Raw genomic sequence first — 105,410 nt, 5'->3', positions numbered from 1 at the left:
AAAGCAGTGGTTTGCCCGAGGCCACAAATCTAATCAGTGGTGGAGCCAGGAATGAGTGAGTTCTTCCAGTCTCCTGTGATACTCCATGCACCCCACTGCCTACCTGGAACAAATTTAATGGCTTCCCTAAAAGTTCAGATTTTTGTAAACATGATGTAAATGAAGACAGAGCATCCAAAAGGAGCCTTGCAAGGGAGAGAGCTCCCACAAATCTGCAGCACCCAGTGCCAAAGGCATCATGTCCTGTCTGAGCCACAAACCATCCTCCCCTTAAATTCCACACCTCTTCTTGTCATACATTTAGTAGGAGATTCAAGCATAAATTCAAAAGAAGCTTTTATTGTACCCAATGCATCCACATAATTAACACCCGACTCCATTCTTTTGCTTTCTTAGGCTGGAGCAAACCCTGTGCCCTTGGAGAAAATTGTTTCCCCTTTTCCTCCAGGGAATCCAGAGCCTGGGCAGCAGCTGTGAAGAGTGGAGAGAAAGGAAGAAGTGGGAGATGCTGGAAGTGCTTTGGGCGACGTGAGAAGGAGGATTTGCCCGAAGGAGCTGTTCAAGGGCCCAGCAGCAAACCAGAGACACAAAACCTGCTTATATATAGAAGAATGTAACCCTGTGTATGCAGACGTGGACGCGTGCATGCCTTGTCGAGAGCGTAAGCGACATTCCCTGTAGATCGCTGCTGTGAGCAGCCCTGCTCCTGCAGGCTGAGCCTGGCCCTGCTGGCACCACCCCCTGCCCTGCTGCCCCACCCACGCAGCAGGATGAGGAGGAATCTACACCCACATTAGCAACCTGGGAATCCCAAAGGTGCTGCAGCGCGGGCGCGGCGGGAGCGGGTGCGGAGCAGCTCGGACAGCAGTTTGTGTGTGTAAATATTCATGCTCTGGCACCAGGGGAGAGCAGCTTTCCTATGACTTTAGTTTCTCTGGTGCTACATTTAATATTTGTCTGGGGCTAAACTGCCTCTCTGTGGTGCTACAGTTTCCCCAAGAGGATGTTCTGAAACGTGGGACAAGGAAAGATCTATTTTGGTTATTGATATTTATACACAAGATGGCAAAAAATAAGACTTGTTGAGAAGGTGCTATTTTTTTTTCTTTCTTTCAATCTCTGCAGAAACTAAGACAAAACAAATAATCTACCCCAGAACTTTATAAAACTCCTTTTCTTTGGAGCAGTTCTGTTTCTTTTTGACAGTGTGGAGCTTGGGAAGCAGCAGGCACTGAGGTGGAAAGGACACAAGGCCCTTTCCACTGCAGTGTGCACATCAAAGTCTGCTAGAGCAGCACTTCCTACAGCTCCAGAGCTGGGAATTCTCCTGCATGGTGATTTATTCAACCCCAAATCCCATGAACCAGGGAAGAGAACTCTTATCCAGACTGATCACTAGAGCAGGGGATAACAGGAGAACTTGGCCTTAGAAGTCAAAGGGCTTTTTTTCAGTCTAGTACTGAGCACTTTTTTCCTTGCAGCCAAAACTACCTGTCAGATTTTGGGTACCTTCCACATCCAGCAACCTGTGCACAGATTTTTAGAAACATTTTTCCTACCTTCAGATACTTGCACCAGAAAATTGACCCTGTCGTGGCAGGGAGGGCATTTTCAAAGGCATAAAGGAATGTTAGAACCCGATTTCTAAGGGAAATTTGGCTCCTTGTGTTTTAGAAATACTTCCCACCCCTCACCCAGCCCAGGAAGAAGCCAAGTGGCCGCTTCTGCATTTTCCACTGCTGCAGGAGAAATGTTTCTAAGCAATGTGAAAGCTAAATTCTCCCTTTATCAAATATTCACTGCAGTGTTTTGAGCCCCTGCACACATTTTCCTGGCTGTTATTGATCCAAGTCCATCCCCAAACAGCAGCAAGGGCTCTGCTGGAAGAGCAGATTGTTCCTAGTGAAGAACCTTGCCCTGCCTTAGGTGATGTGCAGTGTTGGGAGGGGGGGTGTAGCTCTGTGTAGTTTGTCTGTCCATACCCTTTGGATGGTCTCAGAGCCACAGGGACCAGTGAAACATTTCCCTGCCATTTTTGGCCTGATGCTCAGTAATCCTCAGCATCCTGAACCCCTTGGTGGCTCAGTCTCCTACAGAAACATGGACAAATTCTTCTAACAAAAGGAGGAGCCTCAGCTGATTCCAGCAGTGCTGCCAGTGCTGGGCAGAGCCTTAAAAATACCAATTTCTGCAAATCCCTGGAATGTGGGAGTGAAATTGTGCACGTGGAATCACACAAGCCCCACCTGAACAGGAACCATGGATGTGACACTGGCTGTAGGGGACAGCCCTGCAGCTCTGCCCTGGGACAGGCCCAGAGCTGGGTCACATCCCTCAGAGGCTCTCCCACAGATTCCTCACCTTTATCAGCTCTGAATGTAATGAACTTCTCACCTGGAACAGGCATTATTCCATTTTCCCTGTGCACACAGCTTGGCTCTCCTGCTGCCCTGGCTGTTGGGGCTGCAGCCTTCAGGCTGCTCCCAGGGTTTCAATTCCCTTGGAACAGCACAGCCAAGCAAAAGGAAAGGAAGTTCTGTCCTCCTCACCTCAGGAGAGCCCCCAAATCTGACCAGCCCCAGTGTAGGGATTGGCTGATCTCCCTCAGTCCCAACTCTCTGTGGACAGGCTTGTCTGTAGAAATTCCCAAACCTCAGAGCTCCCAGAGGATTGCTCTCCTCAGGGGCTCCAAACAGTCAGCAAAAAATGGTAAAGGACTTGTCCTGCCCAGCATGGAACAACCACATCTATGGTGGAAACCAGAGCAGGTCTGCCACCCCAAATCCTGCCTTGTTCCTGGGTTGCTTCACTTCTGCAGTTTCAAAGTGGATGTTTCACATGAACCAAGGGTGAAGTTTTGGAGTTTTGTAGCCAGAATTCCCTGTACAGAACTGGAATTCCTTATTTGAGGGTACAGATTTGTCAAAGCCTTACATTTTGTGGTGTACTTGCTATCCTTGAACGCCTCCATTTTTTAACAAGGAGTGTTTTTATCCTTTCTACGAGATCTGCTTTGCCCCTGCTTGGTGTTTGCACGGAAAGGGAAGGGTGCTGTGAACTCCCTGGAAATTCCCTGTCCCCTCCTGCGGGCAGGAAACCGGCACAGTTCCCCTCTGGCCCTTTTGTTTTCTCCCAGCAGCCGAGCAATCCCTGGGCTGGGTCAGCTGGGAGGGCGGGGAGGGCTCTCCCGATGGAGAAACTGAGCCCTCTCAGGTTTCACCAGCGACTCATGAGCTCATAGTCTGCGCAGAGCACGGCTGGGAGGGAACTCTTCATGAATTTTTAAAGCACTTCTCTGCCAAGACAGCTCCCAGCTCAGCCTGGGATTCTGTATTCCAAGGTAAAAGAGCAGCCTGGTGTGGGCTGCTGCTCCTCTGCCACCAGCTCAGCTCCTTTGGAGTGAACTCTGGGCTGCACCAGGGCAGGGCTTGGCCCATGACTTCCACATTCCCTCCTCTTCTCCCACAGAATTATTTTCAGCAGGTGAAAAAGCATGGGATGGGACCAGGCCTCCTGTCATCCAGCTTGGTGTTCCCAGGAGGGGCAGCAGCCCAGGAAACTTCCAGCAAATCACCCAAAGCAGGGAGCTGTCAGTGGGGATGGGGAGAATCCCATCCTGCTCCTGCTTCAGAGCAGGGAGGCAGGAACTCCTCTTTGAGCAATTCCCTTAAATCCCAAACACTTCTTGAGCCAATTCATCTGATTTGTGAGTCTGTTTTGTTTCTATATCACAGTAAAAGTTATAAAGGTCTCTTAAACCCTCAGCATGAGCAGGAGCAGTTCCTGCTGTTGAAATCCAGGGCAAACTGAACTGGTTAAAGTGGTGCAGTGTCTGTCCACAGACAGGCTGGAATGAGGCATTCCCAGCTGGAAAACTGCACTGCCCTGTGAATAACAGCCCAGTGAGGACAGAACAGCACATCATGCTCAATTTCCTACACAACATCTGTCCCTGATGTCCACAGGAGCCTGCTATGCATAGAACAGACTGGCTGAGGCTCCACACTGAATCCTGGACACACACTGTCCATGTCCAACCCCCCTGGCTGTATCCCAGCTCCCCAGCAGGTGCACAACTTTCCTTGGAGCCAGTTTGCTCCCAGCAAACTTGATTTTCAATCCAGGCTTCAAACTCAGCCTCATTCTTGTGTAACTTTGCTGTGTGTGAGCTGAACTTTCCATCTCATGACACCAGGTGAGGAGACTGTGGCCATGCCAATCCCAGATCCAAGGGCTGAGGGAATTATAGATACCCTGGGGAGGGATCCTCACTGCTGCTCCTGCCTTGGGTTTCCACACCACAAAATACAAACAGGTGAATATTTTTCCCTGACAATCTTTATTTGAGTACAGGAGTGAATTTTGATGTGACTTCAGGCAATTACTGAAGTGCTTGAATTTCCCAAGGTTTTTAATATTTACAGGAAGTGCTTTGTAGCTTGATAAATATTCACTGAAAGCATCTGAAGATTAAATGGCCATTATTAGTTACAACATTATTAATTACACCTCCATTAGTTACTCCATCAGTAGTTACAGGTGGCACCAAGCAGAGCAGACCCAGCTGCAGTGGGATTTAATTCCCTGGCTTTTGACAGCATCCCTTTTCCAGTCATTCACCAGAGTTTATCACAAAACCCTCCCATCCTCATTAGTCCTGAGGCCACTGCAAACTCCCCAGTCTCTCCCAGGGGCATTGCCAAGGGAATGGCAGGCAGGGAATGCCCAATTCCTGGCATTTTGCTGATCCAGTACCACTGGGATGTAACTGTGCAGGTTTCCCCTCACCAAAGCAAGGGCAGGGCCTGTGCTCGGAGTCCTGGAGCTCCAGGAGGCTCCTGGTCCTGGCTGGATGGGGCTTCTCTCTTTTGTAAAAGGAATTTCATATGCTGAGACTCTTTGTACATATTTATAAGGAATTTATTAAAAAAAAAAAAAGAAAAAAAAGAAAAATAACTGTTCAATGGCTAAAAAAAGGCTCCGGGTTTTATTTCCTCTCTCAGAGGAATTTCATTCCACAGCCTTCCCTGTTTTCCCATGGAAATAACAGGTTCCCAGCAGCTGTCATTGCAACTGAAGTTTCCCCTGGATGTTTTCTGGTCCAAGTGTCATGTTCTAGGAGAAGGTAGGACCATCCTCCCAAAAAAACCCCAAAACTTTAAGAATACAAACCTACACTTTCCATTGACTTCCTGCCTTGCCACCAAATAAAACCAAAATTTGAAGCAGTGTATCCCACACTTTCTGTGGAGCTGGGCTCCTACTGAGCTTTTCTCACATTTCTCCAAACACATTTTCCAGGAGCATTTAGGGAAAAAAGATCAGAATGAGAAGGAGCTTTTCAAACGGTTTGAAAGCAGAAGCAGCAAGCCTTGTGTTCACTGGCACTGCAGTGACACTGAGGCCTTTCAGGAACTCCCTGCCCATGGAATCACTGCTTTCCCCTTTTCCTGCTAAATATTCCAGGCTATCACATGTAATATTTTTATGCCCAATGAAAACCTTGCTCCCTGCCATTCTGAACTCTTCCATCCCAAAGACAGGGAAGTTACTCCCATTTTAGAGAGCAATGAGATTCCATGGCTCAGTTCTGCACTGTCACAGGATCCATTAGACAATTTGACATCACTTTGTTTTGGAAAGCAAAGCTTTTCCTCCTCTGCTTCCCTGGCCCTCCTGAGCCAGGCTTGGCCTCTCCCCAGCTCTGCTCTGCTCCCACCATTCCTCCCCAGCCACACTGAGCTGTTATTTTAATCCTGTTCATCAGCTCCCGTTGGCTTTAATTCCTCCCCTGTGGAGTTTCCATCAGCACAGACTCAGCTCCTTCCCTGAGGAGCCTCCTCCTGCTGCTGGCTGGGGTGGGGCTGCCACCCTGGGCATTTCCATGGCAATGAGCTGGGAAGATGCTCCTGCTCCTGACAGGGTGGGAGCTGAGGTGGTTTGGGGACAGGGAAAGCTCCAGAACAAACAGCAGCTCCCTCTGAGAACCTCAGCAGGGACCTCAGGCACAGGGATGGGGCTAATTCCTGTGAATTCCTGCCAGGGATCTCCTTCCCCAGCAGCTCCTGCTGGAGCTCAGGGCTCTGGTTTGCCCTGCTCAGACCCAGCCAGGTCCTGGCAGACACACAGAGTTTGTGAGGTGCTCTTGGGCAGGTGCTGGATTCCCACCCAGACAAACCCAACTCAACCTTAACCTCCCTCTGCTCTCCACAGAAACTGGGAAACCAGAAAGTCCCATCATGAAAGTTAAAGAGGAAAAACACTTCCAGGGAAAGGAAGTTTCATTTCCAGCTTCACTGGCAGGGTCCTTCCCAAGCTCCCTGGGATTTTCTTAAGGTGACAGCACGTGCCATTTGTGGAATCAACTGGAAAAACAGCAGCTGGGAAATGACATTTCTCCAACTGCAGCTTTGGACACAAAGCTCTGCAGCACTGCTTGGGAAGAGTTCTCAGAGAGGTGCTGTAAAATTCTCTAGAGTTCTCAGAGAGAGGTGCTGTGTGATTCTAGAGAGTTCTCAGAGAGGTGCTGTGTGATTCTAGAGAGTTCTCAGAGAGAGGTGCTGTAAAATTCTATAGAGTTCTCAGAAAGGTGCTGTGTGATTCTAGAGAGTTCTCAGAGAGGTGCTGTGTGATTCTAGAGAGTTCTCAGAGAGGTGCTGTGTGATTCTACAGAGTTCTCAGAGAGGTGCTGTGAATTTCTATAGAGTTCTCAGAGAGGTGCTGTGTGATTCTACAGAGTTCTCAGAGAGGTGCTGTGAATTTCTATAGAGTTCTCAGAGAGGTGTTGTGTAATTCTGTAGAGTTCTCAGAGAGAGGTGCTGTGTAATTCTGTAGAGTTCTCAGAGAGGTGCTGTGAATTTCTATAGAGTTCTCAGAGAGAGGTGCTGTATAATTCTATAGAGTTCTCAGAGAGAGGTGCTGTATAATTCTATAGAGTTCTCAGAGAGGTGCTGTGTAATTCTATAGAGTTCTCAGAGAGAGGTGCTGAGTGATTCTATAGAGTTCTCAGGTGCTGTGTGATTCTATAAAGTCATGGATGAATGTGGGGCCAGGTCACGTGCAGCTCCTCAGCCTGAGCACAGCTTTGTTCAGCACATGCACTCACAGCCCCCCTGCCCTTTCCATACTGAAAGGACAGGAAAATAGGAAACATCCCAGACACTCCATAACCCTGTAAGCTCCAGGAACACCCTGGGGTTTGCCATAACACATCCCACTCCTCCCCTCCTTCCAGGGCAAAGCTCTGACCGGCCGCAGCTGTTCTGCTGGCTCGGAGCTGGGAGAAGGACTGAGAGCAGCCCTGAGCAGGGATCCTGGGCTGCTGCAGCTGCTGCTGAGCTGTGGGTGCTGTCAGTACACCTGGAAGTGGGCAGAGGTGGTGCCATCCTTCCAGCAGCGCAGCGTGTCCACGGTGAGCGAGCGGCACAGCGGACACGTCTTCTCGCGGTCGAACCACAGGCACAGGCACTCCTCACAGAACACGTGCTGGGGACACAGGCACTGTCACCAGCAGCAGCTGGCACCCACAGAGTGTGGGAAACAAGCCCCACTTTGCCAGAGTTCAGTTTATCACTCTGGGTTTTAATAACTGAGGGGGTTCCCCTGCATCTCCATCCTCAGTTCCCTGAGTTTTCTGAGTCCTTACTCAGCTCCAATAACTTCTTTTCCCCCCTGCTCCTTGCATTTGCTTTGTTCTGCAGTTTCCCCTTTCCAATAAATGTCAAAATCCTTTTATCTCCTCCTCTTGTTTCAGCACTGACCCCTCCCCAGGTTCTCTCCCAGCCCCAGACCTGGGGAGCAGGAAAAGGGCAAGGGGGGAGCACGAGGAGCTGGGAGAAGCTGAGAACTCCTGCAGACATGAGGAGTCAGCAGAAATCTCCCTCCTCAAATCCCAGCTCTGCCAAGCACATCCAAAAGCAGCTTCTCAGGGGCTTCCAGCTTGGAAACATCTGCCCAGATGTTCACAACAAGGCTAAGAGGCACCTTTGATGCACAGGATGGCTTCAATTTGATAACCCTGGTATCAAAAAGGAGTATCAAAGCTACCCAGCCCCCTCAAGGGGCAGGTAAAACTCTGCTCACTCTAGACCCAGCTCTGCACTGCCCACTGCAGTCCCTGCCCCACAAGCTGTTCCATCCCAGCCATGCTCACCCCATCAGCTGCCACAATCCCGTGGTCACCCAGGGCAATAAACACCCACCAGCAGCTGGATCAAGACCCAGCAAAGGATTTGAGAAGTTGCCAGGCTGGCTGTGCCTCTCCCCAGTGCAGGAGCTCACTGAAGAATGGCAGCAGGGGAGTTTGGGGTCTTACCTGGCACAGGAGGATCAGAGGCTCCCTGAACTCAGCCTGGCAAATGGCACAGATGTCTCCTGCCTCACTGCACTGCTGGCTCGTGGCACGGACCCCATAGGTCTGGCAGGGACAGGTGGGGACAAAACCAGCCCATGTCAAAGGATTGGAAGGTAAATGTGCACAGAGATTGCTTTTCAGCCCAGGCTCCCCACAGGAATCACAGGGTGTCACTGTCTGGGGACAGAGGGAGGCTGGAGCTCTGTGCTCCCTGTTTGCCTTTCCCTCGAGCTCACCCCATCTTTTAGGACCTCCACTTGTGCAGCAAAGATAATGGAGTTTAATGAGCTCAACAGGGAGCTGAGAGGATTAATTCAGCATCATTTGCAGGGGTGTTTAGATGGAGGGAGGTATTACTATTATTGTTAGCAAGCAGAAGACAATAGAAGAAAGAGTACCAGCAGCAGCTGCCCACTTTAGATACATGGAAAGTAAATGCTGCTTCTCCCACTGTAACAGATTTAGGGGAAACAGAAACCTCTGAGGGAAAATAACCAGCCCAATCCAGGTAAATTCTAGCAAGGTAAATTCTAACAAACTTTGATGAGGTTCTTTTCCTCCACAGTCTTTGATTTGACCTTTTAAAAGATCCAAGTGTCAGCCCAGTGAGTGCCTGGGGTAATTCTGGGCACTGCAGGGTCTCTGTCAATGCCACTATCAGGCACCTCAAAGCCCTTCCCACACTCTGCACTCAGAGTTCTGTCAGCTCCTTGCAGATGGATTAATCCACCTTAGAGCTTCCAGTCAGACAGAACAGGAACAATCTCTGCCCACAGCTGGGGCAGAAAAGGTTCCTGACATCCCCAGCTTGTCCAGCATGGGATAACATTGCTTCATTCTGTGGAATGCACAGAGCAAGTTTCAATTTTATCATTCAGCAGGAACAAGGCTCCAGCTCTGAGGCTGCTCCTCTACATTTAACTCCTTACCTGGGGGGTGCAAAGGACCTTCAGTGCCTTCCTGACACTTCCCACACGGCCACAGATGTCAAAAGACTGCAAAAAAACACATCCCATTTCAGATAATTTCACCAAACTCTGTGTGTGTGTGTGTGTCCAGAAACTCAGCAAACATTCTCCAAATGGATACTCAGAGGGGAAAAAGGAACAATGGTGCCAAAAGGGATTTAATGGTGATCATTAAATATGTAATAAATGGGAATTGACTGTGGGGAAGGGATGGCCAGAAAAGCTCTGGGAGCAGCTGACAGCAAACTGAGGAATTCACAGGACACAGAGAGGGGCTGAGCTGGGGACAATTGTCCAAAAATAGGGAAGGGCTAAAATGAACCCATTCCCACAGGGAAAGGGAAAGGAATGGGAAAGGAGAGGAGAGAGGAGAGAGGAGAGAGGAGAGGGCTAAAATAAATCTGTGCCCATAGGGAAGGCAAGGGAAAGGAAAAAGAGGAAAGGCAAAACAAAAAGAAAATATCTTGAAGAGCTAATCCAGTCCACCACCTTTACCTTCCCTATCTGTGGCAGAGCACAGGGAGCACCCTGAACTGAAGGTGTGAAGCAGCAGCAGAGCAAGGAGCAGCCCTGGGAGCTGTGGGGCTGCAGTGCAGCCCTGCCAGGCTCAGAGAGGAGCTCAGAGCTGCTTTCTGCTGTTGTGTGTTTGCTGAGTGTGACTGAGCCCATCCTGCAGTGGCTGGGGAGCAGATGAAGGTACAATAATGCTCCAGCCAGCACAGCCACCACTGCCTCAGAGCTTCCATCCCCAACCAGGATGGGCTCCAGTCCTTTTCCACAGTGCATTCCCAGTTTTTCCTGGCTGCTTTGCTCCATCTCCTCTCTCCCAGCCCATATCCCCCCTCATTTCTTGCCCTCTGGAGCTCCCACACCCCCAAAATCTGTGTGTTTCAGAGGGGAACATCCATTCCCCACCCATTTTTTTGTTGTACCAGCCATCATTAAAAAAACCCCACAACCTGGATGCTGTGCTTGTGAACACCTGGGATTTCTCCAAGAGGTCCATGACCACACAGTCCAGCCAGAGGCCCCAGCAGAGCTCCCAGCAGCTCCTGCCCCTTGTGCAGGGGAGGGGGCACAGCCCCAGCCCAGCCCTGGAGTTCTGCCAGCAGCACAGGAGCTCTCAGTGCCAAACTGGCTTCTGTGGTTGTTCTAATGTGGTTTGTGGCTTTGCTAATGTGGATTCCTCTGGGGATATTTTCAGTGTCTCAGGCAAGCAGCTCTGGTGCCTGGGATGGGATGGGCACAGCCAGGGCTCCCTGCCCTGCCCTGGGGCAGGAGCTCCCCCTTTCCTCCCACTCCCCTTGGTGTGCACAGGGCTCACCCTGCCCTGGACACAGACTTCCCAAGATGAAGCTGCTTTTACACCCTAGATCACCCCAACACTCCCTAAAAAGGCTCCACAGGGCAGGACCATCAAGTTAACCCCTAAGGAGCTGCTGCCACCTGTGCCAGCCTGAGGAGCTCCTGCAGCTCAGCTGGGCTGACTCCTCTCCCTCCTGTGCCCTGCAGCTGCTGGGCCTTTCCCTGCCAGCTGTGGCTTTGAGCTTGGCTGCCCCTGCTCCAAGCAGCAGAATCCTCCCACTCTGAGCTTCTCCAGCTGTAACAAGTGGAGCTGCATCCCTTGCCCAGGTGTTGAGTTACTTTTGCAAGCAGGGAAGAAGAAAGATCACTTGAAATCTGTTCTTGTGCACCTGAGCTGCCAGGGAAGGGTGCAGGCCATGGCACCTCTGGGAGGGCCAACAAGCCTCCCCCAGCACAGAGAGGGAGCAGGAAGGAGCTGGGGCTGTGAGAGGAGCTGCACTGGCCTCCTGTGCTCCTGCCCTGCCCCTGCTCCTGGCTGCTCTCAGACCTGCTGTGACCTCCTCTCTCCACTGGCCACCACCTCCTCTGCCTGATCTGCTCACAAGAACTGCAAAGCCCCTGGCAGGAGGGGCTGCATGACCCTGCTCCTACACAATACAGAGCTAGACTATAATTCAGCATTGCTCTGCTCCTCTGAGCTGGTTCCAGCTTGGATCTATTCTCTAGTTTTTGTTTTTCAGTCTCCTGCAGAGCCACAGGCACAGACAGGGGGCTGGGATGGAAAAGCCTGGCCCTTCTCAGAGGGGGGAACATCTGGTTTATCACAGTTTGCTTCAGCTACTGCTCTGCCCCTGGGCAGTTTTTAACACACACCATGAGAAACACAATTATTTCTAGCCCTGGGACTCTTCTGACTAAATCACACCTACTCATTTACAATTATACCAACCTTGTGCTCTTATTTTTGAGGAAACACGAATTTCTCCTGCCCATCACTTGTCTCAGCCAGACCAGGACTTGGAATGGCACCTGCTTTACCCAGGCAGGGCTGGGGTGCTGCTTTCTCTCCCTGCAGCACTCAGAGCAGAACCCAGCCTGCCTGGCTGACACTGCAGGAACAGCCCCTCTGCCAGCACTGCCAGCTCCCTTCCCCTGCAGCTTCTGCAGAGAGGCTCTGACAGAGCAGCAGTGACCTCATGAGTCTGATGCAACCCTGGGAGCAGCCTCAGATCCTCCCCCAGCCCAGCAATGCCACGGGCTGGGGAGCAGAGTGTGCTGGGCTGTGCTGGGCTGCTGCAGCTTCCAGGTGTCCTGGAGCTGCTCCCTGCTCCTGCCACGGCCCCAGGGGGTGCTGCTCACCTTGCAGAGGCTGTACATGATGATGAGGATGCCCCCCAGGAAGTAGCTGCTGGAGGGATCATCTCCCATGATGTATTTGTACCACACCTGGATGGGCACCAGCGAGCGGAACAGCTGGCTCAGCTCCTCAATCACCAGGTAGAACTTGCCCTGCAAGGAACCAGGCAGGTGAGACACAGCCCTCACCAGGAGGGCAAAAGAATGTTTAATATGTTAAATGGGGCACAGACCACTGAACTCTGGGCCCAGAAAGGATCAATAAATATCCCTTCACTCCTCCACAGGGCTCTGTCACTGACCCAGCTGTGCTGCATTTTGGAATTTCTAACTTTAGAGCAGGTTGTGAATTGTGTATGTGGATGATGCTGCAGAAAAGCAAAGGTTAATATGATGTAAATTGCAGATGTCATTATTAGTGAGAAAAGAAAAGCAAGTCAGATCTCTTTGACCTTATACTCCACCTGAAGGTACAGGGGTTAAATGTAAAGTGACCTCAGTCTTCCTGACAACTTTATAGTAATCCCAAAGAATCAAATAATTATGTTTGACAGCATCCTCCCCCCAGGTGTGTGCTGGCTCTTGGTGCACAGACAAAAGGACTGTGCTGGAAATCCAACCCTCAGGGCATTCAAAACTCAAAGGGACAAAACCTTCCCGAAGAGCTCAAGGGGGGAAAGGTGGGGAGGGGGAGGAGTGCTGCTTGCAATGCTTCTCTCTCAAAAGAGACACAAAGAATGGGCAGCATCCTTTGTCAACCCCCACCAAAGCCTGAGTGAGTGTGTCCTTCAGGGCCAGCCCCAGTTTGCTCTGCCCCACGCTGTTTGCAGGGACAGCTGGTGGCAAACCCAGCCAGAACAATGCCTAATCTGCAGTGGCTTTATCTGCACTGAAAGATTTGGGTTTGTCCTGTCAAAATCCTTTTATCTGCTAAGCTGCTGGAGAAGGGGAAATTCCCCTGGAATTTTGTGCGCTGTCCCAGTTAGCTCTGTCATCAGTGATGTCATCGCAGGCCAATCACTAATTGCTGAGGTGGGGACGGGACCGAGCAGCGCCTTCCCCGGGGGCTGCGATGAGATCACTGCCGGGCCATCCTGCAGCTCCCCGCAAACCCAGCCCTGCCCGCAGCTCCGGCAGCTCATGAGCTCATGTCCCCCGGGACGCGAGTGAGGTCACAGCAGCGGCTGCTGCCGGAGCGGCTGCGTCCCTGCCCTGCCCATCCTCATCATCCTCATCCTCATCCTGATCCCATCCTCATCCTTATCCCACCTTCATCCCATCCCCATCCTCATCCCCATCCCCATCCTTATCCTCATCCCCATCCTCATCCTCATCCCTATCCCATCCTCATCCTCATCCTCATCCCATCCTCATCCTCATCCTCATCCCATCCTCATCCTCATCCCTATCCCATCCTCATCCCATCCCATCCTTATCCTCATCCTCATCCTCATCCCCATCCTCATCCCCATCCCCATCCTCATCCCATCCCCATCCTCATCCTTATCCCACCTTCATCCTCATCCTCATCCCCATCCTCATCATCCTCATCCCATCCCATCCTCATCCTTATCCCACCTTCATCCTCATCCCATCCCATCCCATCCCCATCCCCATCCGCATCCTCATCCCATCCCCATCCTCATCCCATCCTCATCCTTATCCTCATCCCATCCTCATCCTTATCCCACCTTCATCCTCATCCTCATCCTCATCCCCATCCTCATCCCCATCCCCATCCTCATCCCATCCCCATCCTCATCCTTATCCCACCTTCATCCTCATCCTCATCCCCATCCTCATCCCATCCTCATCCTCATCCTCATCCCATCCTCATCCCCATCCTCATCCCATCCCCATCCCCATCCGCATCCTCATCCCATCCCCATCCTCATCCTGATCCTGATCCTCATCCTCATCCCATCCTCATCCTTATCCCACCTTCATCCTCATCCTCATCCTCATCCTCATCCCATCCCCATCCTCATCCTCATCCTCATCCCCATCCTCATCCTCATCCTCATCCCCATCCTCATCCCATCCTCATCCTTATCCCACCTTCATCCTCATCCTCATCCCATCCCCATCCTCATCCTCATCCCCATCCTCATCCCATCCCCATCCTCATCCTCATCCTCATCCTCATCCCACCTTCATCCTCATCCCCATCTCATCCCTATCCCTATCCCATTCCCAGTCCCATTCCCATTCCCACCCCCACCCCCATCCCCCTCCCCTCCCCAATCCCTCTGGCACTGCACACACAGACAGCACAGCAGTAATTAATTAAATTAATTCCATTAGCCCCAGCTCCCTCCCCAGCTGGTGCTGCAATGCACTCATTGTTTATTTTGGGTGTTCCTGTGGCAGAAATCAGCTGCTGTCACCGTGTCCCTCCACAGGGCTCTGATGAAAGCTCCCAGCAAGACAAAACCAGCAAACTCTGCTTTCCCCCTGGTTCCTCCCCCCTCCATCCAGCCCTGCTGCCCATTGCATCAGCCAGGGCTGCAGCATCCTGCATCCCACAGCTCACACAGCCTGACCACACTGCACACCCCAGCCACAGCCAGCTGGGACCAGCAAGTGACAAACTTCAGTACCCAAGCACAGCTTCCCAGAGTTTCAGAATTCCCTTCTGTCAGGCAGCTTTTCAGGAAGAACTGCAGGGTACCAGGATTTTTCAGCAGCTAGGGACGTGCTCAGAGCCTCCCAAGAGTGAGGTTAAGTTTTAAGGGATGCATCCCATCCATCCATCCTTAACAGCACCCACCATGAAATGCTGGGGAGTTTGGAGTGACTCCAGGAGGCAGGGAGCATCACTTGAAGAGAACTAGGAAGTTCTCAGTGCACCACACCAGCCTGTTTTTTAAACTAGGAAAAGTGCCAGAAAAATCAGATATAATTCTACAAAGGGCTGCTGCAGGAGTGAACCCTCCCTCTAAACCAGAAGCTCAGGAAATGAGGATTGTTCCCTACAATTTCAGCAGTGAAATGTAGATTTCTGATAGCTCCCATCACTGGGAACCTGCCTGCCACTTCTCAGCTCTGTTATCTCCTGGCTATCTAGGTTACATTTTTCAAAGTCAAATCTTTGTCTCAAGCTGTATTTTGTCTGAAAAATCCAGCTAAAATATATCACCTGTTTTTTTTTTCCTTCAAGATTAGAACTGTGTGTTATATGAAGCACAAATATAATTATTTCTCCTGTACATCTGACTTGGCACCACAGCTTGAAATAAGGCAAGGCTCTGCCAGGTGTCACAAAAATCTGTGTAAATCTGGGGATTTTCTCTGCAATGCACTGTAAAGGGACTGAACAGCTCTCTAAGATCAGCAGAATCCTTCTGGTGAGCCTGTGAGCCAGCCCCAGGGCAGGACTGGACTGTGCAGGAGCCAGCTGAACAGAGATTAAATAAGAAATTACCTGGAATTGTGGCTCCTGGTGAGGGTGGGGGTAGAGAGAAAGGCTCAGCTCTCATCAAGGGTGAGAAGGGCAGAGCTGGCCCTGCTGCTGCTGCTCTCAGACACTTCATTAGTGGGGCAGAGATCTCAGCAGCTCTGCTGATGAGCCTCAGATACCACAGGGTGAAATTCTGAATCCTTTTTTCAACACTCAGTTAAAAACCAAGTCATGACTTGTGTATAATCCCCCCCATTTTCTCCTTCACCACATGGAAAGATCATTTTTATACTTCAAACCAAGCACTCATTTGGAAGAGGGAATTCAGCATTTTCATACAATTGCACTTTCCCTTCTGCAGCCTTTCAGTCTGCACTGTTTTGCACACTGAGTGTGGAATTTCTTGGTTTTTTGTCACATCCTCACTCCTGGATGGCAGACCTGCATCTGATCCTCTCCTGCCATTTGAGCTCTGCTCAGAGGAGCACATCCCCAGAGTTTCTTCAGTCCCTTTACAACATCAGCACTACAGAAAACTCTTTTAAACCCCTTTATTTTCATGCTGCTGGCTGGCTGACCTCAGGGACAGCTTTCCCCTGCATTTTCCAAGTGAGAACCTGAACCACAGAAAGACAAAGGTCAAGGTAAGGTTGTTTTGGTGTCCAAATTGAGGTGTTGGGATTAGACTTTTTATAAAGCACTTCATTTTATAGATCACATTACCATTAAAAGCTGAACCACTGACTTCAGCTTGCAGCTCTACCTGACTTCTCTAGACTCACACAGGAATTATTTGGCAAAGGACAGGATTTAATTCTCCAGTGCAGCACTCAACTTGAACTTGCAGAATGTTCTTCCAGCAGCCTCTTTGTTTCCTGTGAACTTTCCAGTTGCTGCAACAGCTTCCTTCATCCTTGGGGTGTGGTGATGGAGGGGACAAGTCTCACAGAAAAATAACATGGAGCAGCATAATTAAAATTAAACAGCACAGAGGCAATGCTGACTCCCCCAGAGCCTCCCCACAGCAAGGACTGACACAGCACAAGCAGAGTGGGGCAAGACAAGGGACAGAAATTGCAATGGGGCAGCTGCAAGGTGTGAGCAGCACTCCAGGGAAGCTCCAAGTCCCCCTGGTTCAGCTGCCAGCAGCTCTAGGGCTTATTCTGAAACTGGGAGATGCTCAGAAAAAGCTTTGGAGACCTGCTGGCAGTTTGGATCAGAGGAGAGCAGGCTGTGCTGGGGTTCCAGGTCTGGGGTAGGAGCAGTAAAGCAGAGAGAGCTCCCAGAGTGACACAGCAAACAGCCTGGTGGCATGGGGCACCACGGTGAGAATCCATCAGGAGGCATGGAGCAAGGTCAAGGGGGGACTAGAGGGGAAAATGAGAATTTTAGCTAGTGCACAAGACTTCAGAAAATCACATCTTTTGTATCCTAAACTGGAAAGTTAAACTGGGACAGCACTGAAGAGAAATGATTTTTAAGAAGTTCAGCAGCAGTGATTGCAAAGCAGGTTTAGGGAGGGGGACAGAGGAGTCCCCACTGCTCAGCACCTGCTCTCAGGCTTCAGCTAGCTTTTAATTTTGTAAATAATAAATCCCACACTTCTGACTGTGGGACAGCACAAAGGAAAAGCCTTTGCAGAACACGCTGGAGCTCCTGTGGCTCAGGAGGATCCAAGCTCAGACTGCTGCTCATGGAGGGTGAATCTGCCTCTGAGTGAGCTCCCCAGGGCCAGGAGCAGAGGGGAATGAGGGAGGGGCTCTCACCTGCCTGGGATCACCTCTCCAGCAGCACTGGGAGGGAAGAGCAGCAATAAATCCCTCATTGCACAGGAAAGGACCAGCAACACCTTTGCCTGGGTGTTTTTCATTAATCATCTATGAGCCAGCTCTCAGTGAGCTTTTATTGCTTCTGTATTTTTAGAGGACTCACATGCTCCAAGAGCCTTTTTGTTTTCCCCTTAGGACAAGAAAAAGGTGCAGTTTCAGGAGGAATATGGAAATTAATGTGCTGTACCCATCTCTGGCAGGAAACATGATGTGCACCTGAAGAAGGTTTTTGCACCAAGATCCAAGAACAGAATTTGGAATTGCTGCCACATCCAGGCCAAGTTGTCTCTGACCAGACTTGAAGAGATGGAACTTCAAAAAATAAAAAGCACTAATGAAACAATCAAATGGAAAAAAAAATCACCAAGTATTTTCAAGTCTGCAGTGAGGGGATAATGTCAGTCCTCTTCTGCATCTTCACTCTCCCCTGTAACTTGGCTCTGCATTGAGAAAATTCTTATTTAGAATTTCTTATGTATCAGAATGTCCCTGGTATCTTTGTGCCCCACAGGGACAGGGATACACAGATGCAAGAATTTGGGATAACAGCTTCTCACAGCCCCACTTGCTCTGATTTTCCCTCTCCCTCCCCCCATGCCTCACTCACTTCTCCAGCTCAGATTGCTGACAACAACATGAGGAGGGGATGGGAGCCTTGCAGGCATCTGGGATTTCCTAAGTGAAATCTTTGGCAACTGGGTCTTTTTATTATTTATTTCCTGATTTGGAATTCCACCCCCCTCAAGCTGTCACTCCTCAGCAGTGAAAATGAAAAGCTGCCCTTGATGTGTGCACAACAATGGAAGCCTCTGCAGCCCACATGGCTCCTGCAGTTTAATTTACTTTAATTCATTTTATATTGAACCAAATGATCTTATTTGCCTTTTTTAATGGAGAGCTTTCAGCCAAGCCCCCCCTTCCAAAGGAATGATGAGCTCAGCTCAATCTGCCAGTCCTTCCTTACTCTTTGGAGGAGTTTTTTGCAGAATCTTGAATTTCTGAGTTACTCAGGCTGGCTGTACCCTCATAATAAAGCAGCTCTCATGCTTCACACTTCAAGCACCAATGATCATGGATTTTGCCCATTTTCTCAATTTTAGTTTGTTTTTTCTCAGGTAAAGCATATAACTTTATAACTGATGTTATAAATCTCAGAAATCTACACCAAAATTTGCCTTTCCTGTGATGGGCCATGCTAGGAAAACGTGACCCAGGTACTTGGGATGGGGGAACTGAGTGTTCTAACCCAGATTTTTTATGTGTTTATTTTCAAAATGAAAAGATGCAGCTGATGTAAGCATTTAGTGCTGTTCACCACCTCCACTGATGATCTTGATGGAACAGAGTAATGTACAGCTGACACTGTAAACACAATTGGAAAGGAGGATTTTATTCCAAATTCATCTTGGCAGACTGGAGAAACGGTCTGGAAAACAGGGAGGGAATGAAGACAGTCCAGAAGAGAATAAGAAGATTTGGAATTAAGAATCTCTGAGAAAAGACTCAAAAAATTGTTGGTGTTGAGTCTGCAGACAAGAGTGAGGGGAGATATAAAGACTGATGAATAAAAGCAAAACCCACACAGTGTTCAGAGGATCCCAAGGAGCAGCAGCAAAAGCCAGACTAGCTTTGCAGAAATTCTGCTTGGAGGACTTTGGGAGGAAGGGAATAACTTTGTACCTGGCAAGTATTCAGACAAAAAAACTTGATAACAAATTTTTTGGTCAAAGTTAAGGTGCCTAAATTGCAGTGGGAGTGTTAAATGAGCAAAAGGTTCCACTGGAACCCCTCAGCTGTGCAAGGCTGGCTCAGCAGCTCAGGGAAGGACTCTGTGATCACCAATTACCATTCCCATGTGTCCTGTGTTCTCCTGGAGCCCTCCCAGCCCAGAATCCCAGTTTGCTCTTGCTAAATTTGATCTCCTCCCTGGCTGGATTAATGGCTGAAGTGGGCAGAGAACCAAGCCCAGGTTTGGTGGGGGGTGGCAGCAAGACCATCCACAACATCCCAAACAAAAAGGAGCTTAAAAAAAAAAAAAAAAAAAAAAAAAGTGAGACACATTGCTCTCCAGAAAAAGGTATTAAAAATGAAGCATCTGTGCTCTGAGTCATTACAAGCCCCTGACAGATGTGATCCTACCAGCCTCTCACTGGAGCTGCAAATAAAGACCCCTGCTCTTTCTTCTCTGCAGACAAGGATTAATGAGTGCTTGGGATGCCTCTCAGACAAGCAGGCAAAGGCTGTGAACCTTTTCCAACACTGCCATTTATCTTGGGAGCACTATTCACATCACTTCTCCCTCCCTCCCCAGCCTGGATTATGACCCAGCACATTAATCTCCCAAAATATAATAATAATAATAATAATAATAAAAGAGGGAAAAAAAAAACTGGACAAATGCCAGAAATAAATTAATAACCATCTCAGATAGTCCTGCTGTGCAGGAACAAGCTGCTCAACTCCCCTGCCACCCATGTCATTTCTAAGCAAAACTATTCCCAGTTTGGACACCCCCTGAAGGGCCCTGCCTGGGACTTTCAGCAATTAATGCTGGAACCTTGCAGCACCCACAGAGTGCTTTTCATCCCAGCAGTGCCTGGAAGTTTCTTTACTGAATGCAAATAAAACACACTGCACAACCTGCCCCTGAAATGTGGGAACTTCTGACTGGAGGAAGAGGCAGCATGAGAGAACTGCAAGAGTAAAAACTTATCACAAGGTGTTTTAAGAGAGGGAATGAAGTGAGAAACTTTTAAAAGTTAGGCTTAGTCTTCATATGGTTTCATGAGCATTTAATTAAAATATTTCTTCTCCCATGGTTAGAACTGCTTCAGTTTACCCCAGTTACTTCCTTGACCCAAGTGGAGGCCAAAGAGTCAAACACTTGCAATTTCTCCCCAGGAAATGAAGAGGTTTCTGCTTCAGAAATATCAATTTACAGAGATTACTCAAAAAACAAGACTTAATGAGAAAAGCAGTTTTGTGGCTGCTAGCACTGATTCCTCCTCAAGCAATGCTCACCTCACCTCTCTGGACTTTAACCACCACCAAAGCCTTGCTCAGGTCTGTGATGGCTCAAAGACCAACCCTTGATCCCAGGTGACTTTCTGCCAAAGATTTTAATGTTTTTATCCTTCCATCCATATTTGTCCAGCTGTGGCTGCCCCTGGATCCCTGGAAATGTCCCTGGATGGGGCTTGGAGCAGCTGGGACAGTGGGAGGTGTCCCTGCCATGGCAGGGGTGGCACTGGGTGGGTTTAAGGTCCCTTCCCACCCAAACTATTCCATGATTCTCTGATTCCATCAAATTATCAAAGAGAAAGAGTCTCCTACCTTTGACTTGACAGCAAGGATGACCCTGGGCAGGGCCAGCACCAGGCACTTCAGGGCAATGGTGAGGAACTTCAGCACAAAATCTGCAATGCCCACAATCCACATGAGGTTGAAGAAGTCCAGCCTGTCCAGGTTGGGTTTCAGGAATATTAGGCTGAAAGAGACAGTTACTACTCAAAAAACAGGATCCACCTTCAGGATATTTACCTGCCAAAGCCTCATGGTAGGAAGCAAAAACATAACAGAAAAAAAAAAAAACAAAAAAACCAAAAAACCAAAATCAAAAGTAAAGTAACCAACCCAAAATGAAAAGCCTGAGCATGAATTTAAAATACTCACAACACTGGCACAGCACAACAGGTAAAATTACACCCTAAAAACAGAAACAGAAACTTTACTACTATTCATGCACCAGAAACAAGAACAAAAAATAAATCAGGAAATGAAAAAAAATAAGCCAGAAAGAAACAAAAGTGAGGGAGACATTTCTAACTTGACAAGCCTGGCCTGTGAACAGCCCCAGGTCCCCACACAGCAAGCAGGAGACACACCAGGCTGGGCATGAGCCCTGCCCATCCCCAGGAACACGGCATTTCTTGGAGCTGTGGCCCAGCCTGCCCACTGCTAATAATCCACACTCTGAACTGTCTGTAGGGTGGCCCAGATTCCTAAAATCCCTTTATTTTAGATGGCTTAGCCTTTATTTTAACCTAGTCCCATTCATGCTGCAAACTGATTTCACTTCCACACCTTCCTGCCATCCCTCCCTCTCCACCCCCTCCCAAAACTCCATCCAGGCAATCCCACAGCTTGGCCTCTCCCATCCAAACCTTCTCAGCTCTGCCCCTTTCTCTGCTGTCATTATTCCTGCCATTATTCCTGGCTGCTTTACAAGAAGTGCTGAACCAAACCCTTTCTGTGTTTGAGGATTCATTCAGTCAAGATTTGAAAGGCAAAACTCTCTTAGTTACCTCAGATCCAAGTGCCTGCAAGCCCTGAGAACACTGTTATTTCACCTCCTGTCTTACACTCCAATCTTGACAGACTGAAAACATTGTGAGAGGAAAATCAGTGCCTCTGCCAGATCAGATTTAGGATTGCTGTCCAGCTGCAGTGGTCACAATGGGAATCCAGAGGTCACTTTTGCTCTGACACCATCACACCCTGGCCCATCCCACACTGCTTATTCCTTTACTGACAGGTGACAATCCACTGTGACACACACATTCTTTTTTCTTTGGAAAACATTCCAAAGATGTAACAAAGACAGCAGATCCTTTAGGCACACAAATTTCCTCCCACAGTGGAGGAAATTTGTCACCTGCTCCCACCCTGTGCAATGCAGGTTTTGCTCACCTGTTGTAAAGCTGCTGAGAGCTGAATGTGTAAAGCAAGTAGAGGGTGTTTCCAGTGAGAAAGGCCAGGATCCAAAAGACAACCAGCACTGATCTCTTCTCCTGAGCAAGGAAAAGAAGCAGAGTTATTTCAGCTCAAAATCCTGAGACTTGGGCTGAGCCTTCATCTGCTCCCAGGGGATGCAAATATCTAACAAAGTGTTCAGTAATTAGTTTATTTAGAAATGTCTCTCACTCAGGTAACTTTTCCAATGGAAATTATTGAAATAAGCTGGTGAAAACCACAGCCTTACTTGCAGAATGCATCTTCAAAGATGGGATCTTTCTTGGGACACCTAAAACCTCCTGATATTTAAAATGTAGTATGACAAGCAGATTTTAAAAAATCCAGTTCACATATATTGTCCTAAATTCTCAGCTGTCACCTGGCTGGAGTGACAATTCATCAAAGGGGTGTTTTATAAATAGACCCAAAGTCACACAGTGCTCAGGTAAATCAAATATTCCCCACCACTCCATGCAGCACATTTGGGTGTTAGCCTAAAGCATGGAGGTTCTGGAAGATTAATTTTTGCCTGAAGAAATAATTAAAGGCCAAAAGAAGTGGAAATCTTGCATTTCAACATACATGGAATGTTACAGACAAGCTGGATGGCAGAAGATGCTGTCCTGGGTCTTGGCCCCTGGTAACTTTGGGGAGTAAATTTTATTCCTGAGAGGAAAACACCCACCATTTCTCTTGTGAGCTGATTTATGAAGAAAGGAGGTCTCTGTAGCTGCTCAACAGCCAGGACTGCTGGGCTGAGATTTAAAGCAGGCAGATTAAAGGGCAAACTGCTGGAACACCAGAGGTGCAGGGTGCAAGGCAACAGCAATCTGTTCCTGGGTTGTGCCATTTATCTGTGCTCTCAGTGCTGGGTTTCACTGGTTCCACTGCTGCCACACATGTCATTTTAACAAAAAAGCAATTCTGGCCTTGTGCTTTCAGTGCTGGTGAGCTGCTCTCCTGACACAGAAGATCAGAAACCTGAAAAGATCTGCTGGTCTCTGTTCTAAGCACATTATGCACAGAGCACTGGAAAGCTGCTAGCAAGCAATACATCTAGGAAATATTTCAGATGAACATCTCAAAACATTATCTAAATGCTAATAAGCTAAATCTCATCATTAACAAGTCAAATATGCTCCAGCATCTCTGCTGTACATGCTGGGAAACCAAGGTGCAGAGAAGAGCTGGAATAGCTGGAATAGTCAGGCAGAGGGAGGTGTAGATTACAACACCCCTGACCTGCCCTCTATTTGTTTTGTTGCCTGGAAAGGCTGAGCTGGAACAGCTCTAGACAGAGAAAAAGGGATAAAATAAATATTTATTGAAAGAATACACTTAGGGCAGTGCAAGAGCCTAGCAGGGGTACACCAAATCAAATCCAAGATGGATCATGAGTTTTACACTTTTATAAGTTTTGGTTCCTCCACACATTGGGATTAATTATCCCATGGAGTCTCAGCCCCCTGGTTTGTCCCTTTTCCCTTGTTTCTGCTTTTTGGGTACCAGTTGTCCTTGATTCTCCAGCTGGGAAGGAATTGTTTTGTCACTCCCCTGTGAAGAGAACTTACTAACACCTAACATGAAGTTTCAGAGTTACACACTAAGCAGCAGAGATTCTGAAAAGTATACAAGCTAATTCAGTTTTACTATGCCACACCTTCACAAAAAAAGCAGGGTAGAGACTCTGGGAGAGCATCAGTGGGGAGAGGCAGGAAGAAGACAGATCTGCACACATATAAATGCACTCAGCCCTACACTGCAACTGAGGGTTCAACACAGATGCTGCTCTGTGCATGGGAAATGATGTTTGCAGGGAGCAGAAGGAGGTAAAATGTTGAACTCACCTTCAGAGCCACCTGCTCTCGGAGTGTGGAGTTGGCATAGGCAAAGGTGCTGGCCATGCCAATGCACACAGCAATTCCTGCAGGGAAACACAATCACTCTGTCAGAGGAACTGCTGGTGCTGTTTGACTTGATTCCTCAACCACCACCCCACCAGCAAGACAAGAGTCTCATCCCTCTGAACCCTTCTGTGCTACACAGAAATAAATCTTTTAATGAAATAAATCACCAATGTAAGCTCTCCCTCTCTCCTAGAGAGAGCTCTGAGGGAGAACCTTGGTAACATCCTCAGCCTCACTGGAATGTCAAGGAGAAGTCAGCAAACAGGAACTGGTCAGCACAGGTATCAGATGGATCTGACCCAGATGAAAGCAGGGTGCATGCACCACATGCATTATCCCATGCATTTGAGTATGTTCCTTCATGCTGGACTCCACCTGCACACTGTCACATGGATAAATATATCAGACATCACAGCCTGATAAAGTTTACCAACCACTCTCAGTTCAAAAAGTTACAAAAATAAATTTAAACCACAGCCAGGAAACACACATGGTCTAAAAAGGCAGACTCAGGGAGTGGCCATGTAAAACAGCTCCTGGAACATGGAAAAGAGTTTATAGAACTATCAGACATCAGAGCCTTATAGTTTCCCAAACTACTCTCTGATCACAGTCCAAAAAGGATGGATGCATCAGACATCAGTCTGATAAAGCCTCCCAAGCACTGTCTAAAAGCTTTGATGAACACTCACTGTTATAAATGAGAAACAAAAGTCTTGATATCCAGCAAAATTTAGATTGCTTTATTTTATACAGACAGATCAAGCAGTGCTGGGGAGGCAGAGGGGCCATGCCCACTCCATGCTCCACCAAACTTGGGTTTGCAGCTCCCTTTTATAGCATGGGTTCCTTGTAGTCATCAATAATTGTTATTTTGCTGCCATAATTCTGCCAGGTGAGCACTGGTGGTGTGTGGGATTGCTGGACAATGTGAGTCTCTAGACAATTTGTCAAGTCCCACAGATAACCTCTGCTCTTGGTAGATAAGGAATGGCAGAAGTCAGGCAGTCTGATCTCAGGGATAGGCTGCAATTGATCACACAAAGGCAGGAAATCTGATTTTGCAGGATCTGTTGGGCTGTGTGAAAGCCTTGTTGTGCAAGCTGCAATAGATACAACTTATTTACAAACATAATATTCATAACAGGGGGATTTAAAACAGAATTATTTAATCACATATTTTCCTTTCTTTAGTGTCATGCTTCATTTCAGACCTAGCTAGGGTGGGCTAGGGTGGTTCTAGCTTTGGGCTGCTATAGGACTTGGATAGCTCCAGGGACCCCTGAGGCAGAATTCAGCTTCTCAGCTAGCCAGGAATGAAACTTTGGGAATTGCCACAGAGGTTCTGAAAGTAGCTTTATTTCTTCAAAGGGTTCTACCAGCAAAATCCAGTTACACAGCATAGCAAGGGGTTTTTATAGATTTTAGGGGGATTGAAATTCTAACCAGTAAAATTGTAAGTTGAGAATTATCTAATTACTTTGAGATTCTAGGTGAGAAAAGACCAATCATCTAGTAAAGTTAAAGACAAATAGAAATCCTAAATGATAACAGAGGTTTTGGTAGGGAGGGGGAGCATCTCTCATGAAAGGTTTCATTATCTTTGTTGGGCTGATGTGACAGAAATGTGGATTCTGTCCCCATCTGTTAACCCAGCTGGGGCAGTGCCCCTGATCTCCTGGCACACATTCTCTGCTCATGGGCCATCTTTAAACCAGCTGGGCAATCATCTTTATCTTCCCACAGCCCATCCTCCCTCCAGGAGATATCTCCTGTTAATGGCCACTGAGTCCCAGGGCATGACTGATAAAATTCCATCATCCCACTGGGAGATGCTCCAGCCAGAGGAGGAGCCAAGCCTTTCCTACCCAGATAAAAACTGACATTTGGGACACCAAGGCACCTTCTTTCCACTGGATTCAGAGGAAAACCAGACCCTTCCACATCATCCCTGGAGCTTCAGAGGAAACTGCACCTTCTCCAGGAGCACTGCTCCAGCTGAACCACATCTGCCCCTGCAGGAGGATGCAGCCACCATTGAATGGGACTGTGCCAACACCCTGACTGACTGACGGGTGTCAGCTTGGATTCTGACTCTGGCAGGGCTGGGATTGTTCTGTGTAATACTGCATTTCTATTTTAATTTTCCTAGTAAAGAACTGTTATTCCAATTCCCATCTTTGCCTGAGAGCCCCTTAATTTCAGAATTCTAGTAATTTGGAGGGAGGGGGTTTACATTCTGTATTTCAAAGAGAAGCTCCTGCCTTTGTTTAGCAGATACCTGTCCTCCAAACCAGTTCATTGTCTCAGGGTATAAAATCCCTTTTTCAGGGACAGCCGTACCACCCACCCTTAAGCATTCTAACCATCCACCCGCACACTCACCGAGCTTGTGCTGGAAGCAAACCTTGGCCAGGAGGATGAGGATGAAGGGCAGCCCCTTCTGCAGCCAGCCCAGCAGCGCTCGCAGCTCGCACAGCGCGGGTGCCGGCGCGCCCGCGGGCTCGTCCGCGCCCTCCTCGCCGTGCCCGTGGCGCTCCCCGGCCATGTGCAGCAGCGCGGGGCCGCGGTGCTGCCCGTGGAACGCGTGGGCCGGGCCGCGCCCGTGCCCGTGGAACGCGCCGCCCTCGGGCCGCCCGCCGCCCTCCGCCACCGGCAGGAAGAGCTCGGCGCCGCCGGCCGCGGAGCCCAGCACCAGCCCCGCGGGGATGGAGCCCGCGGGCAGCCCCGGGAACAGCGGCGCGGCCGCCGCGCCCTCCGCCTTGAGGCTCTCGAACACGCCGCCCTCGGCCACGCTGCCCTCCGAGCTCACCGGGACGCGGCTCCTGCGGGGACGGGGGGTGCTCTTTACAAATAACGTAAGGACCTATTTATACATATATAGAATAATTCTGTAATTACAATACTATATAGTTTCTATTCTATTCTATTCTATTCTATTCTATTCTATTCTATTCTATTCTATTCTATTCTATTCTATTCTATTCTATTCTATTCTATTCTATTCTATTCTATTCTATTCTATTCTATTCTATTCTATTCTATTCCATTCCATTCCATTCCATTCCATTCCATTCCATTCCATTCTATGACATCCCATCCCATCCCATCCCATCCCATCCCATCCCATCCCATCCCATCCCATCCCATCCCATCCCATCCCATCCCATCCCATCCCATCCCATTCCATTCCATTCCATTCCATTCCATCCCATTTGTCTTGGGTTGCAATGCAGGTTGTGACCAAGAGTCTGTATTCTATCCCCATCTGTTACCCCAGCTGGGGCAGTGCCCCTGATCTCCTGGCACACATTATCTGCTCATGGGCCATCTTTAAACCAGCTGGGCAATCATCTTTATCTTCCCACAGCCCATCCTCCCTCCAGGAGATATCTCCTGTTCATGGCCACTGAGTCCCAGGGCATGACTGATAAAATTCCATCATCCCACTGGGAGATGCTCCAGCCAGGGGAGGAGCCAAGCCTTTCCTACCCAGATAAAAACTGAGATTTGGGACACCAAGGAACCTTCTTCCCACTGGATTCCAGAGGAAAGCCAGACCTTTCCACATCATCCCTGGAGCTTCAGAGGAAACTGCACCTTCTCCAGGAGCACTGCTCCAGCTGAACCACATCTGCCCCTGCAGGAGGATGCAGCCACCATTGAATGGGACTGTGCCAACACCCTGACTGACTGATGGGTGTCAGCTTGGATTCTGCTCTAAAAAGGCAGACTCAGGGAGTGGCCATGTAAAACATTTCCTAGAATATGGAAACGTTTATAGAAAAATTTGAAAATGTATGATGGGTCTATGAATATACAATGGGCTAATGAATTTAAGTGGTGTCTCCAAAACAGCAGCAGTGCTCTTGGCTAAATGCCAAGATAACCTTTATATATAAAGGTTAAATATATAATGCCATTATAACCTTTTGCTTTATTGTTTGTCTGTTATTGCCTTTTACTAAACTTTTTAAAATCTACCAGGAAAGTGAACCTTGTTTTTCACAATCAGAACACCCAGGTCTCCAAATGCTTTTCCCTCTGTTTTCTGTCAGCAAGTCACAGCTGCAGAACTGGAGACCAGTAACCAGACACCTCAGATAAAATCAGAGAACCTCTCTAGACCTGAACAAAACACATCAGTTCCTTCACCAAGGAATGAAGCTCCCAAACACCCTGTTTGCTTTTGGAAAAATCAAAGAAATAATACATAAAATACCAAATCCAGTATCTTCTATAATGATCTGAGCATTTAAAGAAAAACATACAAAACCTCATGGAACCTGACACAGCACCACCAAGTTGAGACATATTATAAATAAACAAATTAACTAACTCAAAGCAATGACCTACCCCTAAAATCCTCTGTCTTTATTTTGATATTACCCAAATTACTGGGCACTAGACTGAACTGGGCACAGGACAGAATTGGTTCTGGCACTGATTCTTTCCTAAGCACTTTGGAATACAGCCAGATTCCAAAAAGAAAGTCTAAATACCTTTATCCTAACAGGAAAAGACAATAAGGGTTTTTTTTTTCTCCACTAGCAGTCAATACAAGGAAAGTTTAGGTGAGAGGGAACAAGCAGAATGATCACCAGGCAGTAAATGGATAGACAGTGAACACTTTTCTAACCTGCAAAAGGAGAATACACAATAAATAAACCTCAGCAAGAGGCAAAGCCCAGAAATAAGGCAGGGTGCAGAGCTTTGGTCTCTCCTGATCTGAATCCTGGGAGATCTCTACCTGCAGGAACAGTGCTTACAAGCTGAGACAGCACACCCAGGGCCCTCAGCCCTCTCCCCCATGGCTCCAAAGCCTCCCCAGGCACACACAGGGCACAGAGCTCTGCCTTTCACCTCCCTCTGGGGACACCTTCAAACCTCTCTGGCCAAACTAAGCAAACTCCTAATAAAGCTTTTTATAGCTGCACCCATTCCCACTGTATCTGCACAGGAATCAAGTCAACAAGACACTGCACACCTCCTTGTGTTCCTGACTATGCATTTACCCTGTTAAAAATCAGCAGCATCATGCAGAAAAAAACCCTGAAGATGGCTTTCTTTCCCCCTGAAATTAAGAATGGTACCATGCTAGCATTGGCCATAACATAAGGCCTCAACTCTAATTGCAAAACCACTATAGAAAATAAAACATTCACTAATGATCTTCCACTTATAATCTCAGCTCAAACAGTGCAATTAAATTTGTTAGTTCCATCTTTGTCTGGGAGTAATTAGATTAGTTTCTTCTTTAGGAATAAGAATTTTTAAAAGTCATACTCTAACTCTGGGAAAGCACCAGGGAATATTTAGTACCAGAACAACAACAGTGGCAAGGCTCCCTTGCTGATGTTATAATTACAGAAACAAATTAGAGGTATTCTGTTTCTAAATACTCACATACATGAAGATAGATACAGACTCTGGGAAGATGTAAAGGGTCACTCAAACTGTTCATAAACACTAGGTCAGAGTAGATGGGAGATTCATACCTTTTTAAACAGCCTTTTAAAGCTTTCAAAAGCTTTTAAAAGCTTCAGACTTTTTAAACAGCTCAATAAGAGAATAGTAAGAATAAGAGAATAATATGAGAATAATAAGAGAATAATAAGAGAATATTAAGAGCATAATAAGAGAATATTAAGAGCATAATAAGAGAATAATAAGAGAATAATAAGAGAATAATAAGAGAAGTGTTCCCACAGGTCAATCCTGGCAGGCTGACAGTGCTCAGGGTCCCCACAGGACTGGGCCATGAATCCAATCCCTTCTCCAGAGCTCCAGACACCCTGCCCATGCTCAGCCAGCTGCCTGCCAGCTGTGCCATGCTGGACCATCCTGGAACACTGAGGTTGGCAGCAACCACTGACTGACAGGAAGGAGAAAATTAAACTTGTCTCTAGAACCCCCAGACTCAGCAGAAAGCCTGGCCACACCAGACACACAGGAATTTGACATGTTTCTCAGTTTTGGGCTTTCATCTACTCTTAAATCAGAACACTGCCTTGGGAGAGGAGCACAGAGGGAAGAAGAGAGGAAGGATTTACCTTTCAGCAGGCACGGTGTCGGTGTTGCTGCTGTGCCGCCTCTGCATTTTCCTCAAAACCCTAAAACACAACACACTCAACATGAACCCTGTGGCTCAGCAAACCCCAGTGTGGCTACTGGCACAGCCCTGGGGCACAGGGCTGTGGGACCTGCTCAGCTGGGGACATGGCTGGCAGGAATCGTTGTGCCAGAGCACCTCCAGCTCCCACTGGTTTCTCAGTACACCTGAAGACACAACTGTGAATGGGAAATGGGGCACACAGGTGTGCAGGCTGGGCAGGAATCAGCCAGGTCCCCTTCTGCAGGAAGTGGAAGTCACCAGGATGTCACCAAAGATGAGGGCAAGGAGCAGGGGGACATCCAACAGGGGCTCTCCATGTGATGTGTGACTCAACAGCCTCTTGGGAAATGAGATCCCGTCTTCCTTTTCTGCAGGAACTTGCTTTGCAAAGCAAAACTGAGAGGGAGGGAGAAAAAGAAAATGTGTAAACATCTTGAATGAAAAAAATACAATTAGCTCATGACAATATGCTTTTAAACAAGCAACTCATTCATTTTAATCTACAGAAATGTCATGTGCAAAGTCTGGACAACAGCCCCAGAGTACAATAGCTACTTAATAAAATGTAAAGACTAAGATCTAAATACTCCTGAATATAAAAAGTTATAACATTATTCATAACACATGATAATATACACATAAATGTGTAGCCCATTAAGGGCACAATGGCTCTGGGAAGGTTTGCCAGCTGTCTCAAAGCACAGTACCTGAGCTTTATCCTGAGGTGAAAGGTGGGAGGGATGGAAGTTCAGGAGGGTGCAGCCATTCACAGATGGAGAGCACCAGACAGTGAAGATTTCAAACTGACAGAGCTTCAGACAGTGCAGATTTCAAACTCCTCACGGGTCCCTCAAGGCAGTGACAGCCACATCAGTGCTCACACAGACCCCCTGGAGGAAGCACACACACAGAGCAATGCTCAGCACAGCACAGAGTTTGAACCTCTCCATGTCCCTGGAAAGGCAGAGAGGTGCAGGAACCCTCTGTGCCCACGTGCATGACCCAGACATAAATGTATTTACATATATATATATATATATATATGTACATGTATCATGGAATGTCTCACACACATTTAGCATAACACATATTTTATATATACATCTATACATACACATATGTACATATGCATGTGTACACACACATATACATATACTTACATATACAATGATGTATGGATAGAGGTATAGATCTGTTAATGTATTCCTACATACCCATCTATTAACATAGTCCTATACAAATAAACATATATATATATGTACAGATATACATACATGTATATACATATATATACAGACATATTTACTAATATGGTTCTATACATATACACAAATATATACATATGTATATATACAGTATACAAATATAGATATACATATATATACATACACATATAGGTGTACATACATGTACATACATATATATATACAGACATATCTATCAATATGGTTCTATAGATATAAATACATATATACATCTATATATATGCATACACATACATAGCATACATATATAGATATACATACATGTATTTACATATATATACAGACATAGCTATTAATACAGTTCTACACAAATTTATACATCTGTATATATACATACACATATATACAGAGTACATATATAGATATACATACATATATATAGGTGTACATACACGTATATACATATATATGCTGACATGTCTATTAATATGGTTCTATAGACATAAATACATATATAGATCTATATTATATATAGATACACACATAGACATGGTGTATATATATAGATATATATGTATACTTACATATACATACATATCTTAAAATGGTTCCATATGTATATATACATATATACATTTATACATAGTATACATATATAGATATACATGTATATACATACATGTACATATATATGTATAGGTATAAATACACGTATATACATATATATATACAGACATATCTATTAATATAGTTCTATTGACATAAATACATATATACATCTATATATATACACATATATATAGTATACATATAGATAAACATACATATACATATATATATACATGTACATATATATATATATATATATATATATATATACACGCATATATTTTTATATATAAAATAATACAATTCTATATGTATACATGTACACACACACAGACATAAGCCAGGCCTTTTCTTCCCATTAGATGGGGAAAGGAGATTCCCGCTGTGATCCGTGGCGCAGTGCCCCGGCCCGGGCCCGCGATCCCCGCGTACCCAGCGGCTCGGCCCGGTCCCGGTTCCCGGTGTTAGTGCCGGTTCCGGTGTCGGGTCCCGGTGCCGGTGCCGGTTCCCGGTATCAGTCCCGGTGCCGGTGCCGCCCCGCCCCGCGCACGCCCGCCCGCGGCTTCCGCCTGCCCCGCGCCGCGGCCGGAAGCGCTCGGGCCGCGCGGGGCCGGGCTCCGCTCGGAGCTCGGAGCTCGGAGCTCGGAGCTCGGGGCCGGGCTCCGCTCGGAGCTCGGAGCTGCTCGCTCGGGGCCGGGCTCCGCTCTCTCGGTGCCTCTCGCTCGGGGCCGGGCTCCGCTCGGAGCTCGGAGCTGCTCGCTCGGGGCCGGGCTCCGCTCGGAGCTCGGAGCTGCTCGCTCGGGGCCGGGCTCCGCTCTCTCGGTGCCTCTCGCTCGGGGCCGGGCTCCGCTCGGAGCTCGGAGCTGCTCGCTCGGGGCCGGGCTCCGCTCGGAGCTCGGAGCTGCTCGCTCGGGGCCGGGCTCCGCTCTCTCGGTGCCTCTCGCTCGGGGCCGGGCTCCCTCTCCGGCCCGCCGGCGATGCCGGCCCCGGGCTGAGCCCCCGCCCGGCCATGCTGCCCTGCGGGGCCGTGCCCTGGCGCAGGCTGCTCAGGAAGCGATGGGTCCTCGGCATCGTCCTCGGGCTCTCGCTCGTGTATTTCATCACCAGCACCTTCAAGCAGGTCAGTGCCGCCGCGGGTGGGTTAAAACATCCCTTATCCCCCGGTACTTCTGTGCTCCAGGTGCTGCTCCTGGGTAATGCTGCCCCAAGAGGGACGTTATAAATGTTTAATAGACGCAAGAGTTTAAAATAAGAATGCCTGATTGCGTGTTTGACAGCAATAGTGGTTTGAACCAAAACCGGGAGAAGAAAGTTTCCAATGGGTTTGGTATTTGTTGTTGCTGTGTGCCTTGGGAGTGATGATTCCACTGGCAAAGGGCTCATGAAAGAGAAATACTGTGTCTGTCTGTCTGTCTGTCTATCTATCTCTGCAGTTATTTAATATAATATATACTGCTTTTGTGGTGTATATATATATATATATATATAGAGTGAGTTCAGCTGTGTTAGCTGATCCACGGTGAACTTGAATATCCTCACTCTACTGGACTGTGTATCTTCCTGAAGTAAGATCCTACAAGTAGTAAATTGTTTGCAGCATTGATGCTGGAGTTTCCTGTGCTGTGGAGTTTACAAGTACTGGGCATCTTTAATCCTGGGAAAGAATTGAAGTGGCAGAAGGAATTTGTGTGTTTGGTTGCATTTTTGTTTTTCCTGGCAGGAGGAGAGGATGGTGAGAGATCGGAATCTGCTCCAAGTGCAGGAGCACGAGCAGCCCATCCTCTGGAAGGTGAAGTTCAGCTCGGGGAACAGCAGCCAGCTGAGCAACCAGTGCAGGAACTCTGTGCAGGGGAAGCTGCTCATTACAGATGAACTGGGTATAGTTGATATTTGGTTTATTCTGTGTATGGCAGTGCTGAACACTGCTTTGCTGAATTAGAAATTAGAGCTTCTGTTAAGGATTTCACTCAGCAGTGAATATCACACTACCCTGCATGGCTAAATCTGAGTCTCTTCATAATGAATTGTAAGAGAATTATCCAGACACAGACCCATTGAAAAAATGTGTGTCATGTTTTTTTTTCCAATATAATCAATGCCAATCCCATTCCCCCTTTCAAAGTAAGGAACTATGCCCAAAAAACCTCAGAACTGAAATAATCTGCATTTAAATACTCAGAGTGTGTATGCAGCACAAATTAGAGTAGGATGTAATAGTTGTGCAGATAACACCAGGCTGTTTGAAATGCTGCTCTCCATTTCAAAGAATGGCTACACAGGACTGAGGGGAATCATAACCTACCAAATTGTAAAGTGCTGGGTGTTTTTGCACTATTTAATTAGTGGTTTGATTTAGGTTTTTTCTGCTTTTACTTAGAGTTAAGATTATAAAATACACAAAGGAAATGAGTTTGTTTGTGTTTGGAGCTGGTTGCTTATTAAATCTTATTAAAAAGTATGGAATGTTCAGCAACACTTCTAGCTACCAGCTGGAAGCAAGTAAAATGCAGAGAGATTTAGTTATAAGGTTTTTTAAAGTTAAACAGTTTAATAGAGAATTAACCCTACATTATTTACAGTTTTAACTTAATAACTAAATTATTATGATGCTTAGTGTGACACTAAGAAACTCCTATTTGAAACCATGAAGAAGGAAGATGAGACACTACTCAAAATCCTTTATTTTGTCCCATAATTATTACTATATTATAAACCCTTACATTTAAAACCTTGACTATGTGAAAGCACAACACTTCTATTTAACTAGAATAGCTAAACATCAACAAATAAATGATCCAACATCAAATGATTAACAAACCTGGTCTTAAGGCATGTGGTTCTTACTGCAGGTTTTTGTAGCTCGTACAGAAGGGTGTGCCTTGCCAGTTGTGACTCCTGCTGCTGTTTTGCAGGCTACATCTGTGAGAGGAAGGACCTGCAGGTGAATGGCTGCTGCAATGGGAATGTGGCCAGCACAAAGCTGTACAGCTGTGACAGCTGCCTGCCCAATGGCTGCTGCAGCATCTATGAGTACTGTGTGTCCTGCTGCCTGCAGCCCAGCAAGGTGAGGGCTCTCCTCCTGCTTCCCAGCTCTTCTCAGCTTCCTCTGGGCCTCAAAAAGTGAGGAGCTTTTCCCTTAGAGGGACAGTTCCTCTTTTTCAAAGGATGAGGAAAGCCTCCAATGAGCACAAGCTATAAATAAAGCTGTAACAAAATTCATCCTTCCCACCTTTGGGAGGAAATACTGGGAGCCTTGCAGTGTTTCAGCTTCAGGGGAATTGCATTTGCTGAAGGGAGATGATTGCAGAAGAGTATTCTGTGAGTTTCTCTTAGATTCTTGTCCTGCTGTTGGAGTTCTGAGGCATTAGCCTTTCAGTGCTTGCTAGAAATCCTAAGAGGAGTTGCTTACTATTCCTCTGAGCTTTGTGGGTTAGGCTGGGCTTTGCCCACTCCTTGCTGAAGCAGAGTGTTTCTGTTTTTGCCTTCCCTTTGCTGACTTCAGCAACACCTCCTGGAGCGGTTCCTGAACCGGGCAGCCATCGCTTTCCAAAACCTCTTCATGGCAGTGGAAGATCACTTTGAGCTGTGTCTGGCCAAGTGTAGGACTTCATCACAGGTGAGGCACAGGCACATGGCCAGGGCCCAAAAAAGTGCCCTTGGAAAATGGGGCTCATCCTGTGAATGGCTGGTGTGTTGTGTTTGTATTTTCATAAAAGTTGAAGCTGTGGCTTGAAGGCAAAGCATATATTTAGAGCAGAACAAGTTTAGAAAAGAGGAGCTTAACTAAAAAGAGACTGAGTTCAATGACCAGTGAAGATCTTAGATGAGTTCTGGGGAAGATCTCACTAGGAGGAAGGCAGTGAGAGCTGTTTCAGAAGCCTCAGAATGTTCATTGTTTTATGGTACAACTGACCATGTGCTGACAATCACCTGCATAGTAACTCTGAAACTGTGTTGTAATTTCTTTGATTATTAAGGACAAAGGTGAACTTCTCTTACCCATGTGATTTTATTAGAAGTTTTGGTCTAAGCAAGCAGTGGCCCTTTTAGAAAGTGCTGTTGGCCATGTCCTGCAGCTTCAGTGTTTCATGTAGCCACAGGGATGGACTGCAAACAGAGGATAGAGTTCCAAGTGTCTCCAAAATTACTGGGATTTTTTACCCATAAAATCTGAACTCTGCCTTTTAGCAAGAAAATTGCACACATCATAAGTAGCAGCTTTATTGTGCTCTGCTTGCTTAGAACATTTGATGATATTGCTTAAACATATCTATTTTTTTTTTTTTTTAATTAAATCTGTTCCCACCTACTTAGGTAGTCTCTTGAGATGGAGGTTCTGGTTCAACATTGTAGTGCTGTAATACAGCAACTGGCTCTTGTATATGACAATGAAGAATTCTTTGACTCCAAAGACACACTGATGTGTAGAAGAATTTGGGATTTTTTTTGGCTGTGGGTTCTGTGCCTCAATGAAGGGGTGCCTTGTTTCACTGTGTGTATATTGTTAAAGCTTCTCCTCCTTTCCTGGCAGAGTGTGCAGCACGAGAACACCTACAGAGACCCAATTGCCAAATACTGCTATGGAGAATATCCCCCAGAGCTCCTGCCTGTTTGAGAGCTGCAGATCTGAGCAGCAGAAGGAAGGAACTGGAGACTCAGATCCACAAGAACAAGACAGCAGCTGTTGCTTTGCCAAGGCCTCAGTGTCAAAAGCTTGTCTTGTATGTGGGAGCAAACCCAGAGGTGAAGAGAGAAAGTAAGGAACTTAAGTTCTTCAGGACTGAATCTTGCTTTCTTCAATTTCTTATGCACCTGCTGGCACTGTGCTGATGTGCCAGTGCATTCTTTAAATATTCCTCTAAATTTCAGGAATCATGGAGTCAGTCTAGGCTATAGAATATCAAGGGAAAAATATCTAACATGGCTTTGCAGCTGTAAATGGAGGTTCAGTTGTGTCTCTGCAGTCTAGAGACTTTCCAGAGTTACTATTCCTTTCAGAGAGCAAAGCATCCCTGCTGTGCTGCTCTCTCTGAAACTCTTCTTGGCATGCATGGTGTACACTACATATGTAATTATGAATTATTCATCCATTTTATGTGGGTCTCTGGCTGAAAGTATGGATGCTTTGCATAGCTAGTTGTGGATGCCTCTCAGTCCCTGCTTTGCTGTGTCAGCTAGAAGGGATATTTTAGATCTTGACTAAATTGGTAGGGTTTATTTTTCCTCCTTAGTCTAAAGGAATTGTATTGGGATTTGTCACTATAGTACTTATGTTCCTCTTAGTGAGTTTAAACCATTCAGAACTCCAATGGAGTTGTGCTGCCAAAGTCCCATAGCACAAGAGAAGAGCAGGGATCTGCCTAGGATGGGATGTTTATTGTCTGTGAACACTTTCCTTGTTCCTCTGCAGCAGTTTCCTCAAAGAGGAATCCAGATTTGTGAGCAGCTCTCTGCTGTCCACTCGCTGACAGGGAGCAGGGAAGATTTGTTTGCTTGAACTTGTTCAGGCCTTGCTGTTTCAGATGTACTTCACTCCTGGTTGTGCAGGAGGCAGAAGGGTGAGTTGGTGTCTCCACAGCACCCAGAGCTGCCCGTGCCTTCCCACGAGGAGGCAGGAGGGGGCTGACCCTGTTCCAACTCCTGGGCATTTCTGGCAGATCCTGAAATGTTTTCCATCTGCGTCTCAGGAAGCAAACAGCACAGCTTCCTTCCAGCCCGTGGAGCCCCCTTACACCAAATTCAACCTTTTACAAGCAGGACTCAGTTACATGAAGACAAGAATTCATTGTCCCACGCTTGCTTTACTCAATGCAGTGGCCAGCTCCTGCCGCTGTACCTCAGGCAGTGGGGGAAGGAAGAGGGTGACATGCGGCCGGGAGTTCAGAATAAAAGAAGGCTGCGTCCGCCGAAATCTCGAGAGAGACCCACGGGGGTATGGCGTAAAGCTCTCTGTCACGTTATTCGAATAAAGTTGCAGGAGTCCTCTGTCTCCTTTGTGGACATTGGCTTTTCACACACGAGCGGGGCAGGACATCAGCCCGCTCGCCGCCGTGCCCTGACGCGCACTGAGGGAACCCGGAAGTGACGCACGGGTTTTGCCTCCCCCCGAGCCAATGGTAGCGCGGGGTGCCCCTCACGTGACATCAACCCTCGCCGTTGGCTCCTAACGGCTGCTGCGCGCGCCGAGCTGCGCATGCGCAGTGCGGCCACAGCGGCGGTTCTGAGGGGGTTCTGTGGGACGAGCCTCCCTCGCTCCGTCTGCCCGGTACGGCTGGCCCTGAGCCCGCGGGAGCGGTGCGGGGCCACCGGGGCTGCCCCAGGGTCACAGCCCCCCCGCCCAGGTACACACGACACGAGCCGCGGGGTGAAGGTTTATTTATTACCGGGTGAGCCAAGCTGTGCAGGAGCCCCAGCCAGGTCTAGGCCGCCCCGTGCCAGGTGCCGGCCGAGCCCTCTCTAGTGCCCCATGGAGGGGACAAATGCCTGGGGACAGAGGGTGCTGCACTTCCCAGCACAAGGCAGCGCTGCCCAAGCACGCAGAGATGGATTTTCTCCACCCGCCCAGGGCTGCTGCTCGCCCTGCTGCCAAAGAAAGCGCCCAAAGCTCCAGTCCCCCGTCTCAGAGCCAGGTGAAGGCAGGTGCCAGGGAGCAGTAGTAGGTGCCGTTGTCGTCCTGGCAGGCAGAGGCGATGGTGAGGATGCAGGCGTTGCTGGCCAGGTCTTTGGTGGCCGAGAAGCGGTCGGGAGTCCTGGCAGCCTTGTGCTTGTCTCGCTCGGAGTTGTAATAGAGCAGGTAGCTGAGGGAGCGGCCCGGGCGCTGCCGGTACCAGGAGATGCCGAAGTGGCTGATGTTGTACGGGGGGCTCAGGGTGCACGGCAGCCGAGCGCTCTGCCCGGGCAGCACGGACACGGACTGGGGCTGGGTCAGCACGGGCTGAGCCCTGGAAGCTGCACGCACCAAGAGGGCAGTCAGTGATGGAGCCACGTCCCCCATCCCCTTAGCCCCAAAATGTCCCTCAGCTCCCTTGAGGCAACACCATTACCCAACCGCCATCCTGCTCATCGCATCACACAGCCCAGAGCAGAACACCCAACTCAAACCAACCCCCTTGGACAGCCCAGGCCTGCCCACCACCCTGCAGTGCCCCAGGCAGAGCTTACCTGTGCCCAGCATCCCCACCAGGAGCAGGAGTGTGAAGCCCAGGGCCATGGCAGGAGGCAGAGGGAAGGAGGCTGTTTCAGAGGCTCTGGGGTGCTGCACAAACCCTGGGTGCTGTGCCTCAGCACTGGTGGAGTGTATGTAAATGACACAGGGGGCTCAGGGACTCAGCTCCCCAGGGCTGCTCACTCTGCTGCAGCTGGGCTTCAGGGACAGGCTGGGAGCCACCCACCTTCACCCCAGCCCATTTCCTTCAGCTGCACCAACACAGCCACAGCCCATCCCACCAACCCATACCCTGGGCACTGGGGTGGCATCACTGATCATCTCTCTTTGCTGATGGGAGGAGCAGAGAGGTTTCCCAGGCATGCAGGAGGCCAGGAGCCTGAGCCACACCATGCCAACACTGGGGGCCACCAAGAAGAACAGAAGATGGCAGGCAGCTGTCCTGTCACAGAAGCAACATCAGGAAAGGTGGTGCTCCCTTTGTGCAGCTCCATCACTGGGACAGGAATGCCTTGGCAGGGTCTCAGCACAGCTTGCAGCAGCCATGGAGCAGCGTCCAGGGGCAGCCGTGGTGGTGGCTGCTGAGGTGTGTCCCCCGGGCAGGGCAGAGGTGGCTGCTGAGGTGTGTCCCCCGGGCAGGGCAGAGGTGGCTGCTGAGGTGTGTCCCCAGGGCAGGGCAGGGGTGGCTGCTGAGGTGTGTCCCCAGGGCAGGGCAGGGGTGGCTGCTGAGGTGTGTCCCCCGGGCAGGGCAGAGGTGGCTGCTGAGGTGTGTCCCCAGGGCAGGGCAGAGGTGGCTGCAGCACAGCTGCTGCGGAAGGACAGAAGCCGTTACAGCCACCAGCTCAGTGGGCATGAAGCCACTCCTGCCTGTGACACCTGGGACACTGTGTCACACGGCCACAGGCTGTCCTCAGCACTGAGGGCAGCAGGCTCCTCTCATGTGCCTCCTGCTCAGCCCTGCCAGTGCCACCTCATCACCATGGAGGGACAGCCACTCCCTCCCCTCTGCAGCACCCACAGAGGCCCCAAGCCAAAGATGTTTGCAAGTTTGGCCCTGCAGGTATCAGTAGCTTGTGTTTCATGCAGCCAGGCCCCTGAGCTCTTGGAGGTATGAGCACACTGCAGGTGCAGCTCCAGCTGTTGTCCACCAGCACTCCCAAAATTCTGCAAAGTGGTGGCAAGATGAACATGAGCCTGCCTTGTCCCAGGCTCTGAGCAGGGGGAGAAGATGTGGCACCACCACAGCCCAGATGAGCTGCAGGAGAAATGAGGGGGGGAATGGAGCAGGAAATACCACGAGACTACAAAAAGTCTGAAATTCAGAGCACCTGAGACCACACGGAGCAGGCTGTTGTTTAGCTCAGCCCTTGCTCTCCCTCCCTTCTCTCCCCCTGCAGGAGGCTCGAGAATCTGCAGGGGCCATTCACTGTTGCTGGGCGATCTGGCTATTGAAACCACAGCGTCAGTGGGAAATCAGCCTGCGTGTCCTGGGCTCTCCAGCAGCTCCCAACACTGCCTGCAGGAAGGGACCCAGCCCCACAGCCCTGCCCAGGACACAGCAGCACCATGTTTGCCACAGTGAGATTCGGAGGTAGGTGGGGAAAACCTCAGCTCTTGGCCAGCCTGGGCCACCCCCACAAGGGGCAGGGAGGGACACAGCACCTGGTGAACAGCAATGCCCAGTGCTTAGGGAACAGGAGAGCTCTGCTGTGCCCTCACCTGCTTTCAAAAAGGGAGATCTATTACCCTCACACTGCCAATCATGGAGGAAAACCACTCCAGCAGAGCTGAGTTAATCACATGGAGGTGAGGATGAGTTCCCAGCCTGGCAGTTCTGGGAAATCACTGGAGGGGGCCCTGCTTATCTAGACACAGCCAGAAGAGTCATGGCACAAGTGCCAGCTGCTAGCAGAGCTCCTCTGTTCTGGGCTGTGTGGGAAGGGTTCCCTGGCTCAAATCCTGGCTCTGTTTCAGAGAGCAGGTATTTGTGAGAAGGACTGAGCAGCCCCTATCCTGACCTCACCCAGCTGGCTGAAAGCCTTGGCCTGACCCCAGACACACACAGTTCCTAAGCCTTTGCTCCCTCTGCTATTTGAATTGGATCCCTAACTCTGACTACTGACGTGTGTCAGCCCTGGGGGATTTCTCAATTGTCACAAACTCGGTCAGAGTTCATGGCCAAAATATCCCCGGGTGACTCAGCCACAATCTCCTGCTCTTTCCCCTTGTGACTGGGACCAGCAAGGACCAGGGCTCACTGCTTTTTCCTATTCATGCTTGTTGAAACAAAGTTGAAGGACAGAGACGCTTCATCAATCAGAACCATTTTCTCCAAATCACAGCACTCATCTTCTCCCCTTGGCCTGGGGCACTCTCAGCACCCACTACCAGCAGCCATGGCTGTAATGCAGCTGCTCAAAGCCCTGCTGATGCCCCGTGGGGATCCTGCCTTTGCTGGCCACAGTGGGCACCTCTCAGCCACCTGCTGTGCCTCCTGCCATGCCCATGTGGTCCCTTGGTTTGGGGTGACCCCACTCCTATCTCAGGTCTCATTCCCTGTCTGCAGCCGACTGCCAAATCATGGTGAACCTGCTCTGCTGTGTCCAGACCCTCACGGGCCACCTGAAGTGGAAGTGTCAGTGCAAGCCTGAAGGTATGAGTGCTCTGGGCTCTGGTCACCAAGGGACTGCCACTCACCCACAGGGGGTAACAAATGGGACACCTGGGAGTCACAGAGGAGCCCAAAACACAGGGAAAGGGACAGCAAACCTCCCACTCCTCAGATCTCAACAGATTCTGGTCAAACTCTAACCTGACAAGGAAAATCCCTCTAAACCCCACAGGCTCATGTTGGCCACACAGGGGCACCCTGGGCTTCCTTTATCACATCTCTCCCTCTAGACTGCATCGATCTTGTGGATGAAAAGGGCACCCTGATGAACCTGAGCAAAGTGGAAAATCCTGCGTCTGAATATGCCAGTAAATACCTGCAGGGAAGGCAGCGCTACATCCTCATCAGAGTTGTCCGTGAGTTCCTTGTCCAGACAGCACAGCTCAGCCTCTGGGCCAGGACAGGTCTGCTCTGGGGAGGGAGGGCTGGAGAGGTTGGAGCTCTGAAGAGCTGGAGCTGAGCCTTTGTTTGTCCAAGGGCTGCTCCAGGGTAGAAGGAACTCTTCCTGGGCAGAACCACCTGCCCCAGTTACAAGCCTTCAGTTCACAACCAGGAGAGAGACTAATCAATTTCTCCCATTATGCTGGCAGGAGAAAACTCTGAAAACAGCTCCTATGAATCTTTGCTAGAGGACCTGGGGAAACACTACCCTGACCTACCAGGTAAGAGCTAGGCACCCACCTCACCTCCACAGAGGAGTCAGGGGTGTGGGCATGACTCCTGTTCCCACCTCAGGCCTCTCCTCTGATCCCCCTGTGCTCCTTCAGGGCTCTCAGGGCTGTGGGCAGCAAGTGAGTTTGGGTACCAAGGGAGGGGCAAGCAGGACTGCTGTGCAGGACCCCTCCCAGTTAAGAGGGACACCCCAAACCAGGCAGAGGCCTACCCAGCTTGTCCCCTTGGCAAAGAGGGTCAAACAGGGAGGGAAGGACGTCAGGAGAAATTGGGAAACCCTCAAGTGTCTCTCCCAGGCTGTAGTCTCCCAGGTTGGCAGTGCCTTGCTCAGCACGTAATGGGCAAGTGACCAACACAGCAGAAAACACAACTCTGGAAGGGCTTGGTCACTCCACAGATCAGCTGGAGCAGCTTTCAGGAAGGATCCAACAGACAAACCAGAGGAGGAAGAGCTCCTTGTCGACTGCTCAGCCCCAAGCCAACAACCAAGCCAAGAGCAGGGCCACCTTACACAGCAAGAGGGGCTTGGAATCCAAGAACACCCCGAAATAAGGAACACACCCATTACCAGTCACACAGCAGCACAGCCTCCACCAGGACCCAAACACCTGCCCAGGTATTTATTCCCAGCACAGCAAGAGTCCCCTGCTACTGAGCCCGCTTCCTGGGATCCCCTGCCCCTCCCAGAGCTGCACCCTGACAAACCCAGCATCCTCCTGCTTCAAGGGCTCTCAGTTCCCATGGCATGGCCTGCACTCCCCAGGGATAAGAACCTGCACCTCCTTCCCACCCCCCTGCACTGTCACTGGACAGGTCTGCTTCCCACAGTTCCCTGCAGGGACTGCCCACTGCAGCCACCAGGAAAAGCTGCTCTAGAGACAGTCAGCCCCCACAGCTGCAGAAACAGCATTTTGCCAAGATGGCTCAAAGGCAGATCACACCTGCTGCAGGTGCTGCTGCTGGTTCTGCTTAACAGCTTGTCCACCCAGAGCAACTCACCAACAGTCTAATACCCTTATTTCTTAAAGAGAGTTAAATAACTTTGGAGTGGTTCCTCCCTGCTCACGCAGCAAAGATCAGCACATGGAGCACTTGGGCTTTCAATCCCTGGCATTTACTTTTTCCCTTGGCTGTCTCTCAAGAGAACATAAGATACCCCTGATAAGGCCAGGCACAGCTCAGGACATCTCTACCAAGAATTTGAAACTGTGACATTTAGAAGGGGCAGAACTTTGAACACCAGCCTCCACTATCTGCTACCAGCATCTGCTGCCAGGATTTACCATCCAGACTTTGATTTCCTCATAGATCCTAGCAAGAGGGTGAAAACTTGTCCTTCATTCAACAGACAAGACATCAAAAGGTGAAAGGACTCATTCTGCCACGAAAAATGCATCAGTTAAACACTTTAAAAACGTCCTGGTTTCAACTGCTGTGCCACAAAAACTCCAGCTGAATCCCCAGAATTCCCTTTTACACCCATGTGACGAACAAGGTGTCCTTGTCCTTTTGGAGGCCAGTCCATGGGCAGCAATCACGAGGCTGTGCTGCCAAGGTGACTGCAAGAGGAAAGCAGCTCCAAACTTCAGCTGATGCCAGTGACCTTGAGAGCATTGCATAACCTGCTAATCCTTTAAGTGAGATCAGTCAACTGTCTCCAAGTCCCACAGCCAGACAGGTCACACTCTCTTAGCTCTGAGGTCAGGACAGGTATTCAGGAAGAAGATATCTATAGAAGACTAATCTGTCACTGAAAATGCTGTGGGACACGTTTGGCTTACCTCTCTGCAGCTTCTCCTCTGCCTGGAGGGCAGCCAGTGTCTGGATCTCCTTCTGCCAAGTCATGCAGGCACAATCCTTGCTAGCTGCACCCCCTGCTTCCAGGAAATAAACACTTGTGCCTTGTTCTTTGTCTTATGCTAACATTTTGGTAGCTTAATTTTAGCTTGAGAATTAAATAAAGAACATGCACAAGTGATAGGTCCAAATAAATTCTTTTATTTCTCTGTAATAAATACAGCACTATCTGAATACTGAAGACCCTTAGGTCCAATCATTCCTTTCCTTCCCTACTAGTTCAGAAGTGAATTACCACTAGAATACTCCTGTCTGGTCAGTCTGCTCCCTCCAGCTCACTCCCTGTCTGTCCTTCCACTCCCTGTGGCTAGCAGGGCTCTACACCATGATCCTCTTCCCTACGAGGGGGCAAATTCTTCACAGGAGAGAAGAAACACCTACAGGGAAGAAGCAGAAGTTCAGCATTAGGTATATATTCCAGCAGCTACAGTTAAAAGCTCTTTCTCCCCCAAGACAACCAGATAATGACCTAATTATTGACAACAGCTTGCACCAAAGGCAGCAGGAATTAGAGAACCAAGCAGGGAGAGCAGCAGGCTTGCTAGGGCAGCAAGAGTGGGCCCTCTAAGGTACCTACAGCCTCCCAACCTTCACAGAGACACGGTCAGAATAATTTCCCCTTCCCTTTCCAGCTGCCTTCTCTTCAGGACACCGGAAAGACACAACTGCTTCCCACTCAAAGCTCTAAAGGGCACTATATCCCAAAATATCGCTCCTGCAACCTTCAAAGCCTGCGCAGCCCGCAGGGTCAGGGCTCGCTCACCATTGCTGTACTTGCACTGCTTCAGAGCCTCGTTGAAGCCCTCGCACAGGGTCAGGTCTCTCTGGTTGGTAGCGCATTCCAGGAACTGCTTCATCTCATAGTGGCAGGGTCCGTACGGGGACTGCTGCAGCACGGGCCGGGGCTCCTGCGGCCACGGGCGCGGTCAGGGCGGCCCGGGGGCAGCGGCGCCACCCCGTCCGTCCGTCCCTTCCTCCCTCCCTCGGCCCCGCTCCCCCGCCCAAGGGCGGCCCAAGGGCACAGCCCGGCCCCGCTCGCACCTGCGCGGGCGCCGCCGCCTTGGCCGGCTCGGAGGAGCCGCCGCTGAAGGCGCCGGTGATGGCGCTGCCCACGACGTGTCCCACGGCGGAACCCACGGCCACGCCGGCCGCCGTGCTCGCCATCTGCGCCATCAGCCCGGGCTGCGCCGGCTGCGCCATGGGCGCCGGGGCCGCGGGGGCCGGGCTGCGGAGAGAAGGGAGTCATGAGGGGGCGGCACAGGCAGGGCGGCGTGCCCCGCTGTGCCCGCCGAGCCCAGCCCGGCCCCGGTACCTGGCGGGCGCCGGTGCCGCGGCGGGCCGGGACACGCTCCTGCCGCCGCGCGCCATCGCTGTCTGCGCGCCCCGCCCCGCGCCCCGCCTTAAACCGGCCCGCGCCGCCACGTGACGCAGCGCGCACGCGCACACGGGCGGCCGGAGCCGGGCCCCGCCCCGCTGGGGGAGGAGCGGCTCCCGCGGGGCGCATGCGCAGAAAGCGCTGGGGGTGTCCGCGCACCGCCCGCCCGCGCCCGGCAGAGGGTGCGCGAGGCCCGTGAGGGACCGGGAGCGGGAAGCGATCACCGAGGCACCGAAACACCCAAACAATCACCGAAACACCGAAACAATCACCGAGCCCAGGCCGCCAGGGCCCCGTGTCCCCCGCTGCCGTCCCCACACAGTTTCTGGGCAACCCCAGCCGGTGACTGCAGCGCTGCCCTGGGCTGCACAACCTTTCAGTGAGGAAAGTGTCCCTAATGTCCAATCTAAACGTTCCCTGGCACAGCTTGGGGCTGTCTCCTTTAGTGCTGACCCTTGATATCTGCGAGAACAGAAGGATCCCCCCGGCCCCGCGCTCCGCTCCGGGCGCTGCCGGGACAGGCAATGGGCATGGGGACAGAGCTGGGAGAGATGGCATGGGGACAGAGCTGGGAGATGGTGACATGGGGACAGAGCTGGGAGAGATGGCATGGGGACAGAGCAGGGAGAGATGGCATGGGGACAGAGCTGGGAGATGGTGACATGGGGACAGAGCTGGGAGAGATGGCATGGGGACAGAGCTGGGAGAGATGGCATGGGGACAGAGCTGGGAGATGGTGACATGGGGACAGAGCTGGGAGATGGTGACATGGCATGGGGACAGAGCAGGGAGATGGTGACATGGGGACAGAGCTGGGAGAGATGGCATGGGGACAGAGCTGGGAGATGGTGACATGGGGACAGAGCTGGGAGAGATGGTGACATGGGGACAGAGCAGGGAGAGATGGCATGGGGACAGAGCAGGGAGATGGTGACATGGGGACAGAGCTGGGAGAGATGGCATGGGGACAGAGCTGGGAGATGGTGACATGGGGACAGAGCTGGGAGAGATGGCATGGGGACAGAGCTGGGAGATGGTGACATGGGGACAGAGCAGGGAGACATGGCATGGGGACAGAGCTGGGAGAGATGGCATGGGGACAGAGCAGGGAGAGATGGCATGGGGACAGAGCAGGGAGAGATGGCATGGGGACAGAGCTGGGAGATGGTGACATGGGGACAGAGCTGGGAGAGATGGCATGGGGACAGAGCTGGGAGATGGTGACATGGGGACAGAGCAGGGAGACATGGCATGGGGACAGAGCTGGGAGAGATGGCATGGGGACAGAGCAGGGAGAGATGGCATGGGGACAGAGCAGGGAGATGATGGCATGGGGACAGAGCTGGGAGATGGTGACATGGGGACAGAGCAGGGAGATGATGGCATGGGGACAGAGCTGGGAGATGGTGACATGGGGACAGAGCTGGGAGAGATGACATGGGGACAGAGCTGGGAGATGGTGACATGGGGACAGAGCTGGGAGAGATGGCATGGGGACAGAGCTGGGAGATGGTGACATGGGGACAGAGCTGGGAGAGATGGCATGGGGACAGAGCTGGGAGATGGTGACATGGGGACAGAGCTGGGAGAGATGGCATGGGGACAGAGCTGGGAGAGATGGCATGGGGACAGAGCAGGGAGATGGTGACATGGGGACAGAGCTGGGAGATGATGGCATGGGGACAGAGCTGGGAGATGGTGACATGGGGACAGAGCAGGGAGGGGTGGCATGGGGACAGAGCTGGGAGATGGCATGGGGACAGAGCTGGGGACAGAGCTGGGAGATGGTGACATGGGGACAGAGCAGGGAGGGGTGGCATGGGGACAGAGCTGGGAGATGGTGACATGGGGACAGAGCAGGGAGGGGATGGCATGGGGACAGAGCCCAGAACGGTGCAGCCTCTCTGCAATGCTCTGAACGTGCTGCTGCCAGGTGTGGGGCAGGCCAGGAGAGCAGGAAGGGGCTTGTTGGAATGGGCAATGAACCCAGCCTCTGTTGGAGGGCTGGATAATGAGGGGCTGGCAGAGGGAAGATGAGCACGCCGCAATTGGGGCAGGGAAGGGAGGCTGCCAGGGAGGAGGGAAGGGAGGAATGATGTGGTCTAAGCCACTGACCAGCACAACAATTTTTGCAGCAACCCTCTGGATACAAACCAGGAGATCAAGGAACACTTTGCAAGGCGTGGACATTGTTGGGCAGTAGGAATCTGTGAAAAGAAGATGATGAGCCCTCAAATCATGAAGAGACAGGCTGGACGACGCCAGTTTTACCTCCAAACCAATTTCCTGACAATCATCTCTTCCCTGGCACCTCCAGCAGTCTCCAGGGCCTCTGTGGGTCCGTGTCTCCTCACTGTCTCCTTGGAATGGACCTTGTTGCCAACTCCATCTTTGGATGTTCCTTATGCCAGATGTAGAGAAAGAAATTTCCAAAACTGAGAAGGATCCAGTAAATGTCTAGGAAAAAAATATATCCCAGCTATGTCATGTCTGTAGGGCTGCATTCACACATTCAGCAAGTTATGAAAAGCAGCTCTTTGGGCTGGTTCATTGACTGGCAGGAATTAGAGAGCTAAGTCACTGCAGGGCTGGCAATTAGCTGCTGTGGAAGTGTTTTTGTAGGGTCAAATTTCCAGCACGAGGGGAAGAGAAAAGCTTGTGTAAAGCAAGCTGCCCCTCCTTGCAGGAGCCGGGCGGGCAGGGGGAGCTCAGCTCCCGCCCTCCTGAGGAAAGAAAAGCATTGTTCCTCAAAAAAACACCGCTGTGAGGGGCAACAGCCCCAGATCCTTCCTCCACAGTGCCGGGGGGCTCTCCTGCCCCGGGAGCTGTGCAGTGCTGCTTCCAGCTGGAGCAGCAGCGTTTTACATCCAGCGTTTCCCTGCCTGTCTTTTCGCAGTGGCAGAGAGGAGCAGCTGGAGGAGCAGAGGAATGTGACTGGAAAGCCCCTGCTCAGCAGCACCTGCTCTTTTTCCTTTTCCCAGGTGTGCCTCCTGGAGAAGCGTGGCTCCCTTCCTTGAAGGGAAGAAGTGTAGCCTCCCGAGGAGGTTTTAGGAGAGAGGAAGGGCAGGAGGGGACGAGGGTGACCTCAGGGAGCTCTGCCAGCTCAGCTCGGCTCTGCTCTCACATGGGGCTGGGGCTGCCTTTCCCTGCTTGGTCATTCCATTCAGGAAGGGGCTCGGTGCTGGAGGGAGGAGAGGCCGGGCTGGCAGGGGGCACAGGGAATGCCAGAGCTCCAGCAGCAAGAAATCAGCATTCATTAGTTCCACTACGTGCAGAACAACTTGCTGAAGGAGCCTGGGCTTCAAGCTGAGCGCGTCCCTCTGGGCTGCGTCTGGGGGACCCTTTGATTTGGTTAATTAGACACAAAGTTTTTCTGTGCAGTGGGAGGCCGGGTATGTGCTGAGCAGCGCGGCTACCCCGCGTTTGCTAATGAGATAATTAATTGTGGCTGTCTGCGAGGCTGAGTGTACACAGCTCCACCCGCACGCCGCCCACCCCGAGCCCTCTGCTCGCATCTGGAGCGGCCTCGCACCGCAGGTGGAATGAGGGAATGAGGGAATGACGGTGTCAGCTCTCCCTGCAGAGCCCTGCCCAGGCAGCAGGGCCTCATTTACATCTAAATATCCTCGCAACAATTTCCCCTGTTTGCCTGGCTAAACTTCCTAATTCCGCTATTTTTCACCCTATATTTGAGCTTTGTTTCAATGAAGTAGCTTCATTTTGCTTCTCTCTTTTCTCCTGCTCCAGATGTCTCCTTACACAGTTCAAGTGTTAGGGCTTGCCTACACTGGAAGGTTCACTCTGGATTTAGGGATGTGTAAATCTGAAAGATGGGGAACTAATTCTGGAAGTATTTACCCAAAATCAGTAATTTTTTAATAACTTGGTGCCTGGCTGGCCAGTTCATCCTCCTGTTAGCAGCCAGGAGCAGGTAAGGCAAGTCTGTGTTTTTTCAACTGTTTTCTCTCCACTCCTCTAAAAGGAACTTACAACCTCCCCCTCCAGAGTCTGCCTCACTTAAATCCTCACGCTGTCACAGCTGAAATGTGGCTACAAAGAGATGCAGGAATTCCCCCAGCGTTCGTCTCTCCGGGCTTGTTTCACAGGTAAGGAATGCAGCGCCGGCCTCCTGCGTCTCCCGCCTGTCTGCCCCTGCAGCGGGCACGGCGGGGCTGCCTCTGCCGGGCTGCACTCCCGGGGGTGCTCAGGGCACAGCGACCCCCCGAATGTCCCGGTGTGTCCCGTTCCTGCCGCTCCAGCTGCCCGTCCCTGCGGAGCGAGGAGCATCCCCAGCCGCAGCCGCGGCTCTGTGCTCGGAGAGCCCTAATTAGAGCGTGCAGGGGCAGATCCGGGCAGTGCTCTGGGTGTACCCCGACTGAAGTTGTTTAGCTCGGCAGCAAATTGCACTGAGTGATTGCTCGGGGATCTGGGCAGACTATTCAAAGCAGGAGAAAGCGTCTGATGAATTCGCCAATATTTTTGTTTGTGGACAGTCCCCCAAAAAGACAGAAGCAAACCCTTCAGTTCTTACCCATGTGTTTGCTACTCAAAATTACTCCATGAATCATTTGTGACTGAGTGTGTGCAGTCAGTGGGTTTCTCACCTCCTCCTTTTATTTTGTTCTTTGAGCTCTAGCTACTCCTAATTTGCCTGTGCCAAGTTGCTGATTCCAGTCCCCAAGTTCACACAGAACACTCGGGTCAGAAGTAAATATGCAAGAATTACCTTTTTATCCTGTACAGTTTTTAGTAAGCAGAGTTGCAGAAAGAAAAGGGAAAAGAAATGCTACCACTAAACAGAATTCACAGATTTTTCACGAGCAAATGACACATTTCCCACAGGCTGCCTCACCACTGCTCCCCCAGGGATGACAGAGTAGCAGTGTCACAGGCAGGTGATGTGCCATGGTGTCACCCAGCCCTGTCTCACTCCCCACAGACACCTTCCTGCCTGCACCCTTGCTCAGTTAGCCAAAATTCAGTGCCTGAAACAAAGTGGCTGTGCTGCAGGAGTGGGAGATGACAAAGGGAGGAAGAAAAACCTGCAGTGTCTGAGTGGAGGAGCTGCAGATGCCAGAGTGACTGTGAGGGAAGGGAGGCAGCACTCAGAGCTCTGCTCCAGCTTTCAAATCCCGTGCTCCAGGATCTACATGCCATTTCTTGGATGTGGTTTGCCCCCAGGGCAATCTCAACAGCTGTGAAGTTTCAACAGATGAACAATGTAGTTTTCAATACATTTCACCAGGCAAAGGAAAGGATTTTAACTCGTTCATGCTGGCCCACTTTTGGTCTGAAGGCTCTTCTGGACCTGAATCCATTAATGTCAGGAATGTTTCCTGTTTGAGCTCCACTGAGAGGTTTTCCTTCTCAGAAGAGGCCCATGGGTTCTGAGAGGTGCAGGAACATCCCTGCCTTTACCTGTGCCACTTGAACTAAAGTGAGGTACCAAATGTGGACACCCTCAGCTCCTGGTGAGGAAAGCAGAAGAGGTAGAAAGACAATTTTCCAAATCTCCCTGTGGCAAGTGCATCTTGGAAGTTCCATTTCCTTTGTACTCACACATCCAGAAGTGGGGCTTGTGCTCTTGGAGTTGTGTTCTCATCCCAGCTGAAGGCTGATGCCATTAATTGTGACTGAAAAAGGGGCTTTGGTGTTCCCAAATTCTTCAGTCAGAGAAGTCAAGGAATTACCTCTTCAAAACACATGAGATGTATCCTCAGATCACTAGGACAATTACTGTGAATTCACCTGCTGTACACAGGGCAAGACAGCAAACCTGGGTCCAGAGGTGAAAAGCCAGCTAAAAAGCCATGGGGTTTTTTTGTGCCTGTCTGGGGATCTGAGCAATGAGGCTGTGACCTTTGCTGCCTGTCCTCTGGCTGGGATCTCTCAGGAGGTTTCAGGGAGTCTGAAGTGACCTCACACCCCTTGCAGGGGATAACAGTGCTGAGAGAGCCCTGGAGGGATCTCACACCTGCACAGGCTCCCTGCTTCACCTGCCCATGCTTTATTTTCAGTGTCCAGGCCAGCAGGCTCAGGACTGAGCACTTCCTCCTCACCCAAACATCTGCCCTGAGGCCATTCCCTCCCTCCTGCACAGCTGCTCCCTGGCCAGTCGGGTTCCCCCTCTCTCTGCAGACAGACAGACTGACTGACAGACAGCAAACATCTGCAGGAGCTGCCCTGGTGATTCCCCACACAGCTCCAGGGGGACACTGATGGAGTTTCATGGTAGTGAAACAAGACCAGCTACAGACTGGAGGATGTCTCTGTGTGTGAGGCAGGGGAGCCCATGGGCACCAACCCATCAGCAGCTACTGCTTTGAACTGGAACGTGCCAGTGACTGCCTTCCCAAGTGAAGACAGCTCCTATGGCACCCAGAGAGATCCTGGGAGCTGCTGCAGCCTCTACTCACCAGTGCACAGACACCTGTGATTTGGGGTCCTTTGTCCCAGCTCTCCAAAATGTTTCATGAGTTTTAGTCACCACATTGCTCTCCCTGTCCTACTGAGGCTCCCCAGCCATCATCTCCCACCAGAAATTTCTCAGAAACCAAATATCAGATCCCATCTTTTCCTTCCTGTAAAAGAAGACAGTGGTATCTCCTTTTCACGTGGAAAGTCAATAACTCTTGCAAATGCACAGGGCAGCCTGGTTGTGCACTCTGATTTCTCACAATTTCTGCTGAAATGCTTTTCTTTCAGTTGGCATCTCCACCAGGGTGCTGAGCTCAATGCAGAGTCTATCCACAGGAAAGCTGCAAACATCCTCCTCAGGATCATCATCATCCTCCTAGGAAAAGCCTGGCCTTTTGAAAAGTCAGTGGTCTGAGCAAACCCCTCATCTCTCTGGAAAGGCTGGACACTGGATGCTGTGCTGGATTCATTCCCAGCCTTGTGCAAGCTCTCATGGTGCTGTTTGTAGATGGCTCCTCAGTGTCTTCAGTGTGGTCTCTGGGTGCCTCCCTGGATCTGAGGCTTCCACAGGGAGTTTGTGACAATGCAGCCTCAGAGTTCAGCAACTGCAGCCTGAGAGAAAGTGGGAAAACACTTTGGGAACTGATGTGTGACACTGCCCCACCAGTTTATTCCGGTGCCATTTGCTAGTGGCAGTGCAGTGTGTGTCACAGAGCACCCAGGGAAGCATGAGCTTGGAATGGCAGGACATGGCATCACTGCTGTGCCAGGTTACTGCTGGGAGAGGCCCTTGGCATCCCAGAGGGAGCCAGGAGTGTGCTCACACCAATAAAATCCACATTTCCGTGATCTCTCTTCACAGATATCTCCTCTGGCCCAAATTTCCTTGCTCTCCTGTCTCTTTTCCCCTGGCTCACATCCTTGCTACCTTCACATGCTTTATTCAGTCAGAGCCCCTTGTCTGGCCGGTCCCGCTCACCCAGCACTGCTGAGATGTGGGGAGCCTTCTCTCCCTCCTGCTGCTGGCCCTGGCTTGCACATCCCAGGGACAGACACCCAGTTGCCCAGGTGAGCAGAGCCGAGGGGCGATGGCAGAGCGATGAGGAGGGGCAGGAGGCGCCGGCAGCAGCGGGGCTGTGCCCGAGGAGCCGGGGAGCGGGACCTGCTCCAGGGAAGGGAGTTCAGCCGCGTTTGCTGAGGGGCTTGGCTGCTCTGAGCAGAAACGTGCTGAAGAAAAGCCTCGACCCACACCCTGAATTCCACAGCTCGACTCCAGGGACAGGGAGAGGGAGGGAGGACAGGACGGGACATTTCCAGCAGCCCTGCGACTTGTTCATAAAAGCCTCATCTCAGCAGCCCTGCTGCCTCCTCCCCCATCGCCTCCACAGCTCACGCTGCCTTTTATTAACGCAGTTGCCCTGGGGCTAGAGGGAATCACATCCCAGGAGACATTCCAGTCTCAGATCAGCTTCAGAGGGGATCAGAGCCAGCCAAGGGTGGGGGGCGTTTCACCGGGACGTTCCATTGGCGGGGAGCTGGCAGGTTGGGAGCGCTGCAAGACGGCACTGGTGCGTCCTTATCGCACTGAGAGCCGAGCCCTGCCCTGTGCTCCGTGTCCCAACAACTCCTGGGGTGCCCAGGCTGCAGCCGAGCCCCTGCTCCGTGTCCCAACAACTCCTGGGGTGCCCAGGCTGCAGCCGAGCCTCTCCCAATAACTCCTGCCGTTCCCAGGCTGCAGCCGAGCCCCTGCTCTCTGTCCCAGCCTCTCCTGCCGTGCCCAGGCTGCCGGCTGGGAGCTCTTCCCCTGGTCTCCGGGCACAGGGCTCTCTCTGCGCCTGTGGCTCAGCTGAGCACAGCTTTGGTGGCCCCAGCAGTGCCAGGGCTCAGCCGCCGGCTCCTCGCCACCATCCGCCCGCCCCAGCCCGGACCAGCAGCCCTGGGCAGGAATGGGAGCCGGCTCCCCGGCGTCTGGCTCCCCAGGTGAATTGTGGTGCGCCCTGAGCCTACGCCAGGAAAATGCCAGCAGATGAAACTGCAGCTCAGGCCAAGAGACACGCAGATGGATGTGTTTTCCTCGGCGGGCTCGTCTCGCAGGCAGCGCTTCCCAGCGGAGCCCGGCTCTGTTTGTGTGTGCCCGGCTCCTGGCACGGGGGCAGGAGATGATTTGACAACAAACAGAGCGGCGGAGTTCCCGAGCTGCAGCCTGGCCCGCCCGGCCCTGCCCGGACCGCGGCACCGAGGGATGATCGGGGATGGGAGCGGGGATGGGAACCGGGGATGGGAACCGGGGATGGGAACCGGGGATGGGAACTGGGGATGGGAACCGGGGATGGGAGCGGGGATGGGAACCGGGGATGGGAACCGGGGATGGGAGCGGGGATGGGAACCGGGGATGGGAACCGGGGATGGGAACGGGGATGGGAACGGGAGCGGGGATGGGAGCGGGGATGGGAACCGGGGATGGGAGCGGGGATGGGAACGGGGATGGGAACCGGGGATGGGAACGGGGATGGGAACCGGGGATAAGAGCGGGGCTGGGAGCGGGGCTGTGTTTACAGGGATGAGAGCAGGGCGGAGAGCAGGACTGGGACCACTCCACAACCTCTTCTTGCCCACTCCCCATGCCCATGTCTTGGGCTGCCAGCAGAGGAGGAGAACTGGGTAATTAAAAAAGAATTGAATCAATTTTGTTTACCTGGGCAGTTCACTGCACATGACCTCCAGCCTTGTTTCCACCCACCATCAGCTGTACAAACACCAACTTTGGCTGCCCAGGAGAAAAACAAGGTGCCAGGGCCACAGAAAAGGGGAATCCCAAAAGCAGAGGTGAGAACAGAGATTTGCTTGATGGGGATGTGTCCTCGTTTGTCACTCACTGAGCAGTGATGCTGGAGACATCAATTCATAAGGTTATCTCCTACAGAGAGAGGAGGAAAAACATCAGAGAAATCAAAGGAGTTTCTCTGTCCTGGGGATTTGGCTCCTGGACCCTGCTCCAGCTGCTCAGGGAAATGCCCAGGAGGTGTAAAGCTCTGTGCTGACTTTGCAGGGAACCTCAAGGCAGGTCCCCAGGCACACAGAGTACAGCTGTGAAAGTCACACCAGGGAGGTGGCAGGAAACAAAGGACTTTGGACAGACAGGCTTAATCCATTTAAATTCAGTTTCTCTCTCACTTCCCTCCCCTTTCCCTTGGCTCTCATCAGAGAGCTCTTCCCCACCTCCCCTCAGTCCCAAGTGCCTTACAGCAGTTTCACACCCAAGTGGCCCATGGGCTGAGAGACTTATTCCACCTCTTTGCTGCTCACAAAGAATCAAACCTGCTGTTCTCTTCCTCTTGCACAGCCTCTTTCCCCCAGCACCTGCTGGGCTGCAGGGAGAGGTTATCCCCAGCTGGTGCTTCCTGTGAGATTCACATTACCATGCTGCTTTGCCTGCCCAGGTGTTCACAAGGCCCTCCTTGTTGGGAAGCCTTAGGGGAGTGGGAGAAGAGCTAATGCTTGGGGTCAGAAGGACTGGAAAAATCAAGACAACTCTGCCACTTGCTAGGACTGGAAGGCCCTGAACAGATGCTGAACAAGAAGAGCTCCCTGTGGAGATGCTAAATCATCAACATCAGTGACCATTGGCACCTCTCAGCCATGAAAACTTCCACTGAGCTCCTGCAGCATCCTGAGAAGCCCAGGTTTGGCTGCAGCCTGGCAGGAGCTGCAGGAAAGCAAGCAGCCAGTGAGGTGTCACCCTGAGAGATGTCACCCTGAGAGATGTCAGACTGCTGGTGCTCTGGGGTGGGAGCCCTGTGCTGGTCTGGCAGCAGCCTCTGTGCATCCATGGGGCTGCACAGCAGGACAGGCAGTGCCTGAGAGAGCTCCCAGCTCAGAAACACAACAAAAAGGAATTCTGCAGGCTTCACACAGGGCCCTCTGCAGAAGGTGAGCCCCAGAACACCCAATGGGAATTTTTCCTACTGCTAAACATCTTCTTGCTTGGCTGGGAGATGTCTGTGATCCCAAACACACCATGCACTTTCTTTTGTATAAAGTGTCTTGCCAGGAGCCAGCAGTTCTTACACACAGTTCCATCTCTGCAAGGACCAAATTTCCCAGAACAGCCCCTTTAAAAGTCTCTCTCTCTTCACTAAGAAGAGCCAAAGCTGTCAGTTGCTTCCTGACAGGCTGCTCCCATGCCTCTCCCCACTTCCCCAGGGCTCCACTGCCATGGGCTGAAAAGCACTGAGCTCCCAGAGACACCAGCACTAAAAGAAAAGACACTAAAGAAAAGAGAGACAAAGGCAGGAAGGCTTTTTTCACTGGGACCCAGCTGTCTGGCTCAGAGAAAGGCAAGAAATGAGGGTCTGCTCTGCATTCCTGGGGCACAGCCAGAATAACAGCACCAGGGTAAATTCCACAGTGCAAAGTGGTTTTCCCTATTCCCTCTTGCAAATAAGGCCTGGTGCTCCAGTGCAGGGACATCTTGCTAACAGCCTGCAAGTTAAACACTGCAGCACCTTCCAAAGGAGCCAAGATCAGGCTCTTTCTTCTCACATCTGCTCACCGTACCCAGTATTTACATCATCAGTATGGTTCCCATAAAACTAAACATGAACAACTGATCACAGACAAATAAAGCAGTAATAGAGTCTGGGATGTCAGGAAGCCTTACCCACTCCCTGCACACCGGCCCAGGCAGCTGGAGATCAAAGTTTTCTTATTTGCAATACATTTCTTGAAACAATTTTCAGCTAAACTCGGCCTGCTGAGAGGATGCTGACACAATCCAGGGCTTCTCCCTTAGAAACAGGAACCAAGAAACCAGATCTGTGCATTGCTGCCTCCATCTCCAGGTGGCTGAGCAGATGGAGAAGGTTTTGGCATCTCCAAAATGGAGAGTTGCTCCCTTTTTTCCCCTCCCTCAGCATCCCTGCTAGGGAAAGTCCTCTTGCAAAGGGTGAGCGAAGGGTTTGAGCGAAAAAGTGAGCAAGGCAGGGGTGCAAACACCTTTAAACCCGGCTGTGAGCTACTCCCCGTGGGGCTGCAGTGTTTAGTCCTTGGTACCCTCGGGCAGGAGAGGTGAAAGACACGTTTAAAGGGACCCGTTCAGAGGCACCCCAAGGCAGAGCCGGGGCCGGGCAGGCGTGGGAGGGGGTCCCGCCCCGTTCCGCCCCCGGGAGCGGCCGGGCCGGGCGGGACCGGGACCCCGCTCCCCTCCCCTCCCCTCCCCTCCCCTCCCCTCCCCTCCCCTCCCCTCCCCTCCCCTCCCCTCCCCTCCCCTCCCCTCCCCTCCCCTCCCCTCCCCTCCCCTCCCCTCCCCTCCCCTCCCCTCCCCTCCCGCGATGCCGCCGGGCCGAGTCCCCCCGGCCCGAGAGCGGCGGCTCGGCGAGAACAAAAGGCAGGAGCGGGAGGAGGCGCGAGGAGGAGGGCAGGCGGCCACGGTGGGGGGATAAAAGGCTCAGCGAGGACCCCCCCCCACCTCCTCCTCCTCCTGTGCCCCATGTCCGAGCCCGCTCCGCCGCCCGGCATGGCCCGCCCGCCGCTGCCCGCCGCCGCTGCCTTGCTGGCGGCCGCTCTGCTGCACTGCGCGCCCGCCGCGCCCGCCCGCCGCCACAAACCGGTGAGTGGGACTGTCCCGGGACCCTCCGCCACAAACCCGTGAGTGGGACTGTCCCGGGACCCTCCGCCACAAACCGGTGAGTGGGACTGTCCCGGGACCCTCCGCCACAAACCCGTGAGTGGGACTGTCCCGGGCCCCCTCCGTGCTCTCCCCCACAAACCGGTGAGTGGGGAAGTGGGGATTGTCCCGGGCTCCCTCCGCCACAAACCGGTGAGTGGGGACTGTCCCGGGCTCCCTCCGCCACAAACCGGTGAGTGGGACCGTCCCGGGACCCTCCGCGCCCCCGGTGCAGTCCCGAGGGCTGTACCTCCCCGCGACGAGACGCCTTCCCCCCGCACTCCATCCATCCATCCATCCATCCATCCATCCATCCATCCATCCATCTCCCAGCCGCTCTCGGGATTCCAGGACTCACCGGCCCCGGTGCTGCTGCTCCTGCCCCGGCGGTGCCTCTCGCTCCCCGGGCTCCCTCTGGCTTGTTGGGGAGTTGTCACAGCTGTGCTCCCGAGGGAAAACGCGGAGCGGGACGAGGGGAGTTTAGGAGAGGACAGGGCATCCCCGTGCCCTGCAGGCAGCAGAGCGCTCGCTGCTGCTCCGGCACCCGCTGCACACCGTGCCGGCAGCTCCGGGAAGTGTTACGGGAAAACGAGACGGAAGGGATGGACCAAAGCAGAGGAGCAGCAGGGCTCTGTCCTCCGGCACACCCTGCCCGATCCCAGCACCTGGGGCTGCCCGAGGAGACCAGCGGCGTGCGAGGGATTTGGGGGTCGGGGGAAGACAGAGAGCTCCTTGTGCTGGGAATGTGTGCGTGGTTGGGTTATTATAGACATGCGCTTCGCTGGTGTGCCATGAAATAATAACAGCAAATGCCCAGTAGCAGCCCAAGGGGATTAGTTCAGGTTCTGTCGATGGTTTTGTTATCTGCTCTGTCATCTGAGTACTTTCTAACTTGGCTGCTAAATCTGCTGTGGGCTGGGACTTGGCACAGAGCAGCCTTGGCCCCCGGCGTGCTCGCGTTCCTCCCAGCGAAATGTCACCGTGCTCGGCTCTGGGGAAGGTGAGGCCAGGCTCGGTGGTGGCACTCTGCACTCGGGGAATGGCTCTGCCCTGCGGGATTCGGTCCCGTGGGGGAGCAGCAGTGCTGGGCTGGGACGGCAGAGCTCCCCCCGCATGAAGCTGGGGCTGCTGGTTCCTGCGGGGCACGGGCTGGGCTGGCAGCTGCCTCCTGCTCTGCCCCTGCTCCTGGAGGAGCCTGCACAGCCCCTGCTCCTGGTCCTGCTGCCAGCAAGGACCTGTGTGGGATCCTGGGGCAGGGAGAGCCAGCCTGGGTTGCACACTGAGCCCAGCCCAGCCCTGCTGCCGTGGTTCATCTCCTTTTGCCCAAGCTCACAGCTGCTCAGTGGCTGCTGAGGTTGCTGGGGGTCAGCTGGCTTGGCCAGTACCCCTAAAAGTGGGAAGTTCCAAATTGCTGAAGAGCACAGAGTTAGTGCAGGGGTCCAGGGCTGCTCTGACTCCTGGTCCATCAAACCCACCACCACACTCCAGAAGGTGCCCAGCTGGCAGTCTTCCCACAGAGAGGTGATTTCCTCCTCATGCCAGGCTAATGCTCTGCCCTGGGAGTGCCAATCCTTCTCTGCTGGCTGGAGTAACTGCAGGTGATACTCCTGGAGGTGTGCTTTGTTCAGGAAATCCTTGTCTTTCTGTGTTTGACCAGCCAGTGGGGCTCAGGGATTGATGTGTTTGACTCAGTCTTTGCAGAGATGGTGGCTGCATTGGTTGGGCTGGAAACGGACAGATGATTTCCCAACCTTTCAAATCGCAGTTCTGTCATCCCAAATAGCTGCTGTTTTGGGTTCCTCACCTGGTGTCAGGGCTTCTGAAGCCTATTCTGCTGCCTCTGAGGTGAAGGCAGTTTTGCATGATGTAAGTTGGCAGCAGTGCACCCCTCTCCTCTCCTGGCCAGGTAACAAGTGAGTGCAGGACAGCTGGGCTGGCAGAGCCCCTGCCCTCGAACACTCTGCCCTCTCTCACAGACATTCCCTGCTCTGGCTGACTGCTCTGAGCCTGCTGCACAAAGGGATGTTTCCCTAATATCTGACAGCAGCCAATTTCCTGTCTGGCCACCTTTTGCTGTCAGGTGATGAATGAGAAAGAGCCAAGGGGCTGAGCTGGGAAAAGAGATTCACACTCCTTGGAGACAAAGCACAGGAGTTCCCTGAGCTGTGCTGGCCCTGGGACAGCCCAGGAGTGCTGCACCCCAGCTGCTTGTGCTCCAATAACGAGTCACAGCAGCAGCAGCTGACAGGAGGGAATCAAGGGCTGAGATTCATTTTAAAGCTGGGCTATAGTTGCAGAAAGACTTGTGTTCTTTGAGGCAAGCCCTGTAAAGCTCCTTCACTTTTATATTAATGCCTAAAGACAGAAAGAGAAAGCTGAGAGCAGAATAAAGGCTGTGTCTGGTGTCCAGTGTAAAACTGGAGAACAAAAGATCTGCAGTGCTCGGGGCCGTGCAGCGCAGGCTCCGAATTCCTGCCTTGCTTTCGGCTCCCCTGGGAAATCCAAGCCTGTGCATTTGCTGGGGAGCTCTCTCTCCGTGGAGAAGTGGTGAGCACCCTGCCAGCAGAACCCATCAGGGTCCTGCAGCTCTCCCCTGGGCACAGCAGGCTCCCCCTGGAAGCAGGACACTGCCTCCCCCACTGCCCTGCCGGGCTCAGGCAGCTCCTGCTGCAAGGGTTTCATTTGCACTCCTTGCTTTGGCTATTTAAATCCTGCAGGCAGTGCTGGGGTAATTTTAGGCATGTTTATCTTCTGCTCTGGGAGAGGCTCAAGACACATGTGAGTAGTTATTCTGCAGCACACACGCACAGCCTGCAGTGTGGCAGGGCTTGGGGGGCAGCTGGGTCGGGGAGGGACAGCAGAGAAGCAGTTTTGGGGAGCATCCCCCTCTCCAGGTCATGCTGCTTCCCCCACACTTATCCTGCCCTGGCTCTGCAGGAGAAGGGATGTGCTGTGTAGGAGTTGTTTGAAAAGGGTTTTTGGTTGAAAGCTGTCCTGCAGGGATGCTGATCCTACTTCTTCCTACTAAATATCTCTTTTCCAACTAATCCCAAATATACAGACAGGTAAATCGAGGGTTTGTGGGTGTTCTTGCACTGGGGATGGCTCAGCCTGAAGTGAATGGAAGCACAGCTGAGTCTGCACACAGCTGCCAGCAAAATGAGAAGCAGAGCACTTCAGGGGTTCACACATGTTTTTAGATGTTCTCTGAGATCCTGGTGCAGATGGAGGAGTCCCAGCAAGGACAGGCAGGTGACCAGACTTCCTCCTCTTGGTGGATTAGGGCAGGAGAGAGGCACTGGTAGCTCGTGGCTTCCCTTAACTTGGATGTAACTGCACAATGAACAAAACATCTCAACCCCCTTCCTCCCCTGCCACTAGTGTGCCACATCCTAGAAGAGTTTCTTCATTTCAAGGGGATTTCTAGGTCATCAGATCAAGGGCTCTTGAAACCTTCTGCTATGTCAGCATCCTGGGGCTTGTTTGCTCTGCAAGTACTCCTGCTTCTGGCAAACTGTTGCTTGGGTGACACCAGCAGCTTGGTTGTGGTGTTGTTGATGGAATAGTCTCACAAACTGTCACATAATTAAAGTGTCTGATAATAAAAATAGTCCCACAGTGTTTATTCATTTGCTTTCTCTTGTTACAGCAAAGCCTGGTTCTTCTCATTCTCTATGTGGGCACAAACATTTGCAGTCTGTAATGTTTCATGTTCCACGTTGCTTAGGAAAAATAAACACTTTCCTTTTTTCTTTGCCAACAACAACTAGCACCAAGCAATCCGGAAATGAACTGTCAGGCCCTGGGAGGTATTGCTGGATGCTGCCATGGGCTGTGGGAAGGGATGGAGAGGGGATTCCAAGTGTGTGCAGGGCACTGCAGCAGCTCCTGTTTGGCCTCAGCCTCTGTGCTCTCCCTGGCTGTGTCTGCAGGGGGACCAGCTGCAGCCCCCATGGAGGAGCCAGTGCTCCAGGAGTGTTTTGTGTGAGCAAAGAATTCCTAGGGGGGCTGGGAGGCTCTGCCTCTGTCCTGAGGGAGGCAGGAGCAGTAAATCTGGTGGCTTTGACCAGGAGCACATTTAGCTCAGGTTAGACCAGACCACAGTTGTGTTTCTGCCATGAAATTTCACCTGCAGCATCAGCACCTTCTGAGCCCAGTCTGCTCCTGGAACACAACCTGACTAGAATGAAGCTGGTTCCAGTTTTAGCATTAACCACCAGCTGTAGCTGCAATTCCAAATCCAACCCCTGCAAATCCATGCTGGGCTGAGAGGCAGGCTGGACAAAAAGCTGTCTGTGCATCAGGAGAACAATGCTGGTCTCAGCAGGACCACTGCTGTTCAGGGGGTGCAGAGCCCATGGGGGGCATGGCCACCCCAAAGTGGATAAAAATGGGGTGAGGGTACTGTCCTGCTTGAGAACTGCAGGAGGAAGCATCTCTGCTGTCCTTCCCCACTGAAATAAGGGCAGGAGAGCTCTGAGCTGCAGGCTGGTGGGTAGGAGGAGGATAATGCTGCAAAACCGAAAGGAAAAAGCAGAAATAGAAGCAATGGAAAAGCAGGAGCAGAAGGGACAGAGAAATGGGGACAAAGTCCATGAGCTCATTCCCCAACTTAAGAGGAAACAGCCCCAGTGACAGGGGAAGCATCCAAGACTGATGGGGCTCAGGCTGTAACTTGCCCAGTGGCTCGTGCCTGACAGGGAGAGGGCTCTCCTTTCATGTCCATGCCACAGAGGCAGCCCAGGTAATTATGTACACAATGGAGGAACAAGTTTAAGTTCAGGGCAGGCAGAGGAGGATGGAGCAGGCACAGAGAGCTGTGGGTTTGTCAGCAGCAGGCACCAGCCCCACTCCTGCTCATTCAGGCACAGTGCTGCTGATATTCCACTGCAGCTGGGCTGCTCCAGCTCTGCTCCTCCCCAGAGCTCTGCAGGGTGAGTGCTGCCCACCACAGTGAGGTTAAAGATGCTCCTGGCTCCTTGGGATGGCTGGAACACTTCCTGGGAAGATTGGCTGGTGTTCATCTGGCTGCAGCAGACCCAGAGGTGCTGGCTGTTGGATCCCAGCACTTGGAGGCTGATAAGGCTGTGAGGAACTGAGTGGGCAGCCTGTTCCTCCTCTGCTGTCCCGTGGGATCTGGCCATTCCCTCCTGCCCCCCTCAGCCTCTCAGTCACAAGGCTGCAGGAAGAGGCATTTTCTTTGTGAGGAGCTGTGACCAGCCTGCTGCACAGCCCTCTTTGCATACAGCTTTGCTCCTCTGCTGTCTCACTGCCCTCAGCCCTTGGTTTCAGGCCTGGAATCCTCTCTGTGCTTGTGCTGTATTCACATTTACTGATCAACCTCCACTGCAGAGCCCTGGCCTCTTCCTTGACCACAAGGCAGCTGCTCCCATGCCCAGCTGTGGGTCATGCAGGGAGGGGCAGTGCAGGTGGCTGCACACACTCAGCCAGAGGCTCAAATCTCTTCTGAACTCTGCTGGGACAAACCCTGTCCTGGGTTGCAGGGATTTTCCTTTGCTTCTGTGCTCAGGAATCCCTTCCCCATTGCTGGTGGGATGGGACAAGTGGGGATGTCCTGACAGGCACCCAGCAGGCAATGCCCTCCCCTCACAGCTTCAGCAGCAGCAGGGCTTAGGTGAACCCTGAGCAATAGAGTCAGGGTGTGGGAGCAAAGCAGGATCTCCCCACGAGAGGCTGGGCTCAGCACTGGGTGGGAAGGATGCAACCTTAAACAAGTGCACACGATATCTAATCCCTGGGAAGTGCCTCAGCAAGGTGTGTCCAGCCAAGGAGACCAAGCTCTCCGGCCTGGGTGTCCCCTGAGCATTGTTTGGCAAGTGGTTTGTGCCTGTCACATTTCCCCTGGCCAGCTGAGCCTGCAGTGGCATTTCCCAGCCCTTTCCTGCCATGGTCCTGGTGTCGGTGCAGTGACGACAGGGAGGGAGTCACTGTTTGTGCAGGGGCACAGGCAGGGCAGGGCTGGCCTGCCCCACCCAGAGCCACTCACAGACCCTTCCAGGACCCAGGCTGCAAAGGGCAGGGGGAGCAGGGAGGGTCCTGGTATTGCAAACAAGGGTTTAGAAAGCTGGGATTTGTATCATGGCCTTGAGCTGACCAAAGAGGGGAGAGAAAAGCTGCCTCTGGTCTGCCTCTGAGCACGGGATTCCTCGAGGCAAGAAGGAAACAGGCAGCTTCTCCTCCCTCTGCTCCTGGTCAGAGGAGAGTGATGGTCTCCAGTCTATGCCAGTGCCCCCAGCCTGTGAGGCAGCTGGCCTTGCCAGGAGGGAAATGTGCAGAGCATCATCCAGACAAAAAAACCAGGGGTGAGGCATCTGGGTCAGCCTCAGCCCACTCACCTACCCCAGCAACTCCTGGGGGTTTCCCAGTGCTCCTGAACTTCACAGTGATCTGCACTTCCTGGCCTTGGAGAAGCTGATGCAGCCATCACCCCAAGTCCTGAGCTGTCAGGACCTGCAGTGGGTGCTCCTGAGTGCAGCCAGGAGCAGGGGGCTGAGCTCTGGGGACAGAGCTGCCACTGTGTGCTGCAGTGTCATCAGGGCTCAGAGCAAGGTGCTGGCCAGAACATGAGCTTTGTCAGCTTCCCCTGCCAGCTGCCCACTGCAGGCAGGAGCTGCCAGCCCAGGCAGGGTGCCAGGTGGCTCAGAGCTCCTCTTTGAGAGACAGGTACCTGCAGGCTGGCAGGGCTCCAGGGCCCAGCCCTGCAGACTCCTCTGGGACTCCCCCTGAAGCCCTGAATGGATGCTCAGTGCTGCTGGTGCCTTGGGCAGGTTCTGCTGCCCAGGATGTGAAAAGGCTTTCTCTCTCTGCATGTGCTGTGGTGTGTGAAAGTGCACTGGGACACCAGGATTGTATCAATGGCTCTGAGGCAAAGGCTGGCAGGTGCCAAGCCACCAAGTCTGTCTGTCTGTCTGTCTGTCTGTCTGTCTGAGGAGCACCAGCCAGCAGGCTGGAGTGGTGACAGGCACACAAAAAGCCTGAATGGTGTGTGGACACCCAGAGTGCAGCCTGTGTGCCCTGCCTGGCTCCCTGTCCCTCCCAGGGCGCTGCAGGGCCAAGGCTCAGGGGTGGAATTAATGCCAAGGCCTTGACACTCCATCCCAGCCTGCATGACTGGGCTCATTGTGGGGCAGAGTGCTGGCAGCACGTGGATTACACAGCATCATGGCAGCTCTGGCACCCAGCCATCCTCACCTCCCTGTCCCTGCCAGGGCAGCCAGCAAAGCTGGCCTGGAAGGAGGCAGCTCTTTGCAGAGGAAGGAATAACCTGCCTAAAGCCCAGGTGCTGCCTGTGGGACAGAGCCTGCCTGGCCAGGTGCAGAGGCACCACTGCTGTATCTCAGCTCCTCCTGCTGCTCAAACACCTTTGTGCATTTCCTGCACAAAATCAGGCAAAAAAAAAAAAAATAAAAATCTGTGTTTGCCCCTCTGCAGCACAGTGAGGTGGACCAAGCACCTGTCACCCCACACACCTCACAGCAAGTCGGAGGTGACACCTGGGTCATGGTGGCAATGTAGTCCTGCTGTCACATGGGAAGATGGTGGAAATCAGCTAATTAGCATTAATTAATGTTGTCAAGAGAAACCTTGCTTTTCCAACTAAGTGTGGGAGAGCCCAGGAGATGATATGCCAGGCAGCAGCAGTGGGGCAGGGGGATGTGGTGCAGTCCTTCCCCCAGGCAGTGATGGGGCTGCAGGGGCAGCCACTGCTGCTCTCTGGGCTGTCACCCCCATGTCCCTGTGTCCTGCTCTGCCCTGCTGAGACCTGCCCCGTGCCAGGGCAGCAAGGGGACACCACGGAAGTGACAGCAGGGAGCACAACTGCATGCTGGGCTAAAGAACTTCCTCCCATTAATGTCACCTCTACCCAGGGCCAGGAGGGAATAAAGGATGTAGGGCAAAGGGGGAGAATTTATTCCCCAGCGATTTGTTTTATACTTGAAGGGTCTGGTTCTCATCTACAGCCTGCAAAAGCATTTCCTGCCGGCCAGCTGCCAAGGAAATGTGGGCCAAAAATAGCTGAGTGCTTGGTGGGTGCCATGGCATGACACAGTGCCTGCCAGGTGTGAGCCAGCAGGGCCCAGGGAACTCAGCATGAGCAGGGCTCAGGGAGCTCAGCATGAGCAGGGCCCAGGGAACAGCATGAGCAGGGCCCAGGGAACAGCAGGAGCAGGGCCCAGGGAACAGCATGAGTAGGGCTCAGGGAGCTCAGCATGAACAGGGCTCAGGGAACACCATGAGCAGGGCCCAGGGAACAGCATGAGCAGGGCCCAGGGAGCTCAGCATGAGCAGGGCCCAGGGAACAGCATGAGCAGGGCCCAGGGAACAGCATGAGCAGGGCTCAGGGAACAGCATGAGCAGGGCCCAGGGAACAGCATGAGCAGGGCCCAGGGAACAGCATGAGCAGGGCTCAGGGAACAGCATGAGCAGGGCTCAGGGAACAGCATGAGCAGGGCCCAGGGAACAGCATGAGCAGGGCCCAGGGAGCTCAGCATGAGCAGGGCCCAGGGAACAGCATGAGCAGGGCCCAGGGAACAGCATGAGCAGGGCTCAGGGAACAGCATGAGCAGGGCCCAGGGAACAGCATGAGCAGGGCTCAGGGAACACCATGAGCAGGGCCCAGGGAGCTCAGCATGAGCAGGGCCCAGGGAACAGCATGAGCAGGGCTCAGGGAACAGCATGAGCAGGGCTCAGGGAGATCAGCATGAGCAGGGCCCAGGGAGCTCAGCATGAGCAGGGCTCAGGGAACTCAGCATGAGCAGGGCACAGGGAACTCAGCATGAGCAGGGCCCAGGGAACAGCATGAGCAGGGCTCAGGGAACACCATGAGCAGGGCCCGGGGAGCTCAGCATGAGCAGGGCTCAGGGAGCTCAGCATGAGCAGGGCCCAGGGAGCTCAGCATGAGCAGGGCTCAGGGAACAGCATGAGCAGGGCTCAGGGAGCTCAGCATGAGCAGGGCTCAGGGAGCAGCATGAGCAGGGCTCAGGGAACAGCATGAGCAGGGCCCAGGGAACTCAGCATGAACAGGGCTCAGGGAACAGCATGAGCAGGGCTCAGGGAACAGCATGAGCAGGGCTCAGGGAGCTCAGCATGAGCAGGGCCCAGGGAACACCATGAGTAGGGCACAGGATACACAACATGAACAGGGCCCAGGGAGCTCAGCCTGTTTGTGGGGAGCAGCTTTGGGGAAGCAGCCCTGGGCAGAGTGCAGCTCTCCATGGACACTGACGCCGAGTTTTGCTTTTCCCTTCCAGGACGTGTCTCGCAAGCATCCCCCCTGGAAGGAGCAGGCTCCCTGGCTCTCTGCCCTGGTGAATGCTGTGGCTGTGCCAGCCAAGGGGCTGCCTGGGGGGGCAGGGGCTGCCTGGAACCCCCCTCGCTGCGGGGTGCCCGACCTGCCCCCGCTGCCGGGCCGGAACCGCCAGAAACGCTTCGTGCTCTCGGGGGGCCGCTGGGACAAGACCAACCTCACCTACAGGTAAGGCAGGCCTGCCATGGCACCTGGCTGGGCTGCTGCCTCCACACAGGCTGGGGCTCGGGCTGCCTGCGGCTGTGGTGGGGCCCTGAGAGCGCAGGGGCCGGGGAGCCACGTGCTGAACGGGGCAGGATTGTCCCCAGCACCTCCACAGCCCCTCCTGAGCTCCCCACTAACACAGCTGCCCTCCCACCCTGCCCAGCACATTGCCCTGCCCAGCCCCACAGCTGCACCCCTGGGCACTCATGGCCACTGCCCTCACACTGGAACAGTGACACGGGGTCATGGGGACACAGGGACAGTGACACATGTGCTGAGCTGAGCCTCCCTCCCCAGCACTCTCCTGCTGTGCCTCTGCCCCCACAGCCACCCTGCCAGGCCTCACCTCACAGTTTATTTTTAAAAGATCTTTTTGTTCAGCTGTTATTGATGGTCCGATAAACAGCACTTCAGTTTAAGTTTTGCCCAAATCACCCCACACGTTCTCAGTTGTGAATCTACCCTACAGACTGGTGGGAGGCTGTGCTGCCTCCCCAGCTGCCCTCAGGGGTATGAGTGGGGCAGTGAGCGCAGTCATATGGACCTTGACAGCATGTAAATCATCTTTTGCTTAATCCAATACAGGAGACAGTTCCTCACACCATCAGGAGGCTGCAGATAACAGAAAGGCTTCTTTTTTTTTTCTTTTTTTCTTTTTTTTTTTGGTCAATAGCAGAGATTTGCATACAGCAACACTGTTGGTGGAAGGGAAAGAAACTTCCCTCTGTGGCAGACCTTTCAGTCTGCTCTTGTTACTGGAGGAAGTGGGAGCAACTGCTGAGTGAACCCAAGTTTCCAGGGGCAAAAGCAGAGATTGAGGAGAAGAAATCACATCACACCACTCTCAGGAATCTTTGTGGTGGTGGCCTTACAGGAGATAGACTTGGGGAGTGCTTTGGCACTTCAGAACAACACAAAATCTGCAAAACTCTCCAGGGAGCTCACCTGTGGCACACCAGCCAGAGGGTTCCAACGCTGATGGGATGTATCTGCTGCATGTTGCTTGGTAGAGGTGCTGGAGCAGTGCATGTGTGGATGGGAGATGCTCTGGTGCTGGGAATGGTGACCCTCGTGGTGCTGATTGTGGAACTGGTGTCTCTGACAGCCCTGTCCATGGGAGAGCAGCTGATGCTCTCCTCATCCAGTGTCTGTTGCCTTCCAGAATTATCAGGTTCCCATGGCAACTTGTAAAAGCTGAAGTGAGGAGGACCATTGAGGAGGCTTTGAAAGTGTGGAGCGATGTGACCCCGCTGACCTTCACGGAGGTGCAGGAGGGCCGGGCTGACATTGTCATCGACTTCACCAGGTGAGCAGGGCAGGCAGCACTCCCCCCTGGCACAGGAGCAGGGCTGGAGCCAGAGCAGAGCTGCAGCACACAGCTCAGACCCTGGTTTAGTTCTGTGGGTTGTGGTGTGAGTGCAGCTGTTCCACACCGCCTGTGCACAGCACCCTTACTGATCATTCATTAATTTCCTGGTACATTTACGTTTCTCTGCCCACAGGCTGTTTTCTCAAGCGTTTGTTTTGACTTTCCATCTTCAGGTCCTCCATTCTGTCCCTTGACTGAACAATGTAACTGTCTGCCCAAAGACAAATATAGTTTCTTGGTTAAGTGAATCTTGGCTCCTGGCCTGAAATTCTCTTTTGGCAAAATACTCACTGGGGCAAAGACTTCCCTGAGCTGCGTGTTTGCACAGAGCTAATGAGGGCAGTGGAGACTGTCCAACAGTGATGTGATTTGCATGCTGTGTGTTTGTCTCCCTCAGCTCTCTCAAGTGGCCACGTCTCTCATGGGTTTCCTTTGTTACTCATCAGTGGCTTGGCTTAAGTGAGGACCTGAGAGTTTGGCTGGGTTTGCTGCCAGCTGCCCCTCTGCAGCCCCCCACCACTCAGTAATATCAACTCAATCTTGCCTTAGGCAGTCACCTCCTTAATTCTTTAGGCTCCAGAGTCAGCTTTGGGCTGGAAGCTGAAGAGGGGAAGGGAAGAAACATTCCTGAGAAAACATACAAAGTCCCCAGGGCTTGGTGTGACAGAGATCTGCTTCCTCAGGGCTCTGATGCAGAATTTGGCTTGTGGCAATTGGAATAGCTCTGAGCAGTGGGATGAGAGCTGCTGTCCCTCTCAGTGGCCCCACCTTTGGCTGTGTGATGCTGGAGTTTTGTCTGAGGTGCAGTGTGTCTCCCCTGCAGGTACTGGCATGGGGACAACTTGCCTTTCGACGGGCCCGGGGGGATCCTGGCGCACGCGTTCTTCCCCAGGACACACCGGGAAGGAGACGTGCACTTCGACTACGACGAGACCTGGACCATTGGCAACAGCCTGGGTATGGCACAGCTTGTTGCAGCAGGAGCTGTGCTGCTCCAGGTGCCTGGCAGTGAACTTGGAAATCCCTGTGGTGTGAGCAGGGACCCTGTAAAATGTAAAACCTTGTAAAACAACTGTTTTTGTGGTGAGCGTTGCCATCTCCCACCACACAGAAGCCTGCTGCTAGCATTCAGTCTTTTTGTCTTTCAGCCACAGCAGAGCTGGTGTCCAGCAGCTTCCCCATGGACTCCTCCTGTGTGGGGGGAGCAAGAGATGGCTCTTCAGTCTGGCTGTGTGCCCTGCCACTTGGGAATTGTACCCAGCCTTGGCAGGAGTCATTAGACATGAAACAAGGAAAGGATGAAGGAAAACTGAGGCTCAAGCTGTGTGTGACACAGTCGCCTTCCAAAGAACAGGCTCAGTCCCAGTGCCTGCACTCATTTCACCATCTCAAACAAGCCCATAAAGGGAAACCACCCAGGCTCCAGCTCTGTTTCCATGGCCTGGGAATGCTCTGGCCATAAACAATGCCACATCCAGTAAAGACTCTTTCTAAAATTTTTGCTAATAATAGATCCAAGCTGGTAGCTCTTTGCTTGGGCACTCAGGGTCTGGTGTCACAGTATCTCATGAGATACTGCAGTACTGCCTGGGACCATCTGGAGCAGTGCCCAGAGCAGAAGTTTCTGGAAAACTCACCAAAATTAACCCAGGTCAGCTCCTCCTCCTCCTTCCCAGTTTATCTACAAGGACAAAGAAATAATCACAAAGCCCAAGTTAACCCCAGGCCTCTCTGGGGATTCCCAAAAATGTTGGCCATGTCAGTGGGCTCCCCCCAAGCCTGTGTCAGTGCCAGCTGTAGACCAGCCTGACTGTGTGAGGCATAGCACTGCTGCTGTCCAACTCTGCTCATGTTGACCCAAAAAAGTCACAGAGCACAGGATCTCTTTGCAGAAGTGTTTCTGCTCCTGGGAGAGGGGTGGGCTCTCTCACTTTTCACCCTCTGTTGGAGTTGCCTGTGTTGTTGAACAATTTCCTGCATTCTGCCATAAAACAGTGGTGGGGGCAAACCAGGAACAGAAAGTGGACACCATCAGAATCCAGCTCTATTCCATGGCATTCCCCCCTTCCCCCCATCATCCATAAATAACTGCTGTAAAAGCTCTTTGGAGCTAATTGCCATTTAATATGCTGAAAAGAGCTTTACAATATAAACATGGACAAATCTTTGACTCAGCCCTCAGTGAGACAGGGGAATCCTTATCCTCATTTTACTGATGGGAGAGCACAGGTGTGCCCTGGGGTCACTGCAGAGCCCCACGTGGAGGAGCATCCGTGAGGGACACGGGGATGCTGCTCTGCACATCCCCTGCAGAATCTGACAGCACAGCTGATCTGCCAGCACTGGAAAGCAGCAAGTGAGGAGCCTGCCAAACTAAACACAAGTGTCTGGAAGTTTGTAATAAATCACTGGCAATCCCACTCTCTCAGCTGACCTAGATGTGTTGATTTAATCAGGTCAGCGCTGTGCAAATTAATCAGGTAATTAATTTCCAGGTAAAGCTGGCCAGTGGAGGAAGGACAGAGCTCACCTTCCTCTCCACCCTTCCTAAGTGTTCCTCCCCATTGTATTCTCCCTGGTCCTGCTGCTGAGAAGTGACCTGCTTCCCTGGAGCCTGACCTACTCCTCTGGAGCCAGCAGGGAAATCCTGCTTGGAGCACCAAGGCTGGCTGACACATCCCTGCTGTTCTCATCACTTGAGCTGCAGCTTGGAGGATTTCTGGCTGAAGGGAAGTGAATGAATATGCTGGGACTTGTCAACAAACAGCCTCCACTCGTAGTGAAATTTATCAGCTTTAGAAAGGACCCATGGAAGCTAAACAAAACCTGCCAAACAATACAAGGTTGTGTACTGAAATCCCCTTTTCCCCCTCTCCTTCTGTAGATGCTCCAAGGTCATGTATTCCTAAAACATGGTCTCCCATAAATCTGTTTAAGTCTGGTGAAGAAGTCTCAGGCCTTGACATTAGATAATATTTTATGGGTTTATTTCTAAATGACACCTTCTTGACACAGTCCCCAGACAAGCAATAAATGAGCTCCCTCTGCTGTCTGTGTGGCAGCAGCCTTTGGCAAATGTTGATCCCAGAGCTCTCTCACCGACACCAGTATCTTCCACAGTGATGGGATCTAACTGGGACTTGCTAAACTTCAGCTCTAGCCAACAACTGGTGGACAAACACCAGCCTTATCACCTCACCTCCTACACCTCTGGTCTAGATTTCCTTCTCTGTGCAAATTTCTCCTTTCCAAAAGTGCATGGAAAATCCTTCTCTGCCTGGTAGCCCATGAGGTGGCAAGAGCCTCTGACAACAGAATTGCAAATTACCAACATGTCCAGGTTAATATCCAAGTGTATGAATTGACTCATGGTGCTTCTGAACCAGTGAACCCCTTTATTATGCCCTCTGATTCCTTAAAAAACACCCTACAAACATATTTTAGAGCTGCACAGGAGATATCTGGGAACCAAATAGTTGGAGGCAGATTTCTCTTTTTTCTTTTTGGGCTCTACAACACATATCAGTGTCTGGTAACTGGTAGGAACAGCCCAGTAGGCCAAAGCAAGTGAGTAGAGAAAAGTATCTTCCATCTTTTCCCTCTGTAGGCACTGACCTTCTGCAAGTGGCTGCTCATGAGTTTGGCCACGTGCTGGGCCTGCAGCACACAGCTGTCTCCAAGTCCCTGATGTCTCCTTTCTACATCTTCCGCTACCCCCTCAGCCTGAGCGAGGACGACAAGCAAGGGATCCAGCACCTATATGGGAAACCCTCACCAGAGCCTGACCCAACCCCAACCCCAACCCAGCCAGCAGAGCTGCCCCAGCCAGGCCTCGAAACCAATGAGATCACCAACGTGGAGGTGAGTGAATGGCTGCTCTGTGCCCTCCCCTGACCCAGGAGCTGGCAGCAGCCTGGCTTCGTGTCCCCCTTCCACCCACGGCCGGCACCGGGATGTGCAGGGAGGGATCAGAGATCCCAAGCCAAGCTGTGCAGCTGCCTGGCCACAGGCTGGGCTGGGGGCTGCTGGCTCTGACCCTGTGTGCTTTGGCAGGCTGGGCAGCCCGACGCCTGCCACACAGCCTTCGATGCTGCAGCCACCATCCGGGGGGAGCTGTTCTTCTTCAGGCGCCGCTACGTGTGGCGGCTGCGGGCGGGGCGGCTGCAGGACGGGTACCCAGCCCTGGCCTCCCGACACTGGCAGGGCATCCCCAGCTCTGTCGATGCCACCTTCGAGGACCCGCTGGGCAACATCTGGTTTTTCCAAGGTGAGAGCTGGGCTGTGATCAGATGGCTCAGAAATGTATCTCAATTACTTAGGGGTAGTCAGGACTCGGCAGGTTCCTGGGGGTATAAATCTGGAAATCCTCAGCAATCCAGTAATCCCTGTTATTTGTTTCCTTATCTATTAAAATTTTTTATCAGGTATTGAGGACAGAAGAGAGAACAAGGGTTCACTTTTGCTTTAAACACAGCCACAATATCCCATTCTCCTTCCCTGGAACACAAACACTTGTAATGAGCCTCTGCCCTGGCAGAGGAGAAAGAAGGAAACGTTTGCTGCACGTCTCCAGCTGTCATGGGAAGCACTGTGCCAAAAGTGGACCCCAGCAGCTTCCCTGGTTGTGCCTGTGTCCCCAGGGCCCTGCTCAGGGGGTGGACAGCATTTTCTCTGCTCCTTAGAGACCTGGATGTGGAACTTCCCTAGTACCCTGTGACTTTATGATTCTACAGGGAGCCTGGGTGCAGAGCCAGGCAATTTCCAGCAGCCAGAAAGATTAAAAACAAAACCACCTCCTGGCCATCTCTGGGGTTCCAGGCCAGCAATAAACCCTATTTCAGCTCCACTGTTTTCTTTAAGGCTCTTCCCAAGTGTAGGTTCAATAGCAGGGATGCAGAATGACATGGGAACTCATTGTGGGTGTGCACACCCTGTCTGCACTCCATGAGACTGAGTATCAAAATCACACCATGGCTCTGCAGGCAGAGCTCCTGCACAAACACATTTCTGAGCACCTGAGCTGCACACAAGGACTTACAGTGCTAAAATTGGCAGGCTCCTACTGTGAGTTAAAATGAGATAAGGGGAAGGTATTACATGCCGTTGGCTAATTACAGAGATTCCCATTTTAATCTAATCTGCAACTATGCTTCCAGTCTCTATATCAGCTTGGCAAATCCTTCCTGATTTCTGCAGCTTGCTCCTTTCCAGCCACATGCCCCTTTGTGCCTGTGCATGCCCACATGATTCCCACGTGCTGAGGCTGCAAGGCAGAGGCTGCTCCCTCCAGACAAGTCCTTTACAACTTCCACAAATAGAGAAAAATGCTGCTGAAATGTCCCCTGCCAACACCCACCAGGCTGAACTGAGGTGGGATGTCAATGCACTGACAGCGTTTTGGACACACAACAGTGGCAGTGTCCATTACACTTGGTGGAGTTTTTGCCTCTCAGGCAGAGCTTCCCGTGGGAGCTCTGCCAAGGCACCAGCTCCAGTTGCACAGTTCACTGCCAAATTATCAGAGTTTTTGACCCCCTTTTCTGTCCCCTCAATAGATTCTCAATACTGGATTTATGATGGTGAGAGACGGGTATCTGGTCCCACGCCGATCACGGAGCTGGGGCTCCCTGCATCCCCTGTGCAGGCAGCTCTGGTGTGGGGGGCTGAGAAGAACAAGATCTACATCTTCAGTGGAGGCAACTACTGGCGCTTCAGCCCCCACAGGCGCCGGGTGGACAACATCTACCCCCGGGCCATGGCTGACTGGCGCGGCGTCCCGCCCGAGATCGACGCTGCCTTCCAGGATGAGTTTGGTCAGTGCAGCTCCAGCATGGCCTGGAGCAGCTGGGCAGATTTAGACATGTGGTAGTAGTGGGTATTTCCCAACCATAACACGTGATACAGTGTAGAGGGGCAGTTCCCTCCAGTGGGTAGAGAATGGAGAAGTTTCATTCCCATTAATTGCAGCAACTGATAAGTATGATAGAGAGAAGTCGAATATCTGACCAAAGAATGGTCACAGAATCCTGCCCACCTCTTATTGCTCATGCCAAAGGAAGTGATGAAAAGACAACAGAAACATTGCCCACACGTCAACCTGGGGAGCTGAACAAAGAACAGGCTGCTTTTGGTATTGACCAGTCCTCCCCAGAGTGCCCCATGCTGAAAACATGTGCCACAGAAATACTGAGGACAGCCAGAGTGCTTGGGGTGACAGGTGTGATGAGTGCCTCTCTCCTCTCTAAGGATGAAGTGAAACAATTCCCCACTGCTCCTCACTGCTTCCAGAACCTAAATTCCAGGGCAGCTTGCCCACAGGAACAGATACTCTGAGCAAGTCTTCACAAGTTGCCTGTCCCTGTCCCTGACATTCTCTGCCCTCACAGGGCAGGGTGACTACAAGCATACAGAATACTTAAAGCCACCAGGAAAATTAAATAAAATAAAATCCATCCTGTTTCCTGTCCAAAAAGTAAAACTAGATTTCTTATTGAAACCAAAACAGTGTGAAAGAAAAGTGAATGCCACAGGCCTGGGTTCAAGGACAACCTCCTGCCTCTTCCAGCTCTCTTTCAGTATTGCATGTGTTGCAGAGTGATAGCTGAACAAAATGCTGGGAAAGAGCTCTGAGCCACATGAATGCTGTCTCTTCTAAACCGTCCTCTTTCCCCCACAGGTTTTGCCTATTTCCTGAGAGGCCGAGATTATTGGAAGTTTGATCCAGTGCAGGTGAAAGTGCTGGAGGGCTACCCACGCCAGATCAGCCAGGACTTCTTCAGCTGCACGCCCTCCTCCAACTCCTTCAGATGAGGGGGTGCCTGTGTCCTGCACGCTCCCCTATTATCTCCCTTCACCTCCAGCAGCCACGCAGAGGGCTCTCTCTGCCATTCCTGGCTTCCTTCCAGGCTCAGCATCTGACTCACCAGGTGTCTGTCACAAGTGACAAAGTTTGCTCCTCTCCAGTTCCAGCAGCCCCAGCTTCAGTTGCTATCAATGTAAAAGCAGCTGCCGTGTTCTGTACGGGCAAGGGCAGCCACTCCCGTCTAGCAATAGCATCCCAAAAGCCATCAGGCCATGGAATGGGATCGTGCTCTCGTAACTAATCTGAACCGTTCCCTGTAGAACTGATCCAACGGCATTTCCTATGTTTACATAACTCATCGCGGCAGCCCTTTGCTGCTGCAGACTCTGGCCGAGGAGGAACGATCCCGCAGCCCGGGCTCTGAAGGACACCGACCCTACCTGCAGGGGAGGAGGACTGCGACGAGCGGCTGCGGCCGCTGCCCATCCCGGCCTGCTGTTGTATCCCCAGTACGCGTTAGGATTTTGTACCGATCTGTACATAGACAAGGGGCCCCCCTCTCCCTCCCTGGTGCCGGGTGCCAGTGCTGGACACTGCCCCGCGCTCATCCCGCCGAGTTCCCAGCCCGGGATGCTCCGATGCACTGATGGCTCTCGTCCCGCCGCTCCCGGCCGGGCTGGCAGCGCACACCGCCTCACGCCAACAGCCCCGGGCTGCCAGCAATCCCGGCCGGAGCCGCGGGGCACGGCGTGCCCGCTCTGTGTGTGTTTGTGTATTTATGTACCGCCCCGCCACAATAAAATCCGCCTCTTTTCTACCTCCCCGCCGCCGGCCGTGCCTCCCTCGCCCCGCCCGCCGCATGCGCTCCGCGGGCCCGCACTAGGCCGCGCTGCCGCCCTTGCCGCCGGGCCGCGCTCCGCTCCCGCCGCGATGATGATGATGGCGCTGAGCAAGACCTTCGGGCAGAAGCCCGTCAAGTTCCAGCTGGAGGAGGATGGCGAGTTTTACATGATCGGTTCCGAGGTGCGGCCCGGGCGGGAGCCGGGACCGGGCCGGGGGCTGCGGAGCCGGGGCCGGGCCGGGGGATGTGTGAGGCCGGGCCCGGGGATATGTGGGGCCGGCCCGGGGGATGTGTGGAGCCGGGCTGGGCCGGGGGATATGCGGGCCGGCCTGGGGAATGTGTGGAGCCGGGCTGGGCCGGGGGATATGCGGGTCCGGGCCGGGCCGGGGGCTATGTGGAGCCGGGCCGGGCCGGGCCGGGGGATATGCGGGCCGGCCCGGGGAATGTGTGGAGCCGGGCCGGGGGATATGCGGGGCCGGGCCGGGGGCTGCGGGATGCAGCGCTCAGGGCGGGCGGGGGCCGGAGGAGAAGCCTGGTGTGGGGGGCGCGGCCTTTCCGGCCCGCGGGTCCCTCTGCCCCCGGTGGGCGCTGCCCGAGCCGTGCTGGGCACGGGGGGATCCAGCGCTGCCTGAGCGCGGCCCCTGGGAGCCGGATCCCCGCCCGGCCGCAGCCCGGGGCCCCGCGCCCGGTCACCGGGAATTTCTGTACGCAGCCTTTGAGGGGTTCGGGTTGTTTCACGTGCTGTGAGGCTGCGAATCCCACACCCGGGTCTTTGGGTTCAGGAGCAGCACTGAAATCATCCAGGGCAGCTCCTTGTGCCTTGAGCAGAGTGTGGCCAGCAAACACCGCGGGCAGGGTTTTAGCACCCCAGTGTCTGTGCTGACACTGTTCCATGCTGAGGGTGTTGAGCCTCCCTGGTAAAGAGCCTAATTCAAGCAGGAAACACTGGCCCTTTAACACCAGGGAAACAGCTGAAAACAGGAAAAAACGTTACAGCCCCCAGCTTGGTGCAGAAAAGAGACCATTGGCTAAGTTTAACTGCCAGCTGTATAGGTTGAGCAGGGACTAAACACCTGTCGCTCTCTCATATAAAATGTAGAGTTTGAAAGCAAACTGTGACTTGCAGTCAGCTGGGCTGAGACTGCCATACCAGGTACATGGAGAAGGAAAAGGCTTGTCTTTTTTATCTACCAATAATTTTGGTCTATTGATGAGCACTGTAGAGTGAAAGATACAGCTAAAAACTGAGATCAAAAAAGAGTCTTCTCAAACAAGGAATATGAACCTTGCCAGTGTCCTGTCAATCTAAAAATTTGATTTCAGAGTCTAGAAATGGTTGTGTTCAGTAAGGCCTGCTGTAGCATTCAATACAGGTGAGGATGTCAGGAAGAACGGAACTGCTTTACAGATGGTAAGAAAATCTTAAAGAGGAATATTGGCAGCAATCGCATTTTTGATGTTTAAAGGGTTTAAAACAAAATGCAAGTCTCTGGGCATTTGCTGTAGTCAAACAATGTCTAGATGATGGGGAGGTTCAAAGCAAAAATCATGTGTCACAAAGCTGGTTATCTGGTTTAGTTTAATTCCAACTGAGCATCGCACATTGATGAGGAAACTGAAGTAAAGAAGGTGTAGAGTGTTCAAAAATATATGCAAATGGAGTGTTTTCCTATTCAATTTCCTATTATCAGTGGATGGGAGGTTTTTTTTGATCTAGTGAAGTAAGATAGCACCAGTGAAATAAGTACTGCTAAAAAATTTGTTTTCTCTATTGCCAGAAAAATCGCGGTGCTATTTGATGCCAAAGACAGCACAAAAACTACAGAAACACCCCCTTAAGAGGTCCTTCTTATCATTAAAAAGAGCTGAATTTCTTCCAGCTTCTGCTAAAACTGTCCTGGATGGAATAGCAGGCCACATCTCCAGCTCTGTTGTTGCAGGTGGGGAACTACCTGCGGATGTTTCGGGGCTCCCTGTACAAGAGGTACCCCTCGCTCTGGAGGCGCCTGGCCACCGTGGAAGAAAGGAAGAAGATTGTGGCCTCTTCACATGGTGAGAAGATGAGTAAACATTCCCAGTAATGTTTGTGGAACATTTAGCCTTGAAAAACTGTTCCTGGAGATTCAGAAGCTTCTGCACCTTGAGGGCTGTATGAATCACCTTGGATTGCCCCAGTGATACTGGTGGCTCCTGGCTCAGCCTGGCAACAAATATCACCTGATCAAAAACATTCTGAAATGGAAACATCCATCCTGGAATTCCTGGGGTTGGCTACATTCATCACAAAGCAAAAGCCACACCTCCAAATCAATACAGTATTTCTGAAGAGATTTTTTTTTTTAGACTAAGAGGGGCATTTTTGTCTCTTTCATCAAATAGGCAGGAGTGTTGCAAGGATGCCCCATGGAAGATGTGCATCTTTGCTTAACTTTGCTTCTTGCAGGGACTGGATGTTTGTGTGTGCCAGAATTTGTGGTGTGTTGCTACTGATGTGACTGCTACAGGGAGAATATTGGTATTGTCTTTGTTGAGGATCTAATAGCAAGCAGTTAAATTTCTTAGCAATATGATTTCTTGTACATTCTGTAGACTAAAGCATAATAAAAATAATTGTTTACTCTGGGCTTATGTCTCTTTCCTCCAAGTATCCTGCTGACCTCTTGCTTTCTTTTTCCCCCAACAGAAAATCAGCGGTCTCACAGTCCCCGAAGATGTAAGTCTCATCTCTGTATTATTCTTAGCTGTGCTAGAGGAAGAATGTCCACTGTGACCTTTGGTGCTATTACAATAATATTAATGTCTAATCCTCTTCCTCTGATCTCTCCCTGTGGTCGCCCTAATTGTGCCTCCCTATCCCATGCCTAACTGTTCTTTCTCAGAACCTTAGCAGGACTCTCCAATGCAGATGGTCTCTGTCATTCAGCAAGAACTGTCCTGAGGTCTCTCCCCTTTTCCCAAGTCTTAACAGCTTTTCTATCGATCCTTGCATCTCTATTTCCGACCCTTAAGTCCACTGGGGTGGGTTGTTCGCTGGGCCTTGTAGATATCTACAAGAAGATGAAGCCCAAAGGACACTTGTATCTCTGTGTTAGTCCCTCCTGCAGGGACAGAGAGGCTTTGTCACTATGTAGCCTGTTAATGCTACAGTGCTTTGTAACTCTTTGCTGTGTTAATTATTGGCATCTTTCCTGGTCATAGATCACGGCTATACAACATTAGCCACTAGTGTGACGCTCCTAAAGGCCTCTGAAGTGGAAGAGATCTTGGATGGAAATGATGAGAAGTACAAGGCAGTGTCTATCAGCACAGAACCTCCCACCTACCTCAGGTAACCAGCGCTGGCCAGGGCCCAGCTCAGAAGGGAGCTGCTGGGAGGGTGTTTTACAGCACATTCTCTGCACATACTGCCTTCTGGAGACCTTGCATTTCTCAGCAGTCCTTTTATAAAGTATAGACAGAAAATCCAAATATGAAAGTAGTATTTATAAAGGTGCACCTGGATTCATATCTGATGGATATTTGGGAGCTGGGGAATGGCCTTCCAGGAGGCTGGTGTGGAACATGAGTTCCTGGTGGAACAGTAATGTTGATGGTCCCAGAATAAAATAGCAGGAACTCGTAGTAGCCCTTGAAGTTTAAAATTGCACCATTTCTTAAGTAGCAGGAGTGGTGCTGAGGGCCTGCAGGTTAACATCCAGTTTCTTTCAGAGAACAGAAAGCAAAGAGGAACAACCAGTGGGTGCCCACCCTGCCCAACAGCTCCCATCACCTGGATGCAGTGCCCTGCTCAACCACCATCAACAGGAACCGCATGGGCAGGGATAAGAAGAGAACATTCCCTCTGTGGTAAGACAGCTTCCTGCATCTGGAAAGTGGGAATAGCTACCAAAATAACTTGCTGCCAGGGTAGTACTGATGAGTTCATTTAATGTTGTGATTCATCCCCAGCTGACAAAAGACCTACAGGTCATTAAATTGTGTGTCTGGAGGCTCTGTGTTCAGTAACAATCCATGGCTCAGAGTGGAAGCTTTCCTTTTGTCAGGGAAATGGTTCACTTTTTCCTCATGAGTTCCTTCTACTTCCTGCTAATTTGCTGAGCAGTTGTCATTTGAGAAGCCTGCAGACCCTCTTTGTGAAGGACAGGTTGCTTCTCACTGACGTGTAACTTTGATTAGTTTATTTAGTGGAAAATGCTGCTGAAGGTCACGACTAACCTTTTTTTCTGTTAAAAAAGTTAAGACAACCAAGAGAAATCTAATCCTAGAAAACTTCCTTGTTTTATTTGCAGGAATGTGTTATGATAGATGTAATAAAAGGTGATAAACTGGTATTAGTCACCACAGCTCTTTAAGCTTGCACTGAGGAGTCTGTCTATAGACAGATCAGGGAGTTGGAGTTGGGGATTGCTCCCAACAAATGTTGCCTTCCCTCTATGGATGCCAGATGTGACATGTGCTTGTTGCATATACTGTGTTGTTGCTTTCCATTTCAGCTTTGATGACCATGACCCAGCAGTGATCCATGAGAATGCATCCCAGCCAGAGGTTCTGGTTCCAATCAGGCTTGATATGGAAATTGATGGGCAGAAACTCCGAGATGCATTTACGTGGAACATGAATGGTATGTATGTAGAAAGGAGAGTTTCCTGAGGCTGGAGAGATAAAGTTGTGTCCATCACCAAATGTCCTTGCCCCATACAGACAAAGCTTTAAAGCTCTCCCACTCTGGACTGTATTCAGTGCCTGCATGTCTTAGCAAATGCTCTGCCACTCCCGTGGGTTGCAGTCATTCCTGGACACATGCAGTCTGAAGAGTTTAACTGGCAGATTTTCCTGAGCCAGTTCATCAGCTCAGTGGTCTGAGAGCACTCTGTTAGCTGAGGTTAATGGCTGTGGCTTCTGTGGCCACACTGTCTGGATACCATGGAACAGGTAAAGAAGGTTATAAGTGCCTGTATCAGTGTGTTTATCTGGTACAAAACAAACACCATTTTAAAAGCAGAATGCATTTGGGATTCCCTCTGTTGCCTTGCCCATGGGATTTTGTGTGTTCTGTAAGTGGCAGACATTAATTTCTAAGGAAGTTTACAATGTTCACTCTTGTTCTGTAACAGAAAAGCTGATGACCCCAGAAATGTTCTCTGAGATTCTTTGTGATGACCTGGATTTGAATCCTCTGACCTTTGTCCCTGCTATTGCATCTGCCATCCGACAGCAGATCGAGTCCTACCCCACTGACAGCATCCTGGAGGATCAGTCAGACCAACGGGTTATCATTAAGGTAACACAGGAAGGCAGCAGAATGAGAGCTGAACCATTTGGGTTTCTCTGGTTATGTTATGAGGGACTAAGAGTATAAAAACTTCTCTCAGAGCAAAGGAACTCTTAATTCCAGTCCTCCAACCAGATTCCCCTTTGTCCTTTGTATTGAGACCAGAACCAAGGTGACAGATGATTAAACATCCATGTGCCCAGCCTCTGAGAAGATGAAATAGTTCAGTTAAAGCCTTGCCTTCCTTTGGAAGAGCTGAGCCTTGGTGAGCAATGCTGAGTTGTCTCCATGCTACTGAAATTAAGAATTCAGTGAAGGAACTTTGCAGATGAACCAGGAGTTACTGCTGTGTTCTCTTCAGCCACTGCCTCGACAGTTCAACTACCTTGGACAAACCTTTGTGTAAGTAGAATCAAATAACCTATTTCTGCTCTTACCTCCAGCTGAACATCCATGTAGGAAACATCTCCCTCGTAGACCAGTTTGAGTGGGACATGTCAGAGAAGGAGAACTCACCAGAGAAGTTTGCCTTGAAGCTGTGCTCAGAGCTTGGCCTGGGCGGGGAGTTTGTCACCACTATTGCGTACAGCATCCGGGGACAGCTGAGCTGGCACCAGAAGACCTATGCCTTCAGGTACTGAGCTGCCTCCTCCTAGTCTGGCTCTGGGTGTGTTTGTACTTCATGGGCATTTGCATCAATGGATCTTTAAACAGCTGACCTGGTGCAGAAGGTTTTGTTTGAAATTAGTCCATATGGCTGGCACCCATGCAGGTTTTTGTGCTTGTGGCTAAATTCTTTTCCTGTTGGGTCTGATACATTTCAGGACCAAATACTGATGAAATGTCAGCTTCTGCTGATAGAATTAATTAATAGGGATAGTCCCTCTTCTAATGTAAGGTCCTGATGAGCCCCAGGCACGTTTTTTGTTTTGTTGGCTTTGACTAACTTGGGCCATCCACTGTTTCAAGCTTTGTTCTTTTGAATTTGGACTGATGAAAACTGTACATCTCTACCCAGGCTGATGTTAGAGGTGGGTTGATCATAAGCCCTTCTCACAGCTGGAATGCAGCATTGTCAGGTTTGATTAGTCAGCTTTGTAATTTGTCTCCTAAATGGCTTCCAGTTGTGCTGTGTGAGTTCCTGCACTGATGTTATCCACAGCACAGTGCTGAGTCTGCAGCTGTAGCAGTCCTTTAATGTACACTCTGATGTTCTGTGGTGGCAATCAGGGAAGTTTAAGAGTTCAGCAAATGCTGTGTTTGCAGAGGAGGGAATGATGCTGTTGACCCCAGTTTTGTAGGGGTCAGTTCAAGGAAGCAGCACAGGGAAATGTGCCCAGCCCTGTCCTACCTCAGGCAGGGCAGGCAGTAGTTGGAGTGGGAGTGAGCAAAGAGGAGCTGGAGGCTGTGGGGAAGCTGGCTGCTGCCATCAGCTCTGCTCCTTCTTCCTGCTCCATCCAAAGGTTTCCTTTCTGGTCAGCCTTCTGTGAGAAATGAACACTGACCTGCTCTGGCCTAGTTGCTCTTGCAGTGCCCTCATTCTGCTTCCTCTGGGTATAGTTTTTATCCTGCCAGTCTTTACAACAACTGCCTGGTTCTAAAGTGATCCCCAGAATTGCCATATTAGAAAATGGAAAGAGACCCATTAGCACATGCAAATTAAATTGTTAGATTGTGTGTTCATCCTGCTGATGTCCCTTGGAAGGTGGGAGGTGGCTTCTACTTTTCCCTCCACAGCCTTGGACTGATGCATGCAGTTTTGGCTTGGGCTACATCCAGCAGCAACAACAACAACAAAGCAGTGGGTGGGCATTCCTGAGGAGTGATGGGAACTTGCAGGGTGGTAGATGAGAACTTGACACATGTTGTGCTGCAGCACTGTCTGCATTGTGGCCTGCAGTGAAGTGTCTGTCCCTCCTTCCTGTGCTTCTCCATGTATTGCAGATACCCAAAAAGATATCCATGTGTGTGTTGACTCTTGGGAGTGGGGTTCATTTCTCCCTTTGCTTCTGCTCAGTCACTGGAACTTGCAGCAAGTAGAGTTTGTCAGTACTGCCCATGCTCATGTTAGTGCCAGCTTCACACTGTTCTCTCTAAAAACATGTTGGGCAATGGTACCAGAGGGTGCTGCTTTTTAGGGGTAGTTCAAACAGGCAGATTTCAGGCCTTCTTTAGACTGTGGTAGTATTGGAAGGGGGAGAACAAAGACTAAAAAAGAAACCCCAACAGAACAAAGACCATATACATGAGCAGTTCAGAGAGAAAACACCTAATTGAAACCTCGTTTTTTTTGTCATAGTACAAACATATCCTCCTCTTCCCTTTTTTCTTCTAGCAAAGGAGTATTTTTGAAACTTTACAGTGATTAATGGTATTTGGGTTCTGTGGTTGGTTAGTTCCTGAATTTCCAAACCACAGGAGTGGTGGTTGCTCCAAAATCATTCCATTGATGTAAGGAAAGGGTCTGCTTTAGATGTATCAAAAGAACCTTAATATCTCAGGGGACTGGGGGTTTGAGAAGTCATGTGCCTCTTAATCATCTGAGGGAGAGGTGAAACTGTCTTGTAGTTGATGAAAGCCAGGGCTGCTCTGTGCAAAACAAGGAAAGCCTGAAGTCCAGTGGCAGGGCAGGACTGGAGGCAGACAGGGAACTGCTGCCTTTGGGATTTTCAGGGGCAGTGTGTGCTGTGATGTTCCCTCCTGCATGCTGAGTGTTTCTGGTGGCAGCACCAGTTCTGCCTTTGAGACCTGAGTGATGCTCAGGTTCTCCCATGCACCAAACCCACGTGCCTGAGGAGTCACCTTTCCAAAAGATGACATCTCCTTGCTTTGTTGTTGTGCCCCTGACGCTCCTGCCACAGGCCAGGAGCCTGAGCAGAGGCACAGCCTTGCTCTGCTGGGATGCCTGCAGCTGACAGTGCCTTTTGGCCATTCTGGCAGCAACACTTTCCTCCTCATCAGGAAAAAACAGTTGGGGGGGAAGCTGTAGAGGTTGGGAGATGAGGAAGGATTTTTCAGTTTCTCTCTGATTCTTTGCTAAAGAAATGTGGTATCTGAGTTGCCTTGTCCAGCTTTCCATCCCCCATTTAATTCAGTGAATGCTCAGTGTTAAGCATAGTGAAGTAGAGATCATGCTATCACTAATAAAACCCCAGTTAATATCTAATTTTGCCTGGAATGTGTGGCATTCTAGGACTAAGATGAAATTCCTGGCTTTGAGTGTTGTTTAGTAGATGTCAGCAGTGCTGGAAGTAGATTTGATTAAAGCTTCCTCCCCTGCTCAGATACCAAAGGCTCTGGATTAATTCTTCATGGTAGCATGAACAAGTCTGAAGACTTGTTATTATTATTAGCTTTGATGCAGATGTTGTGTGTTCCCATGATGATGAGCATTTGAGTTCTTTCCTGAGGGAATGGGAGTGCTGAAATCCTGTAGGGGTGCATGTCCCTCGGGAGGGGCCGGATGTGTGTGCACACCTGTCCTGGGCTCCTCTCACACACACGCTTCTGCAGCTCAGCCTGAGCCACTTTGGAGAATTCAAAGCAAACATTTACATTCCGAGGCTCCTCTATATTTATGCTGGGCTTCCGCTCCACTGTCAATATTTGGGAAGCTACTCTTGGTCAATTCCTGTTGACTTTTACTGAAAAGCAGCTAGTGAAGCAGTAAATATTTTGTGCATGTGATAATACAGCTGGTCAGAGCAGAGAAATCTCTGAGGAACAGATCTTGTGATTTGGGGCACAGCCTGGTGTTTTGTTGCTTGTTTGCCACAGCTTCTGGTTGCAACAGCAGGTCCTGAAAGACTGCTCCTTCCAGAGTCAGGATCCCAGGAAAGGCAGACTTTTGCCAAGGAAGAGCTGTCAGGGGTGTGCTAGGCAAACTACAGCTAGGAAGTCAGAGCTGCAGAACAGCAAGGCTGGACAGGAGCCCTGGGAACAGTCCCAGCTCCAGGCTGTGCTGGGAGAAGCATCCCAGTGGACTGGGATGAGCTGTGCCTTTTGGGCTGAACCCTGCCAGCCAGGGATGAAACAGTCTGTGTAGGAAAGAACTGCAGGTCCAGCAGAGATCCCTCTCCAGTGTGGCTGGAGGTGGGTGTAGCTGCTTTCCCAGAAACTTCAGGTTCCACAAGGGTGTACCCAGGAGCCTGTGGGGAACTTCAGGGAACCAGGGTGTACAAAGCAGAGAGAAGAGGGAATGCTGAAGCCTGAAACTGTAAATGATGCTGTATTGTCCCTGTGCTGGTGACCCTGGGGAGTGCTGGGGCCGCTGATGGTGTTGCTTTGTTGCCCTGCCCTGCCCTGCAGCGAGAACCCTCTGCCGACCGTGGAGATCGCCATTCGCAACACGGGGGACGCTGACCAGTGGTGCCCCCTCCTGGAAACCCTCACAGACGCCGAGATGGAGAAGAAGATCAGAGACCAGGACAGAAACACAAGGTACTGCCACTACTTTGGACAGTTCTCTTGGCCTGTCCCTTGACAGAAGTTCCAAACTTTGATGTTTGCCTTTCCCTACTGAGAATCAGCTGGCAGGATGTCAGCCTTGCTCACAACAGAAACTTCAGCTTCAGGGTACTCAACTGTTATCACCTTCCTCTACAGAAATCAAAATGTCTACTTTACCATCTCCTGCTTGCTGCTAAGTTCCTTTTTTTTTTTTTTACCCCATTTTTTTCCTTTCCTTGGGCTCTTTGCTTGTCCAGGGGATTGTTTGTATGAGAAGGCATGAATCAAACATATTAGAGTTTTGTGCACTGTCATGCTCCCTAGAATCCTGCCACAAAGCTTCCTTGTGTGTAGTGTAAAGTTCAGTTTGATGTAGCTGGGCAAGCTCCCAGCTCCAGCCTGACTGATGCCAGCCTGTTTGCCAGCATGGGGAGCACTGTGTGGTTCCAGGAGCTCTGCCCACCAGAGCTGCTAAGTGATGTTTGACAAGCAGCTGAGAGCTTGCACCTACTTGATGAAATTCTTCCTGGCAGATATAAATGAATGGCTAGTATCTCTCCAAAAGTTACACGGTAACAATGGAAACAGTAAATATACTGGCTCAGCTCTTTCCCAGGATGTTTTTTTAACTGCTGATTAACAGTAGCACAGTCATTCTGTATATCAGCTATGGCAGAGTGAAAAGTTTACAGTAGCAGTTGGTTCAATCCAAGTCATAGAGCAAAAGTGCCCTAACAGCTGTTAGTGAAAACAGTGTCTTTGCCTTATCAACTCAGGTGGCTGAGTTCTGTCTAGGAATAAACCTGTCTCCAAAGCTGACAAGGCTGTGGCAGCCTCCCCAGAAGCCCTGGTTTTGGTAGGACCTGCCCTGCTGTACCATGCACTAACTGTGCCTCTCTCTCTCCCTCAGGCGCATGAGACGTTTGGCCAACACCGCTCCAGCCTGGTAACCTTCCTCTCGTGACACTGGTGCTCTTCCTACAGACTTTATCCCTATTCCTCTCCCCAGATGGATCTAGAATTGGCAGGGGTCTTTCTGTCTCTGAAGGAGACATACATTCCACTTGCCACAAGTTCCCAGTACTGCTGATGTCTGCCCCCACCCCCTCCAGCCCAATGCCACGTGCCAAGAGCGCTGTGGGAGCAGCTGAGACCTGTGGCAGGGGTTGGAGCCCTTCTATGCCTGTGTGTGGACAGTGTAAAGATTCTTTTGTATAGGTGCAATGTGCACTATTAGGACAACTTTTTAAATAAAAGGAATGCATACAATGTATGTTGAGTTCAGTAAGTTTGAGTGAAAAGTGAATCTCAGCATGTTTTGTGCTGTTCTGGTAATGAGTAGTCCCAGGGCCCAACATTAATGTTTTTGGGTACAGGGCTGAACACTCACATGCATTCAGTTTCCCTGGGTGCTTTACTTCAACAGGTAAAACAGCCCAAAACCTTTTGGTGCAGGGGAAAGTGAAGAAGAGACTTAGAACTAGGAGCAGCAAACAATTCTCTAAGGCTTGGTCTGTTACCAGACTTGGCACAGTCTGTAATGAACTCAGGGAGCTGTTCAGCTGGTTTACTCAGCAAGGCAGAACAGTTTAACTGAAATCACAGACTTGAGAGTCATTTCTGTCAAATGTCAGCCTGGTGTGTGGTGAACCCTGTTTTTTTGTGAAGACTGCATCTGGAAAATAGTCTCTGCTCTGGTACAGCAGGTAAAGCCTCCAGTCACTGAGACTGCAAGTTCTCTGCAGCCAGTGCTTTTGCTGTGCACAGAGCACTCAGAGCCAAGTGGGTGTCATGAGTGCCTTTGGCACTGCAACCTGAAAAACAACCTGTCTTTCTAAAAACAGACTCCATTGAAGTGAGATTTAAAGAAAAATTCAAGCTTGTTTACAAACTAATTAAAATCTATCTTGCTGTTGAGGTACCCCATCTCTTTGATAGAATTCCTACCATTCACTGCCAGAACTGATGAGTATTGCAAGCAAGGCAGATTTTGCTGGCAGCCTCACAGTTATGTTCAGGCCTTTATGATAAAGCCATAGGTTTTGTGGTCCTTGCTGATCCACCCACACTGCTAGCAGAGTCAAAAAACACTTTCTGGCCTTAATTTATCATGTTTAGACTTGAGTAATAACAAAGACAGTTCTGATTCCTGGGTGGGAGGGAACTTTTTCCAGATGTTAGATGCAGAAACTGAAAACTTGCAATTTAGTAATATTATTCAGTCTTATCCTAGGCTCCTGTGCCAGAGTGGTGCTCCATGCATTACTTCATATTAGAGAGGTTGAAAGGTTATTTGAGTAAGACAAAACTGGGGTTGCTGCTGCATCTTAGCCTCCTATGTAAAACATGGTTTGGCTCATGGACATAAAAACTCCAAGCCTTCTTGAGAACACTTCAGCCTTCCTTTGTTATATGAGCAGGGACTTCTGCCAGCAGTCTCTTCAGGGAATTCAACAGAAATATGTGTGAAACTGCTGTAGCCTTAAATTAGCATCTGTGGTGCAGTTTTTTGAATTGCTGTGAAGTTGGTGATTTCTAATGCTCAAGTTCACAATGAGGTACAGGCACACAAGGACTGCAGCACCTCTCCAGAGAGCTGTACAAACTGTCCCTTGAAGCAGCCAGGGACAAAGCAGGAGAGTCAAGGGACCAAGTCCAGAAAGATGGGAACTTCAGCCAGCTTTTTTAATGTAGCATTAGGACTACTGGGGAACAGCCAGGAGCAGCTTTCTTGCTCTACTATCACAATTCTTGGGTTAATCTGGTACCCTACCTAAAAGCATAGCCCAGCTTTTACATTTCAAAGCCCCATCTCAGGCACTTTAAAACAGAACATCTGCAGACTTCAAAGACAAACTCCCTTTAGGGAGACTAAAACCCCAGCTCTGTTAGCATCAGGTCATGAGCAAAGCACCCAAAAGTACTTGCTGAGTCTGGCACTGCTCAGCCCTTACAGCACTGTTATCTTCTAGAACAAATCACCACCTGTACAGGCCTCTCATCCTCTTTGCAGAGGGGAGCATAAGTGTAGCAGAAAAGCTTGCTCAAATCAGGTCTGATTTTTGATAAAGTGGTTTACTGCAAGACCACAGGGGAGGTTGGGGGGTGGGGTGGGTTGTGTGTGTGCTTCATCAGATGCTGCTTACTCACATTTCTTAGTTTGGTGGTGGTTTGCAAGTTTGAGCAGCCAGCACTGTTAGGAGTGAGCTGTTGCAGATACAATGTGTGTTTGAGGCCAGGTACAAGCACAGTGTGCATTGTGTTTGCAAGAATGATCAGATCCATTTCATACAGGTGTCAGGGTAGGGACAAACTTGTTTAGTTTTCCCCTGAAACTCAACTGAGAAATTCAACAGGAGTGGAATTACAGTCAGGTGCAGACAGTCTTTATTACCAGTGTCAAGTGCTGCTCCCAGGCACTGCCTGGATTAAGTGTCCAGCTCAGTCCCTTTGTCCTTTCCCAGGCACCCCTTTATCCAATTAGACATCCCCCATACTCATGCTCTGCAGCCCTGCTGAGAGAAGAGGGAAAGGACATCTTCCAGCTAGCCTGAACTTTGCCTTGCCCACCAGAAAAGAAAATCCCAAACCTGGCAGTTTTGAGCAAAGTCCTGATGAATTTCTAACTCTGCCCCTGGCAGAAATGGACACACAACTGAAAAATAAAGACTTTAATGTAAAGACTCTTTGGAAACAACCACCAGAAAAGGAGAGGGGGACATAAAGGAAAGAAAGAGGCTGAGCTGCATTCTACCATGGTACAGAACTACTTCATTGAAAGCCCACAAAGAGGTCCCACAACAGTGAGGGCCAGGTGTCTGTACAGAGGGCAAGAGTGACCTGGCACACAGCAAGTCATCAACAGCAGGAGAAGGACAAACTGGTTTAACACCCCATTTGGTACTTACTCCACACCAGGTAACTGAGGAGCCTGTCCCTAGAACTCCTCTGTAAAGCATTCAGCAGTTCTTGTGTGCAAAGCTCTGTGGATCCACTTTGGACAAGGGGAAGATGGGTTACCCACACAAACAGTGACACACTACACGTCAGAATGGCAACTGGTGTTATTCCAGCAGGATCTCTGGGCCACAGCAGAAGTCCAGCCAGAAGAGAGGACTCTGGCTACATGAAGAAGTCCCCCATGTCACTGTGGGTGCTGCTCGTTCTGGTCCTGGTCTCTAGGCTGCTCTGGACGATCCTCAGGGAGAGGGTTGTAATTGGGATCCTCTTCAGGTGTGTCAAAAACCATCTTCCTGGCAAGGGACAGCCCATCCCATCGGGCATGCAGGTTAGGAAACAGCTGAGGAGGACAAGCCCCAGCCTTCCCAGGAACACCCTGGACCTCACTGGCAGCCTCCATCACCCACTGCTCTTCTGTTCAGCTCAACACACACTGATGACTGTACCTCCTTCCTTCATCACCATGTCAGATTTGATTGTCAGGGCACAAAGCAGAACATATTCTGCTTTCTTTCTACAGAAATACATCAGAAAAAATCCTGCCTCCATCTAGCATCTCCACAAGCAGACTCTAGTTCTACTAGCAAAGCTGAAAGTAGCAGCAGCAGCTGTATGGGCCCTGTACATGTTCATATAATTTGCAAATAATGCAGCAGGGCATGGAGCTGAGGTGCTCTCAGCAGACATTTGCCCCTTATGAGTTTGCCATGGAAGTGTTCAAGTCGAGAAAGCTCACAGTGAAGCCCAGAAAGAATCAACTTTACTTACAGAAAGCTAGGGGTTAACAGCAACTTCTTTCCTCCAGGCTGGTTGGGGAAAACATCTTCCAAGAAATAATAGATATGACCCACTGCAATCCCTGGGGAGAGATGCCACCAAGGTCAGGTACAGCTGTGACTCCTTTGCCAGCTGAACCAGGACTGCTGGGCAAAACTCTAAAGAACCCTTCAGCTGTGTGCCCACATGCAGCTCCCCCAGAGCAAGGGATGCTGCAGTTTGCTGTGTAGCCTGAGAGCAGCATCACACACCCAGACCAGACACAGCAGTGTCAGAGCTCACCACACCCAGCTTCTGCCCCTGGGACAGGCAAACCAAAAAGCAGGTCACAAGCAAAACCCAGGCCTGAGCCCAGCCAGCTCACTTTAGGAAACCCAACATCTTAGGTGGAACCAAGGAAAGGTGCCAGTGTCCCAGCAGCACCTATGAGAACTGAGTGCTGTGGCTGCAAGGTGCCCTTGCTCCCATCACCCAGCAGCTTTGACTCACCCAGCAAGTCGATGATGATGGAGTTGCCTAGCAGCAGAGAGAATCCCATCAGGACCCAGGGCAGGAAGGGGGCTTGGAAGTTAAGAAGCCCAAAGAAGTTCATGCGGATGTAAGGGTTCCTGCGACTCCACACGTACACCAGCATGATGGTGAAAGCCTGGCCCAGGAAAAACAGGCTGGCAAAGAGTCCAAACAGCTGGCAGCTCCCGAGTCAAGGAAAAACCCAGCCACCCTGAGCACCAGCTCCAGGCAGCACAGGGTGCTTTGGGACAGCAAACCCAAACCTGAGGCAGCTGATCACAGCGTTCCAACACATTGCCCGTGTCACCAGGCCTTTCCTGGCTGAGATATACCGAAAACCACTGTCCCCACACACATCTCCCTCCATGCCACCCCAGAACAAGACACTCTGGAGTGCACATGGAAGTTGCTCACTCCTTAAGCTGATGTCTACATCCACCAGAGAGCTACAGTCACCTTGGAAAAATGAACATCAAAATTATCTTCAAAGAAGGGCTTTCAGTCTTACAGCACTTGGGACAGTGGCATATCTTAACAACTAGCTCTGCCTTCTACAGAAGAAGTTCAGCAGTGAGATGGCTCTTGGAATTCAGTCTTCTTCAGAGCACAAGGAGACAAAGAGAGGCAAAAGTTTCCCCTGCCCTTTTTGTAGCTGGACTCCAAATCCACCTCTGGCCAAGCACGTGGCTGCTGCAGCCACCTGGATTCTAATGGCTCACATTAGAATCAGCTTCATGCAGAGCTCCCTGGGGACAGCAGAAGATATTCTGAGAAGGCTTATGCTTGGGAGGGAAGTAAATTTCACCATCAGATTACTGTGTTGTGAAAAGAACTCAAGCTGTGTGATGGCACCTGCAGCTACTGACAGGCTGCAAGCTCTTGGCTCACACTGCCTGATGTTCTGACAATGGAGTATGTGGGAGCCCACTCCTTGTCCTCGTGGTTCTTGTGGTTCTTGCCTTTGTCCCTGGGCCAGCCCCACGCAGTCACAGGCAGGCTGCACTCACCAGAGCTCAGGCAGTGGCCCTGTCACAGCTGGACAGGTTCTTGCAGCAGAACACGTGGCCTCCTTTCAGGCTGAGCTTCTGAGCACTGTGCCACGTGTCCTCTCCAGGCATGAGGCAGCCCAGCCCCTTGCCAGGGGCATCAGCACTGCTGCAGACAGCAGCACAATCACAGGCAGCTTCTCTCTCCTCTAAGCACACTGGATGAGGCACAGGCCAAGGCAGGGGTGGGAAAGACGAGGAGCACAAGCTGTGCCATACAGCCAGCAGCTGGCCCTGCACCACAGAAGGTTCATAAAGAGCTGTGCTGCTCAGCAGACAGGTGCCTGCTCCACAGCACAAGCCCCACACTACCCACAGCATCTCAGGAGACACCCACAAACCTCAACCAACTCCAAAGGATACTGTCATGAGAAACCCTCCAAAGAGGAACATGAAGACAAAGTCAGCTGTCCTTCCACGGAAGGAGCCTTCTTCCAGCATGCGGCAGTACCTGTAGCTGAGCAGGAGACAAGGGAGGGTTGCAGTATAGGAAATTAACAGAAATTAACTCTGCTCCCCACAGCAGCACTTCCCAGGAAACAAGCTATTGCATCCCAGGTGGGCAAGCCCAGAGGACAACAGTGCAAACTTCACTGTTTGAGGCACCTGCTGTGCTTGAGGCAGGGCTCAGCCCAGGAATGGGCACTGCTCTCCAGCAAGAGCCTCAGCTGCAGTGCCAGCTTCCCTTCTGGCAGGGTCTGCCCTGCAGCCAGCACAGATGGAGGGGCAGGAGGGGCACAGCTGTCATTGAAAGGAGCCAAGGGAAGAACCCACAGCCCTAGAGTGCTGCCAAGACAAGCCATGCTGGGGAGGAAGATGGATGGGGGGAGTTGCATCTAAGCCAAAATGGGAGCAGAGAACTTCACTGAGACCAAAGGATACAGAAATATCATGTTGAAAAAGAAACTGAATCCCAGGGGCCCAAAAAAGAGGAAGTTGGTGATCAGCCTCCATATCTGAAAGAGAAGAGAGAGGAGAGAGAAAAGGAGGTGGACAGAGGTGTCTCCTCATCACGGGTAGAGCAGCCCACCCCAGTGTCCCCAGGGAATGCTCAGTCAGGCCCCTGTCCCTTCAGAGCCACCCCAGGACAGCAGACACTGCTCCCCCCTCCAGACTCCTCACACCACACTGACACATCAGAGCATCTCACCTTCCCAGGTACAGAAAAGATTTCTCTACTTTTCTGGAGAAGACAAACAGCCACAGTTCAGCCCCCAGAGCCAAACCAATTGCCTTTCACGCCTCTCTACAACAAACCCTCTCCCCCAGCCCAGCAGCTGCTGCCACACGGTGTGACAGAGGAGGCAAAGATGGTTCCGAGCCAGGGAAAGGAGCTGCCAGGATGGAGCGTGGCAGGGGAGGATGGAAGGGCCGCAGGGGGCTGAGGGAAGGAGCCCATGCAGGATGGAAGGGTCCTGGGGGCTGAGGGAAGGAGCCCATGAAGGATGGAAGGGTCCTGGGGGCTGAGGGAAGGAGCCCATGAAGGATGGAAGGGTCCTGGGGGCTGAGGGAAGGAGCCCATGAAGGATGGAAGGGCCCTGGGGGCTGAGGGAAGGAGCCCGTGCAGGATGGAAGGGCCCTGGGGGCTGAGGGAAGGAGCCCCTGAAGGATGGAAGGAGCCCATGAAGGATGGAAGGGCACAGGGGGCTGAGGGAAGGAGCCCCTGAAGGATGGAAGGAGCCCATGAAGGATGGAAGGGCCCTGGGGGCTGAGGGAAGGAGCCCGTGCATGACACAGCAGCGCCCGCCGGCCCGGGAGGGGACAGCCGGGCCCGAACAGCCCGAGCGAGGCCTCACCTGGAATTTCCTGAAGATGAGGTCGGGGTTGAAGTAGAGCTGGAAGGGGGTGATGAACTCCAGCTGCTGTGGAGACAGGCAGAGCAGCTGCCATCACCCGCCGCCCGCGGCCAGCCCCGGCTCCCGGCTCCCGGCTCCCGGCTCCCGGCTCCCGCCCGCAGCCCCCCGCCCCGGGCCCCGCTCACCACGGCGGCGGTGGTGAGCACGCAGGCGGTGGTGTAGGCGCGGGTCACGGCCGGCATGCCCAGGTACTCCTGCGCGAAGCCCTGGTACGCCATGGCCGCGCCGCTCCGCCCCCCCCGCGCCGCCGCGGCGCCTTTAACCGCCCCCCCCGCGCCGCCGCTCGCCCCGCCCCCGCGGCAGCGCCCGGCCAATCCCCGCGCGACAGGCGGCGCGCGCCCGCCAATGGCAGCGCGCCTCATGGCCCCGGCCCGCGGGAACCGCCAATCGGAGCGAGCGGCGCGCGGGCGGGGCACGCGCAGGGGGCGGGACCGGCGGGGCGGGAACGGCGGAACGGCCGGGGCGGGACCGGGACCGGGACCGGGACCGTGACCGGGAACGGAACAGGGACAGGGACAGGGACAGGGACAGGGACAGGGACAGGGACAGGGACCGGGAACGGACAGGGACAGGGACAGGGAACGGATAGGGACAGGGACAGGGACAGGGAACGGACAGGGACAGGGATAGGGACCGGGAACGGAACAGGGACAGGGACCGGGAACGGGACCGGGACAGGGATGACAGGTACAGCGACAAGAACAGTGACAGGGACAGGGAGAGTGACAGGGACAGCGACAGTGACAGTGGCAGGGACAGTGACAGTGACCTGCCCGGCCAGGAAGCTCCGCCCGGCCGAGGGAGCCGCGCTGCGCTCCGCCGTGTCCCCTCGGTCCCGGTGTCCTGGGGCTCTCAGCGCTGTGTCCCCGCGGTCCCGGTGTCCCGGGACTGTCAGCGCTGTGTCCCCGCGGTCCCGGTGTCCCGGGGCTCTCAGCGCTGTGTCCCCGCGGTCCCGGTGTCCCAGGTCTGTCAGCGCTGTGTCCCCGCGGTCCCGGTGTCCCGGGGCTGTCAGCGCTGTGTCCCCGCGGTCCCGGTGTCCTGGGGCTCTCAGCGCTGTGTCCCCTCGGTCCCGGTGTCCTGGGGCTCTCAGCGCTGTGTCCCCGCGGTCCCGGTGTCCCGGGGCTCTCAGCGCTGTGTCCCCGCGGTCCCGGTGTCCCGGGGCTCTCAGCGCTGTGTCCCCGGTGTCCCGGGGCTCTCAGCGCCCTGTCCCCGGGGCTCGGAGGGAGCGGATCCCTGCCCGGGCCGGGCCGGCAGAACCGGGCGGTGCCGCCTCGGCCGGGCTGTGCTCCGCTTGCTGCTCTGCTCAGGGTGGTCTCGAACTGACTGAGGCACCAAGCGCCGGGGTCTGGGGGTTCTCGGACCTCCGGTGCTCTACGGCACCAGCTCCGGAGCTCTTAGGCTCCTACTTCGTCGGGTAATCTTCTAAATAAGCAAAGCAGCTAATAGTTAGAAAGGTTATTTATTACAAAGAACATCTTATTACAAAGCACATCAGTCTCAAAAGGCAATGGCAAACAATAGGAATAAGTGAATGGCTAGAAGCCAGAATGGCTGAAAGCACCAGCTCTCCCCAATACAAACTCTTATATAGGATTTTCCCAACAAACTAAGATGCAAGCTCGGAGCACCACCCCTTAACCTTTTAGAATTCCAGTTTCTTAACACTCCAGATTACATATAGAACTGAGCACACAATCTATCTTGTTCTATGTAAAAAATGTCAGCAATATTCTTACTAGAGCTCTATTATGTCTATGCCCTGTCTAAAGCTGTGGGCCTGGAGCCTCTTCCTGAAGATATCAGTGTTTCAACCTTCACTAGAACTCGCTCTGCTACTCTGGCATTTGAAACCTTTCACTTACTAAAAAAAGCATTAGAACTCATCCTAAAATTACCGACTTACTTAAATGTCTACTTTATGTGTGAGTGGCTTAATATACTTCAACCCATCCAACGGCTTTGATTCAACCCCTGCACTCTGATTTCTCTCTGAAGAATTCAGAGAGACCCCTGACTCGGTGACTCCGTTCCGGTAATTCCTGCGGGATCGCCGCGGGCTGTGCGGGCTCAGCGCCGGGCAAGGAGCGGAGTGTGCGCTGCCTGTCCCGCACACACCGCTCTGAGCCGGGCTGGCCGCGATCCCACAAACACGGCAGCCTGTCCCGCACACACCGCTCTGAGCCGGGCTGGCAGCGATCCCACAAACACGGCTGCCTGTCCCGCACACACCGCTCTGAGCCGGGCTGGCAGCGATCCCACAAACACGGCTGCCTGTCCCGCACACACCGCTCTGAGCCGGGCTGGCCGCGATCCCACAAACACGGCTGCCTGTCCCGCACACACCGCTCTGAGCCGGGCTGGCAGCGATCCCACAAACACGCTGCCTGTCCCGCACACACCGCTCTGAGCCGGGCTGGCAGCGATCCCACAAACACGGCTGCCTGTCCCGCACACACCGCTCTGAGCCGGGCTGGCAGCGATCCCACAAACACGGCTGCCTGTCCCGCACACACCGCTCTGAGCCGGGCTGGCAGCGATCCCACAAACACGGCTGCCTGTCCCGCACACACCGCCCTGAGCCGGGCTGGCAGCGATCCCACAAACACGGCTGCCTGTCCCGCACACACCGCTCTGAGCCGGGCTGGCCGCGATCCCACAAACACGGCTGCCTGTCCCGCACACACCGCTCTGAGCCGGGCTGGCCGCGATCCCACAAACACGGCATCCCTCACTGCACTCCCAGACCTGCCTGCCCTGCTCAGCTCTCATTTCTAATGTTACTCACGGGGCTGGTGTTGGGTTTGTGCTGGAGAGGGTTAAGCTGTCATCACAGCCTTAATGAGCCCTGAGATTTCCCTTTAAACCCCCGGTTAATGGGAAATGAAGTTACCGAGGGGGAAGGGAGTCTTTGTGTTCTCCACCACCTCCACCCTGACTGGCCTTTGATGAAATCCAAAACCCCGATGGAAGATGAGGGGACATGAGGGTAAAGCAACATGAAGGGGGAGAGAGGGGAGAAGACAAGAGACCAGTGGGGTCTGTCAGAGCAGAGAAGGGGCTCCTGAGTGCTCCTGAGACCTCTGCTGTGGCTGGGGAGGAGGAGGAGCTGTGTGCAGCAATGCCAACAGGCCTGGCTGTGTGGCACAGGCTGCAGGTGGGAGCTGGGATGGATGTGGCAGCTCTGGCAGCTGAGAAGAGTTGAGCTTGCAGGGAAATTCATCAGGCCAGGAGCTCTGCAAAGGGCTGCCCTTGTTCATGGGGCTCAGCTCTCCAGCATGCCACAGAGCTCCCAGCCCAGCAGAATGGGAAACTGAGTTGAAGAACTGAGAGAAAATAAGTGAATAATAAATTAAATAAATGAATAAGAATCCTGTTCCTTTCAGTGGAGAATTAGAAGTTTCCTATCTGCCATTGCTGCCTCTGGATGCCCGATGCTGTTACTCTGTGTCTATTTCCTAATTACTTAAGATCAGACAAAGTATCGCATCATGGATGGAGAAGGATACAAAAAGAGGCTCTTTCAGTCTTAGTTTATTCCTGGGCGATGGTATGGCCGGAAAGAGCCCGAGTTTCTCTGGGGCACAGGTAATCAGGAGAGGGGAATGGGAGGGGCCTTGGCTAGCTGCCAATGGGATGAAGACACAGACGGGACAGGGGCCGGAATACCCGACCCCCCAGTGGGTACAAGGACACAGGGGAAGGTCACAGGACCGGAAAGGAAGACAGGAACTGGGGTTTGCAGGAAAGAGGTTACAGGACACCTTGGTATAATTTCTTATACCTCAAATACTGAATTACAACATCTCCCCGTTTTTTTGTTTTTTAAGTAGGGGGATGATATTAAACTAATTTTAGTCTGAATTTATTAGTTTGCCCACCATTTGTGATAAGCAGGAGAATTAGATTGTTTTATATTTGCTATCTCTGTATGATTGTCTGCTGAGGTAGAAGAAGTGATACCAGTAATGGCCTTAAATATTAACTGAAGTATGATTTCAAATGCTATTGCTACAAGGGGAAGAATTAACAACAAATAACATAATGGTTTTGACTGTGGAAGTCCACCACCCAGAAAACCCCCAGCCCTTGAACAGTTTATTAAGCCAGTCCTTTGTTTCTTGCAGAGCAGCGTGGACATTTAGGAGCTCTTGCAGTCAGGTTCATGCAGCAAAGTTCTTCAAATCCCTGGCATTCCAGGCAGGTGGACACAGGGTCTGTTGCTGCTGCAGAGGACAGGCATATGTTTTCTGAGGGATGATCTACGCAGCTGCCAAACTGTTCAAAGCTAACAGGACACAGGGTTAACTGGAGGGTAGCTTTCTTCTAAAAGGAAAAACAAACAGTTTAAAACATGTTATAAGTCTTTTTCTGCCAGAGGGTATTCCTTTATGAGGTTTTTGTTTCCTTTTCCTCTGCGGCGTCTTCTTTTCGAAGCAGTGGTTACTTGCTTCTCATCTCCTTCTGCTGCGGCTGGAGTTTTGGGAACAAAAGGTTTAACCCACTTTTGGGGAATCCATCGAGGGCCTGAGGGGGTTGACACAAATGCATAGCCCCTTCCCCAGGTTACTAGCTCATAGGGACCCCTGGTTTCCCATGTTTCTGGATCCCTAATCAAAACAGGTGGATGCTGTGACAATTTAAACTGTTTACTGCTGTTAAAATGACGGACCACAGGAGGTGTCATGGTTTCAAACGAACAATTCAAGAAATTGATTGTGAACAGAGCTTTACAGAGCTTTTGCTGGGGAGACATCCACACAGTTGAACTGTTTTGCCTAGCTAGAACTTGTTTGAGTGTCTGGTGTGTGCGTTCAACCACTGCTTGGCCTGTAGGGGAGTGGGGGATGCCTGTTTTATGTCCCAGTCCCCACTGCTGGACAAATTCCAGGAACTCCTTGGATGTGTATGCTGGTCCATTATCTGTTTTTATTTCTTTAGGGATCCCCAACACTGAGAAGGCTTGCACTAGGTGTTGTTTTACATGTACAGCCTTTTCCCCTGCATGTGCGGATGCATAAACTGCACCTGAATATGTGTCTATACTCACATGAACATATTTGAGGCGTCCAAAACTAGGAATGTGTGTGATGTCTGTCTGCCACACCTCACAGCTGCCTAGGCCCCGGGGGTTAACCCCTACACCCAGCGATGGCATGGCCTGGAGCTGGCAGCTGGGACAGGTGGCTACAATAGCCTTGGCCTGACTCCGTGTTAGCTGGAACTGACGGACCAAACCTGCTGCATTCTGGTGGTACTGCTGGTGGCTCAGTTTTGCCTGTTGGAAAATGTCAGGAAGGCGTGCCTTTTCAGCTGGAGCTGCAAGGGTGTCTGCCATCTGGTTCCCTTCTGAGATTTCACCTGGTAGTTCTGTGTGTGACCTCACATGCATTACATAGAAAGGATGTTCTCTGTGTGAAATCAAATAGATTAGTTTTGACAGCAGCCTAAAGAGCTGCTCATTATTGATGTCTTTGAGCACTGCCTGCTCCGCCCTGGATACTACCCCAGCAACATAAGCTGAATCTGTTACCAGGTTGAAAGGCTCTGAAAACTGCTCAAAGGCTCTCACAGCTGCAGCCAGTTCTGCAATCTGGGGTGACCCCTCCACAAACTTAACATCAGCTTCCCAATGCTGAGTCTGAGGATTTCTCCAAGTCATCACCGACTTATGGGAGGCCCCCGATGCATCTGTGAACACTGTGAGTGCCTGAAGCGGTCTCCTGCTTCTCTTTTCACGAGGGATGAGGTGGAATTCCTCATTGAACAACTTATGAGCTGGGCTGTGAACAGATATCTGTCCAGTGTAGCTATCCAGAGATATCTGGAGGCTGGCATTGCTCTGTAACAAATGCTCAAACACTTCTTTTGTTAGCCTTTCAGGAGAGTTTTTTCCCTCCATAGAAAGTTTAATTGGCAGGTGAATACATGTGAAGTCAGACCCAGACAGTTCACGCAGCCTCATTCTTGCTTTTTGAATCAACTGAGCCATAAGCTCCTGTGGTTGTGTGATAGTTTTGGATTTTTGGTGGGAGAGGAAGACCCATTCTATGATTAAGAGTGAATCCTTCTGCCCCTCAATCCACTGAAATATTAACCCATGTAAATGTGGTAGTTTTCCCAAAACAATGAATTTGAAAGGTAGTTCAGGCTGGTAGCGGTGAGCCTGCCTTTCAGACAGGGCTTTTTGTACCTTTTCAATTGCAGCTTTTGCCTCAGGTGTCAGCTCTCTGGGAGACAGTAGCTCCCTCTCCCCTTTCAATAAATTAAAAAGGGGTTGTAAGTCCTCATTAGTGAGGCCTAACCAAGGTCTTACCCAGTTCAATGACCCACACAGAGAGTGAAGATCTGCAAGAGTTTTAGGGTTACAATTAATTTGTAATTTCTGTGGAACAATGGTCCTGGCTGTAATCTGTAGGCCCAAATATTTCCAAGGTGGCATCCTTTGAACTTTGTCTTCCTGTAATTGAAATCCAGCAGAGGTTAAAACTTTAACTACTAGGTCAAGCGTGTGTTGGAGTATGGAATTGTCAGGAGCACACACCAGCACATCATCCATGTAGTGTAGTATTATAGCTTCCCTGCTTTGTGCACGCACAGGAGACAACAATGAAGCTACATACCACTGACAGATAGCAGGACTACACTTCATGCCCTGTGGAAGCACTTTCCAGTGGTATCTCTTCATTGGAGCCTCTCTGTTCAATGATGGTACTGAGAATGCAAACCTGGGAGCATCTTCAGGGTGTAATGGGATTTGGAAAAAACAATCTTTGATGTCTAAAACTGCCAATTGCCAGTCTCTAGGTAACATGCTGGGACTAGGCATCCCAAGTTGAGGAGACCCCATGTCCTGAATTACTTTATTTATTTCCCTAAGGTCATGCAACAATCTCCATTTGTCTTTCCCTGGTTTTTTCACTACAAAGATTGGAGAATTCCAGGGACTAAGTGTTTCTTCTATATGATTTTTTGCCAATTGTTCCTCTACAAGTTTTTCAAGTGCCAGTAATTTTTCCTTTTTGAGCGGCCACTGTGTTGTCCAAATAGGTGTGTCACTTAGCCATGTTAGTTTCTGGACCTGGCAGTCGACAGTGGCCGCTTCCAAAAATCCTGAGGGGTTTTTGGAATTATCATTTTAACTCCCCACTGTGACATGGAGTCCCTCCCCCACAAGGGACATTTGTAATCAATTACAAACGGACGAACACTGGCTAATTTGCCGTCCGGTCCTTCAATTTGTACCATGCGTTTTGATATTTTTGCCAATTTAACTCCTCCTATACCCTGGAGCTGCCCAGCCACAGGTTGCAATTCCCAATGTGAAGGCCAAAGTTTTTCAGGAATAATGGTCACGTCTGATCCCGTGTCCAGAACACCCTGCACGTGTAGGTGATCTGATCCATGTGTCATGTTGCATGCTAGAGAAGGTTTTTCCTCCTTTACTGTTTCTGCCCAGTAAACCTCTGGTGACTTATCATCTGCTGTGATGTCTGCTGGAATAGGAAGGGCTTGGGCCAGTACTTGCCCCTCACACAAATAGAAAGGTGCTTGAGAGCAACGGGCTAATATTATAACACTGGATATTTTCCCCTTCATGATCATAGGAGCTATTTCAATTTCTAAAGGTGTGTGTGCAGTGTCTCCCACAACAAAATACTCACTCTCCATGTGGCAAACCGTCATGTCAATTAAGGGGCTTGAGATGTCCACTGTAATGATGGTCCACTCAGCAGATCTGAAATGAAAACCTTTGGTAGTCTGGAGCCTAACACGGCCACAGGACTGCCTGACCTGGTTAAGAGAACATTTAACATTTATATCATCTGTTATCCCCACATTGTCCCTTCCACCCTCCCCCTTTGTTTTTAAGAGAGAGGCTTTTGCTACAGTATAGCCTGCAGAATTTATATCCTGGCGCTTTATGGTGTTTATGGCAGGCCAGCGCCTCAGTTCTAGTTTTTTGGTTCCCTGATTTTCTTCTGTTTCCTGTTCTGAGGACAGTCCCTAGCAAAATGTCCTTCCTGCTGACACTGGAAACAGGTGATCTTCTTTAGCTGCTGTGATGACATGTGCTGCTTCTTCATCTGTGGTGGTGGAGGTGCTGGAGGCTTAGGAGGTGCTGGACTCGGGTTCCTCTCAGGATCACTGAACAGTTCTGCTTTGCGTGTGCATGCTTCGATCATCTGTGCTAGGCTGGGCTCCGGGTAGAGTGGTAAGCTCGAGATGACTCTGCGACATGCTTGATTGGCGTTCTTCTCTGCTAATTCCTTAATCAGTTCTGCATGCATGGCTGGATTTTGCACCTGGCGTTCCACCTGTGTCTTTAATCGATCTATAAAACTTAAAAAACTCTCAGAAGAGTGCTGTTTAATATGAACATAACTAGTAGTTATTTCAGGTGTTGGCAAACTGATAAAGGCCTTTTCAGCTGCATCACTAACCTTATTCAAAATAAATTTAGATAATAACCGTACTTGCTTTTCAGGGCAGTGAATTTCACCCTCCCCACATAAATGGTCCAATGTAATTTCATTATCATCAGAATCTTTAGAATGCTCAGGGTTTTTGTGAAGCTCTGTTAAAAGACTGCTTAAAGAACGTTTCCAAATATTAAGCCATAATTCATATTCAGCTGGAGTTAGCAAACACATAAAAAGGTCCTTTATATCCTGGGGAACTAATTCATTAGACAAAAGAGTTGTTCTTAGCATCCCTTTAAATATTTCACTTTGCCTCCCAAATTCCCTTTGCACCTTACAAATTTCCTTTTTATCTTGGTATGAGAATGGCTCGTAGCTTCTCCTACCATTCCTTCTACCCACATAACTAACCGGAGCTGTATCAAAAAGCTGAGGAGGGTTAGTCAGCAAGTTAGGGGTTAAGTGGTTCTGTGTCTCTGCCTGCGTTCCTGAAACACGTGCTGCCCCTCCCCCTGTCTCAGCTCTCAAGGAGCTCCTATTGTTTTCTGTCCCCGTGTTAGAAAGATTGTTACAAGGTGATATAGAAACAGCAGCTTGGAAATATGGGTTTACATAGCTAGGAAGATATGGAGCAGAAATGGGAGTTGGATGCAGGAATGGGTTATTGGAAGAAAAAGGCACATTGTTAGAAGTTAGTACAGGTTTTCCCCCTTGCACTGAAGAAAGGTGATTTTCTAAATTAGAATTTTCAGGCGGCGAGGATGGAAAGCAGGGATATCTCGGCAAGTTTGTAGCAGCTTGTGTAGAAGGATCTAAGTGTGTATAACTCGGGGGATTGTTAGAATTAGTAGTTTCTTGAGGTATTTCTGATTTCTCTTTTAATTCAGGGACAGAAGATTCCGAATTTAATTGCGTTAAGTGTTGGTGAATATTTAGAAATATAGGCAAAAATAAAGCAGCCTTGGTATCACCTTTCTGTATTTTAGAAGTTAATAAATTTCCAACATTGTCCCAAAATAAAACTGAATGGATATCTTGCTTTTCAAATTCTATAACTTCTCGAGACAACAAACTAACAAATTTCTGAATCTGTTTTTTAGAAATTACAAAATCCTGCGCATCTAACATTTCTTTAAGCTGAGAAATGATGCTCTTTTGTTGTGCAGAAAATTTCCCCCCCATTCTGATGTTATAAACACAAATGCACGATTCCTTTACTGATGCAGAAAGTTACAAATTAGCAGTCCGTTGCAAACCCAGGTGTGGGGGTGCTGGGGTTTTGTTACCACACGCGGCTGCCGCTACGGCAGCATCTGGCGGTCCCGGGGAAATCCTCCTAAGGGAATTCCCCGCGCCCGTGCTCACGCCAATAGTACAGCACACGTCGGTGGAGCGGTCGAGCACGTAAATGCCGGCGGGATTGCGCAACACCGCCCACGTGTTCGCCACTCCACGCGGGACTGCTGCCGCTGCCCCCGCGGGATACAAACCTCCCCCCGCGAATTTGGGGCTACTCCGTCTAAAAACTCCCCCCTCCCCCAGTACCTCGGGGCTAGTTAGGGGTTCCCGCCTCCCCGAAGGGATATTTTACCTTCCTCAGACGGAGTGCGGTCTCGCCGTAACTCTGCAAAAGCTCCAATCCAGAACCGGCTCCTCCAATCTCGGAGAAGTTATCCAATTCACCCTCCTGTGTTCGGGGCTGGCAAAAAAACAGCTCCGACCCACAGAGGTAGTTGAACAGCTCAACGGGCCTTTAAAAGTCCTAAAACAGGCACTTTAGCCAAATGGGGTCTAAAACTGAGAGCCCCACGTTGGGCGCCAACTGATGCGGTTAGACTGTGTCTATTTCCTAATTACTTAAGATCAGACAAAGTATCGCATCATGGATGGAGAAGGATACAAAAAGAGGCTCTTTCAGTCTTAGTTTATTCCTGGGCGATGGTATGGCCGGAAAGAGCCCGAGTTTCTCTGGGGCACAGGTAATCAGGAGAGGGGAATGGGAGGGGCCTTGGCTAGCTGCCAATGGGATGAAGACACAGACGGGACAGGGGCCGGAATACCCGACCCCCCAGTGGGTACAAGGACACAGGGGAAGGTCACAGGACCGGAAAGGAAGACAGGAACTGGGGTTTGCAGGAAAGAGGTTACAGGACACCTTGGTATAATTTCTTATACCTCAAATACTGAATTACAACAGATGCCAGACAGAAGCTGAATCCAAGCACCATGATTCCTGTCCCTTCCTAAGGCTGTGAGATGAATATTGGGAGCCTCTGCTGGAAGGAGGCCCTCACTAGCTCCACAGAGATGAGAATCCAAATAATCAATCCCACTGACTCTCTGTGAAAGACTATATACAAATTAGACATTGCATAAAATCTTTAAAAAAAAAAAAAAAAAAGTAACAATCAGTTTCTCAATTTTTTTTCTCTTCCCTTCTTTTCTAACCAAAGCTGGAGAACCTCACTTGTCCAGGCTTCTACTTAAGGCCTTTTTTCCAAGGTTTATGGGGGAAGGGGGAGAAGTGATGACATGCATCAGGAAGCTCACAGCTCCCACTGGGAGAGGCCAAACAGATCTGAGTGTCACCCAGAGTTCCCAGGCTGCTTTCTGCCCCTGCTCCCACTCCCCCCAGAGCTCAGCCAAGCTGACTCCATGAACTCCAGTACACCCAGGGCAGCTTTAGTCTTTATTACAACCCCTGTCACATTTTATGGGTTTTTGGAATTATGGCCTTCCACAAGTTCCCATCAGCCCAGCCACATATTTGGGTTCACACACACATTCATAGTGATGCTGACATGTGGCCTTTCATAAAATCATGAAATCTAACTAAAAGCCTGAAAAAAAACAAAGCCAAATTATCTCTCAGCTGCAAGAAGGTAAGAGGGACTGCCAGAAAAACACTGCCCAGGAGTTTTTACACTGATTTCCTCCTGCCTTGTCCTGCCCCTGCCTCAAAGCAGATGTAGA

At 51.3% G+C, this 105,410-nt stretch overlaps 8 protein-coding genes and 2 long non-coding RNA genes across 19 annotated transcripts; 5 read left to right on the top strand and 5 right to left on the bottom strand.

Annotated features, from left to right (window-relative positions):
* The first annotated feature begins 400 nt into the window (after nucleotides 1-400).
* LOC130259762 (uncharacterized) lies at nucleotides 401-6,797 on the top strand. The gene is made up of 3 exons (XR_008841696.1): nucleotides 401-6,589; nucleotides 6,652-6,685; nucleotides 6,716-6,797. It is a non-coding gene; the product is annotated as an uncharacterized LOC130259762 (long non-coding RNA).
* A 537-nt stretch (nucleotides 6,798-7,334) lies between these two features.
* Nucleotides 7,335-32,348, bottom strand: RNFT2 (ring finger protein, transmembrane 2). Of its 7 annotated transcripts, none has more exons than XM_056504404.1 (11): nucleotides 32,214-32,348; nucleotides 30,675-30,857; nucleotides 29,906-30,363; nucleotides 26,238-26,677; nucleotides 23,793-23,869; nucleotides 21,901-22,001; nucleotides 20,545-20,698; nucleotides 11,986-12,135; nucleotides 9,283-9,348; nucleotides 8,315-8,416; nucleotides 7,335-7,485 (listed from the first exon to the last, which is right to left on the bottom strand). In XM_056504404.1, the coding sequence occupies exons 3-11, from the start codon at nucleotides 29,986-29,988 to the stop codon at nucleotides 7,351-7,353; spliced, it is 1,308 nt and encodes a 435-aa protein (XP_056360379.1). In that variant the 5' UTR covers nucleotides 29,989-30,363; nucleotides 30,675-30,857; nucleotides 32,214-32,348; the 3' UTR covers nucleotides 7,335-7,350. The 7 variants fall into 7 exon arrangements, 6 of the variants coding, with proteins under 6 accessions (XP_056360379.1, XP_056360382.1, XP_056360383.1 ...); XM_056504407.1 differs by having other exon boundaries at nucleotides 29,906-29,965; nucleotides 30,103-30,857; nucleotides 32,214-32,290; XM_056504408.1 differs by having other exon boundaries at nucleotides 29,906-29,965; nucleotides 30,132-30,857; nucleotides 32,214-32,290.
* Nucleotides 32,341-37,770, top strand: SPRING1 (SREBF pathway regulator in golgi 1). The gene is made up of 5 exons (XM_056504411.1): nucleotides 32,341-32,901; nucleotides 33,502-33,658; nucleotides 34,694-34,845; nucleotides 35,284-35,397; nucleotides 36,313-37,770. Exons 1-5 carry the CDS (start codon nucleotides 32,791-32,793, stop codon nucleotides 36,394-36,396), a joined length of 618 nt encoding a protein of 205 aa, XP_056360386.1. The 5' UTR covers nucleotides 32,341-32,790; the 3' UTR covers nucleotides 36,397-37,770.
* Nucleotides 37,771-37,841: 71 nt separating this feature from the next.
* Nucleotides 37,842-40,351, bottom strand: VPREB3 (V-set pre-B cell surrogate light chain 3). The gene is made up of 2 exons (XM_056504416.1): nucleotides 38,943-40,351; nucleotides 37,842-38,729 (listed from the first exon to the last, which is right to left on the bottom strand). Exons 1-2 carry the CDS (start codon nucleotides 38,989-38,991, stop codon nucleotides 38,401-38,403), a joined length of 378 nt encoding a protein of 125 aa, XP_056360391.1. The 5' UTR covers nucleotides 38,992-40,351; the 3' UTR covers nucleotides 37,842-38,400.
* On the top strand, nucleotides 37,947-44,327 carry C15H22orf15 (chromosome 15 C22orf15 homolog). 2 transcript variants are annotated; one of them, XM_056504412.1, is made up of 6 exons: nucleotides 37,947-38,122; nucleotides 40,344-40,537; nucleotides 41,513-41,599; nucleotides 41,848-41,973; nucleotides 42,208-42,279; nucleotides 42,687-44,327. In XM_056504412.1, the coding sequence occupies exons 2-6, from the start codon at nucleotides 40,513-40,515 to the stop codon at nucleotides 42,839-42,841; spliced, it is 465 nt and encodes a 154-aa protein (XP_056360387.1). In that variant the 5' UTR covers nucleotides 37,947-38,122; nucleotides 40,344-40,512; the 3' UTR covers nucleotides 42,842-44,327. The 2 variants fall into 2 exon arrangements, with proteins under 2 accessions (XP_056360387.1, XP_056360388.1); XM_056504413.1 differs by having other exon boundaries at nucleotides 37,981-38,167.
* Nucleotides 44,268-45,561, bottom strand: CHCHD10 (coiled-coil-helix-coiled-coil-helix domain containing 10). Of its 2 annotated transcripts, none has more exons than XM_056504414.1 (4): nucleotides 45,459-45,561; nucleotides 45,188-45,371; nucleotides 44,910-45,054; nucleotides 44,268-44,523 (listed from the first exon to the last, which is right to left on the bottom strand). In XM_056504414.1, the coding sequence occupies exons 1-4, from the start codon at nucleotides 45,512-45,514 to the stop codon at nucleotides 44,504-44,506; spliced, it is 405 nt and encodes a 134-aa protein (XP_056360389.1). In that variant the 5' UTR covers nucleotides 45,515-45,561; the 3' UTR covers nucleotides 44,268-44,503. The 2 variants fall into 2 exon arrangements, with proteins under 2 accessions (XP_056360389.1, XP_056360390.1); XM_056504415.1 differs by having other exon boundaries at nucleotides 44,910-45,051.
* Nucleotides 45,562-49,859: 4,298 nt separating this feature from the next.
* LOC130259756 (uncharacterized) lies at nucleotides 49,860-58,648 on the bottom strand. Its single transcript, XR_008841694.1, has 3 exons — nucleotides 57,962-58,648; nucleotides 54,634-54,855; nucleotides 49,860-52,550 (listed from the first exon to the last, which is right to left on the bottom strand). It is a non-coding gene; the product is annotated as an uncharacterized LOC130259756 (long non-coding RNA).
* Nucleotides 57,247-76,123, top strand: MMP11 (matrix metallopeptidase 11). The gene is made up of 8 exons (XM_056504399.1): nucleotides 57,247-57,546; nucleotides 66,876-67,099; nucleotides 68,298-68,441; nucleotides 69,328-69,461; nucleotides 72,112-72,365; nucleotides 72,558-72,771; nucleotides 74,060-74,317; nucleotides 75,181-76,123. The coding sequence occupies exons 1-8, from the start codon at nucleotides 57,427-57,429 to the stop codon at nucleotides 75,312-75,314; spliced, it is 1,482 nt and encodes a 493-aa protein (XP_056360374.1). The 5' UTR covers nucleotides 57,247-57,426; the 3' UTR covers nucleotides 75,315-76,123.
* Nucleotides 75,602-87,141, top strand: SMARCB1 (SWI/SNF related, matrix associated, actin dependent regulator of chromatin, subfamily b, member 1). The gene is made up of 10 exons (XM_056504400.1): nucleotides 75,602-76,329; nucleotides 78,088-78,199; nucleotides 78,831-78,860; nucleotides 79,346-79,475; nucleotides 79,856-79,993; nucleotides 80,641-80,768; nucleotides 81,262-81,428; nucleotides 81,863-82,053; nucleotides 85,728-85,859; nucleotides 86,779-87,141. The coding sequence occupies exons 1-10, from the start codon at nucleotides 75,937-75,939 to the stop codon at nucleotides 86,816-86,818; spliced, it is 1,461 nt and encodes a 486-aa protein (XP_056360375.1). The 5' UTR covers nucleotides 75,602-75,936; the 3' UTR covers nucleotides 86,819-87,141.
* Nucleotides 87,142-89,524: 2,383 nt separating this feature from the next.
* DERL3 (derlin 3) lies at nucleotides 89,525-94,289 on the bottom strand. Of its 2 annotated transcripts, none has more exons than XM_056504402.1 (7): nucleotides 94,143-94,289; nucleotides 93,958-94,023; nucleotides 93,044-93,117; nucleotides 92,525-92,618; nucleotides 91,095-91,290; nucleotides 90,597-90,687; nucleotides 89,525-90,121 (listed from the first exon to the last, which is right to left on the bottom strand). In XM_056504402.1, exons 1-7 carry the CDS (start codon nucleotides 94,233-94,235, stop codon nucleotides 90,013-90,015), a joined length of 723 nt encoding a protein of 240 aa, XP_056360377.1. In that variant the 5' UTR covers nucleotides 94,236-94,289; the 3' UTR covers nucleotides 89,525-90,012. The 2 variants fall into 2 exon arrangements, with proteins under 2 accessions (XP_056360377.1, XP_056360378.1); XM_056504403.1 differs by having other exon boundaries at nucleotides 93,958-94,020; nucleotides 94,143-94,271.
* Between the last annotated feature and the right edge of the window lie 11,121 nt (nucleotides 94,290-105,410).

Source organism: Oenanthe melanoleuca, chromosome 15 (assembly GCF_029582105.1).
Source record: "Oenanthe melanoleuca isolate GR-GAL-2019-014 chromosome 15, OMel1.0, whole genome shotgun sequence".
Taxonomy (NCBI): domain Eukaryota; kingdom Metazoa; phylum Chordata; class Aves; order Passeriformes; family Muscicapidae; genus Oenanthe; species Oenanthe melanoleuca.
Note: the sequence above shows the minus strand (reverse complement) of the source record. Positions and strands in the feature narration are given on the sequence as shown.

Bases quoted from the DNA above. Each gene is read 5' to 3' on its own strand.
- RNFT2 (XM_056504404.1), bottom strand. From the start codon at position 29,988: ATGTTGAGTGTGTTGTGTTTTAGGGTTTTGAGGAAAATGCAGAGGCGG. The intron at 23,870-26,237 runs GTGAGTGTGCGG...GTTTCCCTGCAG, and splicing joins TTGCTTCCAGCACAAGCTCG to GAATTGCTGTGTGCATTGGC. The intron at 8,417-9,282 runs GTAAGGAGTTAA...TGTCCCTGCCAG, and splicing joins AGGTCCTTTGCACCCCCCAG to ACCTATGGGGTCCGTGCCAC.
- SPRING1 (XM_056504411.1), top strand. From the start codon at position 32,791: ATGCTGCCCTGCGGGGCCGTGCCCTGGCGCAGGCTGCTCAGGAAGCGA. The intron at 32,902-33,501 runs GTCAGTGCCGCC...TTTTCCTGGCAG, and splicing joins TCACCAGCACCTTCAAGCAG to GAGGAGAGGATGGTGAGAGA. The intron at 35,398-36,312 runs GTGAGGCACAGG...CTTTCCTGGCAG, and splicing joins AGTGTAGGACTTCATCACAG to AGTGTGCAGCACGAGAACAC.
- VPREB3 (XM_056504416.1), bottom strand. From the start codon at position 38,991: ATGGCCCTGGGCTTCACACTCCTGCTCCTGGTGGGGATGCTGGGCACA. The intron at 38,730-38,942 runs GTAAGCTCTGCC...TGGTGCGTGCAG, and splicing joins GGTGGGGATGCTGGGCACAG to CTTCCAGGGCTCAGCCCGTG.
- C15H22orf15 (XM_056504412.1), top strand. From the start codon at position 40,513: ATGTTTGCCACAGTGAGATTCGGAG. The intron at 40,538-41,512 runs GTAGGTGGGGAA...CCCTGTCTGCAG, and splicing joins TGCCACAGTGAGATTCGGAG to CCGACTGCCAAATCATGGTG. The intron at 41,974-42,207 runs GTGAGTTCCTTG...TTATGCTGGCAG, and splicing joins CATCCTCATCAGAGTTGTCC to GAGAAAACTCTGAAAACAGC.
- CHCHD10 (XM_056504414.1), bottom strand. From the start codon at position 45,514: ATGGCGCGCGGCGGCAGGAGCGTGTCCCGGCCCGCCGCGGCACCGGCG. The intron at 45,055-45,187 runs GTGCGAGCGGGG...CCGTGGCCGCAG, and splicing joins AGGCGGCGGCGCCCGCGCAG to GAGCCCCGGCCCGTGCTGCA. The intron at 44,524-44,909 runs GTGAGCGAGCCC...TCTTCCCTGTAG, and splicing joins GCAGTGCAAGTACAGCAATG to GTGTTTCTTCTCTCCTGTGA.
- MMP11 (XM_056504399.1), top strand. From the start codon at position 57,427: ATGTCCGAGCCCGCTCCGCCGCCCGGCATGGCCCGCCCGCCGCTGCCC. The intron at 67,100-68,297 runs GTAAGGCAGGCC...GTTGCCTTCCAG, and splicing joins AAGACCAACCTCACCTACAG to AATTATCAGGTTCCCATGGC. The intron at 69,462-72,111 runs GTATGGCACAGC...TTCCCTCTGTAG, and splicing joins GACCATTGGCAACAGCCTGG to GCACTGACCTTCTGCAAGTG.
- SMARCB1 (XM_056504400.1), top strand. From the start codon at position 75,937: ATGCTCCGATGCACTGATGGCTCTCGTCCCGCCGCTCCCGGCCGGGCT. The intron at 78,861-79,345 runs GTAAGTCTCATC...TCCTGGTCATAG, and splicing joins GTCTCACAGTCCCCGAAGAT to ATCACGGCTATACAACATTA. The intron at 81,429-81,862 runs GTAACACAGGAA...TCTTACCTCCAG, and splicing joins ACCAACGGGTTATCATTAAG to CTGAACATCCATGTAGGAAA.
- DERL3 (XM_056504402.1), bottom strand. From the start codon at position 94,235: ATGGCGTACCAGGGCTTCGCGCAGGAGTACCTGGGCATGCCGGCCGTG. The intron at 94,024-94,142 runs GTGAGCGGGGCC...CTGTCTCCACAG, and splicing joins TGCTCACCACCGCCGCCGTG to CAGCTGGAGTTCATCACCCC. The intron at 92,619-93,043 runs GTATCCTTTGGT...TCTCCTGCTCAG, and splicing joins TTTTTCAACATGATATTTCT to CTACAGGTACTGCCGCATGC.